Source organism: Anopheles marshallii, chromosome 2 (assembly GCF_943734725.1).
Source record: "Anopheles marshallii chromosome 2, idAnoMarsDA_429_01, whole genome shotgun sequence".
Taxonomy (NCBI): domain Eukaryota; kingdom Metazoa; phylum Arthropoda; class Insecta; order Diptera; family Culicidae; genus Anopheles; species Anopheles marshallii.
In genome coordinates, this window is record NC_071326.1 from 44,165,001 (window position 1) to 44,306,606 (window position 141,606).

General features: G+C 45.0%; 15 protein-coding genes across 23 annotated transcripts in view; 7 read left to right on the forward strand and 8 right to left on the reverse strand.

Annotated features, from left to right (window-relative positions):
* The window catches only part of LOC128718355 (tropomyosin-2), a 3,578-nt gene extending 2,529 nt beyond the window's left edge, over positions 1-1,049 (reverse strand). Inside the window, exon 1 of the mRNA XM_053811984.1 lies at positions 1,023-1,049. The gene's annotated coding sequence lies outside the window, so the exon portion shown is untranslated. The remainder of the gene's footprint in view (positions 1-1,022) is intronic.
* Positions 1,050-4,179: 3,130 nt separating this feature from the next.
* Positions 4,180-6,436, forward strand: LOC128719361 (modular serine protease-like). The gene is made up of 4 exons (XM_053812985.1): positions 4,180-4,253; positions 4,341-4,655; positions 4,740-5,275; positions 5,361-6,436. The coding sequence occupies exons 1-4, from the start codon at positions 4,180-4,182 to the stop codon at positions 6,434-6,436; spliced, it is 2,001 nt and encodes a 666-aa protein (XP_053668960.1).
* A 918-nt stretch (positions 6,437-7,354) lies between these two features.
* On the reverse strand, positions 7,355-44,147 carry LOC128709735 (tropomyosin-2). 9 transcript variants are annotated; one of them, XM_053804749.1, is made up of 8 exons: positions 43,908-44,147; positions 28,565-28,698; positions 26,227-26,344; positions 20,715-20,785; positions 18,477-18,552; positions 17,783-17,845; positions 13,774-13,843; positions 7,355-7,437 (listed from the first exon to the last, which is right to left on the reverse strand). In XM_053804749.1, exons 1-8 carry the CDS (start codon positions 44,145-44,147, stop codon positions 7,355-7,357), a joined length of 855 nt encoding a protein of 284 aa, XP_053660724.1. The 9 variants fall into 9 exon arrangements, with proteins under 9 accessions (XP_053660724.1, XP_053660723.1, XP_053660726.1 ...); XM_053804748.1 differs by lacking the exons at positions 17,783-17,845; positions 20,715-20,785; positions 26,227-26,344 and adding exons at positions 16,635-16,697; positions 18,827-18,897; positions 27,985-28,102; XM_053804751.1 differs by lacking the exons at positions 20,715-20,785; positions 26,227-26,344; positions 43,908-44,147 and adding exons at positions 18,827-18,897; positions 27,985-28,102; positions 32,633-32,785.
* Positions 44,148-54,611: 10,464 nt separating this feature from the next.
* On the reverse strand, positions 54,612-55,566 carry LOC128707811 (putative peptidyl-tRNA hydrolase PTRHD1). The gene is made up of 2 exons (XM_053802768.1): positions 55,381-55,566; positions 54,612-54,782 (listed from the first exon to the last, which is right to left on the reverse strand). Exons 1-2 carry the CDS (start codon positions 55,564-55,566, stop codon positions 54,612-54,614), a joined length of 357 nt encoding a protein of 118 aa, XP_053658743.1.
* A 495-nt stretch (positions 55,567-56,061) lies between these two features.
* Positions 56,062-57,457, reverse strand: LOC128706915 (mortality factor 4-like protein 1). Its single transcript, XM_053801858.1, has 3 exons — positions 57,430-57,457; positions 57,249-57,366; positions 56,062-57,181 (listed from the first exon to the last, which is right to left on the reverse strand). The coding sequence occupies exons 1-3, from the start codon at positions 57,455-57,457 to the stop codon at positions 56,062-56,064; spliced, it is 1,266 nt and encodes a 421-aa protein (XP_053657833.1).
* A 1,071-nt stretch (positions 57,458-58,528) lies between these two features.
* Positions 58,529-62,160, forward strand: LOC128707008 (centrosome-associated zinc finger protein CP190). The gene is made up of 2 exons (XM_053801952.1): positions 58,529-60,839; positions 60,908-62,160. The coding sequence occupies exons 1-2, from the start codon at positions 58,529-58,531 to the stop codon at positions 62,158-62,160; spliced, it is 3,564 nt and encodes a 1,187-aa protein (XP_053657927.1).
* A 1,731-nt stretch (positions 62,161-63,891) lies between these two features.
* On the forward strand, positions 63,892-65,192 carry LOC128719936 (aurora kinase C). Its single transcript, XM_053813579.1, has 2 exons — positions 63,892-64,437; positions 64,518-65,192. Exons 1-2 carry the CDS (start codon positions 63,892-63,894, stop codon positions 65,190-65,192), a joined length of 1,221 nt encoding a protein of 406 aa, XP_053669554.1.
* A 440-nt stretch (positions 65,193-65,632) lies between these two features.
* Positions 65,633-66,476, reverse strand: LOC128709236 (uncharacterized). Its single transcript, XM_053804224.1, has 2 exons — positions 66,137-66,476; positions 65,633-66,060 (listed from the first exon to the last, which is right to left on the reverse strand). The coding sequence occupies exons 1-2, from the start codon at positions 66,474-66,476 to the stop codon at positions 65,633-65,635; spliced, it is 768 nt and encodes a 255-aa protein (XP_053660199.1).
* A 635-nt stretch (positions 66,477-67,111) lies between these two features.
* Positions 67,112-69,061, forward strand: LOC128719943 (ATPase family AAA domain-containing protein 3A homolog). The gene is made up of 3 exons (XM_053813586.1): positions 67,112-67,334; positions 67,418-68,717; positions 68,788-69,061. Exons 1-3 carry the CDS (start codon positions 67,112-67,114, stop codon positions 69,059-69,061), a joined length of 1,797 nt encoding a protein of 598 aa, XP_053669561.1.
* A 1,474-nt stretch (positions 69,062-70,535) lies between these two features.
* LOC128709493 (neprilysin-2) lies at positions 70,536-74,953 on the reverse strand. Its single transcript, XM_053804497.1, has 7 exons — positions 74,865-74,953; positions 73,734-73,864; positions 72,831-72,971; positions 72,517-72,762; positions 72,226-72,440; positions 71,187-72,156; positions 70,536-71,125 (listed from the first exon to the last, which is right to left on the reverse strand). Exons 1-7 carry the CDS (start codon positions 74,951-74,953, stop codon positions 70,536-70,538), a joined length of 2,382 nt encoding a protein of 793 aa, XP_053660472.1.
* Positions 74,954-90,285: 15,332 nt separating this feature from the next.
* Positions 90,286-91,884, forward strand: LOC128706995 (serine/threonine-protein kinase PAK 1). Its single transcript, XM_053801940.1, has one exon. It carries the CDS (start codon positions 90,286-90,288, stop codon positions 91,882-91,884), a length of 1,599 nt encoding a protein of 532 aa, XP_053657915.1.
* A 6,118-nt stretch (positions 91,885-98,002) lies between these two features.
* On the reverse strand, positions 98,003-99,473 carry LOC128709201 (methionine synthase reductase-like). The gene is made up of 3 exons (XM_053804185.1): positions 99,384-99,473; positions 98,915-99,313; positions 98,003-98,854 (listed from the first exon to the last, which is right to left on the reverse strand). The coding sequence occupies exons 1-3, from the start codon at positions 99,471-99,473 to the stop codon at positions 98,003-98,005; spliced, it is 1,341 nt and encodes a 446-aa protein (XP_053660160.1).
* A 481-nt stretch (positions 99,474-99,954) lies between these two features.
* LOC128708342 (coiled-coil domain-containing protein 137) lies at positions 99,955-101,007 on the forward strand. The gene is made up of 3 exons (XM_053803315.1): positions 99,955-100,049; positions 100,126-100,711; positions 100,780-101,007. Exons 1-3 carry the CDS (start codon positions 99,955-99,957, stop codon positions 101,005-101,007), a joined length of 909 nt encoding a protein of 302 aa, XP_053659290.1.
* A 263-nt stretch (positions 101,008-101,270) lies between these two features.
* Positions 101,271-102,757, reverse strand: LOC128708709 (methionine synthase reductase-like). Its single transcript, XM_053803688.1, has 3 exons — positions 102,662-102,757; positions 102,452-102,592; positions 101,271-102,392 (listed from the first exon to the last, which is right to left on the reverse strand). The coding sequence occupies exons 1-3, from the start codon at positions 102,755-102,757 to the stop codon at positions 101,271-101,273; spliced, it is 1,359 nt and encodes a 452-aa protein (XP_053659663.1).
* Positions 102,758-117,023: 14,266 nt separating this feature from the next.
* On the forward strand, positions 117,024-118,095 carry LOC128719472 (uncharacterized). Its single transcript, XM_053813096.1, has 2 exons — positions 117,024-117,081; positions 117,182-118,095. Exons 1-2 carry the CDS (start codon positions 117,024-117,026, stop codon positions 118,093-118,095), a joined length of 972 nt encoding a protein of 323 aa, XP_053669071.1.
* Positions 118,096-141,606: the final 23,511 nt, after the last annotated feature.

A 141,606-nucleotide genomic window follows, 5' to 3' on the forward strand; every position in this document is an offset into this window, starting at 1 on the left:
CGCATCTGTTCTAGTAAAAATAGCATCCCAGCCTTTGGTACACAGGCCAGCACGGCAAGCAGCCGCCGAGCGGACCTTATAAGAGGAAACGTTCGTCCGCCGGTTTGGCAAATTCTGACATGCGCAAACCAGCCGAATATTAACCGCTGCTAACAGGAACATACGACCGATGTAGTTTCCTTGCTTTTTTGTACTCCATTTGTTCGATGACTTCAAGCAGACGATCATGGCAATGTAATGTATCCTGTACATTGCTGATGGAAATACAGCCTTTGTATTCGGAAATAAAGGACAAACATCTTTAAAAGTGCAGGACTGACCACGGTCCAACAGGCGGTTACTCAATCACACCAAACTCTCGATGGAGACTATTTTTAGGTTCGTGCTTCTTCTCACCTTATACACCCGCTAGCAAACGCGTGTATCGATAGAGCTGGTTTTTTTTTTTGCTTGTTTCGTGACAAGATTTAGGCTACGTGGTTAATTATAACCGTTGCGTGAAAATTGTTCGCTCCTCGCGCAAGGGGGCGCTATTTTCGGGCCGCACATATCCCTGTTCAACTGACCGGGTCTTTCACGGACACCTGTATATACGCACGGTAGTGTCACTGTTGCTGGATCGTCACACAGAGAATCCTTGCCGTTTCACAACCTACCGCATCCCCTACCTCCCAACCCTTCTCCTCCTCCTCCTACACCTTTTGTTGTTGTTTTTTTCTCTCGTTTGATTCCGATCACTCCCAACTTCACATCCTTTTTCCTTGGGTGGATTCTTGGAGACACAATTATTTTGCTATCTTCTACATATTGCTATCAAGTAATGACCTCAACCTTCAGTCAGATGCACTTTAAATAGCACTTGTTTTTCATGTTCTTTGCCAAACCACCACCTAGCGTGCCCCTTCATAATTTGAACATTTTCTTACAATAAGTATCGTTCCACTTAAGTCCCTTAAGGATCCCTTTTTAACTACAGATCGCTCATCGACCAGAAAAAAAACAACAAAAACAACAAAACCAACCTGAGCGCTTTCACTCAAATCCTCGCAAGACTAAAAACACGATAGCACTGAGTAGTGCAATACGAGGAAAACTCCGATTGACCCCTTGCGCCGACCGACGCACACAGTCGTACGGAAAACCCCCGGATAGTGCACGAGGTGCACCAACACAACCTAAACTCGCGCATACACGCACATAAATCCACACACACACACACAGATGGAGCCGCAAGGTGGGGAAAATTCGTGCGTGAGATGGTCGTATGCAGCAAGATCAAAGAGCTGACGTCACCGTACCGATCTTCCCCTAATTTCCCGACCAACATTCACTGCCCGAATGGTGGTAGTGGTAATGCGTGGGTCGCCCATGTTCCCCGTCGCGCATCTATCGCGATCGTGCCGTTGGGGCGTGCGATCGTGCGAAAGGCGGCATGATCGTGATCGCACGCGCACTAAGCGACATCCTTCGAAACGGTGAAAAACCCCCTTTCTAGCGAACTTCATCTGGTTCGTGGGTTGTAAAGGAACGCACAACCATAAACCCGAACCCGTGCATGAGCAGAAGATTTGCTTTTCGCTTCGGATTTTGTACCGTGTTTGCCTGCTAGCACGCTTTCGCTTTGCGCATCGATTCTAAATTTGAACGCGTAGTGTTGAACACTGACGATGCTTTTTTTTCCCTTGCTTCGCTCTGTTCATTTTTTCAACCCAATTTTTCCACCACCGAACGCAACAGCGCAGGCAAGTGGTTTCGAGTCGAAAAAATAACAAACACTGAAGAAACTTTCGGTTCGCCTTTGGTACCAAAAATATATCTTCGAAGGAATATGAAATTTTCATCATCCGGCAGACCAGTTTCGTGTTCCCTTGCTTTGGCCTTCGTCCTCCGGCGGCTGGTGAGACGGTCAGTAAATTGACCCAAAAATTTAGATCACACGCCTGAGCGCATTTCAATTCTTAGAACAAAAAAAAAACAAGATCTATGCATGGCAGCAGTTGGTTGCATATTTACATTCTTTTAAATTTCTTTTCTTTTAAAACATTAAGCATCAAGTTAGTCGTGCTCTCCCACACAGTTTAGGAGATGTTGTTCTAAGCATTTCTCTTCTTGTGTGAAAAATGGTTCATAAACATTATTCCCCAGGCGTGCAAAATATATTTTATGGAATAATTTTCTACAATCGTTCGTAATTAAAAATATTATTTGAATATTACAATAAATCTTACAGGAAGTTCGGTTAAAATGCTGTTAATAATCAGCAAATGGCTTCAAATGGCTGGTTGCTTTCATTTGTCTTATCTGTTATACCACGAATTAACCCATTACATCCCAGGAGTACAAAATTCTAAAACATTATAGAATCCGTTAAAATGTTAATTTTTAAACTTCTGGATGCTCACCTTTTGCACCTAACGATTAACCTCCAGTAGGCTTGCCATCCGATACGAATGACACCGAGGAATCCAGTTCATTAAGTTTATTTAGTATCTCCACCTGGACAGAACAGGTGTGGTAGACACAATCTGGGGCTGGGTGATGGAATAAAAGGGGATAAATGTTTATTTCGGCTTGTCCGTCCGAAAGGTTCGGAAGGAAAAGTATTTCACAAAGTGATCTTACAACGCTAAACTTATAGACTAAGCCTAACCTTATTTTAGGAAAACAGGATTCAGATGATCGGATGGCTCATAATCAGTGGGAACAGAAGAAGGCCATGGCGGAATTAAAATCGTAGAAGAGGTTGAAGGATGTTTTAGCGTCGAAAGCAAACGATAGACTGTTCGAACCTTGCGAAAAATTCGTAGTCTAGCGGTCCAGGGTTTCGAAGTAAAGACTACGGCTGCAGAATTCCAAACAATACAAGCGTCTACTAAAATAATTAGAACAAAGCAACAAAAAAGTAATTTCAATACAAGAATGATCACTAATGTCAGTTGCCAGAATGGGGATGAATTGACGGGACTGAGAGAAGGAAATGATGGAACATTTACTCGGCAGTCATCGATGATCGTAAGCGGTTTAGAGGACTCCTGCAACAACCCAAGACAACTAAGCGGTTGAAAAGAATAATTAAGAAGCCGTTTTAGTGTCCCACTTCAGCACAGTACCATGATCTCGATACTCAACCTTCCGAAGGTCGCATAAACCGAAACCCATCCAAACACGGTTTACCGAAATAGAAATAGTCGGCATTTAAATGTTTGCTAAGTAATTACAGATAATTTAATACAAAAAGAAGAAAACTTGCCTTTAAAAGCGGTTCATTGATGGAACCGTTCTGTTTTGGAGTAGGCAGTAGTAAAACGTTTTTATTTCACATACAATTCATCTGAAAATCAGACTAAGAAAAGCAACACAAAAATGCTGGTTTTTGGTAATCTTCATCTTGGTTTTTGATGATCTTTTCGTCATGCAAAGTGTTTCTAGTGTTTATCAAACCAACAACTAAACAAAAGTATAATAAACCGGTCACATTGATCCTCTCCAATTGCCACAAAAAATAAATCTTATTTGTACAGAACAGCAATAACCTTTCAATAGATAGAGATCACAAATGGCAATTGGTTTACATTATTTCCCCTACCTTTACAAACCACCATTTTCATCTGTTTCTTTCGTGCGAACGTTAATTGATTCGTAAAATAGTTTTTTAACAACTCTTACCAACCCCGTCACCAAAAATATCACCGCCAGCTCATATTTATTTTTAAAACCGCCCGTCGCAAGAATTCCCTACACGTAAACAACCGGTCCCAACTGATAACGTTTCCGCATAACATCAACGCAGCATCAATCGAATGCGCCATAGTATTATGCACGAGAGGTTGCCCATTCGCATCACTTCCACTACCATTGACCTATGCTCGGAACAATGTGATTCCGTTTCGCGAAGCCCATCCACAGCCTCATCCCATCCGATCTGGATGAGACGGCAAACAACATCAAACAGGTTCTCACGTACACGCATACCATCGCCATCAGACAACGCGATAACGTACGCTTGCACCACACAGCTACGAGAGACAGGGCTGCCCGTTTTGCAAGCACGCGGCCATTAGAATCTTTGTAACCTTAGCTACGGTCAGCCGCAAACGCAAACAGTTCCACACAATGTGCGCAATGTAAGGTGAGGCGAAAACAAACCAGTAAAAGTTTCTGCCTAATTTCTTCTCACAAATGGTTCGCAAAAGAAAGTGGCTTTTGTGGGGATTGCTATGTACTTTGGCTCTAGTGACATCAACGAGCGGTAAGTATCATCGTGCTCTGCAGCTAAAGGGTGCTGCCCCCTTGTTTTTCGGTTTGGGGATTCCCATGCGTGTGTTTTCTCGTTGCGTCAGCGCAGCAGCAGCATCGTTTACACGCGATCGTCGAAAAGTGTGCAACTATTACGAATGGAAGTGCAGCAGTGGACAGTGCATCGAGTCGCACCAGCAGTGCGACGGTGTGATCGACTGCAAGGACGGATCGGACGAAACATCCAAAAGCTGTGCCTTCATACGTTGTCCTAGCTACGCATTTCGCTGCCAGTACGGTGCGTGCGTCGATGGGAACGCACTGTGCAATGGCGTACGGGAGTGTGCCGACCATTCCGACGAACACGCACACTGTCCCGGAAACAGTGGGATGATTTTGGCATCGCACGGCAACTGTTCGTAAGTATTTGTAGCATCAAGCAGGGGAGCGCTGGAGCTGGATAGTGTTTGACGACGTTTTTGTTTTGGGTCTTTTGTTTCCAGCAATACCGAGTTTTCCTGCCGCTCGAGCGAATGCATACCGGCCGACCAGGTGTGTGACGGACAGGAAGATTGCCCGGACGGTACGGATGAAACGCAGCAGCTCTGCAGCCTTGTATTCTGTCCATCGTTTTCATTCCGCTGCAGCTACGGTGCGTGTATCGGTGGGTACTCCAAGTGTGACGGTGTCATAGACTGTCGGGATGGTTCGGATGAGGATGAGTTACTTTGTGGCAAGCCGTTCCCATCCACGACACCACGATCGACGACTGCGATGACCTCAACGACGACTACCACCTCGACCACAACACCGGCCCCAGTTACCGGACCGCCGGGATCGTGCCGGGTTCCATCGGCACCACCGCATGGACGAATCGTGTTGGACGAAAGTGCCCAGCACGTCCAAATAAGGCCGGGAGAGTTTATCGAAAACTACAACTCCGTGTACATAGTGTGCGATGATAAGTACACGCTGAAGGGAACTGCCACCATTGTCTGTCTCGATGGGGAATGGCTGGAACCGTTCCCGGTTTGTGAGAGTAAGCATAATCGATTGTTCTTGTGCCGCTTCTCCACTATTGCCACATTCTAATGCTTTGCTGTATTGTTCCATGCTATTTGTAGAATATTGCTCAGAAATTCCTATCAATGGAATTACGATCGAACCGTTCTGTGAGTACCAGCGACGTCAGATTACCTGCAAGCGGCCACTTCCTCCGACAACGAGAGTACGAATCGGTTGCCGCGTTGGCTACCAGAAACCGCTCGAGCCCGTCAACGAAACGCTCAACTGTGTGGACGGAACGTGGGACGGTGCGGTGTTTCGCTGTGAACCGGTATGCGGTACGCCAACGCCTGACGCGGAAGCGTACATTATCGGTGGGCGTAATGTGTCCATCGCCGAAGTACCCTGGCATATGGCGATCTACAAAAACCTCAACGATTCCTCACTGTCCGATCTGCGCTCGGTCGACTGGCAGTACGTGTGCGGTGGGTCCATCCTAACCGAGCGGCTCGTCGTGACCGCTGCCCACTGCTTCTGGGCGACGGAAGGGTTCTTCGACAAGCGCTTCTTCCGGCTAGTGGCAGGAAAGTACCGACGCAGTATCAGTGCGATCGAAGCACTACCACCGCAGTTCTTCCAGATTCACGAGATACTGCATCAGCCACAGTATCAGGACTTTTCCGGCTACTTCAACCTGGACATTGCGATCGTGGTGTTGAGCGATTTCATCTCCTTCCGGACGTACATCCGGCCAATCTGTCTCGAGCGAAATTTTCGCACGGAAAGTGAGAAACGCATCAAGCCGAACAGTGTCGGTCGGGTGGCAGGTTGGGGCTTTACTACCTCCACCGGCAATTTGAGCAGTGTGCTGAAGGTGATCGATATTCCGACGGTGGATTATGTGACGTGTCGGGAGTTTTCGCCCGTCGCTTATCGCCCATTCCTGACCGGTGACAAGTTCTGTGCCGGCGATCCACGTACGGGAACCGGCGTATGCCAGGGCGATAGCGGAGGTGGATTCGCACTGGGCAAGGAGGTGGGTGGGGACACCGTGTACTATCTGTACGGGTTGGTTAGCTCTGCACCGCGCGCATCGGACGGTGGGTGCGATAATAACAAGTACGTTGCCTTCACCGAGGTGCAAAACTACATTCCAATGATACTGGACGCGGAGGGTCGGTATCCCGTGATATAAGTCGTAAGGTTGCACACCTACCCTGAAAGCATCTCATTGTGGATTGATCTTTATTACTGTTTCTCTTGCCGTTAGCACTTTTACATTTAGGGCTTTAGATATAGTTTTGAAATGCGAGCGAAAAACTTTCCTCTTTTTTTTCTTCATCTTGATTACTTGAACTTGTTCACCACGGTGGTATCACCCTCTGTTTGTTTTTTTCTTTTGCTCACCAAATAGGGTCGCTTTCCCTCTTCTCCTTAATCGAAAAACCGAGCAGCAAATCACAAAAGCGTCACAAAATTTGCGTTTATCAGAAACAATAGAATCGGCTCGAAAGAGCTAATGAGGCTGCCATCTTTCCTTCTATGCTCTGTCTTTCCCTAACGATTTGGATTTTATTTTAAATGTTATTTTTTTCTGGATCAAGCGCACAATACCTACACACTTCTAAACAAGCTTTATATTTTATCTGTAATGGACCGCCACCATTGGATTGTACCGTGCTGTGACACACGCGCGATTTGTCTTGAGTGTATTTTTACGCGGAGATAGCACAGAAAACCAGCAAAACGTGCAATGATTGAAATCTAGACAAAATTAATAGTTCGATCCAGTACTGCGCCGCATCTCGCAACATTGGAAAATGTAACATTTCTTCTGTTTTACTTCCTTGGAACCGTCAAAACGTTGCTAAGCGAATAGTACACCACCCGGGTGCTGTGTGCTTTGGCGTCAATAAATACCACAGCAGTTCGGAATGTTTTGTGTTGTTAAATCTCTGGTATGGACCAGGCGGTGTCGTGAATTGGCGAACGATGATGATTAATGGTGATGCAATTTGGAAATGATTATGTCGTATCATTAGCAACCGTGCGAATGCATTCCCACCAGGTTTTTGCATCGCTGCTAGTGACTGTACCGGGCAGTGGCAGTTGGTTAGTATCCGGACAGGTCAGCAAATGTAAGGTCCAGCTCGGCAGCGATTGCTTTGTACTTTGATTTCTCTTTGTTCAGATCATCTGCAAGAGGTAGTTGAAGAAAGGAAATGGGTGTTACAAACAAAAACTGTAAGATTTTCGTCATGATCGCAAATAAATTTCAAAGCAAAGGAGTAAACGGGCAGTTTAAACGTGTTGTGCGTTTTGCATACTATCAGGCGTTTACTGAAGTTATTTGCCTTGAAAGAACGTCATAGGTATGTGGATTGCATACTTCGAGGCCGTTCAGGTTTAAATCACCCAAAACAGGATTGATTATCTAATTCACACGATTTTACATGTATTGTAATAAATATGTAATGTAATAAAAGATAAGTGGTGCTTTTTCGCTTAAATAATATTGTACTTTCACAACGGTGATTCAATTCATACTAAACTCATCAAACAAAAATACTTACGTAAAACCATAAATACATTCAAATCAACAGCTACAAGAAAACAAAAACAAAACACAAAGCTTGAAAATAAATTTTAATTTCATTTATTTCGTATAAATAAAAAGTTCGCTAGTAATAAATGTGACGCTTAAAGGAAGAGAACAACAGTGAACGATCTCATTTCTCTATCTGGGAAGACAACACAACCAAAAAGTAACTACGAAACATAGAAACTAGAAATGAAAACTCAAAACACGTGCTTCCTCCAATCGAGTTATATCGTTGTTGTTGTTGTTGATGTTGCATTTCTTGTCGTATAAGTACTCTTAGCTCTTTATTATTGGATTTCTCTCAGCGGTTTTACCTTTTTTCATTTATAATAAACATATCATAATACATCGAAATAAAGAAGATATTTTCAGTGTGTAAGTGCTTGTGTTTACTTTTTTTGGTTTCTTTGTTTCACTCTGTTTGCATTCTTTTTTTGTTTTAATTATTTTAGGGCGCTCTCGCTCTTTTGTAAACATCAGAAAACGGATCCATTGCACTGCCTTATTAACCACTGCGCGCACCACCCCTATCGGTACCAACATTCGACCGACATTGATTCTCGATGATAAACTCTTTCGCTTTCTCTTAGTTGAACAAACAAACGGAAACGACGATAACGACGGTGGCGATATATTGTACTTCCATAATAAGCAAAACGACACCACTTCATCCATAACGGAAGAAATCCGCCGTTCGCTTTCTACCCGTTGCGTAAACTCGGAAACAGTGCGCACAGAAACAGCAAAGGTTGATCGTACACGTTCAGCAGCACACGACGACCCTCACTAGGCCCCCTTAACCGGGCAAGTAGGGTGTTTCAGTTATTAAGTATTTTCATCCGTGTCTCTCGATGGTTTTGCCTGCTTTGAGCCTATCATCCGGCGATAGGTGGTACTGAAGGTGATGGTTGTGGTGGCGGCTTCAGGAATGCAGCGAACGTTTCCTTCTGTTCTGCGCTCCTCTCATCGTTGTGGCGGATGGTGATGGTCAACACGCCAACCTTCTTGGTGGCCTCAACCCTGCGCGGTTCAGCAAGAGCCAGCCGATGGTAATAATGGTGGAACTGATGGTGACGATGATACTGCCATTGGTGACCGCGCAAAGAAGCAGAAGCCTCGCATCCCTCCGGCAGGGATGGCTTATTCCTTGAGGATGAGCTCGACGAAGGCGGTGTCGAGATCGTCTCCGATTTCCCTGTACTTCTCCTTCTCCATGACGAGTTCGTCTGCGCGTATGAAGATGATCAGGTGCAGTAGGTAGTAACCGCAGTAGTTGTAGGGACAGTAATAGTACAGTATGCAAGAAGAACGATGATATACAACCGCGACGCGAGTTCACGATGGCAAAAGAAACAGAACGGAAAATTCATAACGTAAGAATCATTTGACATCAACTGATACAGCTAGCGCTATGATCGACATGATCTCTCCTCGGATGAAGCGTACGCTTTTCGTTACCTAGAAGCGGATGCGGTTGTTTGCTATTGCGATCTCAAACGCACATTCACAATTCGACGCAAATTGCAAGTTAATAGCGAGCCGGTTACTGTAAAAGCTGTACAATCTTATTGTAGTCGCCGATCAGGTGGGGTTTTTTCCATTACCCAATCGCGATCCATTCAATACGGCGTTTGTTTATCGATTTATTGGTATTGATTTAAAATAAAAAAAGCACACATCTCTCGCAAACAGGGGCGGTATGAAAAGAAGAGTAAAAAAGGATAATTTGCTAAGCAAAACAAGCAAAGGAACGAGGACGCGCAGGAACGAGGTGTAGCAAAAGCAGATGGGAGATAGTTGGCAGCTCTCAGTAACGGGACGGATCTGGCACCATCACCCTTTACGATGCTGGTGCTTCCGCTTCCGGTGCCGGTTCGGCTGGAGGAGCTTCCGGTGCTGGTGCTGCTTCCGCTGGTGGGGCTTCTGCCGGAGCAGCAGCGTCTGCTGGTGCCGCATCGGCCGGTGGGGCCGCCTCTGCTGCACCTTCTGCTGGTGCTTCCGCCGGTGCTGCTTCCGGTGCGGGTGCCGCCGCTTCGGCCGGTGCCGCTTCCTTCGCCGGGGACGTCTTCGGTGTCGTACCGGTGGACGAACGCACGTACGGTACCTCAGCCGCCTCTGGCGGGAAGTGCTTGCGCAGCTCGAACGGGCTCGGTGTGCGGGCCTTGGACGGAGCGGCCGGTGCTCCGTCGCCTCCCGCCGCAGCGCCTTCGCCACCCTCGACCGCCGCAGCGGCTTCCTCCTTCGGTGCTGGAGGTGGTGGTGGTGGCGTCGGCAACTTCGGCGGTGGCGGCGGAGTCTTCGGCTTCGGACGACGCTCCGTCCAGATCGGGTCGATGCCGGGGATGAGATCAACGAAGGCAAAGTCAAGATCGTCACCGATTTCGGCGTAACGTAGCTTTTCGACGATCAGTTCATCTGATCAGGATATTCATATGCGATGCACAAGCGACGATCGAAGAGAGCGTAGTTTAAAGGTTGCAAGCAGTTTTGATTGAGCGTAAAGAAGGAAATGTGACGCAGGTCACATAGGAAGCAAATAAGAAAATAAAAGCAAACAATAACGTAAGCGAATACGCGTAAGATAAGAAATAAAAAAAATGTTACAGGACTAGGGACACAAACAGAAAACAAAATAGCTCACACATATACAAGAGTTGTGGGATTTTTTACTCGATTTACGATAAAATAATATATTATAAACACTCAAATACAATAAAGGGGTTTCTCTCGCTGTTTTCCCCCCACATTTAACCTGCGTTCGACTTGGTGTATGTGGTGGTCGTGTGTGTGTGTGTGCGTGTTTTTTTTTTCTTAAAGAGCAGTGTAATTTCGGTGTGTTTTCGTGTATCGATGTGTGATCGTGTTGATTGTGTTTTTTTTTTTGTTTTTTGGAGCGAGGGAATTCCATCCTATGATCGGAAACAATTACACACGCACACACGCATCTTCCTTAGATCGTCCTTTTCGCGTAAGCTTACCATCTAAACTAGCATTGAAGGGTATAAGAAAATTGAAACTCCTAAAGGCACGTTTTAACGGTCTTTTGCTGGCATTCGCGCAATCATTCTCAATATCTGCCGGTATACATGCAAAATTGTGAGATGTTGATTACTTTTGCGGTTCAATTTAGCTCTCTAACCTTTTTCTTACATCCAATATGCTTGACCTATGCTTGTCTGTATTCGACCACTTGGTCATTCTCGTTGAAAAAGTGTTCTTTAGATTTATGCGACGCTCTTATAGGGGGATAGAGAATTAGGGAACTAGTCTCCTGTTTTTTTTTGCTATAGCACTACTTTTAAAGGCCGGAAAAGTGAACGATCGAACGTTACCGACGGGACCACCAGCGGCGGATGCATTCCCAACATACAACACCGTGCTTTTTATGACGTTTCGGTCTAGCTCTAGTACTCATTACCGCGATTTCATCCTGCATGCGTACACGCAAAGGTGTTGATTCAGCGGATACGGACAGGGAACGGTGATGCGCAAAAGCTAAAATAACATTGTAAAGCGATAAAGAAGAAAAATCAACCAACGTGTACGTTACTGTGTATTGAAAAAGACACATATTTCCTACCGTCAAAATGTGTGTGAAAATAAATCGAAGAAATTTAATCTTCAACCCCAAAAAGAAGAAGAATATGGAGGAATAATATGACGCCCCAATGCGTTAGACAATGGAGCTTCAAATGCTTTGAATTACTATTACTACTGCACACCTGTTCCGTGAAGCATGATCTCCTCTTTATTGTAATGTACAATGCATATTCATTTCTGTGTACTTGTTTCAAGCGATTCTTTTTTCAAAACTAACTTTATTCCCGGAATGCCATCGTTGGAATGTTCTGTCGGTCTTTCTTGATGTGGATTTAAAATCAAAATAAAAAAAACAGCGGTCCAAATTCCGTATTACGCGGAACGGAAAATGGGAATGGAAGATCGTAAAACCTTCAAAACAAATTGTAACCTATCTTATTCGGAAAACACAATTTGATTTGCTTTACAACGTATTTATGCTAGTTAAAAAAAACATACGTTATCTATTGCTCCTACGGTGCACGTCATGTGGCAAAGTGTGTAATGCCACCACTCAGCTCACAGACCAATCTCTAAAATGCAACAAACAAAAAAACTAAAAACATGACACGACACTAGTCACTCATATTCCTTCATCTACTACTTTGTGTGTGTGTGTGCTTCTGACTTATGATAATCATGACTTATCAAGAAAATTATCTTCTGTTTTCTTTTTTTTTACAATTGCATTAAATCCACAGTGGCTCATATGAATCGATCGTTTTACTTGTGTTTTTGTTCCATTCGCACCGCTGGATGTGTTTTTTTGCATCATTAACAAGGAGCTTTATATCCTTCTTCTACACACCTTTAAAGTTGTTTGTGCGTATTATTGTTCACAACAGAAAACATACAATATTCGCTTTTCTATCGCTTCTTGCTAAATATTTCAATTGTTATGTTTAAATTCCGCGCGATCCGCACATTGATCTGCTGATCATTTTCGATGCTTGTTCATGTGTTCTAGTATCGAACGATCTTCTTCTCTTATGCCTATGCTGTAGGCGATCAGCGGTTTTAATTTATGAAATGAGTGAAGAAGTATGGAGCAGAAATTGGATCCCATAGTAATGGTGGTTATGTGTACAGAAATGCGTCGATCTGTGTGTGCGGTAAAATGGTTACGTGCGTGTGGGGTTTTGTTTGTTGCTATCTGTGAAGGATTTTGGCATACGTTGATCTGTGCGCACGCATTTTTGCATATCCGGCTTGTCAATAATACATTAATTTTCTCTCCGATACGATTTTACAAACGATTCTTCTTCTTTTTCCTTTTCGCTCACAAACATAATTCGCGTTTTTTTTCACTAAATCTCGATCAAGGTTTTCTTTTCCACTACTTTTAACAACCACAAGGATACCGCGGGTATGCATGCCTGGGGTATTCTGGTGACACCATTCCCATTCATCATCATCGTCTTATTTCGGCAGCCACCGGATTTGCCACATTTACCATTTGCAAAAGGCCGACGCATTCGCATTACATGTTCTGGATGTCGTGCAGGGTCGCTTCCATCTCCTCCTGAAGCATTTTGTTCTTGGCACGCTCGACCGTCAACTCGTCTACGGAGAGGGGGCCCATGCCATCCCACATGTGATTTTTGTTTGAGTCGTGTTGATGTTCGTTGGATGGCACACCACGCAATGCAGGTGAGCGCCGATAGATAGGTGTTGCATTTGTATTTTGTTGTTGTTGTTGTTGCGATAATTCACGTGATCGAGTTTTACGTTTGAATTCATTTTCATGTGTGACAACACACCAGCGAACACACACAGCATATTCAGGCAAGGTAACAACAATGATTCGGCAATACATTCGATTAGCAGATAGGCATGGTAGATAGGCGCACACACATCGTATTCAAAACGGGTTAAAGAAAACCAAAAAATAAAAGAAAAAGAAAACAAAATGAAAACACATAAAAAAAACAATGAATAACTAGCGTTTAATAAATCGAGCACTATATGTCGTATAAAAACTACATCTGAATCGAAATGTGGAAAAATTTAAACAAAAACTAAAGACAAACAAAAATAATAATCGTTAAAGGGAAAACTTTTTAAAAATACATTATGTTTTGTACGAAATACTATTTCTAGTCTTTAAGAACGATCATCGTTTTTTTCCTAACAATACTTTTGTATTCCTGGTGGTTAATAATAATATAAACAAACTCTCAGCAATGGTGTTTAGCTTTGGGCAAACGTTTAGCGATATTAATACAACTCCAAACTCAGTTTGGTCTGGTTGAGATCAGATGGATCTCTTCTGAACACTGTTCGTTAGAGGCTGATTTGAAGGGTGATTTTTAAAATAAAACACAAACAATTGGAAACACGGACACACTTACCTTCGAGTCTGTCGACTTCCTTCTGCAACTTCTGAACGGAACGTTCAGCGAATTCAGCGCGGGCCTCAGCCTATTCGGGATAGTCCAGGTAATAATGGTAATTGGATGCAAAGTTGGACAAGAAAAGAAAAAACCATATTAATATTCTGATACAAATAAAGTAACTTAGAAGCATCGTGCGTTGGGGCTCTGCTAAATGTGATCCTTGTGTGTTTTTGTATGTTCATCCATAGCACAGGAACTCACATTTAACATAACTTCCAGCATTTTTTTCTTCGATATTTCAACTAAGCAAAATACTAATCTAGTAATTGGCATGCATTTCATCTACAAACTCTTTCCCTGCTGCTTATTCTGATATCCCTGTTGTCTTTGGAATTAGTGTGTGTACAGCAGGGACTCCATTATTGAACCCTACCCTTAGAGAGCGAGCAGCGCTAATATTGGCAAAAAGCTTGTTATGTCGTTGGTTATTGGGCAGAGAAAAACGAAAAGCTACGGGACACTTGCAGCAAACGCCCCGAACGTAAGCTGGATAACAACACAACAAACACACAGTTCATATAACACGGATACACAGTTGAGTTAGGTAACGGAAAAACCACCCCTTACCTCACCGGTGCGCGCATTTTATCTTGTCGTTATGTTGGAGGAAGTTAGCGCTAGTACTTGAAGACCATTCCTATCACCCTATAAGCCTACATTCCTCGCTAAAACAACCCACAACCACTGGAAGTAAGACTGATCATCACCCTAGCCAGGTTGACGGTGGAATGGCACTGTTTTGCTAATCTTTGCCACCCAAGTAGTGGCACTTGGGACACTCTGATTGTAGGGTTAATAAGGAACAGATTGTATGCAATAATAAATACACCTCTTCTTCAGCGGTCATGGATGAGGTGAAATAAATTAAATAAACCTTCTACCCTAGTAATACAATTCTAACACAGCCACTGTTTGTGGTCTCGATAATTCTTCGCACCGTACACAAATCAAACCTTTAAAAAGCATTATTTTCATGGGCGAATTCTAGCTCGTTTGCCGGCAGATCGTTGCATGGTATAGTACTAGCGGAACGTCATGAAGTGAAAGACGCAGTTATGGAGTATGGGCAAGCGTACCGAACCTGTTAAAGGGCATCAACTAAGATAGAAAACCGAAATACTAGGGAGGAAGGTTCTCGCACCAGAACGCGCCGGTAGAAGCAAACTTACGTTGGTCAGCTTGTCGTTCAGCTGATGGATCTTATCCTCAACGGAATCGCGAGATGCCATCGCCTGCGGTTACGGCACGGCGTGTCACATTCGACATTGTTTGGAATGAAGAGGAAGGATTAGATACACGAAGGAACACAATCGGTTTTACACAACCGGTAGGTGTGGCAAATTGGAGGTCAGTCGAGTTTGAAAATGTTTACCCGAATTCGCATATTGGCTCAATGTCATTCCTTACGTTGAAAGCTTTGGTGTAGGGGTGCTTCTATGTGAAACAAAAGCCCGATTGGACCGCGCTGATTGTCATTAGGGTCGTCTTTGAAAAAACACACTATCACGCCCTTCCCGTCGAAACGCTTTGCCTTTCGCTAGGATAAGAGAACTATACAACGTTGAATGGGTGGTCTTCAGACAGAAGGATACGGACTTTGACACAAGGACAGAGGATCGACACGGACGGGACACACGTGGGACAAACACGGATGCGCGGGCGGCACAGACAGACACACACACACGCGCGCGGACAGAAACGCATACATGTCACAGCTAAGCGGCGCGCTGGACAGGCTGCTGGGATGGCATCTTTTCTCTTATGCATTTTTATTTTCCTCGCAGCAGCAGTTAGGCATATTTAACCTTTCTCGCTGTTGATAAAAAGAACAACATAACACATGGTGCGGGTATGTGTGTGTGTGTGTGTACGATCAGTGTGTGACAAAGGACATGTTTTTAGAAAGTTACAGTTTTGCGGGAAGAACAGCAAAAGTTAAATAGGAGGAAGAAAAAGGCATGGCATGCAGAACGCACCCCAAATGGCCTTGGGCCTCAACAGCATACGAAGACTATTCGAGCGCGCAACATTTGGACAGTGTCTAGAGGGTGGAGAGCCGGGGTGCATTCTAACGCCAAGTCCAAAAATAGGACAAGACAAGGACAAGTACAAAAGTAAGAGAAAAACGAAGATCAACAAGTTTCGCTTAACAATGCGAATGTCTCAGGTTTGTGAATAGAGTCCCTACCAAGTTCTGGTAAGAGACAGAGAATTTAACTACAATCGCTCATTAACAGAAAGAGATATAGGAAAAGCATGTTGAAATTCCAATTCTAAGCCACTGTTAGTGTCTCAAATAGGTCGGTTGATCGATTCCTCTGCCCTGGATCTTGTCCAGAGTTCGATACGTTGACTGAAGATTCTGGAAAAGCGGGACGATTCACACACAGCGCAACATACAGTGGACAGGATGACAAGGACAAACGAGGACACAATGTGGAAAAACGAAGACACGGACAGAACAAGTCGCAGCGAGAAAGGATAAAGTGTGAGAGGTCAAAAAGTGGGATAACGCAAACACTACAACGGCTCTCAATGCTAAATCACTGAGAATAAAACTAGTACGGTGTGAAACAGGGCAGCAATAGAGGAAGAAACAGGAGCAAGGCATTACAGATCCTGACGCTAACTATACCTTACGTTGCGGATTTGCACAATGCTAGAGCTCTAATGCCAGAACACTATAGGTACTTAGTTCGAGAAAACGCATGTACGGCTGTGCCCATTCTACCCACCCAAACACTAGAGACAAATATACTATAGAAACGCTACACCTACTGCAAAGTTTGTCAATTTCATTTTCAGTGATCCTGTACCTCCTTGAGACGTTGATCCAACACTCTCACTTGGCCACCGTACGATTCCTCTCGTTGCGTTGCCTACGCGGGTCGTTCGTTCGCAGCAGCACACCGGTCGATTGGTTGGTTACGGACATCGTTATGTCCCGTCGGTATACATCATCATCGTCAAGTTCCACACAATCACACGCACACACGGTCAGTACATTGAAACCAGGCATGCACGCAATCGCGTACACACATCCGACGCGCAAACCATAAAACGACGGTGATCATCGATCGGGCGATGATCATGTTGTGTTTGGCGTTTTGGTGTGTGTGTGTGCGTATGCGCGTTGATTATTACATCGTCGATAATCGATTGTGTTCGATTTTTGTACATCATTTTTTATTTTTATTAATTGGTGGTTGATGATGTTGTAGTTGTTGTTTGACGCAGGCAGGTTAATCGTTTTTGGCATGTTTTTTTTTTTGGATGGGTTAGTAGTAGTTGGTTGATAACCGAACAGATGAGCACGCGTCAACGGGAAGGAATACATATGAAAGTAATAAAATAGTATTTATTAGAAAATAGGCTACCAGTGTGCTGTAGTTTAAATGTAAATTTTCTTTTACATATTTTAACCTTGAAAGTGGAGTTTAGCGGTACAGAGAGTAAATGTATTACCTCTCTCAACGCATCACTGCTGGATTGTGGCTCAGACATTACGCCTAAAGGTATGCCACAAAACTGTCAGTTGTGTTTTTACTGTGCGTTATTGCATACTTTTAGGTGTGGTGTAGCCAAAGACACAAACCTTTTGCAGAATTACGTAGAGCGTTGTAGTGATACACTTAACTCACGATATATTGTGTACTACCAAAGATAAAATCGCCTGTTAGGAGGAAGATGTATTAAAGTCGCTTTTTAAGAGAAAGTTCGTGACAGAGAAAGTTAAACTGCTCGAAGAAAGTAAACACTCGCACACTAAAAACAACATTTTCTTTAAAGAACAAGAAAAGGAGGTTACATATCCTTTTTTGTTTTGCTTTTCTTGCTCAACAAGAATGCCGAAGAGGCGACACAAAGAAAATCCAAAAGCAAAACACAACACAACATTCACTGCACACGGGGACGGTTGCATAAAGACGAAAATACTAGCACGGCAACAACATTTTTGCTGTACCTCCTTTAGACGGGTGGTGAGGGTCTTGATCTGGTTCTTGTACTCTTCCTCGCGTTGGTTAGCCTACGCAACGGGGGGCACAACACAGTGGCCAAAAACAGAGCAATTGCGGAATAGGATGAACGGTGGTGCAATAGTCGAACAAATGCACATCACACGTCGTTGTGATGTGGTGTTACAATGTTGGGCCGCAAAAACAATGTTCGTTCGGGCAAACACAGCAGATAAACCGAACCGCGTATCAAAGTAATGGTCGATAAGGGAGAATATGGGAGAGAAATTGGAAGGTTTGTTTGGAAACGAAACAAAAAAAATAAAGTCCATTTAGACGAGTTTACACAATATAACTAGTGTGGTGGTGTATAAAGTGGGCAAATAGAAGGATTATTTTTTAATGTTGTCTGTCAGTCGGACCAACCTTTACCGGTGGCAATCTTTCATGTCTATTTGCGAATGGGTAAACCAAATTTGCGTCCAAATTATGTGAAACATTTGTCTGGCGGTTGATGATAAAGAGTTCCAATCAACATCGTCGAACACAATATAAACTCTAGTAAACTCTTTATCTCATCCAACCGCCAAGTACAACCTCCACAATACGGTGTCTTGTGTATGGTAAAACGGTTCCAAGGATGATTTTCTTAGCAAAGAAAACCACACCCGTGGCCCGTTCTTGCTGTCGGAACATTCTTACCTTTTCTTCCGAGACTTCCAGCGACTTCAGGTTGTTACCGACCACGCGCAGCTCCTCCTCAAGTTCCACAATCTTGCTGTAAGTGATGCAAAATTGGCCGAAGCATCGTGTATGGAGAACGAAAACAAAAGTAAAAATACAATTTTAGTACATTGCTTACGAAATGATTGAAATATGAATATTTGAACTTAAAAAGAAAAACAACAAAAGCAGCCAGTAACATTAAATTAAGCCTTACTAAAGAACCCATTTTGTTTGCTGAATTGGTTGGCACCAAGTTTCAAAAACCCCCAACAAAAAAGGTCATTTGTGGATTACCGGGCGATTAGTGAATATATGCACATACAAACCTTTCGTTCATCTCGACCTTTTCCTCTGAGCGCTCGAGGTCCTGTTCCATGAGTACCAGCTTTCTGGCCACCTGTTCCAGTTCGGCCCCCAGTGCGTCGGGTGTGGAAACATCGTCAAGGGTTAGCACCGCCGTGGGCATAGTGTTGTTATTGGTCGGGCAAGCACAAATAAAATAATACACACGCACACAAAAACACACACGCACACACAGGAAAGCAGTTTGCGGGCGGATGTTGCGGATTTGGAGTGTAGGGCCAAGCACCAGCAGCCGTTGTCGTTATCGTCGTTGTTTTGGCCGATGACATCCGTCCGTTAAAGCCCCAATCGTCGATATCCAAATCAAGCATTCGGGTGGTGGGCACAGCAGACGCGATTCGGTGTTGTTCGGGTAGTTTTTGTTGTTGTTGTTGGATTTAATTTATTTATATTTAGTAGTTAAAGGCGAGGTGAGGGTTAATCGCAACACACGCATCCACAAAATTTGATCATCCGTTCGATCGGTGGTTGTACAGCCGTTTTGCAAGCATACACGCGCACGAAAACAAGCAGAGCACGCAACAGCGCCAACGACGATGTGCGCCCCCATTGTGTGTGCAGCCGATGAGGGGGTTGGTAAAAGTAGACAAGAAAAAGGGGTTGAGGTTAGTATATCACTTCGGTAGGTCATGGTACTCCCATCATCGTCCACTAGTCGTATGTGTGTGTGAAGGTGTCGGTGAAACCTATGCCACATCGCTGATCGGCAAAGAAGAGGGCCAGCAAACTGCGCGCTGTAAGTGAAGGACACCTTGGCGGATATCTCGATCCGGTGAAGGATACATGTACGTCATCCGAGTGGCCGCGTTTGCAAAGAAAGAGGGGGCAGATTTCGCTTTTGCAGTGAAGATCCACACCACAGTTGCTCTTTTGTCTCTTCTTTGTGACCGATCAAGCGTGACATATATATTACACCTTACCTTCACAGCGTGACACACTAACGAGGAAGATCAGTCGATGAGAGCTATTCGTTATTGTATGATTATCTTATTCGTAGATGAAACATGATGGTATCGAAAGGGAGCAATAGGAAGGATTGGAGTTTTGGGGTGAAATATAAATTTAAAACAATTCGTTCGTATTCCAGCACAAACCTGGGACACATTTAAGGTTGACGATGTCCCAGGATTAAAAAGAAAAAATAAATTAAAAAGCATACAACAAACAACACAAACAAACACAAGCTCAAAACTGATTAGTGAAATATGCACTCTAGAACCTTTATATTCCATCAAGGCGGAGAGAAATTGGCGAAAGAAACCTGAACAGCCTCCAAACGTACAACCAACTTACAAAACGCTGATCACCGATGGTGGGTCATCGTTAGTGTATGCACCCCCCCTTTCGGAGTGCATCCGGATCCGGTCTGCTTTCGAATATGGACCAATTAACAGCCTCCCACCTTTCACTCGTCAATAAACGTGATTTACTCGACCTCTTCGTCGAAGCAGGGTGCCCCTATTTACTTGACCGCTGGATAATTTCCCTTCAGCCACTCATACACATTCTAATTTTGTAATAAAACCCATCCATAAATAGGTGTACAGCAGTCGGGAACGTGCGGTGGCACAAAAACACCGACGCTTCAGTTGAACGATCATCGATCCCAGCCGCCAACGACCAAAGGATTTCTCTCGCAGCTAGAACCGGGTGGACATTTCCTACCTTACATTGGCCGGTACCTTCTCCGGGGTTAAAAAAAAACAAACAAAACAACAATGAAACAACAACAAAAAACCTCCGCAGCAGCAGTAGCAGCAATGTGTTAATAATGCAATACAAGAGTGTCTTAGCAGTACACACGTCCAAACGCACAACAAAACAACGGTGAAATAGGGGCAAAGTACGTACGCTTCACCGGCTTCGGCGCGCTCTTCGGCACGCTCAAGATCTGCCTCAACCATGGCCAATTTACGGGCGACCTACACATCCCACGCGAAAGGTTCCGGAAACGTTGAAACCACCCGCCCGCGATCAATCGTGGACGAGGACATGGTGCGGGACGCGCGACAGGGGGGGAGAAGAGATCGAAAGGTCTTAGTATCATCATATGTAAGTGGACATTCTACCGTATCCGGTATCCATGCAAGTGCACGACACATTTAAACCGTTTGATAGCAACACTCCAAAGACTGGGCAGGGGGCCCAGATGGCAAGTTTGTTAGTTGGAAAAACACAAAACTCCTGCATGTTAAATGTTTTCGACTAGCTTCGTCCTTAGAATCTAGTCTATTGGTTTAAGGGTACGTACGGACACGAGCATGCAAGTAGATGTTTCGCAAACATTTAGATCCAATATCATCTTTACGAATAATATAAACCTCCTTTAAATTATTTTTCACACCACACACTCTTCCACTAACGAATGCAATGCAGCAAGTGATGGGTTGCTCATCATTATAGTTTTATTTCTTTACTAAGGTTTAAATAAATATTATACGCTAGCCGAATCGTTCACCTTCGTGCCATTTTGAAATTAATTCCAATGTCCTTTTAAGATCACAACACACCTTCACTAAACACACGAGCCAGAGACGAAAGAAACTCTCATGTTTCAAAGTCTCTTTAATATTTTTAACAACAACTAAACACACGTTTCCGATGTTTTTATTGCTAGCTCGAAGCCTTTTCAGATATATTTCTTGAGGCTTCGTCGTAGATAATCTGAACTTTTTCCTAAGTTCCAATCCGAACTCGAAGTTGAAACCGAGTCTTAACTATATGGCCTTTTATGGTCGAGTACAGTCCGGGATAAGGTGCGCATTCCATGTTTGGAGTAGGTAATGTCTCCAAACTAACGCGAATTGTACTATAGGTTGAGATTTCAATTTAGGTTTAGCGGACTCTTGCAGCAGACCAAGACCGCGAGACGGTTATAACACCTAATAAAGTAATTAAATAAGTTTACAATAGATTTTAGCAATAGATCCAAGCGGTAAAGATAAAGTGTGGTCTAACGCTACTGTACATGTTTTCTAAAATTCAAATGCATTATAACTCAATTATAACCCCTAAAATCTAATGACATTCTACTCAACAAGATGTTGACAACAAGATGAGGTAAATATCAAACCATTTAATGGCATGGACCTATTTTTGACCATTTTTAAACACTTTTATGCTTGGATATTCAATCCGCAAGGTCATGAAGTGCATAACTGATCTTACAAGATCTATGTTTAGCTCCTAGCTCAATATCTACATCAGACCTGATGTTGGGGTGAAGATGACCACGAAAATTTAAATAAATCCAATTAAAGCTATTATATAAGCATTCTAATTAAACACATGCAGTTCACTGCAACTCGCATTGAAACCAATTTGAATATAACGAAAGTAAATCGAGAATTAGGTTGAGAATTGCCCCAGCACACTTGGACAGTTCCGCTGTTTAGCGTACCGGAGAATGGACCATAGCCTAGCACGGGTCAGTCGATTAGAAATCTACATCGATATCGTACAGTTTTGTAAATCAATAGTATGATTTTTTTTATATTCAACAAGAACGGCCAGGCCGTATTGCTAATAACTTGAAATTCTATCATGTGCAAATGCTATCATCACGGTGCACAGTGAGGATAAGAAGTATATAATAAACTCGAAAAAATCTAAACAAAAAGTGTTACAAAATTTAGAATTGTATTTAATAGACATAAAACAGAACGCCTTTGTAATAGGTACAGTCCAGAGGGAAATCATATACCCCTACACCTAGAGAAACAAAAATCCAAATTTGAAGTACTATAGATCAGGTCAGCGTACTCAGATCAGGCGTACTTGTAGATAAATAATATCGAATGAGCTATGCAACTATTTCGAGAAGCAAAACTAAGCCAAATTATAAAACATAATTCTGTGGACAAATTCCAAAATCTAGTTCCATATTTCGCCTCATTTGGCGGTACACACACGTCTAAATATTGTTTTATTAGATGTGTTAACCAAATAGACGAATAATCTATTATTGTTACGTAAAGTTTGGTTCAATTTGAAAATTTAAAAAAAAACTAAAAAAACTGTGTACTAAAATAAATGTATAAAATCTTCAACAATATAGCCAACTGTACCGCACGAAATTGTTTAATGTCTATACCTTCCGTATACATTACACCGGCGGATAGTTTTTTTATAACCCTATGATAAATATAACGCCCATTCGGGTAGAATTCTCGTTTATTATGAAGTGCATTCTTTCGGACAACAGGAACATTGGGGGAGGCCAAACAAATGGCATGAAGGCAACAGTTACGATGCTAGGTAGAAATATTTTCAAATAAGTCTATAAACAGTACAACGATACTTTATTGCTTCTTTACTTTATACACGCAGAAACAGAAGACACGCGCTTGGTATGTATACACACACACACACTTGTTGCACCATACTTTATTTCCCCACAAGTGGATAAATAAGCTCGCTGCTATAATAGCTTCATTTTAAAATATTATATATTTCTTCTGCCAGTGGTTGCACGTGTGTATGCATGTATATATATGTACATTTACGTAGATATACCGCGTATCGTTGTATTAATGAGTAGTTTTATTCCTTTATTAAGCAGCACTTTGACTTTCGGGGGTTTCATTGTACCGATCCCGATTCGATCGCACGTTGCATCGGTTGAGAGGTTACTGTCAGTTGATAACATAATTTAAGGGGTGAAGTTGTCCCCCGGGAGTATATTTTAACGTAAACACCAGTCAGCTTCCCTACATACGGTTTAGTACCACGTGCGTATGCACCTTCAATCGGTTATGAAATGGGCGCAGGGCGTCCTCTCCCGTTTTAGCCACATTTCTTCCTCCACATAACAGTTACATGAATTCATTTTTGGTAGCTCCTACTATATCTGTTAGCTAGATTCTGCCGTTGACTTCCGAATCGAATCATCAATTCGCTAGATATTGGTGGTAAGCGTTTTGCTTTATTGCTTTTACGATCGTTTTAATTCTCTTACTGGAGTTTCCATTTCGGTTTCCCAATGGACGGAACATTGTTTTATAAAAGAATTTAACTTGTTTGTTTTTTTTTGTCGTCTTCTGTACAAACCGCCAATCAAACGCAAATACAATAATGAAGGCAATACGAGGCATTATAAGATATTATTCTCTGTGTAACATTCAAAATTATTGTCGAAACATTCCGCCCCGGGGGAGGAAAAGTGTGTGATCCGTGTCTATTCATTCATTCATTTATAACTCTGTACTATGCTAAAACATTGCGTTGATAAGGTTCACCATACAATAGCTATGATTAACAGAAAACAAAAAATAGGCTGCAGTTCGTCCTATCCAACATTCCTCCGCTGTGTTCTATCTCACATTTTCGCTACACGTTTAGTTCTACAAAAGCACCGATTGTGTTAATGATTGGCTTTATCACGGCCACAACAAGAAAAGGCACACGCACGCGCGTTCTTTGCATGATGGTACGCTAGTTTATCTTTCCGTTCTTCGTCTCGTCTACTGATGATGAGCAACAACATTCACTAACAAGCATTGCATCGTTTTTCATTTACGCTGAGTGATGATGATGATCCCCACTCTCACTGCCCTCGCGAGGGGTCAGAACATTGTCAGCGGTACAGAACAACTGTACCACGACACACTTTTCCCGTTTACCACACCTCCAAAACAACAGCACAAAAATCTGGGTGAAAATTCACAACAGGATGTTGGGTGAAGCCCCGGGGCATTGCTTTTCCCGCCTGGGTGAGCAGTTTTTCTCAACACCCAGCGAAGTAAACACACACACCAGTTGTTAGTTTAGCATACAAAGGAAAGCTTTGGTGTGCGCACGAGAATCATCATCGTCGCGGGGTTTCTTGGTAGGTTTTCTAGCTGTTTCTTGTTATTGTTTTTTCATGTTTTAAGCAATGTTTCAAACAGCAAGTGCAAGAACGGGACCTGAATAAATACGCATTCAAACGGATTCCGCCACCAGACACACGGTGACGCCAAGACGGGCCCACAATGTCTTGGACGCGCTGAAAGAGGTCAACATCATTTCTCTATTTGTGAACCATTCTCTGTCAACAAAACGATTGCATACGCACCCATCCGTGAGGGGTGACGATTAAACACAGCAAAAAAAACTATTTTATCTGCCCGGCTGGTCGGTTCTCGTTGAATGCCACCCAGATTCACATGGGCGGGGGTGGGGGAGGTTGTGAAAGGTAGAGTTTTTGGAATAGAAAATAAACAAAAATCATCATTTTTCGCCACAGTCACACAAAATGCGGCGAGAAAAACGCATAATAATAAGGCAGTAAGCTAACATAAAACACAGACCATTATAGACAATGGTGTTGATCATTGCGCCATGAAAGAAGAAAAACGATTCTGAAGTCCACCACGGCACCTCTCCCGTTCATAAAACCACTGCTTATAGAAAAATGGACATTCAGCAACATTCAGTTGATTCAGCAGAATTGGCAAGATTTAGGTTTTGCGTTACAAAATACTTAAGATGCTGATTTTAATATTGTTTTTTTCCAATGTACAAACACTTATTAAACATCACGAAACGTTTGGCAAGATATAATTTCCAAGCAGTGCCTACGTACAATAGTGCTAGCGGAAGGCATTTCTGGTATCAACGTTATTCCAACCACCGAAAAGAAAGCATTATCACATTCGTTTTTCTCATTGCCCAACCACATACATACATATATGGGTGTGTTCCCAGTTGTGGCCTACACATCTTATCTTTTTCTTTTCTTCTTTAATAACCAGAACCAACAGAAACCCCAACCACGTGATCATCTCTTGGCGCATTCTATCAGCTTCATTCTTAAAAACACACACCGAATTGGTCCACCCGGCAAGGATGCAAGATGTTGATTGTGGAAGGCGTATAGTTGGGTGATTTGAATAAAAATAAGATAGTCTAGCTTGTGTGTCCCGGGACCAGATTCGGTGCGCCTTTCTTTAATGTGTTAGTAGTAGTTGCACACACATATGCTATTCGATTTTCTACAGTTTTCTCGCTTTCGCTATCAGCCAAATCCCTTGCATTCGAGAGTGTCACCAGATTTGTTTTGAATTTTAATTCAGATGTTTGTGCCACATTCAGTCCAACGTACACTCATATCGGCCATCTTCCTCATACATACACACAAACGCTCCTGTTGGGATGAAAGCCATCCTTTTGCTTAGATACAGCGGTGCACACTCAATTAAATTCCCTTCCGTTCGTCCTTTGGCTCACACAAAGAAACACAAACATTCACATGCAGCCCTGGCCTTACCTAGCACATTAACCACAAATCAAGCAAGAGAAAAGGGTTTGTTGCCCACACACACTAAAAAAAAAACAACAGCCTAATCTAGTGTTATAGTCAAGTGATGTCTAGCGTTTGCACCTCATCGTATTTCTTATCGGCCTCCTCAGCCATGAATCGGGCCTCCTTCAGCTGGTTCTCAAGGGCGTCCATGCGCTCCTCATCGGCCAGGGCGCGGTTCTCAAGAACCTTGCGAGCGCTGCAATGTTTTCGACGCAAAATTTAATTGTTTGTTGTACCGAGCCATGTACACACGCGTGTTGCCCAGTTTTTGTTATCGTTTTACGTTAAATTTAACCAAATTACGTACAAATGTATCACAAGCGCCAGATCGAAACGTTACATTATTGGCGTGATTAAGTATAATAAGTTTCGGATATCAAAAGAATGATTTTTTATGTCGTTGTTACAATTAAATTTGTTTACAATAAACGATGACGACCGGTGGGGCAAAAAGGGGCGAGTTGGGGTGGGGCGAGTTTTTTCGAGTTGGCGGCGGGGCACACGTTGGGGTTTTTTGTGTGTGTGATTTCAAACGTGGAGAGCGAGTGAGTGAGCGCAGGATACGACGATACGGAAAGTGTGCAAAAATGTCACAAATCATGCGTCAAAAAGTCACCCAAACACCATTTTAATACAGGTGTATAAGGTGTTTTTTTTTTTTGCACGGAAAGAATGGTAAACGCAGAAAGATAAAGAAAGAAAGAAAGAAAAAAAAACAAAGAACCATTATAAGTGATGTGGATCATGTTTCCTTTCGGACACGGATCAGATCGGCCAGGCACCAGACGACGTCAAAACGAGCACACACGCAATGACAAATTTCCACGCAGACGCACACATTACATCGGAAAAGACGGCGAATTCCCGGTGGAAATCGTAACCATCGTGTGCTCTGCTGTACGTGGATTTCGCGAATTCTTTTTTTCCTTCGCTCAAAATAAGCAAAAACCGAGAACTAGAAGAAGGAGAAGGACAACGTCGAGACGTGGGACCCTAGCGAATGCACTAAACCACAAATTGAAGAGTAGGAAACAACTTTTGGAAAATCTTCCGTCAATGCACCATGGAATAGAAGAAGAAACGCATTATTGCAAAGAACCGAACGAACTTTGAAACTGGAAATGAAATGGTCTAACGGAAATTAAAGGATCAATACTGTACTGGTGAATAAAGGAGCCATTGATGGAATCTATTATATGTTGTAAGGATGTAAAATTAAAAAAAAAATCGAATAAATACGAATGTCTCCCCTTAACGCCATTATTTTAGAATGAGCCTGTACGGTACGTAATGCCTGGAAGTATGCATTCACTACTGTTAACTTCCTTTTAGTGTCCTCTTTGAAGTTTTAAGTGAACTTTTAATTTTTTTACTTAATTTTGTGGGATAAAGAATGCTACCGAAGTTGCTACATAATCTAGCTATTCGAAATCGTTTAAGGAGTAACCATCAGTCAAATTAACACTTGATAGTTCTAGTGTTCAAAGAAAGCTCTAAACATGAAAAGGTATTATTTGGTATTACAAACAAAACCTCAACCTAAGCTGGATCTTACTGTTGCTTCCAAGGTATAAATATGTTTTCAAGTGTCAATTGAAACACCTTCTTCAGAATTTTATAATTGCATCTGTTCCTTGGCGTACGTCTTCCGGCGATGATTGACGATTGCATACCTCCAGGCATCTATATACCAAACCATAAGGTCATAAATCGGCGAGGGGAGTCATACCAATTATGTACCAAGGAATTCGGTACCAAGGAAGTAGGGAAGGGATGGTACGTGTTGGGATGAGATGATACCCGCATGACATGTCCGAAGGAGTGGATATTGTGTACCTCTTCGTATTTTTTGTCTGCTTCCTCTGCTATTAGCTTGGCTTGGGCTAGCTGTGCCTCCAATATCGCTACCCTATCGTCTTCCATGTTTGTACGATTTTCAAGCGCTTTCCGGATCCTGTTGATATGTGGGAAGGGCAAAGTGCGAATATTGTGAACGATAAGCGATTTGATGGACGATGTCGGAATTTTGCAATTAACAGGGGACAACAACTCTAATAGTTGAAGGAAAAAAAATCCGCGCCAAAGGGGGGGATTTGGAGAGAGAAAGATCTTTCCATATTGGTTTACATGAGGTAGATGCGCCACACCAAGACGCCACGTGAGGCTAGAAGATCTTTCACTTCCTGTTTCACGTTATCCTTCTCATTGCTTTTTATATCACGCGTGTGTGTTTTTTTCTCTGCTTCTTCAGTTTGATTTCGTTGGCCCTTGGCGTTCCGTGTGCCATGTTTCCGCGGGAAGAGTGACGCAGAGCCGTGATAGCATAGTTCTCTCTGGCTCATATGCTTATTTTCCAATGTGTTTTTTTTTGTTCGCTCTCACACGTCCGCCACTCACTAGAACCCAAACCACTTACCGTTCGCTCTCGTCGGCAGCGGCCGAAGCCTCTGACAGCTTAGCGGTGGCGGATGCCAAACGTTCTTCCGAACGTTCAAGATCCTCCTCCAGCAGCTGAATACGACGGTTCAGAGCGGCAACTTCCGATTCGGCCTACAAGTAGAAGAGAAAAATAAAACGAAACTTGTTAGAAGTGTATTGAAGCTGGTTAAAGTGTGACAGGTGGGAATGTTCTAAAAATTGATCGCTTAGATGCAGTCCGCAATATCAGTTCCTCAGCACAGCAAAAATTGACAAATAACTTAGACCGTAACATGTTCTATAATGTAAAACTTTAAATAACCAACATATTTTGCATATCGCCAGTCTTTTGCCGGAACTCGGTCACGTAACCTTCCCAAGGCGAAAAAAGGCAACTGCTAGTGAAAGTACAACACGCGTACATTAAACAACTACAGCAGTAACAACAACAATTCGTCACCCTCCCCTCCGCTCCCCTTCCCTTGATGTTGTCTCCTAGTGACCTCTCTTCCATCTGTGGTAAGCCGTTTTTTATATCGTTTCTCCATTTCTGACTACACATTGCTACCAAATAAGGCAATCCCGTACTCGAGGGAGGACAGAGGGCCGAAGCAAGAAGCCATGGCCTAGCAGCAACTGTGTGCAGTACAGTGTCGCGGCAAGGGAAACCCGCAATGCTTGGACCACCAGAGTACGATGCGATGAAAGGCGAATGATGTCATCCTGTGTGGTGGCTTTGAGGAGACACCAACAAAACTAGCGCCAAACGGGAGACACGGAAGGTGGCGTGCGTGTCGTCCGTGCGATCGCCTTCAAGTAACTCAGCAGATGAGCAGAAATAGCTGAATAGAGTTTCTGCTAGCGAATGGGACGATCAAGCTAAATTCTCGGCAGAAGCATGAACAATTGCACCACAAAGCACGACACTCCGCGGCGGACTAATTTCACAATACGATGCGGGTTATCAATAACATAGGTGTGCTTTACTGAAAAAGATAAGACACGGTGGTTGCTGTTCGTGCCAAGGTGGAGTATGCAGCACAACGTCACCGGGTCTCTGTGTCTGTTACGACCCATCTATGTATGTGTCTGTATGTAACTAACCACGGCATCACCCTCTCATTCCCTTCTACCCAGCAAACGTACAAATCAACGTGACTCAATTAATGGTACACCGGAGCTACATAAAATGTAAATAAAAAATGCAGGTGGAAATGCAAAACGGTTTCATTAATGCTAAACAATATCCCTCGCGCCCGTGTTCGCGCTTATAGTAAAGCAGTAAATCAGCATAATAATCACCGACCCCCTCTTTGGACGACGCTTTGATGAGTCGTCAAGTGCTTATAGAATTCGAAACAATTCCAAACGCAACTAATGGGAGGGAGGTGACACCCAAGCAGAAACACGATATCACACGAGCCCCCCAACTTCCAAACTACCTCATCCTCCAAGTGAAGCATAATTCAACAACTGACTCTTCCCTTACGGCAATCTGAATGTGGGGAGATTTTTGCTTAACCCTGAAGAGATGACGGAAAACGGAACGCTGACATCATCCCGGTACTGAAACCGTTCTTCAGCTCCACGCTTCTTTGTAGTGGAAGTGTTATACCCCCCTCTGACCACTATTCGTGTGACATCGGATCGGTAATTATGCTCAAGGTCAATCGGTATATCCAAACGAGCTTGTTACGACGACATGGAGACCGCACTCCAGACACTTAGGTATTAGTGTATACGTTAGACCAACGGTGACATTTTCTTCCAAGAGTTCTAATTCTTCCATCATCCCGCAAGTGCTTGATTCTAAGTCCCATTTTCGATAGCTCGGAATATCCTACGGGATTCTGAACCGTCGACAGCTTCGCCATTTCGAAGGTTTAAAATTCTGAGCCTAACGCCATTCCCAACCGATTGGTGCTCAGTATCACCCCCAAAAGCGCATTGTCACGGCAACAGGGCGTTGGTCGGCCGCGTAACGTTGGTGTATATGCACCAGCAAACAGTTACATGCCACTGTGGCACACCGCGTACCGGATCATCATTCAGTGGTCATCCACCGGTGGTAGCACTCGAACCTGCCGGGATAAACGCAATGGATCCGGTGGCCACCGAGGCGGGGAGAGTAGGATTTGGTTGCATATTTTCTTTCCCCCTCGTTTCAATTGAAACTCTCGACCACATCATCCCCCAAGGCGGGTGTTGAGGTGATATGCGTTACCCCTGGGGCAAGGTGGCATTTCTTTCACTTCTGTATCCACACACACACACACACACCCCTTTTTGCCGGTATCGCGAATTTACGCATACACATTCCGGTTTCGGAATGACCTCAACACATACTCGGGCCGTCGAGACGGTGGGGGTTTGGTGCTGTGTGTTCGTTTCCTCTTTGTGCCGTTGTTTCTTGTTCGTGCGGGAAGGAACCGCGGCCACCGCAGCGAACGACCAAAGACCAAAGAAGAAAAGCGTATCTCATTCATAGCACGCTGCAACACCGGGACCGAGAGAGCCTTTTGTGGTGGTATTGGTACGTTACATGGGCCGGCCGGGAAGGTTATGTCTATGCTGCCGGTTCGAGGGATGCGTCATTCTTCGTTTTGCCACCCTCTAAAGCAAGGGGTGCCCGGACAAGATATCGGGCACCGACTACGGCAACAAGCACACACACACAGACGGATCTCTTTCACTGGATTTGGGGTGGTGGTTTTTGCATTATTACCCACACGCCCACCCTTCTTGATCGGATAAAGATGGGAAAGATGATCGACGCGATCAGACGCTTCACACATCCATGCCGGCCGGTTTGGCGTTAAGTCGCGACTTATATCGACGATCATTTCTGTTTTGATGGATGGAAGAAAGAGAAAGCTTGGGGAGGGAATTGTGAAGGAGGTCATTTTTCTTAACCGTGCTGAACCGATGCTATAAAAATAGACAACAAATTGCTGTACAATTGTTGTGAACCCCCAGATTTTCCGATCAAGCTTGTGCGTACTTCGTTTCACCTCACGAATTGACACCATTTTCATCGATTTGTACAATCATAAAAACGGACCCTCACAAACGGCACCTGATTGAAGTAGCGGCTCCAGGGGAAAACCATCCCACTTAGTGATCATAATTGATCGGGAAATCATGCTCAAACTTCACGATTCTACAAAACAAAAAAGATTCGGTAGCCATTTTTTGCACCACAATAATGGACGATGTTGTTTCCTTGGGACAGGAAATCGAAGTCACGGACCTTTGTACCTGTTTGCACAACGAATCAAACAATTCAATTCATAAGCGTATGGCGCTTTCGTACACAATCAATTAAGGGTTCGGGAAAAGGGAAATGTTCATAAAAAAAATACAACCAGCGATGGAAGAATAGAATGGTTCCATGTAGAAATGAATGCAAGAGCGACTCTTTCATCACACACACACATCCACGCTAAGAAACATGCAAGTACAATACGCACACTATTGCAAAATACAATGACGTGTTTTGTTCCCTCACATTTTTGCTTGTGTAAATTTGCCTTTTGCGGAGGTCGTGTTTTTCTTTTTGACAGGTTACTCCAAACTGTATGACATTAGATAATCAATTCGCAGGTTGAATCATAACATAACCACTGTTCATGACCATTCTGTAGAGAAAATATTTGTCCATGCATCACCATTCCAACATAACACCTCTGTCTCTCTCTTTCTCCCTCATTCTGGTTCTGACAGATCCATCTATATGTCACATAATCTGACTTTCCTTACTCTTTCATTCCCGCATTTGTTTTTCTTTTTGTAGTTTGGTCTTCGTTTTCAATCAATTTACGACCGGCTTCACCACACGCACACACGACGGCAAGGTGGTTGTTTCTATGTTGTTTTCTTATTAATAGAACATCAATAGAACGCAACCACCCTGAGAGCGATGGAAAGAGCACGGCTACAAATGAACTGAACCTTTAAAAAAACCCCTGGAGTGAAACTGATATTTTGCACAACAATTTGTTTGTTGGTAACAAATTTCACCCAATTGCTTAACGGTGGAAAGCGAACAACATCGTACGGAACTTACTTCCTCACGCCTCATCACTTCGTTCTGGAGCTTTTTGTGAAACTCCTCGCACTCATCCTTGTACTTTTCCATCTCCTCCTTCGTCTGTCTCATCTTCTTCTTCAGCACGTCCAGCAGGTTGCCACCTTGTTGCACGTTTGCGGCCATGGTATCTATTTTGTTTGCTGATGCTTTCCTTTCTTTTTTCAATTAAAAGAAATATATGGCTCTGCTTTCTGGGCGCTTTTCAAGCTTATCTGTTTAGCGAGATAAGGATGCAACACCTGAAGGTACACACACACACACACCACGCGTAATTTCACAGAGTAATTTTGGCGCAACTCAAGCTACGATTAGAACTATGCTTTAGAAGTAATTGCCCGTGTCTTTACAGACGAACTATGTTTCTATCTGTAAAGTAATCCTTTGTTTTCCTGTTGCACACTTTCGCACTCACTCACACGGGCACACTGTCGCGTGCACGAAAATAAATTTGCCTGCTTTCCTTTAAAATCGCGGAACAAACCGGGTTGTGCTATAAAATTTGACTATCAAAAAGCAACTTTTCTTTATACTACTGCTAGAGAAAAGGAATAAGAAACGACACAGGGTTTGCAAATTAGAACATAAAAAGGTGCGTACCAACAAGGTACACAACATATTGCTACTAAGATTGATTTGAAGAAATTGAGTTTCTTCTTGAACTTCTTCTCACAATGAGCATAATATCGTTACGTACTAAATCAATTATCAAAACACACTACACAAACTGTGCTTTTTGGGCATAATTTCACATCGCACGGTTTTGTGCAAAATTCCCTTTTGCCTTGAAACAATCACATCATTCCTGGGAAGGGTGTAAGTGATAGTTGTGCTGTTTCTTTCTCTCCCGCTGCTGATGTTATTACGCAACTTGCTCGCTCACTCGCATTCTCGGCCCGCTCCCGTATTCCCTATATTCCCGAGGAAGCGCGCACACACACTAGCGTACCGCGTAGCAGAACTTCAGCGCAAACACACCACCACTCACACACGCACATTCGGTACGCACAAGAGATATTTTTCATATCATTTGCTTTTCCCTTCGAAGGAAAGACATAAATGATTGCCTCTTCCTCATTGCGCCAATACCATCGCGCTATTTCGTATTTCTTCGCTTCTTTCCATCAAACGATAGAATTGGCAAATATATCATCACCACACACAACGTAGCCACCACAGTTCAACACCACGCGCGCGGGCTCTACATTCCACACACAACGCCAAAAGGGGAAAAGAAGACTGCACCACCAACAGACGAAAAAAGCAAGATTAGGATGCGGCAGAGACACACCCGTCACAAAACGGACGACTTGCGATCGATTTATCAGTTCGACAGTTGTTTCTTTTACTCCGTGCTATCGTGGAATATATCGTACAAAGGCGGCACACGGTACTTTAAACGCGCCACAAAGTTCGGTTTCTTCTGATGGTGGAGAACTAAAAAAAGCCAACCAAACTTTCGAGCCGCGGAGCAAAAGGTTACTCACTTCGATCAAAAGCACTACTGAACTGAGTGGACTATGGGCTCGACCTGCCACTGGAAACGCTTGCTCGCTGCCTGCGTAAAGTAATGGCTGCACCAACACTATCGCAAACCTTTGCGAGGCAACCATTGCTTCGCGAACGGGTGCTAGAGCGGGACGGGCACATCTTCCAGTCAACGAACACTCTACTACACAGTTGAGTCGCCTGCTTGTTTCCAGCGAGGGCGCCGCATATACATTACGGGGAAGGGACCCGGTATGGAGGAAAGGGACACGGAGAGGATGGCCACGGTTGCCAATGAGTGCCCCAAGATGGAGCAAGGCAAACGGATGACGCTTTTATGGCAAACCGCGCTCCATATGCAGCCCCACCTCTGGCCGTTGGTCGGGCCCAAGGTGTCCTTAAAAGGACAATATTATGCCGCAGACTGCCGCCGCTGACTACGGCGCCCCAAAAAGCACACTGTCGCCGTACCTTGACCCACAGGGTGGATTGGCTGTGGTACAAGCTCAGAAAAGATTTCGGATCAGCTTTTATTTTTCTGCTTGATCGGACCCCAACACGTTGGGTTGTCCACAGCGTGCCGACCAACACACGGTCAGTGTGCCGTACACTGGAGCGGGCTGGACTGAGCGAGAAAGAGATGCACTCGGTGAGAAAAGTGTGTGAGTGACATCCACTGTTCGCTTTCATCGTGGACTCTCGGAAATGTCAACACGCACACACACGTTGACACACTCTCTCTCTCTCTTACTCACGCACTGTCAGTGTTGCGCCTCCCGATGGAATTTCTGTGGGGCATCTCGGGGCTGTGAGTATGTCCACGGCAAAAATATGCCACCGATGCCCACAGCTGGGCACTGGGAATTCTGGAAGTGTGTCGAAATTGACAAAGGTGTACACGGTAGGATTGATTTGATTGATTCTAACCTGATCAGCGTGTAGTTAATGGGAAAATTAACCAAAAACTCTCCACAATTGCTGCAGATATTGCTCCTCAAGAAAATCAGTAAAACATTTGGCGCAATATATTCAAGGCACTCCATTCCAAGCATAACATTCAATAGATGCACTGCAAATGGTAGATCGTACCACGCATCGTACCAATTCAGCCCGTGTTTAAGCCTTGTCCTAAAGAGCGCCTAAAATACGCTTGGTTTTGACATTAATATCCCAGCGCTCTGCCCTCCACAGAGGAGCTGAACATTAATTGATCAGATTTCTGTTTGCTTTTTAACAGCAAATCGGTCCGAGAACCAAACAACCATGAACTCCCAAGCGCAGTCAATTCCGGCCACACAAAACGAACAAAAAACCGTACAATACAACACACCGCGCCGAGTCACTGGACCGTAACACGCACGTTCGCATACTCACTGGACGGCGTTGTTCTTTTGTAGCCACCTCCTACCACTTGCGTCCCGTGCCGCGTCGAACAAATCGGCTAAATGCATTCAAAAAGCTGGCATATTTGAGGCCGTATCGTAACCCCGCGTGGTCCAACTATTCAAATATAATGTGATCGAAACCGAGAACCTAGCCCAGCTATTGGGGCACGGATGTATCGATCAATTGCATTACCAACAGGTGAAGGCGTACTTGCCCAACCCAAATGAAGACGATTAGAATAGAACGGAAACGGACCGCCCTTTTTTGCAGGTGCTACCCCGTACGCGCATTCCAGCTGGACATTGTGTCGGAGAGCGATGCCTCATGTCCAAAATGTAGGGCCCTCGTCGAAATGCACCAGGGGTTCCCAAAATACTAGACGCCCCCACGAATGGCATTGTTGTACTCCCCTACATAGGTGATTTTTTTTATGTTAAAAACCCATGTTTTCAGTCTGTCCAACGATCTGGCACAACCTCCAGCCTACATCCAGCCGATTGTCCCAAAGAAAGTTTCAATGTTTTGGGGGGAGAAATAGTCGTGGACAAATAAAATCATTTAAAAAAAACCGACAAACTTGCATATGCGAACAAGAACCAAAGGTCGGTTTCCATAGAGAACAGTTGATTTGTGCGTTATTGAGGGGATGTGTTTGTCACTTTTCGCTTTTACCATTTGGGATCACTTTACACCGCTTTAACCTCGAGCACAGCCACGGTGGTGTAGTACAGTAGAACGCGGTCACGTTTCATTATTGCATTCAGCTTGCTTCCTTCCCTGCCGACTACGGGTGCCACATTCCCGCATCGAACGATCGAAGTCGATCAATCGGTCGGGAGGGAAGATTTGTGTATCGAATCGATCGAATTACCGATTCACCGTGCGTTACTTCCCGGCCGGATCGACCCCATTGACGCAAACCAAAGGGGACCTTTCTCGCATGAAAACCACGACCACGCGATCGTCACCTGCTCCTTTGCGGCTAAATGTGAACGTGAAAAACAAAAGAAGAAAAAAACAACAGCACAGCTAAGCCAACGGCCGTTGAAACTAACGATCAATCGCGGTGTCAGTAGCGGGCCGCGTTGTCCGTGGTCGTATCATCATCAGCTGGATGCTCCTCCCCGGAAAACCTTACGGAACCCGGCGCAGCCGGAGGTGTGACAACGGTACCGTCGCGTTTTAGATATCGCCGGAGACAAGTGGCAATCGAGGCGTGATGGTTGAACGCATATTTCATTAATCTAACACCGCACGCCAAGGTCGTGGCGCCGTGTGGCAAATGAGGTGGAATGAACGCCTACGTCGAATAGCTGACTCTGGCCCAGCAAAGGATGTCTAAACACATCAAAAGTTTGTTTTTGAGATTTTGAAGCTCAAAGAACCTTTGCGAATTAGGTAACCCACGTAACCTGCGCCTTTGGACGTCCAGAAGAAACCAGGTGGTCCCATCCGAACTCTGTTGTTTGGTAGTGACGGCTCGTTTTGGGGTGCTTTTGTAGCACGCGGGGGTATGCGTTGTGCCCCCATGTCTGATGAAGCAGGGCAGAACGAACCGACGGGACGGGATTCTACCTTGAAAACGGTCCGCTGAGGGACGTCAGTGAAGTAAAAAGCATACATAACACGTCCCAAGTTTCCATGCATAACCACTTACAACACCGCCACACTCCACACCACCCCCAGAGCTTCTTGCCGGGCCAACGTGAATAGTACTGGTGTCCAACTAACACACACACACACACATACACCGGTCGAGGAAAAACGTAAAGATCAGTTCCTTAAATGGACAAAATCGCTCGCGCACTACAGCCCCAGACTCCTATGTCAGTCACAGTCGCAGGCAATCGAACGTGTACCACGGTCAGACCAACGATGACTATGTTTGTCTTTACCTTCTCACCAACCTCACCTCGCATCCCTTTCCATTTCCCAGCATAAGATTACTCGCGGCCAACTTGGTGATACATGGGGTATATCATAAAACCCAATGCCATCGAGCGCTTGGCTTTCCGAAACCAACAACAACAACAACAACAACAAAATAATGGAAAGCAATCTCTCGCAAAGGCGCCAGGCTCCGGGACACGTAATCGATCCTTCGACGGCTGTGCAGAGCACATGCCGCCTCATCTTGAACCTTTCCAGCAGTAGTATATCTCCGCCGCTTCATCTGCCGCATTTGCCTGTGCGCTGCAGAACTGAACTGTAATTATTTATTTTTCATTCATCCGCTCGGTCCACACGACGGCAGCTCGACCGCAATTCGGCACACTGCAAATGTAGGACACTGGTGTCTGCGCGAGTCAGCATGAGCAACTTCAAGGGTTAAACAAAAGCAAAACACATTCGCGCGTGCGAAACGTCAAAACAGCTTCATCGACCGAGCGCGAGATGGCGCCACATGCACACACGGTATGGTCGTTTAAAAAAAAACGGTTCGTTTCAACGTGTTCTAGCCTCTCGGTGCGCGGTTTTAACGCGGCAGAAGAAGCAAACATTAGCAAACATTGGATGTGTTTCAGTAGAAATACAAACGATATCGCTTTTCAATGTATTTCTGTCGCCTCCCCAAAAGTAAAATGGAAGCTTCACTAACCGAAAAGCAATAATGTGAAATGAATCAGAATTTCGTATCATAAACCAACAGCAGTTTGCTAAGGTGTGTTCGGTTTTCGTACGCCCAAACCGATGCGCATCGCTGGTATCGTTCTCTTCCGTCTCCAGCACTAAAAATCATGTGCACCCACGAATAATGCAGACCACTGACCGTGGTGGTGGTGCTAATATCACACCGGCGAAGGAAAAGCTAAGGCTCAACCTTAATGAAATGTATAAATATTTACACGGTCTCGTTACTTTCGCGGAGCAATAAACTGGAGTTGTGAAGCGCAAAACCTAACCCGTCGCGCGTCCAGTGTTCGTAACCAAAAAAAAAATCTATTACGCTCACCACAGCACACAACGTTCCAAAACCGGGTGGGGGTCGTAGAAACACCAAAAATCCACCACATTTGTTCACCATTACACCTGCTGATTTTGGGGTTCGATCGTGTACCCCGCGGTCTAGGCCAAGTTCCATTTCCCAATCTCCATAATAGTGGTGAACCTTCCGATAAACTTTTAGATTATCTTGGCTAAGTATCGAGCGATGAAAATCTTTGGCTTTGGGTAGATTTGTTGTCGGTCGATAATTCATCATAATTTGGATAATCTTCACCGTGCACCGTTGCACCGGGTGTTCTCCGGTGGGGTGCCGATTACAGTACGAAAGGGAAGTCAAAAGAGAACCGATAGACAGCCAACAAAGAAAACCACTTTTACAGGGTTTCTCGTTGGTGTAACAGAACGAATTATTGTTAATGGGCGATTTTTTTTTGTTTTGAAAAGATGAAACAAAAGGATATGAAATGTAGAAGCGCATTTTTACACCTAATGTAACGTAAGTGTAAGTATAAAACTTCACATGTGAAGGCAGTTGTGTACGTGCCAATCCCTGAACTGACATACTGCCCCTATCTTGGCCACACGCACAAAAAAAGAAAGATAAGATATCTTCTGTATTTGTGGCTCATCAATGAGGCATTTAGTTGGCAGTACTGTAAGGTATCATTCGTCTTCAACACGCCTGTCTAACCGTATTAATCATCACAATGCTACACACTGTTACACCCCAAGCGTTACTACCCCTGCAATAATAAAGTATTTCAACCTTCGTTGCAATGTTATCAAACTAAATCCAAACTCCTGTTCCTCGTTTCAAACATAGCAAATAAAATAACCAAAACGGAAGGCTTCGAATTCATGCATACGTTATGTACACAGATTCCACCAGCCCCAATCTAAGTCAAATTATTTTTTGCCTTTTCCGAACTATACTGCCAACCGTAGCCGTACACGGTCGGTGGGTCGGCGTGCTGGAACTCTCTTCACCCAAAGGTGGGTGAAATCGAACTGCACACAAAAAAGAGCGGTGTAAAAAGAAAAACATCACGAAAATTGCTGCTCACCGAGGTTAGAGATACTACAGACCACCACGCCCGGTGATGGTTCGCGCACCCGTGTCTGTGGGTTTAGTTGCGTCTTTTGTGACCATGGCTGAGAAAGCGTAAGAATGAAAGAGAAGCAAGGAGACAAAGAGAAAAAAGGAAGAATCTAAAACGATGCACGTAGCGTAATCGCAATGGCAACGTACTGCGATCTTTGACCAAACCCCGTTACTATTACCATTTGGTGAGAGATGGTTACACTTTTGTTGGTTCAAAGGTAGTAGCTACGACGGACTTAATGTGCCTTTGTAGCTATGAATTCAAAATTCAACCACCCACCAAAGTAACGCAACTCAAGGTTGAGGGGGATATAACGAGGAAGTAACAGGTTGAGCATTCTTAACGCATACGTGACGCGACGAAGGAACCGGGCGAAAATGTATCTGCGCCAATTTTCTTCACCATCTCGGGGCAGAGTTAAGTTTAGAGCAATGGCACATAGTACCAGAAGGCCATCATCGCAATGGCGCCCTGCCCGATGATATCATCCTGCGTTTCGCTATGAATGCGCACATCGTTCAAATCCCAGACTGAAGTGTGGTAGCACCGCGAACAATATTGCCAAACAGCACCGTACAAGTATACCGCATGAAAAGGTCCGTTGGAAAATTCCCTTCTCGTGTGTTTGGTAGAAAGCGCAAGCGCTAAAGCAACGGAACGGCCTACGCGCAATCTGCTATTCGGGGGGGTTTCATGGAAAATTCAGCATTTCAAGCACCGACCGCTCCCTTGTCTTGGCGCGGACAGTTATAAATAGCTGTCTAAAAACTTGCGCGCACATCGCACAGCACAGAATCTGACTATGCCCCCGGGATGGTCAGGCCAATTGCTTATAGTCTCGTTACCACGTTTAGCCGTTCCCTGTTGCTTTACGGTTGCTAAAATATACGAAGATTCCGAAATGAAGTTGCAGTGTGTATGATATTTACCCGCTTTAGCTGCGTTTTCATGATGTTGTGCAGCTCGTTCCGGATGATGTTAAACTTCATCATCGTATCGGAGCTAAAGATGGACCGCCCAAATGCCAACCCCGGATAGTCAGCACACCGCTTCTGCCTTCGATGTTCCCGCTCCGCAATAACCTCGGTCCGCTCGCTCGTACATCGCAGCTTCGCCCATTCCGCCACGTCAGGATCGTTCTCGTCGTTTAGCTGCTCCTTGCTGCCATCAACCGCCAGCCCGCCACCGTACTCAGCCGACCCTAAAAGCCCCCCGATCACAGCGTCCAGATCGCACGATGCTCTATCCCCCGATGCTCGCTGCTCCAACGCTGCCGCTGCCGCCGCCGCTGATGACTTGGACTTTTTCCGCTTCCCTCCATCGGTTCCAGTGCTGCCCGTCTTCGATGAGGATTTCTTGCTGCTGGAAGATGACTTCTTTTTCCCGCTGGCCGGTGTACCGGTGTCGTCCGACTGTGGGCTCCGTTTGCTACGCTTCAGCTTCTTGTTGATCTGCTGTACCAGCTCCTTCCCGCTCGTGATCTGTTCCAGCTTCAGCTCTATGCTCTCCTCGTCGTCCGGTTCCGCGGTGCGAGTGACCGGTTCCACTGGCGGCGGTCTCCCATCGATATCGGCCACCTCGTCAAGTGGTATCACATTTTTTGGACTAACGCTGCTACGGGTGCTGCTGCTATTGCTGCGATTGTTGTTTACCAGGTCCTGCTCCGGTTCCGGGGTGTTTTCCTTGCTTGGTTCACCACTCCACCGTACCCCGAGCGCTGTGATGTTGTTGTTCTCGATATTACTATTTACAATGGCAGCTGTTGCTGCTGCTGATGCTGCCGCTAGCTCATAATCATCCAACAGTTCTGCATCGTTATCATCCGCCCGCTTGGCAATCGTGGTTCTCTCCGTGACCAGTGGGTTGTTGTTGTTGGTACCATCACTGCCAGTCACTACTTTGTCACTGCCACCACCACCAACACTACCCGTAATCGACACGTTCAGGGACGAGGCAGAAGATGAGAGTGAAGACGAAGACAGCGAGTTGGTGCCACAGTCGAAGGCACCGCGCAGAGCAGCTATCACATCCTCCGCCGGAACAGCGGATTGTCTGGTGCCGCCGAAGCGGGGATGATGCTGGTGGCCCCGCTTCCGTCCACCCGTGCCAGGGCCCGGGCCGGAGTTATTTTCGCACATAATACTTGCACCAACGACGACACTACCACCACCGCCAGCTGCACCATTCACGACGTCTTGTTTACTTGCTGCTAAAATTGTGTCCGCCGACACACCAGCGTGATCCCATAGTTTCGTGTCAAACGTCTTGTCAACGAGTTCGAAAATGGAAGTTTGAACGCCGTTGTTTGGCCGTTTTTTCGAGTTCGAAAGCGCATCCCGTGTTCGGTCGCCGGTTTCAACTCGCATCCACACTTCGGCATGGTTCGGCAATCTTCGGAGATTTTCACCGCCACCGCGTTTTCTTTTGCCGCCACGTTGCCGGCGGTACCGACGGTCCTTTTTCGAATGTTTCTTCCGTTTGCCACCGTCCCCGTGGGCGCGTGACTGTTTAGGGCGACTACAGCAGTCTGGTTTCCGTTTCCGATTTCCGTACGATATTATACCGACCATGGTGCTGTCGCCAACGGTTTGTAAACCCACCTTGGCTGGGCCGATCCGCTTCCAACGGCAGGGAAAAACTTTCTCCGGGAGCACGGGGCGTATTCTACAGCCGCGCGTGTATGCGCTCTGCGCGGTACTACTATCTGGTGAATGAATCCCAAATGCGCTTTCTTTCGTCTGCCTTCACCCCAAACCCGAATAGTAGTCATCGCCCTGTGACCAATTCTTTGTCTTCTTGAGTAAGTTTTTTTATACTCCACCTCACTAACCGGCATCTTGACATTCCACACAACCCTCCCTCGGTACCCCCCACCGGCTCCTTCATTGGTCGGATTCCGAAACCAATTCATTCAAATATTTGCACCGGATCGGAGATTTGGCTTGGGTCGGAATGCGTTTCACCACTGTACCGGCGCGTTTCTGGTCCATTATTAGCATACACTAAGAGGAAGGGACATTGATAAAATTAGAGGATGATGATCGGCATCTTGTGACAGCCCATGTTGGTCCGGTCGCGCATCGATCACATATCTTTTCCTTCGAATACGCGACCACGGTACGTGGCAACACGACGAGAATGTGTGCGCCCACTGGTCACCGTGCCCGAGCCGGTGCGCATGGCCCGTACTGCGCACGACGATCTCAACTGCGCACGTGCAAACGGCGCATCGGCGGAAAGCAGCGCCTGTTACGGATTCATCTTATGAACCCCACACGGTGGTGTGTAAATACGCATTCTGTAGCCGGTTTCTGGTTTTTACGTGGTCTGGCTTACGTTTCGGTAAAAATAGACAATCGAATCGTAGGCCATATTTCCCGGTCCATCCCGGCTTCCGGAGCTGCCAAACGGAGGTTGGGTTTAGAGCACGATGAGCTCATGGTGTAGAGTTTCACGATGCTCTTCAATTTCTAATGAAACATCAGCTCGCAAATGTTCCGTCAAATTCGTTAAAAAGATGTGGTTTCGATCAATTACTTGAAGACTTGCCCAACAGGTTATGCAACTGTTAATGGTTCGTATCAGTGTCACTGCACGGCGATGCAGTTTACGTGCACTGCTCATCGAAATGCAGCGAGAACGATTATTTTTAGCATCTCTTACGTGTGGCAGGGGCGTCAAACCTTTAACACCCCGGCAATACGAAGGAAGCACGCTACGTACGTGTCAAAACTCGTCATGAATGCCACTAGACGAGACGAGAATATGTGTCATTCGCTCATCTTCTTGATGCTCTTTTCATAGCGAAATGGTCAGGTTTTTAATTCGAGTTTCAAGTTAGTGTGCTGTACATTTCTTCTTGAACGAGATGTCATTACTTTCTTCAAGAAAAAAACATTAAATGAGGTCATGTTACAGAAACGCAAAAGAGGTACGCACGACCCATTTCTAGACGAACCCCACAAAACCCCAAAAATAACTCGATGATGTACTTCTCGATAGCTCACAGTGTTTTGGAGTATACATCCACCATGTGTCTCTTTAACGTGTGCAGCACACCAATTTTCCCACAGTTCACCTCTTCTAATCACCTGTTGTGGTGCGGAAAAGGAGACACACGACGTTTAGCGTTTCTATTTTAGCACGGACCGAGACAAAGGAATTAGGTCAACAGCGTACTGTAACGCACACCTTCTGACACAAATACCTGCGTATTGCATTGAAGGTCCTTTCGGCATGAATGGACACTGACAGATAGCGGACCGCTGTGGTATCTCAACGTTATCGGACATCATCTAATGGGTTCCGGCGCATGCATTGCCGCTACTTACGTTCTGCAGAGCCTTCTCCTTCTCCTCCAGCTTGGTGTTGACTTGCATGAGCGTTTCCTGGGTCTGATCGAGATCGTTCTCAATCGCCTGGATCTTCTTCTGGAGCTGGCGTGCCTCTTCCTCGGCCTTCTCGGCGCGCAGGTTAGCGTCGCGCGCCTGCTGCTCGCAGAGAAGGGCCCGATCCAAGGCATTATCCTTCTCCAGCTTCATCGCCTGCATCTTCTTCTTAATCGCATCCATTTTGGAGTTTTGTTTTGGGTCACTTCACAACACAACTACGGAAGGTAAACACTACACACAAACCGAATCGCACACGCGTAGCCTGCAAAAAAGAGAAAAAAGTTTACATTAATCGATGTATGCATTATCGGTGAACTTAACACTATATAGCAAAAGAGTTGGTTGAGATAGATAGCATAAAATAATAATTTTCATAACAGGTCCACTAGCGAGTAGCCTCCTTCGGTCGTATAACCATCAACTTCCGGTGGAACAATTCATTTTCAAACAGATGTTGCACTCGCCATTCCCACGTGGACTTGGCTACCTTATTGTGTGCTGTTCATATGTTTGCTGTTGCCCCGACTCCACCGGCGTTGACATTGCATAAATAAGCTCGAAATGATCCTAGCGTCACCGAGCATAATCATAGATCGGGCCCCAAACGGGCACACGCAAATGCAGACACCCATTCGGAACACAAACGGCCACAGCGGTGGTACAACTTGACACCAGGCCGCGGCCTTCCGTTTACCTTTTACGGAAGAAAATCGGACAAACGTGAATTTCAATTTAATCGCGTTATTATATCGAATGTGGTCCGTCAGCGAGCGTGTGTTGTTATTATTATTTTTTTTTTTGGGATCTCCCCACCGCACATTCGCTTCATGCTTAAACCCATTAACCAGATGATCAATGAGCAAACAGCTAACGGCGGTGGGCCACCATATTGTGCCAATGCATTAGGTCGAGATTTGTGTGCGACAGTGGCTCATAAAGTAGTCGCACACCGAGAAGCGACCTAATTGGATGTATGGCCAGGGACGTGGCTTCCGATTTGAAATACGTCGATTTTCTACCAATGCAGGTTACCCAAAGTTCGCTTTCTACTGTCAGTTGCGAACGCTCGAAGCATCACTTATGTGGTTTATAAAGCCTGATTCAAAACTCTCTCTCTCTCTTTGTTGGTATTCAAGGATGTTCACCACTAGACCTTGTCCAACACTAGACAATATGGAATTTGTTTAGTAGGTGCAAAGGTAAGTCGAACCAGTTAATGTCATTCCATCTGCTTATCTACATTTTTTCGGGTCACATAGTGCGCACATATATGGAATAAGGCAACATACTCGACCGGTTCGAGTCGGTATTGAGATGCAGCTTGTCGTTGTAGCGATCAGTAATGAATAAACCAGCTGCTCGCTAAGGAATGTTTATTGTCATGTTTGTATGTCGAATCATCAAACAGCAACTAGAGACCCGGTGAGGTTTCACGTGTGTCATATCGCTTTTGTACGACTTGATCGTTTGCGAAACTATCCCAACCCAGGGTCGACTGATATTTATCTCATCTTTCTGCAATAAACAGCCGAACAGGTTTAACTATGCATCGGTGCGTGTCATTAACGGTGGCTTTTATTGTATGGTACACAAATCGAAAATCTTCCCCGCCGAGTAACGTGGGGCAATTGAAACGTTTGGCCAGGCAGCTGGGTAGGTGTCGGTTGGCATACAACCGAAACCTGCCCCGTGCCATGAACTGGCAACATGGCTCCGGGTGTAGCAAACACGTTCAAACAGTCGCCAAGATAACACCCTCTGCCACGGAGACCTTGCACGGTCGTCATCGTCCGGGAACCCATGACCACGCTTCTAGGTGAATGTCAACGGCGTACGGTGTGCTAAACCGCAAAACATCATAATTGCGGCTAAGATTTCACCAAGTGTGTGTGTGTGTGTGTCGTACGAAATTTGAACATCTTGAAACATTCTCTCCCTTCCCCCCTCTCCCCCGCCGATTGTTTCGGTGGAAAAAGAAACTGTTCCACCTTAAACTTTATACCAGCACTGTAACCACTGGCACGGGAGCACGGGGGAAAAGAAAGCGAAAGGTTCAGGGCATTAAAAGAAAAAAAAAGATATCTCACACTGCAATGACAAGAAGACTGAAGTGTCCAATTGTACTTAGCAGGTTACGATCGCAAAAACTCGTTTCCCAGTTCCCGATGATCACTTTCTCCCTCTCGCTCTATCTCTCTCTCTTTCACTCTCGCTCTAGTCGCTCTTGTTCGCGCTATAGGGAGAGTAGGAAATTTCGGTCAAAATTGCAAACTTCACCAAGGTTCGCCAAGGCTAACCGGTGACGGTATCCGGTTACGCTGGATGTTAATTATTTAATCGTCTCGCCGTACGTGGCGATAAGTGCATGTGCATGTTCACGGCCCGAGAGAAAACAAATCGCATCGCAGTACGGTTGAATCATGGACGCGAACGGTGCGATAAGAATAGAGCCCCTACTTTAGCACCCGACTGGAATTTGGTCAAACAGATTCACGGCGGCCCATCTCGGGACACACCTGTCCGTATGAGTTTTGTTAAATGGAAAAAAGGCAACGGCCAAGCATTCTCATGCGAATACGTCTTATCGAAGCAGTGCCAGTAGTATGGCAGCAGATCCTACAGACGCCCTTCAGTGACTTGCCGTGGCTGGGTGGTGGTGTTGGATAAGAAGTAGGTCATGATGGCAAATAGTGGGTACTTGTGCTGAGAAAGGTTTCAAATAATACCTCCAACTGTTTAGGAATAAAGACATCAATGTCCAAAACATAAGTTGATTCGTATTCAGAAAACTTTCATATCAAAATTAGTGTTGGGTTTATCTGATTCAGATTCATGTATCTGAATCATTAATTTGAAGATGGATGAATCAGCCAAGATTTGTTTGTCCCACCAAGGCCACCAAGGGGCATGATCCGCCCCTGGTGGCTGGGGATTCATGAAACTTTTGAGAGTCGATCCCTCACTAAAGAGTCATATGAATGATTCTTCTCAAAAGATTCATTAAGCATAGAATTATTCAAAATGATATCTCATTCTTGGCCCTTTCTTCTTGATCTATATTAATGCCTCGCACGATTCGTGCATCCGTGTTCGCAGCATATTGGTTTGACTTAAGCAACCGCCGCCACCGTTTCGCAGCAGCCGAATAGCCGAGCATGGTTTTAAAAATAAACTTTCTGCCACGGATCGGGATGTTGAAATCGCCGACACACGCAACGTGGCGGCCTCGCCAGGACACAAACTTCGCGGCCGACTCCGACCCTGCCGGGGCGGTTTGCCATAAACGTCGTGATCGTGAACGGATGTACGGATGGCCGAAAATAAACCCCAAGATGTTCGGGCCGTGCGCAGTGGTGCCGTGCATCCGACGAACGTACCATGCGCACGCAAAAACGGTACACCCGCGTTGTCCTCCCGCAGGTTGACCACCGTTCCGCGCAGTTTGTCTACGGATCTGGTAGCGCTACAGGTCTGATTGCTACGCGCCGTGGAATGTGGATGCGCCTTGGCGCGGACGGAGCACATCACCGTTCGGGTGTTCTAAAAATACGATCACAACAGCGCACATCCCCACAAACCCCACGAACGATTGGGCCGGTTGGATCGTCGGTTCGCGCTTGCTGCAAACGGCACGTTGTGCGTGTACCGCACCGAATGCTCAAACCCGCTTCTTCCCGGTGCGCTTTCATGCTCGGGCCCTCGCGCGTCCCATCGCTTAAGTGTTAAAAATATCGCACTCCTCGCAGAAAGCTCATGCGCACACCGGCGATTTCTTGTTGTTTTTCTTTTTTCCGTCTTTTTTTTTTATTTTGCCACCATTACACAATAGCAGATCAGCGTCGGAAAGGGAGGGAGTGAGAGAGAGCGAAAGAAAAAAGCCCCGAACATGGACGGATTGAAAACTGGCCGTTTAGTTTCTGGCATGCTCAGCACAACACGTCCCACTAGGTGGGCCCACCGTCCCAGGGCCCTTTTATACTGGTTTTTTTCCCTCCTTCGCCTTGTTCGGCTCGTTATGCACATTCCTAACCGATGACTAGCGTAAGATGGGCTGATACGCGTGTTTGCCCATTCCGCCGGGTGGCCAGGGTGGTGGATATCATTCCACCAGTGACACCGTCCGGTTTGGATCAGCTGATTCCACAACCCCCTGCTTTGCACCATTATGCCAGAAGGGAACAAAAATGAGACACGTTTCATTTGCACACTGGCGGTAGACGAATGCACCGATGCACACAAACACACACGTGCAATTCCACCCGCAACACACGTACACACACACACATTCACATATGTGGTCGATACATCACAAACACTTTCGCGCTCCGGTACGATCTGGGATGTCCTGCTCGCAGGCTGGAGAAGGTTCCTTTAACGGGGGTTCATCCGCCCTGCCGAACACTAACCGTCCCATCCACATCAAAATACTGGCAAGCACATACGAACTTGTCTTCAGTTCACACACTAACCAACACCAAACTGGAGCCTCTTCAGTGCACTGTGTATCCTTTTTCGCTCTGGAGAACCAGAACCAATGGCATCGAATTTTCCCTACAATTTTCCCCGGCCAAAATCGTACCACCAGCAGAATTGCACCGCAACAACAAAAGTTACAAAACGTGTCCAAATGATAGTAACACCGCTGCTAGTATTCACCGTCCAAAAACCTTCAGCAAAAATCCTTCACAAAACGGCGGCTTGAGATCGCACGCAGCAAACCAGAAAACAAACCCGGAGGACCTTACTTACACTTGAATCCGCGAGTTAAACAGTTTAAAGGCGAACTGAAAAACGTCGAAAAACCGTCTCGATAGTGGCGCACGGTGCGCACCCCAGACCCGGATGGAGTTGCACACCAGCGAGCCCGCGAACCGTGTGCGTACGCGTACCCACACACGTGCACGGTGCGGTTCGGGTCGCGATCGTGCGCACGAACCGCGTGGAGTCCTCTCGGGTGAAATGGGTCTCTTGACAGAGGCGGGGGAAGGTGGCTATGGATGGAACATGGGCAGCGTAATGATCTTGTCTGAAAGAAAAACACACATGTGCGTATGCGTGTGTGTGTGTGTGTACATTTATGTTGTACACTGTTCCAACCATATTCAAAAGCAGCATCTTCACAGCGATCTTCGGCTTCGACAGTTTTGCAACGAACGCAACGCGGTCCGCTGTACGCAAATCGGACGCGAATGCGCAAGTGAATTTTACCCTCACCACAGGATGGTACATCCCCACTCCCGATCGTTTGTACGGTGCCCGTTCGGACGGCTTAGTCCCCACCACCGTACGATCGGTGGAAAACTTCCACCACTCCGTGGGTTTTAAATTTTTCTCGTTCTTGGTCGATGTTCCGTCGGCCGGTGGCACTTTTCCGGCCGTGTGCCTAGGGTGGGATTGGGTGCGCGAACGATCCTATTTTTAAATTGTCGATCGAGGCGCAACACGCCGTGGGTCAGCAGTCGGTTGCTTGTTTATGCTCCACTGCCGATTCTCGCGCTGTGACGTCATGCAGCTTTTGGGCAACCACCGAAAAATAATGCGATCGCGATTGTCTCGATGGACCACACGCTGGTTCGAGGCTGGGTGACAGGTGGACGGAAGGATGGGAAATTTAGTTTCAATGAATCACACCGTCACACATCGACCTGTTGCATTGGGCGTCTGACTTACGACCAGCCTGTGATGAGTCTTTGGCGGTGAAAACACTTCCGAGTGTGGTGTGAAAAAAAAACACTGAAAATGCTGTATTCTATTACACATCTGTATACGAATAGTCTCATCAATATGTTTGAATTGTAATAAAAAGAACTGATCTTTGAACCGCTAGGTTAAGAGGAGAACTTCAGGTTTCGATCGCACAAGTTAACCTCCTATCAAATGGTCTTTATTTGACCTTAAAAAATGACAAATACTGACCAACTTCAAAGTGTCCTTTCGTCATATAATCTCCCCGCAATATCTGATTAATACGTTATTGAACAAATGCAAGTAAATGGTCCCGGGTTCCATGCGCAGCACGAGAAAAATTGCACCAACGTCAGTCAGCTGTCATATTAACGTGTTGGCGCGCAGTAGTATAAAGTGCTGTTGGCGCCATACATTTACCAGTGCATTACCAGATGCTGTAAACCAATGGTACCAACCATCTTATCATTCATACATTGCAGCCATTGCATTGTATATGGAGCGCCCGGCGGAAGGTGCGCTTTACATCGTATTACGCCAGCCGTCTCGTAGCGAACGTACACAGTGTCACTGCTGGCGAAGCGCGCCGTAACCTCAACGCCGAACGTCGACAGGAACTGTGGCACAGACACTACGGACCGTCTACTCTGTGACCATATTAGGCAAAAAAATCAGCTTAATAACGTTCTATTTCATGTGCCTCTTCGGGCTGCTCGGGGGCTTTCTTCACCCAACCCAGTGGCGCGTTTCTGTTCTCCCTTTTTAATTGCACTACGTACACCACTATCGGGGAGCATATCCGCCACCAGAAGGTCATACGTACGGATGGGTCATAAGGTCGACCCACATCAGGACACATCCACACTGATGTACCCGGCCATTGCAGGCCCCAAATGGGGCTAAGCGACAGATGGTAAGGTGCCATAAATCGCACCACCCCGCTTCGTTGGGCAACCTGGTGTAAATCTGTCAAAAGAGACAAGCTGGAAGTTCATTTCAGATAACGATCATTCGTCATTTTAGTGAATCACAAACTAAGCGAGCCCACCACACCAAACAGAGAGAGAAAAAACATGATGGAAGCGATTGTACGGATGATAATTACCGATCCATGTTACCCTGGTCGCCATCAGTTGGTGCTCGGTTGGTGCATTAGGGGATCCTTTTGAAGCCCTCATCGCTGCTGAAATTCACTGGTTTCGTGTCAAACCCCTCACCTTAAGGCACTTGGCGATCACCCTTTGGGTGTTATGAGTGGCCGGTTCGGTGTGTTGTTAATTACGGCAATTAATCAATTATTCAACTCTGCCCGGTTACAGACATTAGCACCTGCATGTGCAATGTGCTGCAATTGGTAGGTTGTCGATGCGTTGGACCACTTCACAGATTGCATTTCCCTTTTTCGTGATCGGATCTATTGCTGACTACATTTGACCTCAGCAGCGTGATGAGAAATCGCGCGCAGAGATGAAATTGGTAATGTCTTAATGAATGTTTCCCTGAACTGGTTGAATACATTTATGCTACGGCAAATATATCCACTTGAGCTGTATAAACATGGTGACTCGATTTAACGTTTAGAGCCATTTCCTTATTCCCAAGACTGATTAACGAGCGACAGATAAATAAAGTGGATGAATGTTTTTATATACTTATGGCCAAGAGCTCCTGAGGTTGTTAGTGCCTCAGTATATGGAAAAAGAAGCTGCACAAACACAACAAAATACAGATAATGCCATTTGAATTGGTTCGCAAAATCATACAGCATCCTAAACACATCAGACTATTCGGAGCTATGCAACCCTTACTGCATCTATTTAAGACGTTAATCTCTGACAAGCACAGATCTGAAGACTTTAAACATCTTTTATAGTATTGGGTAAATTTGATGCGAATCTGAATCTTAATTATGAGTCTAAATGACTATTTGAACTGAAGGAATGAATCTGAATCGCTATTCCAAAGGTTCATGAATCCTCTGAAATTCTTGAACCATCCAAGATTTATGACCTCCACGGAGCTTGTCATCGATTGCCAAGAGACCCCAAAGGCTTGATTCACGACTGCTGTTGGGATTCATGAATCTTTTGAGAGTCGATTCTTGATTTAAACGGGGTCTTCGCCAAAGAAGCACGTAATTGACGCTATTCTATTCTATTATTCTATTGTACTGCGTTAGCATTTTTCTACACTCTGTTGCTACTTAGCCATAGTGGTCAGCCATTTTGAGCAACACAGAAACAGGTGAGCTCCGAAATTTATTATTAGTTGGGTTTTAAATAGATTTGCAACATCAGAAGGTTTTTTTTTTTCATCATTTTTGCACAGCATGAATGAATCACGTAATTGCATCGCGTGTGTACGATTGTTCTGCAATTTTTGTGTGAAGAGTTAAAACGACGCTGACCAACCAAAGGTCGCACATAAAATCTATTCTTAAGACAGTGTGCTGCACACGCGGTACATTTTGCTTGATGGTAGAAAACGATTGAATTGATGTTTGTTTATCTTCATATTATAAAATATTTAAGCAATGTAGTACCTTTGGTAGGATTGCTTTCAAATCTTCCATAAATGTGATGGTATAGAGAGTTCCGTGCTAATAAAGATTGTAAATAATATTATTCTTATTAAGAGACAATTTAGCAAGTTAAGATCGCCAACAGTGAAGCATTTTACGGAATTGCTATCTCATAAAGATTGGAAATCAGATATGAGCCCTTCTTGGTATCTTCTTGGGGTCATGAAAAATCTTACCGCCCACCCAAATGGGTGCGATTAGATCTAAATCTTTCACTGTACTAACCCAAACACTGCAGTGTAAGACCGCTCTTACTAAAACCCCAAACCAGCATAGGTACATATCAACGCTTCCAGAAATACAACACTCCATGGCTGTTGGATTTCTCTCAACCCAGTCATCATCTGAAGTCCAATGTGCAATCGGCAAAATGGTGAATCATTTCACAGAAATTTAAATGCAAACTACCTTTCCGAGCACATGTATATACAAGCGCCGTATAAGGAAAAAGAGGGCTCTCGAAGCTCAACACTGCAACAAGCTGAAACTGCCGTACCGCCTCGATCTCCAGTACAGTTCGACTGTTGGTGCCAATTGTGCTGCTCAAAGGGTAGTGGCAGCAGTGTTTGTCCACATCCATAATTTCATCATATCCCCCCAAAACACATCCCATCGTGTATCGGGGGTTTGACGGATTCTCGCGTCGATGTCTTCGCCAAACTGGAGCCACCTCACGGTCGCAACACGATGCCCGCTGTTCCCCATGGAGAAGGCAAAGGAAAAGTGCGAACCGCGTCCGGCAAAGGTGGGGTAGAACACAGACGCAAGGACGACCGCATGTGCGCGCATTGTCGATGTCCATAAAGAACGAGTTTTTCGAAGATCAAACTGGTGGTTATTAATTTTCGCTCCACTCAATCCACCCGCTGCTCTCCTGATCCTCGCTGATTCCGACCCCCTAGCAGCAATACTCGGTATGGTCGCACCAGAAACATCAACCTAACCGGTGCGGACGGATATCGGCGGTGGCCACTTTCCACGCTTATGGAAGATGATTTTCGACCCGAGGTCCGTTCAATTATTGCACCGATGGGTACCGATGGGTACCGATTGCAGGTACCAGCTGGTGTACAACCTCCAAAAGGTCGTCTTGGCCGATTATGTCATCCCGGCGTACGCGGTATAGCAAGGACCTTTTTTGTGCACATAAAAAGCATCGGCACACATGGCAGAGTAAGGCGAATGGAGTATTATCTCAACACAAAACATTGGTAAAGGGTTCAAAATATTTGCTCGACTTATGGACACGTACTAGGCGCTCCATATTCATCGATAAAACATGATGATTATTAGGTACTGATTGGTCGGCAAGGGCAGTTTAGCGTTGATGTTGCAATTTAAGCTAACTTCATCTTTTACCGCCATTCGCATCGTGTGGAAGCAAACCTAATCTGGACGTTATTGGTGACACAAACTGAGGGTCCGTGTACTGCGGCCGTGTATTCTTGTGAAAAATAAATCTAATTACTGTCCACGTACGTGTAAACGAAATTAATTAAATTTTTCTCAGAAAAAGACTAAAAAATAAATCTAAAGTCCAATTTGAATAAAATAAATAAAAACACATCTGGGTAAAAACATGAAATTTCGCTTTGGTACAGTTCTGTCCTTCTTTGAATTACAATGTAAACCAGTTTCGATACCAGGCCATAGGACCATCTTGTTTCACAAAATCAACACATCTTAAACATTCCGTCCTCCCTACGCATCGCTCATCAGTTATAAACAACCACCTACCATGCCGGTGTGTTCGTTCGTGTTTGCCAAAAGATCACCCCGATCTGGTCCGATTTTCCATTAATTGTGCCGGGGAAACATAACTAAAATGACGTACTGTTGTTTCAACGCAACTGTTTGTGCCGATTTGCCTACCAGACATGTTTCAACTACGGATTGTTCCATCGACCCACCGGTATCGTGTACGAAATCAATTCCTTCAAACCCACGAACGAGACCGAGTGCGATTCCATAAATAAAACTATTTCTACTCGGTTCCCCAAGCAAAACTGGGTAGAAATGGCACAGTGTGGAAAATTTGGAAAATTTCTCAAATCGTTCAGTTCAGCAAATAGGACACGAGCAAAAGGTGGGTGAAAACCCTCTTTGCCAACCACGCACGATAATGTTTTCTGTAATAAATTTGTCCCCTGCATGATGTCATCATGACTTGAAGTAAAGTGGTAGACCAAAAGCTGAAGATTATTTTTGATCTCCTTATTCGATGATCACGGTGGATCGTTTGTTTTTTATGCGGGGTTCAAGGAGAACTTGCGTGGCACTGCCAAGGACTAGCATATACCAGCAACCAGTGCGTAGTAAAATGTATAACGTCTATATCACGAATAATTATAACAAACAGTTTCTTAAGCAGACGTTCCTTAGCTAAGCAGTTTAAATTTCTTCATATATTTTTGTACCTCTTCTTTAGGGTACGGTTTCAATGCGATGCATGTTGGTTGGTTTTCGGGCTGTTCTATCCACACCTTATGTTTGACCTCGTTCTGTTGCAACACTTCTCCCAGGCCAACAAGTTTAGCCGTGTCAGGTGCCTAAAATGGGAAATAGTAATAAAGCAGACAACGGGTAGAGAAATATCAGAACATTTTTAAAAATTCTTTCCCTGCAATAAGCAGTGTGAGGTATTTTATCCATTGATTCGAACAGTGCACACGTTGGCCTAGTAGTCTAGCAGTGGGCAGGCTGGTCGAACCGAGAATCCCAAAATAACCCCTTAAAACCGGCATAGACCGTCGATTGTGTGTGGCTAGTGTAGATTCTTTTCTTCGCTTCGCTTCGCTAGCGCCTGTTACCGCGGCATATTTTGTGTAGGTGTTAGAAATTCTCTTCAAAATCCTAAAATAGCTTTCACACGCTCAAATATTCTTTACGCTATGCCAAACCATGGTATTTGTACTTCGGTAATGTAATGTCCGCACATTTGATGTGGAAACCTCTGAACTGTTTCAGACTGTCGTGCACATCGTCTTGCACACGCGACTGAATCGGAAGGTGCAGATTTATCAATAGAGCTTTTTTTACATGCACATTGATGTGTAAGAGCAAAAATGCTGTTTATATTAAACCTACTCATGCACACACGCTGTGTTATATTAACATATACTATAAGCGTATGGTTCCAACACTTACCTCGAGCACTACTTTATGCATATTATCTAGGTCCTTAAAATATTCTTCTGTGTCCGGATCAGCAGCGTACAAATGGCCAACAGCAGCCACAGCATGGCAACACTGTGCGATTAGCGCACCTTTCGGCCAGGTTTTGGCAATTTCTCCATTTACGACAATGTACTGAACCAGCTTCACGGCCGACATTGTTCAAAAGGAAACGGTACAAAATTGAACAAATTATTGAAATAAGTGCGATAAGCAGCAATAATCAGCCGGCGCGTTGTTTTGTTTACGTTGCGGAAAACACAGGTTACGCACAAGGTTTATAGATAGCAGGACTGAAGGGTGTGACGTTGCATTTTGACAGTCATTTGACAAACGCGAGCTTTATTTTTGAAAACACCAAAATGAGTTGCTTTCCATTATGAAATTTCAACACCGATAGATTACATGAAGATAAACATGAAAGCCCATAATGCAAAAGCATATAAAGAAATTCTGGTCAGAATACAAACCTCCATTGAACAGACAGCAAATAGTAATAATTTAACGCCCCAGTGATACCTTAACATCAAATATTCCATCGAGAAAATTCCGACTTAGTTTAGTAAATAAAACGTATAGCATGCGTAAAAAAATACAGTTTATTCATTACGTTAATCGAAGTTCAAATGATACCATTGCTCTTATCGAACGCCTTTACAAGGCCTTCCGATGGTACTCGGGACTGGTATTTACGTAGTGCTGCATGTTGAATAACGTACTGCTATTCTTTACCAAATATTTCAAAAAATCCTGAACGTGACCCAAGGAAGTTTGTATTGATTTTTCGTCCAAAGAGGTAAAGGCTAGCATAGGTCCCAGCTTTACAAAGAGTCGAAGCAAATGCACGGAACCGTAGATTTTAGCCATCGGCACCCCTGGATGCGCCTGTATCATTTCCGCGTATTGTGGTCGCTCGAATTTGTAGAGCAGCTGGGAGCCCAGCATAACGTTGAAATATTCAACTATTCCATTACCAATGTCTGCCACGGCCGTTTCCTTGGTGGCCGTCGTTAGCTTGCTCTGTTTCTTGTACTGTACGTAGTTGTCTACTATCTCCTGAACTGTCGCCTTAGCAGGTAATTCCAGCAACTTATTCTGGCGCGATATTGCATCCCAATCGTCCACCAACCACACCTTCAATTCGTCAGGGATTTTAATTTTTACCTCCACTTTCGAAATGAACTGATCCTCCGATTCTACATTGGACGAATTTGTATCGCTCCGTCCGCGTTTTTTCGCTTTGGAACTGCTTTGCTCACTAGATGATTCTTCTTTTGTTTTTTCACTTGAATCCTTTGTTTCTGATGGTTTGCTCTCTTTTCCGTTTGATGTGGGTGCAGTTGTTGCCGTTACGGTAGAGGCCACTAAAGTTGAAGATGTCGACGATGAGGTGGAGCTAGGCGACGAAGCAACACTAGCACTAGTCGCTGTAGACTTAAGGGACGATCTGTTCCTTCCTGTAGACGAAGATGTTCCTGACGAACTGCCGCTGGTAGCGGTTGTAGTGGACACTGTCGTCGACGTAGAAGGTGTACTGATGGATAGTGTCACCGATTCTTTCTCTTTCGTCACTTCTTTCGATGGTGTTGAAGCTCGTGAATCGCTGTCTTTGCTCTGGTTATTGTTTCCACCCTGTGCGTCCGATTTTTTCGTCTTTGTACTGCTTTTCTTGTTCTTCACTAAAGGTGAATGTAACCGATGGACTTCCTGTTGCCGCTGGCGATTTGCTTCGTTGTACTTCAGGACGCGACTCTCTGGAACCCACTCGTCCCAGCTGTGAAATGGAGCCACATTAATTACGATACACACAGTACAGATTCATCGCGATGTTCGATACGTACTTTTTGTTCCATCCGGCATAGTGCACCAGGTATTTTACCTGCTTTTCTTTCATCATCGCGCATCGAAGCAGTTTGGCTTCGTACAACAGCGGACCGTGAAAGCAAAGCACTTTTTCACCTGAAACAGCGATCAGTTAAGTGAAGTGTATGCATTAACACATTTCGGTCGTAATTTACTTACCTTCGGTGAATTTAAACTTGGGGGGCATCTTGCCGTCGTCGTTAGCACTTTTCTTATCCAGTTGTAAAGTTTTTCTTAAATTGTTTACACCTGAGAAGTAAAGAAACAACGCTACTTTGGCTTGGCGAAAGCTTTGCAACTGTCATCACCCGATCTAAATCATTTTAGGACAAAGTTTCTATCGAAGCTAGCTTGAAATGGGTAAATCCCACAGGGAACGCCTACGAAAACTACCTCGAGAACCCAGTTTGACGAAATGAACCGGGGTGTGTGTACAAAAACATTACTTGCGAATCGATTTCATTTTCGAACACGTGAAACGCTCTCTTCGAAAATGCCGCTCCGAATGTTTAGCGCAGAAAAAGCTCGACGCTTGTGAAAGCTTTCAACAAGCAGCGTCAGGCCGCCATATTGGTTTGCAGCAGTTTTCGTTGGTTTATAAGGCAACTTTTGTGCGAGTTCTCGAAACAAAGCACAATTTTTGGTTTGACGAAGTGCTGCTAGAGTTGGAAAAAGCAGTTAAAAAGGACGCGCGGTGAACACAGTGTGCGTAACAATTAACGTATTTTACGGTGGTGTAGTGATTGTTTTTAAAACACCTTACGCATTATGCGACCCTTTCCATCGGCGTCAGCAAATATGGTGCAGTAGCGCACTTGTGGCGGGTGGTGAAATTGCTTTCCCGAACACCCCATTATTGGTCGCTTGATTCAAACCTGTTTTACAACCGATTTCCACCGGATGGGTAATCAACAGGAGTTTGAAGCAATGATCGATCCGTTTAGGTGGTCGTGATTCGGATTACTGTGATTTACGCTAATCTCCACTTTACATGCTCGTCCTATGCTGTCACAGTACGGCATAGAAAGTTTGCTGATGTGAGATGTGTTGGAAAGGGAAGGCTTCAAACGTAAACAAACTAGACGGGCCTGTTTTGTTGGTCGTTTAACTGACACAGCCCAAAGAAGCATCACCAGTCAGCCGGATAAAATTATGGATGCCAGTGAAAGATAATATAGTAATTGTTTCTTTTCTGTTGGCGCTTCTAGGTATGTGACTAATGAGAGTGAAGTTTTCGCCCATCGACTAAGCAGTACAAATGAACAAGATGACGCGATACGCGGAGGCCAAATCGGTGAAAGTTGATAACTGGGGTGTGTTCTTCCTGCAGAAGCTGCAAAACTTTTTCAACAAAACCGACCACTGCGATCTGACACTGCAGTTCAACGACAACTCCCAGCTGAAGGTGCACCGGCTGGTACTTTCCGCGTGTACAGATTACTTCAACCATCTGGAGAACGTATGCGAGATGTACGACGATGTGCTGATCATGCCGATGGATCTGCAAGCCGACGTTATAGTCCCGATCGTCAACTTCATGTACACGGGAACGCTCGAATTCCAGTACAATATGTACGACCGGTTGCTGAAAACGGCCACCGATATGAACATGACCGTGCTGCTAAAGCTACTCGAGGCCCACCGCCAAACGTCATCGCGCATCGTGAAGCAACCAGTGCTGCTGAACAAACAGGCACCACGAGGCCGCGGTGTCGCCATGTACCAAGGAGCAGGGCCACGCGTAATGCCTGGACAGAGAGGTGGGCACAATGTTGGGCCAAGACCGCGTTTACCGATAGTACGACATCCGATCCATTCGTACGGTCATAAGGGGAACGTCAGTCTCAGCACAAAGGACACCAAACCCGGCCCCTCGCGATTCGATGACGCAGAAATGGGCGATGGTTTCGAAGGATCGTTCGATGGGATTACGTACGAAACCAAACCACTGCTGACGGCGGATCAGGTCAAGAAAGAGGAAGAAACATCACCGTTCGAAAAGTTACGCAAAGGTTACACCAATGCAAACGTAGTAAAGCGGTCGTCTAGTGGTTCGCTCACATCACCGCCGGCCAAGAAGCCCAACCTGGATGAGGTGAAAGAATTCACCGAAGCGGCTCGTATGCGCAGCCAGCTGACGACGCACGATGATGATTCGCCGGACTATGTCGATGACGATACACACTTCAACGATGATGACGACGAGGATTATCAACCACCGGCCTCGGTAAAGGCTGCGTTGGCCAAGTCCGCTAACCAGCAGGGAACCTTGGTCAAGCTAAGCAACATTAAGCAGGAATCGAAATCACCTCGATCGGGTGAAATTTCGTCCGCGATGAAACAGATTACCGTAAAGGATGAATCTGGTAGCGTTGACCACGCAAAGATTATTTCGGAGGTGCTGAAGAAATATCCCCATCTGGTGAAGAAGAACAAAAACATAAAGTTAAAAATCATGCAGAAACCTTCACCGACCAATGCCAACAGCACAAGCGGCACGACGTCATCCGGACCGAAGATGGAAGTTCGTACCGCAACGCCTTTAAAACAGGATCTCTCGATGGTACGCCGTGCTACGGCAAATATACGCAACGACATGGTGAAAACGCCATCGAACACTTCTTCTGCTACGACATCCTCCGGGAAGCCGGCCGCTAGCGGCACAACTAAAACGATCGATGCGAAAACGATGCACGCGTTGATCGCGAAGGGTGCGGAAAACACAACCGGACCGTGGTTGTGTCTGCGGTGTGGCATTAACGGCCGCCCGATTAGCATTCCGAGCTACAAAGCGTTCTACAACCATTTGATTCACAAGCACAAGGAACGCATTGATGTGCGCATTTGTGAACACTGCGGATACAAGGCGCAACAGCGCAATCCACATCTGATCTATCACTGGTTTACGGAGCACAAAATTAAGTCTACGATTAAGTTCCCGCGGTGTGACGAATGCGATCACGTGGCGATGACCGCCGACGATCTGCAGAAACATGAAGAGGAAGTGCATTCCCGGGGCGATCTGCAGCAATGCATCTATTGCAACAAGGTGTTCGCGAAGGAGATGGAACTGTACGATCACATGAAGGTGCAGCACAAGGAACGGGCGATCGCGGACGGCGTGCTAGAGTTTACCGACGACGAGGACTATCAAACGGAGGAGGAACTAACCTCCCCGCAGACGAAATCGTACCCAACGGCCGGAAGCAGCGGTGAGGGTAAGATTAAAATTCTTTCCAACATTACGCTTCCACCCGCGAAAGGAACGGGCGGTGCGGTACGCCACATCACACTCGAACCATCGTCAGAAGCGGAAGCGCTCAGCAATGTGGCGTCCGGCATTGCCACCAGTCTGACCCTTGTCGGTGACAATGGGGTAGTGATCGATGATCCCAACTACCAGAACCAGTTCATCGAGGCGGAACTTGCGAGTGTGCATGGTGAAAATGCAACCAGCGGTTCGGGCACGGAAACCGTCCCGAAGCTGGTGACCGCCGATGGAACCGAGCTGCAGCTTACGCAATCACAGAAGGATGAAATTATTTCCCAGCTGCAAAACACTGGCAGTGGTAAGTACTGAGCAGATCGTTGCTTTTTTGTTTTTTAACTACATCGTGTTACACTTTCTACTCGACAGGAAACGACGTGGTAATGGTATTGAACGAGGACAACTTTGCGGTCGGATCCACGATACAGCTGGACGAAGGGGTACAGATTGTCGATACGTCCGCACAGAACATAATGGTGATGTACAGCCAAACGGCGGAGGGTGGCTCGGAACATAACGATAGTCAAAAGTCCGATTCCAAGGCGGCCGATGTGACTGCTTCGGAGGATGAACTTTCCCAAGCATCCGTTTCGCTATCCGAAGACAAGGCAGCATCGATCGACGACAAGCAAGTGTCGCTAGAAGAAGCAGATGAAAGTGTAGAATCGCGCCGTACGGGCGCATCCGATAAACCGGACGAAGAGGAAGGTAACACTATGGACGACGTGGATATGGAAACGAACGAAACGGTGCAGCAGGCCGTCAAGGATGAGATGATGGACTTGGAGGAAGAGTTGCGAGCACCGGACACGTCGACCGAGGGCGCGAAGGATGATGAGTTAGACGACTCGGAAGATCGACAGCAGTCCGATAAATTGAAGCTAATATCCGAACTGGAAGGCGATTGGTCGGAAGATACTGCAGACGATCAGCCTGCCGCCACTCCGTCGACCGTTGCGGAAGTTTCGGAAAAGTCCACCAAAAAGGTGGCTGGTGATAAGAAACCAACTACTACTCCTACTCCTGCTGTTGCTAAATCAACCACCTCAAAGTCGGAAACAGACAAAAAGGTGGCAACGACGGAAGCTACCGCAACGGGCAAAAAGAAGGCTACTCCGGTAGAAGCTTCGTCCACCAAAGAGCGTAAAAAATCCAGCGATGAGAAGGAAATCTCGGAAAAAGAGATCGACAAACTGCTCGATGATTGGAACAACGAAGCCAAGCTGGATGAGCTCGCTGACGAGGCGGGTCTGGAGCAGGAAATGGCAGAGGTTACCGGAGCGAAGGCAGCGGTCGGTGTGCGTGAAAGTAAAAAGGGGAAAGAAATAAAGAAGGAATCATCCCCAGCGAAAGAAGATGCCGTAGATGTACCCGAAGACGATGGTAAGCAAAAGGAAGATACAGCGAAGAAGACACCAGTGGCAAAAGAAAGCGGTACGACGAAGGGTGTGAAGAAAAATGGAACAACAAGCGCTGAAACGGCGACAAAAATCAAACAGGATGCCAGTGCACCGGAAGACGATGATGGTGGTGAGGATGAGGAGGATAAGGACAAATCAACCTCCAAGTCGAAAGTAGTTAGTTCGCTGCTAGGCGAATGGGATGAGGACGATGATCTGTGAAGATAGTCGCTTCCTTTGGCGACTTACGTAGTCCAATCGCCTATTTCACGTACTCTAGCACATTACAAGGACTCATTTTTATTTTATAGTTTGAAATTATTTCTTAATATGCCACGGAGCGCATAGTCATCGATTTAGTTTCATTTCGCATGTGGTATCTTTGATCGAACGCTTAGTACGGCGTTTAGGGACCATTCGGCACAAAGGTACCGGGAAGTTCAGAGAGAATAATCTTTATTTTGAAATTTGTTTGTTTTTTTTTATTGCATCTAACACATAAAAGTACTAATAGTAAATAGAAGAAAAAGGTTATGGTTTTTATAGGAAATAGCGAGGAAGATAAAACAAAACGATTATATATATCGATAATAGGAACGATTGTGGATCTTGCAGTCAAATTTGGGGAACTTACGATTACAAACAGTGTCTAATGTTCTATTAACAGTCACATTATTAACATTAATTAATGCTAACCTCCTTTTAGGAAAGCGTTCTTTTACACTTACACTGTTATGATTTTTAAAGCAATTCCACAGACTTTCCTGTGTGCTTCTGTGTGTACCGTAACAATAATGGCTAAGATGAATCATGTTTCAAATAGAATATTCTGTGCATGTACGGAACCGGGAATTAATTTGAATTGCGTGGGGAAAGTACAAGAAATAGAGCATATAGTTTTACTTCTTAGATATACAGATGATAGTGGATGAAGGATTATGTTGTAAGTTATATTTGATGTGTCCTTAGGTGCGATAGATGCAATAAATACAACTATTTCGAATGTAAACGTTGTTGCTGTAGTGTAATGCGCGTGGCAAGCATTCCGAACGACGTTGATCAAAGATCTACTATATCCGTTCAAACAGAAAGATGCCCGGAAGGAATTTTGGCCCTGCATGAGGACCTCGCTGGAGGACGATCATGAATTATGATTTGTAAAAAAATGATTATTTTCAGTGTTCAGTTTCAATGTTGGAAGATCCTTCCCTGGAAGAACCAGCTCTCAACCACTCTGCGCCTGTGCCTAACATAATGGTTATGTTTGTCACCGCTTTCGAAAGTTCCAGAAGTTTCCTTATTTCGTCGGAAGAAGTACAGTTACAATACGATGTCGCCACTTTAAAATACAAACCAATGATGTTTAGAAATAATTTTGCCAAAGCAATAAATCTATGAACAAAACGGGAAAATGTCATGTAGCAGTGATTAAATTATTGCTAGGCATCTATCGTACGACGTGGAACGGTGCGGAGGTAACGGAGGCTCATTAATGAACCTTACGTAAACGAGCAGCTTTTTTCAACGGTCTACGAAAGCTCATAGTTCGATTTATGTTCGAAATGCTTCGTTTGGTCTAAAACACGGAAATTGATTTTTCCCAAGTTTGCTATACACCCAGCTGTGTGCTTAAGAACCTTGGCAACAGCGAAACAAACTTTAGATCGTATTAAAAATTGTCTAATTTCGCTCTGGTCGGGCGAAAAACAGCTGTCAAAACGAACCGTTAAAATTAAAGTTCCCACAGAGTTTCAAGAACAACAGTTTGCTTTTACTTCTTCACACCTGTGCCACATAAAAGTAAAAGAAACGCATTTCTCAAGAATCCGAACTGATTTACCGCGTAGTGCCTTAACCCCAACCAGTCCGTTAACCATATTCGTTCTGTTGGCGGTCTCAGCATCACACGCTGTGCCTCGCGTTTGTTTTGTTTGCTCGACAATTTGCTCAAACATGGCGTGTAACAAAGAGAATCGTAAATTATTCACCGCACCGGCATCGGTAACTGCAGGCGCAACAACAATTGCATCCCATTCGGGAACATTGTTGGTTAAAAAAGGTACCACCGTTGCCGCACCGGTCGTAAACCAAGCGCTTAAAACAAATGCTCCAAAAGTTGTCGGGAAGATAGCGGAAGGACAAAAAACCGTGGGAGTGTTTAAAGCTCCGCAATTACCACCACCTGTAATACGAATAGCAGCAGCTAACCACAGCAAACCGGCCGCTGAAAAACCAACCACTCCAAAGACTGATGAATCCCAACCGGAACCAATGGATACGACGCCGTCCGGTAGTGATAAGCCGGAAGCTGGACAGCCGAGCGGCACCAATGCCGACACTAACCAACCGGCACCGCAAAAACCGGCCAAAAAGGTGTGGACACTCAGCAACTTCGATATCGGTCGACCGTTGGGCCGTGGCAAGTTCGGAAATGTGTATCTAGCTCGTGAAAAGGAAACAAAGTTTGTCATCGCACTGAAGGTGCTTTTTAAGAAGCAGGCAAGTATTTCAACATAAAATGGACCACTTGAACAATTGAAACAGACAGTTAACAATTTTCTACCGTTTCGCCTGGCTAGGTACACGCCCAGGGCATTGAGCATCAGGTCCGAAGAGAAATCGAAATTCAGTCCCATTTGCGTCATCCGAACATCTTGCGCATGTACGGCTACTTTCACGACGAGTCTCGCATTTATCTCATCTTGGAGTACGCACCGGGCGGTACGCTCTTCAAGGAGCAACAGCAACAGCCGGGAAAACGGTTCCCCGAGAAACGGTGCGCCATCTACGTGTACTCGCTTGTATCAGCGCTGATCTATCTGCACGAGCGCAATGTGATACACCGTGACATTAAACCGGAAAATCTGCTCCTCGGGCACGGTGGTGAGCTGAAGATAGCTGATTTCGGGTGGTCCGTGCATGAACCAACATCGTCCCGCACCACTCTGTGCGGTACGCTCGATTATCTGTCGCCGGAAATGGTGCAAGGACAACCCCATACGAAAACGGTAGATCTGTGGAGTTTGGGCGTGCTGGCGTACGAACTGCTGTGCGGCAAGGCCCCATTCTTGGCCAATACTTATGAGGAAACGTACCGTAAGATTATGAAAGTGCAGTACACCGTGCCGTCGGATGTGACGAAAGCAGCCGCACACTTAATTTCGCGATTGCTCGTCAAAGATCCTGCCAACCGTATGCCGTTAGAAAATGTAGCCACCCACCCATGGATCCAGCTGCACGTGGACAAAAAGTAAGCGAAGTGCCATTTACGTTAGGTTCGTCCACGTGTTTCAACTGAATATTTTTATTGCGTCGAGTTTAGTTCGTACGTTTTTTTTGTTTAGAAGTAATGCTCAATTTGTAATAGAAAGTATCAGCAGTAAATAGGTGAAAGCAAATGTTCTGTACATCGGTGTAATATTATATTTCATAAAATACGCAACTTTTTGGATAACAACCGTCTTCTATATCATCCGTGTTCTTATTGCTCAAAACGTCTTCCTGTGTTCCTGTTTGCATCTAAGCTTACTTCATGGCCCTTCTGTTAGGATAACACAGGTGTACCGGTGCCTAATCCCGCCTGGACTGTTTCTCCGTAGCTGGGACTAAAAATATTATTAGTTGTTTAATAGATACTTTGAGCAGGGCAGCTATTACATTCATTTCGACTCGTATATCGTTTCATATGTGCATATTACGAACCCGAAGAGCTTCCTGATACTAGCTTCTCTACAAACGATTGAAATCTTTCATTGCATTCGTCAAGCATCTGTCGACTCATGTCTAGAAACTTCTGATCCGACTCTTCCTGCACTTTGCTGTACAGTCCGAACTGATAATCGATTAATTTTTTCTGATTTCGATACGCTTCTTGTTCTGTAGTTATGCTGTATGGTGGTAAACATGTAATTTGCGTCTCATTGGGGCGATATGTTAGAGGTTTTCTACTGCGCTTGGAACGTCTTGGGCTACATTTAACTTGCGGCGATGGCGCTACTATCGCGGGTTTTGTATTGTTTTCCTCACTTTTTACGCTATCACCCTCGGAATCCTCCTGCATCGTCGGAAGCGAATTCGTGTCGGTAAACACACCCTCTGCGTCTTTGTTAGGTTTCAGTTCAACTACAAATGAAGAATTAAAGTGATTAATGTTTGCAGGGTCATAATACTTAAAGAAGGAGCACTAAACTGTGCATACCCCTTGAGATGCTCAATTCGTATAGTTTCGACATTGTGGAGGGTGGTTTCCCTTTTATCAGCACATCAATCTCATCGTAGTATTGGAATGGATTGGTATCGTTCAGATTGGGATCCCTCTGCAATTCCATGTAGTGTTTCTTCAAATTCTTCCATCGGTACTCTATCTGTTTTGGATCTTTGGTGTTGTATCCACGCTGCATCATTTCCTCGCAGATCAAGCGGAAAGCTTTATCCTTGCGAAACGGTCTCCCGTTCATAGCTTTCAGGCTCTCTTGTTCGAGCATTATGTTTAACATCTCGAGTGTTTCGTCGTAAGTCCACATATTGCGCTTTGTCATCTTTACGGCCAGGCTACTTTTGGTATTGCTGATCTAAATATTAACTGTTTTAAGCAATAAGATTTCATTATTCGACTTACACCCGTGTGCGGTTCAAGGAATGAAAAATCCCGCCAGAATTATATGAAAAGTACCTCTATTCAATCCAAAACAAACAATCACAAAGTTGCACCTTTTGAACTCCGCTTGGATGCGTTTGTTTTGCTTGTCCTATTCTGCGAGAGGATTCCGTTTAGACAAGCAGAATTAAAGTTGAGTTCTCGGATTTGGGAAATCATAACGAGAGCATGCTGCTCTATTACATTTTGATGAGGTATCATAGCTCCTTGGCAGTGTGAATTATTTTTATTAAAAGTGTTTCGACAATCATATAAGCTTTTTGGTAATTTTAATGAATCAAATTTTAAATAAAAAATACAACTCTGTAATGTCAATTTTGACAGCAGCAGTCAGTTGACAGTTTTGATCGCGATGACAGAATTCAAAACTCTAGATAAAAATATCAACCTGCAGCAAGAAGCACATTTTCGTGACCGCATCCCGGAACATTGCAATTTAAGCCAAACCACCGCAACGTTTAAGGAAAAAATTAAAACACGTTACGTGTACAGTGAAAGTGTAAAAGTTTTGCCGTAATGTCGTGGTTATTCGGGTATAAAAGCCAAGCTCCCCCACAAGGAGGTGGAGATGGAGGACCTGAACCTCCGGGACCGCCACCCTCATCGGCCGGTAGCGCCGGTCAGATGGCAGGTGATGCGAATTTGACCAAAGCGGAACGAAAAGCCATGGAGGCCTACCGGTTCGATTCATCAGCGCTGGAAAGGGCAGCAGAAGCGGCTCGTACTCTGGAACGATCGAGTAAGTTTCCCTGAATGTTGCGTAATCGCACTGCCTCGTAAAATGCTCATCTGCTTCTGCTTCTTCTTGCAAATATCCCGTAGAGCATGCCCGCGAAGCGCTGGAATTGTCTAAAATGCAAGAAAATACTCGTCAGCAGGAGTATTTGGCCAAGGTGAAGGAATATGAAGCTCACATAGAAACGTCCAAGGTGGAACAAAAGCGTGTGGACCACGAAGAGCGCCGGAAAACCTTGGCCGAGGAGACAAAGCAGCAACAGCAGCGTGCTCAGTATCAGGATCAGCTGGCCAGGAAACGGTACGAAGAGCAGCTGGCCCAACAGCAGCGCGTACAGGAGGAAAACCTTCGCAAACAGGAAGAAAGCGTTGCGAAGCAGGAAGCAATGCGTCGCAAGACGATTGAACATGAAATGGAACTGCGTGAGAAGAATAAGATGAAGCTGTTGGAAGCAGAACTGCGGGCGAAGGCTAAAGTGGATCGCGAAAACCGTGATCTCACGCTAGAGCAGATTCGTCTGAAGGCGGAAGAGAATCGAATCACCGTGATGGAAGGTATTAAGACGGCAGGATCCGTGTTGGGACAGGGTGCTACCGCCCTGCTAACCGATTGGAATAAGGTTGTAACCACCGTTGGTGGCTTATCGCTGCTTGCGCTCGGTGTTTACTCGGCAAAGGGTGCAACGGGAGTGACGGCCCGATATGTTGAGGCACGGATAGGAAAACCATCGTTGGTTAACGAAACATCACGCTTTTCATTGCTGGAAGCGCTTAAACATCCCATCGATACGATAAAGCGGTTGAAGCACAAACCTACCGACGCCCTGCAAGGTGTTGTGTTGCAGCCAAAGCTTGAAGAGCGACTACGAGACATCGCGATTGCTACGAAGAATACGAAGAACAATAAGGGTCTCTATCGGAACATCCTCATGCACGGACCGCCCGGAACTGGTAAAACCATGTTCGCCAAGCGACTCGCAACACACTCCGGTATGGACTACGCTATCATGACCGGCGGTGACGTCGGTCCAATGGGCCGTGAAGCTGTGACAGCCATCCACAAGGTGTTCGATTGGGCCAACACTAGCAGACGCGGTTTGCTGCTGTTCATCGACGAAGCCGATGCCTTCCTGCGCAAACGCTCGTCCGAACAAATATCGGAAGACATGCGATCGGCATTGAATGCATTCCTGTACCGTACTGGCGAGCAGAATCCAAGGTTTATGTTGGTGCTGGCTTCGAACACTCCCGAACAGTTTGATTACGCCATAAACGATCGATTGGACGAGATGGTCGAGTTTACGCTGCCCGGGCTAGACGAACGAGAACGTTTGATACGCCTATACTTTGACAAATTTGTACTACAACCTGCTGCCGAAGGAAAGAAGTAAGTGAATGACATCCCTAACCGTGGAGCAGAATACTACAAAACACTAATGGAAATATTTGTTTTCCAGGCGCTTCAAAGTGGAACAGTGGGACTATAGCGCAGTTTGCAGTAAAATGGCCAAGCTGTGTGAAGGCATGTCCGGTCGTGAAATCTCGAAGCTCGGTGTATCCTGGCAAGCGGCATGTTACGCCTCGGAAGAGGGTGTCCTCACTGAACAGATGGTGCTGGATCGGTGTGAAGCCGCCGCTCGGCAGCATCGCCAGAAGATGGCTTGGCTTTCGGAACAGGAAAAACTCGACCACAAATCCATCACCGGTGGTAAGGGGTTTCTGACACAGTAAGGGTTGCCTGCACTTACCGGAGTAAGTAGAAAGATATATGATAATCGGTGATGGATGGGTTAGATGGAAGATTCGATTGCATTCCCGAATAACGATACCCCATTATGCTGCTCATTAGATGCATTCAATGGAAATGAGCGGGGTTCGTGAAACCGGAACAGTCGGAAACAATTGTTGTGGAAACACATAGCAGTGTTGTAATAGGTCATTTCACCACTTCATGCCATCCATCCCGCAGGGACGTATCGTTCGACTGTAGGAGATTTATATTAAACTTCCTATGAGCGACTCCCCACACTAATCAACACCGTTCGACGGAATGCATTTTGAAAAGAACAGCTTTTAACGAAAGCGCATGTGGTTAGCATCCTTCTGGTCAAGTAGCTAACCCATATTGTTGTACGACTCCGAATGTGTTCAAGTTCGATAGTGATAAGTCAAACGTTTTCTCCTCCCTTCTATGCGGTACATACCGGTAATGTTACAAAATGCCGTAAAAATGCGACTGTTGCCTGTTACGGAGTTTTAGTTATGTTTATCTCGCTTTTTTGTTTGTTTGCAACAACGGGCATTGGAAGGCATGAAATACAAAACAGTGTAAAATGAGTATGATTTGAAGATGCGTTCGGTGTGATGGTTGTTACGCGAAAGAAAACTTACCTTAATCACCTCTATATCGATACACCCTCCCGGCTCATATCACAAGTCCACATTTTGTTGTACAAAACATTTGTTTATTTGTATTTATGACACTGTAATATCATAAAGCAATATTTGTTTGTTGATAAAATGAAAGAACCCACGGTTCATTGCATGAGAATCTTTCTTAAAGTTTGTATAATCTACTTAAACATAGCAAAGAGAAGAAAAGTAAGGACTCGATCGCGCGGAACTCTGTTTTCCCGTTCTTAAGCAAACTCCTGCTACTCAGATTCTTGACAGAACTTACTGATAACAATACCTGCCGGTAGATTTGTTGCGGGCTCATTTCGTCATTTCGTCACGAAATGCTGCGAAATTTAAAAAGAATTTAAATTAATTTGTAGCTTTCCCGTGGGAATTACCCATCGGGAAAGGTAATGCCATGCGTTGTTTGCTTCTCGGCGTATCGCTAAACCCATGCAATTCTCATCTACGATAACATCAAGTTCGTTTAGGCACCACCACACTGTCTAAAAACGGTTGAAGATTTTTTTTTCTCTTGCAACAAAAAAGGATATTCATATATAATAGTAAACCAGCGAGAAACACCCCGAAACAATTGGGATATCTCGGCATTCGGCTGTAAGTCGCGTTCGTTCGACCGGAACGTGCGTCCTGTGCTGCTGTAGACAGCGCAAAACAGTCGACTAAATAAATTAAGTAACGAATCCGAAGGTCTTCTTCTATTTTGCGGCTTCTGTCTCGGGTTACTCGGCACCACTTCGACCGGACAACAAGGCCGGTTCGGTTTGCTCGTCGCCCTCCACGCGCTCTACCACACTTCACACTTGTGCTCAGGGTTCATGGGAGAACCGGCGGGGCAGTTGAAGTCCTTGGCAAACTCATGCATATTACTCATCGGACCAAGCACGCGGAACTGTCCGGGCGAATGGACGCCCGTGGTGATGCGCATTTTCATCGTCTCGGGACGGTATACCGAGCACCAGGTCTGAGCGGCCGACAGCCAGAACATCTGCTCCGGGCTAAGGTTTAGCCCCGGAAGGCGTGGTTCGGGTCCGTGCTTTTCGGCCCACTTGCGGTACGCGTAGTACGCCTCCTTGATACCACCGTTGTCCGCAATGTTCTCGCCCTGCGTGTTGATACCGTTCAGATTGAGCTTCACGTTCGGTTCCGTGTAGTTGCCATACTGTTCGATAATGCAGCGGGCCTTCTCCAGATAAGCTTTCTTGGTGTCCGATTGCCACCAATCGACCAGATTGCCGTTCTTGTCGAACTGTCTACCTTGGTCGTCGAAGCCGTGGGTGATCTCGTGACCGATGACGAAACCGATCGCACCATAGTTCATGTACTTCGGACGATCGTACGAAAAGAACTGACCCTGCAGAATACCAGCCGGGAACTCTGTAAATAGGAAAGTTTCGATCAGTACAGGACCTAACAAATTGCGGAATGTCGCGCTTACGAATGCTGTTCTCGATCGACGAGTAGAAAGCGTTCACGATCGCTGGTCTGGAGTGAGTGATCCAATCGGTTTTGTTGACCGGGATGCGTAGCTTCTTGAACGCTTTAGTCGTACCAAACTTGTTCATGTACAGGATGGTGTTCAGGTAGGTGCTGTCCGGCTGGAACTCTAAATCCTTGTAGTACTCGGCAATCTTTCCATTGTCCATTAGTTCGTCCGGATAGCCGATGTGGGTGGCCATGGTCGAAACCTTCTCCAACGCTGACACACGCGTCACTTCATCCATCCAATCAACCTTTTTCAGAATATCTACGAACACGCTCTTGATGTCGTTTACCATATCCAGTGCGGCACGCTTCGAATCCTCGCGGAAGTACTTCCGGATGTACAGTGCACCGACCGAAATCGGTAAGCTGCCGGAGGTGATGTCTACACATTCCTTCCATCGCGGTTCCTGCTCTTGCTTACCGCTCAGTGCGGTACTGTACTGCAGCTGACGTTTACGGAGCTTCTCCGTCAGGAAGAAGGACGAGAATCCACTGATTCGCCACATCACGTAGTTGGCCATTACGCGCTTCGGTGTGTTCTGTAGCAATGGTCCCAGCTCTTCCATAAACGTGGGTACGCTCACAATGATCACTTCTTCCTCACCAATCACAATACCGGTATCCTTCAGGATGGCGTTAAAGTAATCCAACCAATCGGTGTACGGATAGCGATGCTGGAACTCTTTCACCGTCATTGGATTGTAGAGAGCGGTAGCGTTACGGCGCTTTTCATTTGGCAGTGAAATGTTCGCCAATGCCATTTCGAAGTTGAGCGAATCCATCAATTCCCGCTTGGCGCGTTCTTCATCGGCACCCAACAGTACGGCCATATCGACCATGTAGTTGTAGTAGGCGGACACAATTGGATTTTCCATGCCCTTCACGAGATACTCTCGGCTAATGCCTAGCGAGGCTTGATCAGTCTGGGAAAGGGCATGAAGAAAACGAAAGTTAGCAAGCGCATCGAAGGATATTCCTGGTTTTAAACTTACATCAATTATACGGCGAGTTGAATTCTTCAAATCGCTTCCGATGGAGAAATCGAAGAAGTAATCCGTACTGTAGCCATTGTTTCGGAAATCCTTTACCGACTTTACCCACGACCACGACGAACTCAGATCCCAGCTGTCTCCCTTCAGCACGGGCCATCCTCCGAGAACTTCCAGTATGTCCAAGAGTGGCTTAATTCCCTTCTCCTCGATACGGGCTGTGTGCAATAATTCCACTATCTGTTAGACATGGTTTCGAACATCGAGACGAAGGAATGATGGTCCTCTACTTACTCTTGTTCATGCACAACTTGTACAGGTTCTTGGCGAGCTTGAACGGTGTCGCCTCACTATCGGAGATATCCTCGCTGACCAGTGAGCGGAGCTGTTGCTGCAGACGATCGCCAATCACGGAGAACGTGTTCACCGAAACCTTCTCGTCCGGGATGGTCGTTTCTTTGACAAACTTACCACAGGCGTAGTTGTAAAAATCGTCGCACGGTTCCACCTCCTGGTCCATCTGATCGAGTGCCTTCGAAGCTGTTCACGGTGGAATGGAGATGGAGTTACCAGTCGCATTCTTTAGAGTGCCCCGTATCAATACTAACCAGAATGGATGCATCCTGGCGTGAGGCAAATATCTTCCGCACTCTTTCCAGTAACACCGTTGTAGGAGTTGGGATGCTTGGACAGGGCTTTGCCACGTCTTCCGGAGGTCAAGGGTTGCGCTGACGTTGAACTACTTTCACCTGCGAGAAAGCGGGTAACAATTATTATACATACAAACAGAACCACACACATGTATGGTGGCACGGATGGTATATGTAAAGGGATACATATTTGCAAACCATTTGCACATGCCGTTAAATGATCTGTTCAACCCGGAAGTGTTAATGAGCGAGCGTCACAGAACACGCGGTAAGTGCGATCACCACGTTAAAGCTGATGGCCGTCGTCGTCAAACAAACACCCAAACCGCACGTACCGGTTGGGACAGGACAATAAACCACAACCACTGTGTATGTGCGCAGAAAACGATTAACCTCAAAACCTTAATATGGCGATGTCGCAGATTACTGGGCGCTGTTTTTGGGGGAGAGCGTGATCTTTTATTTGGAGAACCATAAAGAGGATGTCCAATTTGTGACTTTTCTGTAGTTACTTTCTTTTGTTGCGGACAGCCATAGCTGAGTTCTGAGTCATTCTATAGCAAACAGTGCCGTGGCGTGTAATTTTCACAGCAGAACGAATGCAAACTAATTAGGATCAATACATTGTGTCAAGAAGAGGCACTTTTTTACTAACGCAATGACACACCTCTGACTATTTGGTCTACTTTGATTCTCCACTTTGAAGTTTTACTGCTGTAGACAATGGTGTCAATGGCAAGAGATAAAAGTGTCGTCAAAGTGTAACTACAAGTTTCAGGTGAATTTTTCTATTTATGCATCATCCTTAACGATCGTAAATTGGAAAATGTTGTACAGTTATGGGCTTTCGACATTACTTACTTTGAATTCGGTCCGTCAGCACAACGGTGAGCAGCGATATGATTAACGCCACTACGGCTACTCCACACACGACGCTGATAAGCGTAAGAACCTTTTCCAGCGCGGTTCGGCGACGCCACCAGCTAGGATTTCTGGGAAGAAAGCAATGGGAGACGTGTGTGAGACACATACTACCTAAACTGGTCGGAAGGTTGGCATGAAGCGTTGGACAAGATTCGGCAACCAAGGCTTGCTGCTGCAGCTGTTCTTCTGGGTGTCTTATCGCGCATGGCGTGCCTAAAATACCACGAGGATCTTTGCCCGGGGGTGATTGAAATGAATGGGCGGTGGTAATTATGATACACCAGGCTGACCTTTGCTGATGTACTACCGACCGCACCAGCAAAACGCCAAACGCCACTTGTGTGCGTGTTTGTATTTTATTTTTTATTTTTGCTGTAGAAAAATTGTTTTAATGCTGACGTGCGACGACTTAAAAATGGAAAGTCTTCCGTCTGTACTCCACGCGTTGTTCTGAAGTGTTGCTATACACGCACCCGGTCAGCAGGGGTCAGCATTCTCCGTGTGGGATTTAGATGAGCTGATATGACGTTGCATTGTAAGTAGCATCGTCCTCTTTCTACCAAACAACGCTAGAGATGTAGCAACCTTCAGTAAAAGCATATAGTTTTGCGCGTTAAAACTCACGGAAGACGCGAGAAAACGGTTGTTTCTGCGTTTCTTGAATTGGCCGGCTTTCTTTTTATCTGATATACCAAGTCACAAACGAACGAAAATTGGTCAGCATTTCGTGTCGGTCGCACAGCAAAATTTTGTTTAGCAATTGAGAAAAATAAACATTTCCTTTCCTTCGCCGTCGCCCGCTAGAAGAAGATGGCCAGTCTAGAAGCGTTTCCCAGTGTTGCTGGCAACCATCGCAGCAAAGCCGTGGTCGTATACCCGTTTGTCAGCGTTGTCGTTTTAGTTTTGAAAACAACTCTATCTAGCCAAGAAGGGTCGCCACATTTGAGTAGGCCGAGCCCACCTGTTGCGTAGTTCGTTCGGTCACTTCCCGTGCATTCCCGTGTCGGTATGTTTTGGAAATACGCCCCCTACTTGAAGCATTCCTCCAGTCTGCCAAATGTAACTTACTTGCCGCTGAACCGCTCGTAACCGATTGGGACGTCGTCCGGGTCGAAAATAGAGTTGCGCGCCCGGCGCAGTTCCTCGAGTACCATCATGTGCTGTGCAGTTGACTAACCAACAGGTTGATCAGCACGCGAAAACGTGCTGGGGCGATGAATAATAATACAAACGATTTTTGGGGAGAATTCTTTTCCGTACTATTAATATTCTTTCGGGTCCGTTTCTATTCGACGCACGACCATTTGGAAGGGAGTGCAAAAATTGAACGATTATATTGATTACTGTCGGGTTAAAATTCGTTCCGTAAGCGGTTCCGTATAGCTCTACGGCACCAGTAGGATCCCAGTCACGGCACCAAAACACCTCGGAACGGAACCGTTCTTTCTGCAGCAAAAGTTTCCATCGAACAAAACAAAGCACAAAACGCCACTCGGAGCGGCACCATGGAACAGGTTTTTGGCTTCAATCAGTGCCAGTGGGGTGGTTCGGGAAGGGGGGGAGAAAATATCATAAAAATACGTGAAGCACACAACCACGCATTCGCACACCTTCGCGGTATAACGGTGCCCGGCAGAGGAAGAATCAGCCGCAGAACACTCGGAAGAAGCTGCTGACCCCAAAAAAAAAGTTGTAAAGTTCTGTACCGTCCGAGGCTTTCAGATGCCTTTGCATGTTTCAATCCGAAATGGCTCAAGAGTGTCACATCTCGCAACTTTTCTCCTTTCCCATCTTTGCATGATTGCACACTGAGGGAACATGAAAGTTTGGTGAAATGAGCCCGAATGGTAAATCCGGCAGCAGCCTTGCCAATTGACCTGAGGTGTTTCGAAATGCCCGGAGGGTGCCAGAATCTCCCGGCAGAAGAAATCCGTTACTTTAACAACCCCCTGTTTGGGACGATCGTAAAAGGTGGTATTTGCTGCTCGAAAGAGCGCGCAGATTAAATCAACGGCAAAACCCGCCACACAGCGACGAGACGGAGCATGTCCCCGTAGGGTGAACGTATCTCAGGATGTTATTGCAACCATCAACCATAACAGTACTGCCGGTGTCCACTTTGGTGCATCAATTTTTATTAATTTGTCCCTCCACCATTGGGCGGAAGCAAGCCAGTAAGTAATTACCATTCGGGCGAAGCCCTAAGTCATATCGCGCCGTCCACGCTGATTAAGCGTAGAAGCGAAATCGTTAAACACCGTGCACGACACCGTCGTGGCGTAATAGAAAACGGCGCGATACTGCACACCTATATGCAGCGGATGCTGCGGTGGCAAGTGACGCGAGTTCGTCGCATGTGCACCCGTTTAAGTGGAGGAACTCGTTGCGGATCCAAGCACTATTATAAGCCGCTGTGTGCGGGGACACACTTAGCTGTACGAAGCCCCACCGTGTGTTTACACTGTCGGTACGGGGTGTGCACCATTTGCTGAACGATTTAGTGCTAGCACTAGCGAAACCGATTAGGACAATGGGGGAGGTTAGGGGTTGTGTAAATAAAAGAACTATTTTTACTGCATAAAAACAAACTATAATTTGCAAATGAAAGCACTCGAGTGCGTAACGATGTTTGGCTTGTCGTTGCATTAACCCTAACCGTGTACAGAACAACAAAAAAAAAGCGCCACCACTGATGTCAATTAAGGTCGTCACACCTGACCACGCGTTTAAGTGCGATCTCGTGTGTTTGATTCTACAGTGGCAACGCCACAAAGTGCGTCGATAGTCAAATGGCGCTCAAAACGGTCAGCCGAGCGAGACATTAGTAATTTTTGTGTTATCTAGTGCATACCATTTCCATTGCATGATGATCAACAGGTAACAATGGCGTTGACCAAATTTTTTACCAAACCATTCTAAAAATGGTCCTAATGCTTCATCGATGGTTTAGTCAAATTTATGTAATATTTCACCACCCCAACCCTTCGGGGTTATGTGTGATGGGTTGCGATAGTATGCGGTTCGACGGATACTCATTGCCGTCCCCCCGATCCGTCCGATCATATCTGACCAGTTCCGCAAATGGTTACGCAAGTGGCATTCGCGTTGGAAACATATTTCCATCCCCGATTATGGCAGACCACAGTGACGCAGACGATTTCCCCCGCGGCGAACCGGTTGCACGGATGATGATGGCAAGGAAGCCATGACAATGATCGTCCGCGCGTTGGGACAAAGCGTATGCCAGACTCTCGGATACGATCGATCGCTCACGATCCGCAACGGGGTAGGAAAATGGTTCGATTTCCGAAAAGAAAGGCAAAACTATTACCCACCCGCAATGGTTTGGTGGTGGCATTGACACGGGTGGCATGTTACCGGTGCTGCATAACACGTCTTCGGTTTCTGTGTGACCGTTGATGGCACGGGCACAACCGTACAAGGAAGTGGTGTAAAGGAAATTCACGCAACATGGCTGAAAATTTGCTAGACACTAGACACACGAACGTTGTCGTTAATGTCATTGGACCCAACCCCCGGCCAAGGGAGGGGGGGGGGGGGGGCTGTAGGAAGCATTTTCTCTTCCATTTCCAACCGATTGGCGGTTCCGATCGGTACAACCCAATACATAAGCCTCCCATTACATCGTGGGGTCAAACATTCCCATCACTTCTACCTTCATTGAGTGTGACGCTAATGGGTCTTGGGAGGGAGGGGGGGGGAAGAAGGGGGGCGGTGTGGTCCATGGGGGCTGATGTTTAGTTTCCGATCAAGCTGGCTTCCGCCACAGCCGCTGTGTGCAACAGTTCGCAACAGATTGAACGGCAGGATTGAACCTTCTCCCACCGTACGCTGGCAGCATTTTTACGATTATTGATAATTATTATTATGGGTGCCTCTCTGCCGTGTCCGTACAATGACGCCACGGCCACGGCGACGCGAGCGCTAACCCTTGACCGGGAGACCGCATTTTGTCTTGGGTGAAAATCACCAGGGACAAACGCGTTCGTTTGCTTCGGCCCCGGGCCGCATCTTTGTAACTGGTACGAGATTTATTGTCGTTTGTAATGCACTTTGCTAATTGAATGTGTTGCCCTTCCCGCAGTGGTTGGGACTTTCGATTAATTGTGTGTGTGTGAGTTTTTGTTTCTCCGTAAGTGAACAATCTCAACAACGTGCTTGGGCTGGCGACAAGCAAGCAGTCAAGTGGTGGACATTATGGGAGTTGCAACCCGTGACGTCTTCATGCCCTGACCGCGGCACTTGATGCCTGCGGAGTACCTTGGCCCCGCCCGTTCGCCACGCTAAAGGTTGTCACGCTGCACGGCACTAGCCGTAAGGTTATCGGTGCAATTTGTACCATTTGGCAGTCGGACGGCATACACGCTTTCGGACCTGACGTCGTGTTACCAGTGCCTTCCCGCTCTACGAACTGTCCACGGGTCCACCAAGATCGACCTTATGATGATTGAGCCAATGATTTATACAACCGACCACAGGTTCACTTTCCACCAAACGAACGAGCGTCGGGCCGACACGAATCGATGAGTTTGCAATGCAAACAACGTACAAACACCCGCACCACTGCAAACCCCCCCTTTCACACACCCGCGCACCTAGACGACCGTGACGAACCGATGGATATGGGAGCGGTTACGCTGTCCGCGCAGAGGAAAAAAAAGAACCCCGCTCGGCACAATTGCTAAATTCTCACGTGCAACAAATTGATTGACTAATTTCGCGGGCTTTTTGGACGATCGATATATACTGGCCGAACGGTTGGCCAACAACTACACTGTGGCGCATCAGATTTCGCACTGCCATGATGGATGGAAAGCCAACCGCCAATGCATCTGCTCCGTCAGCCGTACGGAGAGACCTCCTTGTTTTTTTTTCGAAGGCAAACGTAAGTGCTCAAACATGGCAACACGCCGCTGATATAGATAAGAAGCGCTCGTATCGCAGCGCAGCTTTTTGTCTGTGTTAAACTGGCAAGATTGTTCCTGCCTTAGTTGGCTGGATGTCACACATGGCAGAACGTGGGCTATGGCTGCGGTGTAAGATTGTAAGCGCAGTCGGTGGAGTGCCTTTGCCTTGAACTTGATGCGCCACAAGGGCCGCCATACCGTAAGCGGATTTGACAACTTATCTGCTTGGCAGGGGCCAGCGCCAAACGGAGGCTGGTAATTGGGCACCGATGTGGACGGGGCGCGTCGCATCTGTGTGTGAGACATGCGGTTAGAGTTACAACTTGCTCAGTAAATGCTACAATTAGGACGTTGTCGCTTTGGCAATACCTAGAACCCTATCACATTTCGCTCTCTACCCAGCACGGGTCGAGGGATCTATTGCGTCAACCGGACGGTAAATAGCAGCAGACAGTACGAGACCGAGTACACGTTGCCGTGGCAGAAAACCCCTGCCGATTGTCAGCAATTTTTGTGGTGAACTCTTTGACGATGGTGATGATGATCAGTGCAAAGCACTGGTTGATCATATCGAGAAGATCACATTTTTAATGGTGAGCTAATCCTTATACTCTTCAACACCCGGCCTACGGTAAGGTCAGGTAGACGTGTGCGCTCGTCCATATTCGGTACATTATGAAGCACATAGATTGGAGTAAAGGCGGTAACGTTTCAGACGGGGCTTCTGTCCATTGCAAAAAAAAAAACTTCAGACAGACAAACACACTTGCAAACGTGACGGGGTAAAGTAGCTGTATTACCTCATATTCCTGGTTCCTGGTTTCCTTGGACCGCGTGGGTCTTAAGAAACTTGTGCTGGAAGCGGTCAATAGTAGTGTTGTGATTGATGCAATTTTCGAGAAGAGTCGTTCATATGAAACTTTTATGAGGAATCATTCAAATGAGGAATCGACTTTCAAAAGATTCAGACATCAGTAGATCAGTGGAGGATCAAGCCAATTAAAACCTTGAAGATAATGGCAGTTTTGGAGAGGGGACGAGTGCCTTTCAGGTCATAAATCTTGAATGATTCTATCTTTGAGGATTCATGAATCTTTGGAATAGAGATTCAGATTCCTTCACTCAGTTCGATGTGTCATAAATCAGGATCAGATTTACCCTACACTATTAAGAACCTTGCACTAGAAGTGGTCAGCAGCCTTGAAAGTCCATGTGTCTACTGCTGTCCATTGTTAGGATGCAAAATGATGGGTTTGATGTTTCACCGTACGCATTGCAACAGGTAACAGTGCCTGTACAGCATTAAAGCCTTATGGCACAAGGCGAACTAAACGGCACCGACACCCGGTGTTATGAAGTCACCGCACACGTCAACAAAAAGCGCCTCCAATCCGAAAACCGCAACTCTCACTCTCTTCCTTGTTCTGGCTGACACCACCATTCGGAGGTGTTTGTTTTGTTCCAAAGAGTAAATAGAATTACGAAACAGCTTAGAATGCGGGACAGACGTTTTATTGTGCGGACCTTCAGCGGAGCGGACCTTGCGAGAGTCGCATCAAAAATGCAAACCCGAAGGATAATCAACCTGGGTATATATTGCATTTGTCCTTGCCCTACCCCCCACCCCTGATGCCATCCACCCTGTGCCAGCGGAACCTTGTGCGGTTTATTATGCATTCCAAAGAGGACACCATAGACACACGCTGTGTTTTGCGATTGTTAGCGCTGGGCGCTCACTGTCACACAGGGCTGTTCAGGGGTAACTTTCATTGTAATGCAGAGAGACTCATCGCGTGAACGCACCTCGACCGGCACCGCCCGAACGCCGTGTGTCAAGGAGTGGTTCACCGTCGCTCCGTGTGACTTTAATGGGTTTGTTAGCAACGTTTTGCCATGCATCTAATGATACTAATCCACGCTTCAATCCGCGTTGCGTGCGTACATCCTGCCCGCATTGCCCGGCGGGAATCTTCCGCGGGCAGCAGTACGTCGGCATGGAACAGGATCCGACGTTGGTTTTGCCGACGTAGTCGGTTCGATTGAACTCGCACTGTGATAGCGATTTGATCTCCGGAGTTCCGGTTTGGCCATTTCCGGTAAAGATACTGGCGCATGTTCGAAATGGGGCAGGACGACCAGCAGAGCCCCTGTTATGGGCTGGTGTCATGCAAGCGAACCATTTGGAAGTCGACGGCGGTGGCTTGGGACAGCCAGCGGTGTGGTGCAATTTACCGCACCGGAATGCATTCCACATCGGGGATAGTGGGCCTTGTCACGCATTCGGTTTGGTTTTGGTAACGCGATACGAAGCGCTGCTGATACGCAGAAGGTAAAGAAATTCGGATCGCGCCACAGACCTAGCGTCGGTGATGCTTTTAAGAATTGCTTCCACAGTTGTGCGGTGTGGGTGTGTATCGTAAATAGCAACAGGAAGAATGTGCCACTCCTGATTAAAGTAAGACATTAACAAAGAGGCAAGGTGTGTTATCTTTGGGGGATGAAAAACAAAGCATTAACCATTACTGTAGCTACCCGAATCGCGAACCCGAACGATATTCTTTAGCTACGTAATATGTAGGTCGGCAGCAGAATGGTTTTGGTGAATGTACGCCACTGGCATGTAGACCCTGTTACTCACAGGAATTTTCCTCCAGACCACCCGCACCATCTTGTCCCGTGCGTTGGCATTTTGTATTAACAGCTTGCGTCCCAGTTGTGCCACCGTACTTTTAAAGAAAACATACACGAAACATCCCGGGATTGTCGGGATCTCGTGCGCAACGGGTTAAGGGGGCAATGTTTGCACCGCATAAACACATCATCTGTACGGTGACATTTTTTCCCTCCCGAATCCGAATAGATTAATCATTTCCTCAATCAATCATCGAAAGGACCTACTTGTTACACACTGTCCTCGTACACGTGGTTCACGTGGTTTGCGGTGTTCCGCTTCCGGCAGTGGCTTTCCCGATGGTGAACTATATTCGAAGCAACCCCCCTCTCGCAGCTAAACCGATTCAATAGTACTGTTGGCGAACCCGGCAAGAGTCCGGTCAGTTGACCGTGTTGCCCGTACTGGGGGCACTTGGCAAGGGTTGCCCACCGGGCCCGAAACGAGCGCGGGAAAAACTTTCCACTTGCTTGCTAACACGTTTTGAAGCAATACTTAAAATCAATATTTATTATTTCCGCCATCCATCACCGGCAGGGAAAGGAGACAGTCACAGCATCCGCTTCCGATCGGAACGGTTGCGGTGTGGAGTGTCTCCGAAATTTGCTTGAGGAATATTCTGCTGTTCGATGCTGTTTGCTTCCATCCACCGGCAGCGCAAAACGTCAAGAGAGCTTTAACCTTCGCACAGTGGGTAAAAGCGGGTAATTCTATTCTGAAACGAAGTTTCATCTCAACTCGCGTAAGCATTTTCGCAACTCATGCCCACCGGCGACCTTCCGAATGCCGACAAACCGCAAAACCGATTGCCAACGATCAATCTCCAGTTGTTCCAGCACATCAAACGATGGTAATGAACAACATACGGCTTATTAATACGCCACCGAGAGCGCTCGTTTACCGGTTGCTTTCGGGTGCTGATGGGTCAGTGATGATTAAAACCTTCGAAAAACTGCGCCATCAACGAGATGGGACAGACAAACAAAAAAAAAGGCATAGTGCAGAAAATATATGATCATAAAAATTGCTTAATTGTCGTTCGACCCAACGCGGGCTAAAGCTATTCTTCGTCGGTGTTTGATGAAGGCACCACATGGTCGGCAAAAATTGTTTGAAAATGTTGCCCCATCATGGTACGAAAAACTTCCACCCGGCAGCAGAAAGAAACGAACTCGGGCGAGCGAGTTCCATTCGGAGTGACCTCTAGCGGCGGTCGTCCAAAGGCAGGTAGTTTAGAGCTGAGAGCTTCAAGTCAGCACCCCGAAGGTTTATGACCCAATTGATATGGTAATAATTAAGCGAGAAGAACGAAGCACCGTTGATCGTATTGCGTGATCGTGACGATGCTCCGGCAACTGGCTTTCCAGCCAACGCCTGCTATAAGAGTGTTATCCACCATGGGAGTTGTAGTGCAACGTACGATAAACAGCAACACGGCGTCCGGGAGAAAGGTGCCGTTGATGTGACGTTATCTATGTTACCCCTGTTTAAAGGTACATAAACCGCCTCGTTTTTCACACCCGGTTCTCCGGTAACAGTACAACAACCTGCCGGTGTAGTTCCGGTGCTGTTTGTTACAATTGTTACTGGAATTGTTTGCAGTTTCGCATGGGACATCCCCAGTGCCATTGTGCGTACGGTTGCAACTGAGAAAACTCCACAATGACTCACATAGCATTTGCACTCCAATCTGCTACGGCACTGCTGCACTGCTCTCCTGGAGAAGCTTTTGGCTTATGATCTAACCCACAAAACAGCCGTGATGGTGTAATACAATTGTGAGATGCATCTCTTTTTTTCACAAATGAACCGAAAATAACAATCAACTGGCGGTTGACTTTCGAATGCGTCTTGCAATAGAGTGGGGGTTTCGATCTAAACCGAGTTTGATGAGCAATTCCCAGGCCTTCAATTTCGAATGCACAAACTCATCACGGTGCAAACTCTTCCGGGAAGGGACTTACTTCCGCTGGTCGTCCGAAACGCCTACCCAAGACTGATCAATAATAACAGCACCTCGGGACGCTCCCATCCGTATCCGTCGCTCACAGTGAGGCCGTAATTTCGGCACGGGAATTGCATAATACGTTAAAACATCTTGACGCTTTTAATAACGTAATGAAATGAAGAGTGTACAGTGCAAACTGCACGAGACAAATGGTTTTTGAGAAAGCTTGGCCCCCCGGCTCATTATAAACGTGAGAATGTAGATTTGTAAAAGCAAGAGGCATTTTTGTCTGCTCGCCACTAGGTTTGTTGCTTCATTAAAAAAACCGTTTCGATTAATTTCGACACGCAGGTCCAACGGTGTCGGCCGGCAGCTCGAACTCAGGTCACCTGCGAGTACAGTTTGCGAAGGGGAAAAACCAGACTTTCCTGACCGGGCTTAGAAACCGGTCCGCGAACGAATGTTGAATATCATCTCGATTTGGTGTAGTTCACTAACTTGACTTTGTTGGACGCATGTCTTCTGGCTCCCATCATAACACCATCCTTTAATCAAGTGTGTGCGATCAAAAAAATGGACCGGTGTCGCCTAGTACTCGTCCAGCCCGGGGTCCATCGCATCGCTGGACGCACATAGCCCAACGAATGTATTCTAGCCTTCCACTGTTTGAGGATCACGACGGCATGCCGGAGTTGTGTCAACATTGCATTCGACGTTGTTTCACCTTACCTTGACCATATAGGTCGTCGGTGTCGTATGCAGTGAAGCTGCGGACAGTGTGACAAGTGTTGGAAACCGGGTTTGTTCACATTATCCAAACGGCCCCTTTGGGGTGATGATATTGCTAGGGAAACGATTAGCAAACGAATAAATATGGTCGCCGATGGGCTGGCGGCCGACGATCATCGTTTTGCACAGTTTCGTGGAATTCGGAATAATATTACTGAGATGATTTATGTAGATTGCCTACTGGAATAGCATGTTGTATCCCGGTGGAAGGGAGAGTGGGGCGCCAGGAGAGATTAATTGTGCGATACTCTTGACAGAACTCATCATTTTACAATCATATTTATTCGGAAGAATCATTTGGAGTTCTTTGAATCTAACTTCTACCTTATAACCTTAGCGATAGTTTCTTGCTTCATGCACTTGAGGTGTTTCTTATTTGGGTTGGGTTTAAAATGTTGATACATTTTTTCAGACATCTTCAGTATAGATGTCTACAAACCTATGAGTCTATGTTAAGGAGTTTCCTTCAATAGCATCTGTATCTGTCTGTTTATATCAGTTTACATATTTTATCGACAAGTCTTGTCAGAGATTTTGTAGGACCTTAATATACTAAGTAGATCACGATGGCAAAAGATTAAAAATATAACATCTCAATGAAAAATGCTCATCTTTCAGTTGTTTGTGGTTGACAAAATATTTGTAGATTCTCGAAGCTAACAACTATTGGCTTGATTAAACCAAACTGTTAACACCTGTTCTATCAGGTGACCAATTAACTGGAATACTGTCACTAGCAAAGTTGCGAAGACAATCGCCTTTGGTTTGCTTTTTCCAAGATAAAACTCCTTATTTGCACATTAAAGCCCGATACGCAGCTTTAAGGTACCTAGCATTGGTTGGATTCCCAGACACTTGGTCGAAGTGTTCGTTGGTATGATCCTATGCGTAATAAACTTGTTCGTTTCATGACGAAAACCCTCTCTTTAAAGGTGAGTCATATGACCGTAGGTACAACAGAGCAGTGCCCTCCGGTAAGCTCAAAGGTTCACGAAGATGTACATATATGTTAATCTGATTGAAGTCTATCGATAGACACCGTGCTGTGTGCATATTGCAGGAACATACTGGAATGATTGGTAACACCTTTAAAAGCACAGCTGTTTAGCAGACCATTTGCAGGCTACAACCTACCGTCATCGGACCTGCTTCAAGTTTACAGACGCAACTCCTCAGGAAAAGTGGAGAGAAGACGTATCGAGCAGCTGCTCATTTAAGATTCAGCGTTTGGTTCATCCCTCAAAGGTTAAAAAACCGGTTGCTGGAGGGCAATACAGTTGACCGGAGGGCAATAACAAAACGAAGACGCACTCGGCCAGCCGTCCCCGTCGACCACCGAGCCGAAGTGACCACCGTCAGAGTGTGAGCAAAACATTCGAAAAATTTGTTGTTACCTCACCGACTTCGCCGAACTTTGTCCGGTGACCAAGTTATGTCTGGACATATTAGTTGGACACCACATGCAGTCCTAAGTGCAACTCTACCACTTGCTTTTACTTGGTGCAGCTAAGCAGTTAACACAACTGCCGCACTCGCAAGCTCGCAAAAATAAGAACCATATTTGAGTTTTCTATTTGATGACACGCAGTAAAACATTTCATTTCGCGCCAATAAATGGCGGAACAGTTTCTCCTACCGCGGATCACAAGCAAAACTAGCGACACTGGCCGGCCACCGGAGCAGCAGCGTACTTTATCGTTAACCATTAGTCGTTACACACGGTACAATAAAAAACCGTGTCAAGTAAACTCCCGCTGGCCGCGGACTTCCCGTACCAGTGAAAGCCTTTTTTTTCCATCACGCGTGTTTCGTAATAGCACGGCACAATTTGTACCGAATTCCACGCCACACTGTGTCGATCGTGGTTTTTGATTTGTGTAGTTTATCATTCCACACGCCTGCTGTTTAGACACAAAGTGTGCGTACAAGTGTGTTTGTTGGTTCCTTTGCAGTGGAGTGTTTTTTTTTTTTGCTATCTTCAGCGCTGCCGATTACTTTCACTGACGACGGTTGAAAGGTGTTCGGATATCGGAGCAGTAAGCAACCGGACCGTTCCGGGGCGGAAGGAATCAACGTTTCCGGACGCGCAGCAATGCGAATGGGTTGCCTTTCGGCAAGTTTTATGCTCGGCGTATGGTATGGTGCAGTGCATTGTTATGCGCTTCGGTGGCTTTTTGCATCCAACATGCAACCTAATGGCCCATTAGCGCGAAAGAAAGGGGGGCTCTTCAAAAGAAAGCAAGCGACAAAGCCTATGCACCATGCAGGGAAGACGTGTAGACATCCAATCGGTCCCAGCATGTGGCCGGTTTACATTCGATTAGCATACTTTACACTCCACATACTGTCAACTGGTTCTTTTCAGGTCACCTAAACACCTGCAGCCTTAGTACATCATCAACGATCGGACATTTGTTATGCGAAATATGACACGTCGAAGGAGACCTTATTGCTAAAGAAGTTTTACAACTCACTCCGTTTGGTGGTACGTACTTGATAACAGTCTGCATCGTATTGCTGGTCATTTGGGTTTGGGTGTTGCTGTGCTGCTACGACACCGATCCGGTACCGATCTTCACTTGTTCTTCCGTAGATGTCACTGCACGAATCACGACCACGTGAGCCAAGCGCACCAATTTATAGTCGGAAGTACGAGCGGCACCCTGTCCTGATAGCGTGTTCCTGTACTGTCCGGACCAGGGCACGGCGGGATCTGTTCCAACCTGTATGGCCTTCACGCCCTAATCACTCGCTAATGCCACCCGCTGATCATCACCACGTAACCCGGCACAGTAGGATGGTGCTGAAGATGTTTTGTTATTGGTGTCAATGCGTCAATGTTGTGTTATACCGCGGCCTGAGCAGACCACAAACCGCCGTAGTTGAACTAAAAGCTCAATTTCTTAAAGCTCCGTGCCGTGGAGTTGGGGTTTTGCGCGAAACGCAATGCTAATTGGGCACCGCACGGTAGGAGAATTTTAAAAAAGTCTCACATGCACACAAACACATCCATACGCACACACGCACGCACGCACAGATCCAATACACGGGCGTGTATGTTGCACAACGGCGAATGGGCGAAAGTACGACCGCTTCGCGAGGTCGCACTGCTACGGAGGAACTGAAACGGTTCGTCTGCCAGTTGCGTGCATTTATAGCATCGGGTGGAGTTCGCGCTACCACCCCCTTCCCCCTACCCCTCCCACCTTCCCAGCCCCACCACTCCCGCTGGTCGTTGTTGTTCCGTTCTCCCCGTTCCCTTGGGGCCCGGTACTCGGTGTTTGGGGTTGCGATGTTGTTTGTTTGGTATGGTTTTGCTCTCCGTGGCCGTGAACACCGTCGGTTTTCTTTGGCCGCACACGCTCTCCGCACGCTCTCCGGCCACTGAGATTAGCTCTCGCTGGAGCTGCTGCGTACGTCTCGTGCGGTATCACGAACGATCCTCAATTTCTACATCTTCCTGGTGGAGGCAGTATTGGGGAGGAAATGATCTTCAAAGCTCTTTTGGGCGATCGGCAAAAGAAAGTTTGAAAGTCCTGTTGTTGAATCGAACATTGCATGCAAGCAGGTTTACTACATGTAGCTACATTGGTGTTTTTGGAAATCATTTCATTCTAAATTCTACATGCGCATTCGCATCACATTTTAAATAATTTATCAAAAGTATAGACATAATGAAACATTGGAATTAGTGAACAAATTTTGTTGAGTTGAAGAAATATTTACAACGCAAACAAACATGTCATAATATCCCTCCGGTTTTGTGGAGCAAACCTTAAAACGGTGTAAACTAAAACAAAACCACAAGAAAAGAAAAGAGGTCGGAACTTTCGTACATTTTGTGCTGGACCGATCTGGTTCGATCTGGACTCATCGGTAAAGTCTTGCCGATCCGCCACCATCTTCATTCGGTCCCATTAGCTATGGAACGAGTTTGTTTCATTTATATTCTTGCACCAGTTGCTGTGTTTTTTTTTCTCATCTCATCTCCATATATTGTTCGATAAATTGTTGTTTCATGATCAGCTGATAATTTCGCTAACGGAATTAAAACGAATCCCCGTTAGCCTTTCCCCTGCTGGTCTCGGTGAAAAAGGACAACCGCGTGCGATGACAATCGGTGCAGTCTCGGGGAATAGTTGGACGGGATAATTTTCCACCACCAACAACCGGTCGATGCGGCGCGGTTCTTGCCGAGTGTAATTATCAATGAAATAATTGGTGCACCGCATCGTTCCACTAATAGCTTCGAGTGGCCGTCTCGTTGGTAATGAGTAACTGTTGACCTATTCGGGAACTGGAAATGGTTCTACTGAACTTTTGCCGGTAGCGATACCGGTGCCAACGTGTCCACCAGGGTGACCGATCAAGCGTGCTAAGCTGTGCTATTGTTTTTTTTTTTCAGCGAATGAATGTGTTACAACATATTTTACGTTCCATTGGTGAGTTATGTGGTGGATGACAGTATGTAATGACAGTAAGATAAACCTTTTGCAATATTGTAATCACACAATTGTTCTGCTCTTCAAGACTACAAATCATTGCACTCCTTTTCACAATCACGGAATACTAAGAATGAAGGTCGTCCTTCATGAGTGTGCTTTGCTTCACTCTAGACACAGAACTAAATTGTTGTTTCCATTTTTGAAAAAAACACCATCTCATGCAGGTATTTCCCGACTCAATCATTCTAGAAGGAGGACATTCATAGATATACCCAAATTATAACGCATTGTGTAACACAACTCAAATACTTATATGGAATTGTAACGACAAGATTTTCCCAGATCACTAGAATATTCGATATTCGATTCACAGAATATTCAAATTACATAGCTAGAGCAGCATCGCAGAACTGATTTTGTAGCACAGTGGAGTTTCTTCAATATTGCTGCGTGCAAGTTTCATGCAAGCTGTCAATCTGCTACAATCTGTGCATAGTCAAAAGCGAAGGTTTGAATAATAATTAGAAGATAATTTGAAATTTTTTGAAAAATATTTCACAATACAACATCGTTGATTAATGGTTTTAGGAAAATTAACTAAGAACGTTGAAAAAGTTTTTTTTTCATTTATGAACTGGAAAGAACAAAACAATTGTCAATTGATTCTTCGTCTTCGCATCCTCTTTTAGCTGCATTAAACAGCTCATTCGGATCGTGGTACATCCTGCCTGGGACCTTGGCTTCGCTGGTAATATTCGCCATCCCCGGTAGGGACAGATTTTTCTTACGATTATTGAATTATTTAGCATAGTGTTTATTCGAACTGTTGCTAACATACAAGGTTAATCGTCACTTTAAGTTAAGTAAACATAAAATCTTGCCCATATAAAAGGAGAAGGAAAATGTATTAATGTATTTCTTTATGTATTTAGAATATATTTTTTGTTTCTAACGAATCGTTCAACGAATGTTAGATATCGCTTGTCAATATTCAAATATTGGGCTACTGAGCAAATGCCCTCTTCGTTGCTCAGCTGTCAAGCTGTCAAATGTGCATCGTGTTGAAGTCACGCACACAGGCGAATGCTTTGCTACGGATTGTGTAGGGCTGTGCCAAAGTGTCGATGATTCGTCATACCACTCGGTGCATTATTTCCAAGTTCCTCGCGGGCAGTGTGTGAAGAGAAAGGTTCACCATGCGATGAAACATAAATCCGTGCTGCCTTGGAATGGTTTAACGAGCTCAAAGCATAAAACGACGGCGCCCTAGCATTGTCACTGTGGCGTTAATGTGTGTATTGGTGTGGTGCGGTTACGTTTTCGTGTTCGTGCGTGAATCCCCGAGAAAATATTTCCAGCACTCCGCTGCGATAAGCACCGTTGTGAGACAGTTTTTCTTGCTGGTGTGAATGGGTGCTGCTTCCTCCGGAGCAGCATTTTAAGTGTGGTGCGTTCGGGAGTGATCTTTTCCCCCTTTTCCAATTGGATTTGGCGTGTGATATTAAACAGAAAAGAGAAAAGTTAATGCGTGGAACAGGTTACTAGCTGTGAAGGTGCCAATCGGTGTGATTCTATTGTGTTTGCTACGAGTTACCGTGTAGCGAATTGTACTGGAAATATACTACCACCCACATATTGTCGTCGTAGGGTATCACCGTCCCTTTTGGTTGTTCTCGTTTTTAACCGAAGCACAGCGTAAACGGACAAGATGATTAAAAACATTTTCGGTAGCAGACGGGCGAAGGATTCCGAGCGGAACAAAATTTCCGAAATCGGTCTCCCGACGAACGTTGTGCACGGGATGCACGTTAGTAAAAACCAGCAAACGGGTCACCTGGAGGGTTTACCGAAATCATGGATCCGCATGATGGATGCGCTGATCACGCACGACGAACAGAGCAAAAATCCGGAGGCGGCCTACCAAGCGGTAAAGTTTTACAGCTACTCGATCAAAAAGAAGGAAGCGACCGAACCGTTCAAGCCGTTCATCACGGAAGATGCTATCCACGAGGAGACAGAATCGATCGAACAGTTTCTCGATCAGAAAAGTACGCACAAAAGCGAAGACTCGCTGGCGGGAAGCAGCGAAGAGAACGAAAGTGTCCCACAGGCACCACCACCTCCGCTGCCCAAAAAAAGCATGACCCTGCCGCCGAAGCCACTGCTAAAACCAAAGCCCAAGAACTACACCAGCAAGGTGTACAAAGGTATGGACAATCTGCATCTGATCGATTCGGTTAGCAACAGCGACACGATGATCATCCACAACGTTCCCCATCTGAACACGCACCAAAGTTCCTATGCGATCTGCACAAACGTTAACAATAACAACAGCCTTGACCAGGAGCCCGAACCAGCCGATAGTGATTTAATACTGCGACCGAAGGAAAAGCTTACCCGACAGCCCAAGAGCGACGAACAGGTCTACTTCGAGCTGAAGAAGATCTGTAACCTAAACGATCCGCTGGAGCGGTACGAGAAGACGGTCGAGGTGGGCAAGGGAGCATCGGGGGTGGTGTTTATCGCGCTCGATCGTAACACTGGCTCGAAGGTGGCCATCAAAACGATCGACATGAAGAACCAATCGTCGAAGGAATCGATACTAAACGAAATAAACGTGCTGAAGGACTTTAACCATAAGAATTTGGTTAACTTTCTGGAGGCATACTACCTGGAAAACGTTGACCAGCTGTGGGTAATTCTCGAGTATATGGATGGTGGTCCGCTGACCGACGTCGTCACCGAAACGGTGATGAAGGACCGACAGATTGCGGCCGTTTGTCGAGAGGTGCTGCTGGCTATTGACTTCTTGCACGCGAAAGGCATCATCCACCGTGACATCAAGTCCGACAACGTGCTGCTCGGCATGGACGGTTCGGTAAAGGTGACCGACTTTGGTTTCTGCGCCAACATCGAGGGTGACGAGAAGCGGCAAACAATGGTCGGCACACCGTACTGGATGGCGCCGGAGGTGGTGACGCGCAAACAGTACGGCAAGAAGGTAGACATCTGGTCACTGGGCATTATGGCGATCGAGATGATCGAGGGTCAACCGCCGTACCTCAATCAGGCACCGCTGCGTGCGCTCTATCTGATTGCGGCCAACGGTCGACCGGACATCAAAAGCTGGGACAAGCTGTCGGACAATCTGAAGGACTTTCTCGACCGCTGCCTGCAGGTGGAGGTCGACATGCGTGCATCGGCTGACGAGCTGCTGCGGCATCCCTTCCTGCAGGACTGCATGGAGCTGCGGACGTTGACGCCACTGATAAAGGCCGCCCGGAGGTTGCTGAAGCGGGACAACTGAGCGGCGGTTGCAATTCCGAACGAATGCCGAAGGATATGGTACGACACTTCTTCCAGGTAACGGTATTGTGTGTGATTAGAACGGAACGATCGAACGAAAACAAAAGTCAGATGTAGAATCGTGAGTAGAGGAACATTTTTGCCGTATGTGGCTGTGAGATTTAGTGCCTTTTTACACCGAACAACGGGAAAGGAATCCGGTGATACGAAAAAACGGAACGTAGAGCCAAAAGCAAACGCAGCAGGGCCCATTTGGTGCAAAATTTGGGTTTGAAAAAAGTATACCGTGTACAGCGGAAGGATGGACATAAAAAATAACCCCACGGTATGTTGTGTTGCGCCACCGTGCGGTCCAGCAAATCACACCCCATAGTCAACGAGCTTAAAGATAAGGAAAAAGTAGAGCTTACATTAGATTCGCTGAACGAGAGATCGAAGGGAGCATTGATAGCGGTAACGTGTCAGAGGTTCGGTGCTGGTACAGCAGTAAAATGATAAGGGCTGATGTCCATCGTTTGTCCCGCGTGAGCGGACGGACATGTATGCCTGGCTTCGATTCGGTGTTGGTTCGATGTAGAACGGAACAATCAATCATAACGCGTGACCCTTTTTCGCCACACGATCTGCATTTGCAGCGCGACAATGGAACAGTATTCAAGCTCGTACACGCCTAAGCTGGCTGGAATGCTTAGGAAACATATGGATCCCCCATACATTCCTCAAATGGGCGAAGAAAGTAAATGTTTGCCTTTTTTGGATTGGAATTTGGTTTTAGTAAAAGTAATAACAGCAATCCAAGACTAGATGCATGCGTTTCACGCGTACGATCATTGATCGCGTCACTGCCACTTGATAGTTCTGTTAGACTTGATGTGTTACACTACAATTGAAGTGGTATTCACGTTTTGTGTGAACCGAAACGTCGTCAATAATGGATAGGTTGTTCTTATGCTGCTGTTTGTTGGGTTGGGATGTGTGCGGACATATAATATGAGAGTAAATAGTAACATTCCATTGCCAAAAAGAATGAGCAACGGAAGAAACGCACCATCGGCAAAGAGTAGGGGAACCATCGCCATCATCCCCGCGTTTGAAACATTTCTGGTGTGTGAAGAAGTCCGAGAACGATAATAATGTCGCTTGTGATTAGCCGGAACCATCGCCGCCACGAGGCAAGCAAATGAAATAAAGCGCGTCTCGCGTCTGCTGTAGGAATACGAAGCAAATGAGCATCCCTTTCCCACTCTGTCGAGTGCGAGTGACATTGCCAGACTTTAGCGATGGTGGTGTACTCGACGACCTCGATGATGACGATGGCAAGACGACAAGCTCACTAGTGTCTGCCAATGGTTTCGATGTCGTCCTCCTGCAAGACCGTACCCGCTTACTGGCGTTCAACTCAATGAGCCACTGCGAAACAAACCTTCAAGTTTACGTCTGATACACTCGGTGGTACTGGTGAGATGGAGTTGATGGTTACCGTACATCATCCATCACTTCTTGCCGCGAAAGAGTACGGAATAGTCCGGGAGCGATGGTGTCGTGGAACGTGCACAGAAAGTGCATTTGTTCAGTTATTGTGCGCTGCTACAACGTAGACGAAATAAGGCGAGAGAGCGAGTGTATGTGTTTGCGCTAAGCACTGGTAGTGTGGCTGGAATTATTCTATTAAAATTTACATCTCATTGAAGAAAATCACGTTGGTGGCGGGTTCATTCCGCCGGGCATTACCAGACCCGTTGTGGTCTTGTGACGTATGTTTCGTTCGCGATCGTACAATCGCGGGCGCCGAGGTACGACACTCTTGCCAATTTCCATTAGCACGGTGGTGCGATTTTACAACCAAGAAAGAAGTAAGATTGTTTTTCTTGCCTTTAAGGTCGAACCATCCATACCGAGCAGATAAAACAAATGCCTAAAACCCATTCGGATCCGGCCTGTGGCGGCTATGGAGGAATGGGAAAGAGTCGAAGAGATCGCTACTGCGTAGGGCCGTGTCTTAGACGATCGTATCTTGCAGACGACTGGTAAACGACACATCATGTCGCCAGCTGGAGTGAAATTCTTCTAAATACGAAGAGCAATATAACCACGACGAACATATGCACTGCGGCTAGTGCGCTTTATGCCCCGGTCTGATGAAGCAAGGGACGCAAAACGTACACATGAAAAAAGAGAATTTTGATGTGCGTTTTATGTGTGTTATAAAAATAATTTGCCTTCACAAATGTTGGCTTCAATGAAAGGTTATTTTACGGGTTCCTTTCTTGCAACCACTTCCTGCAAAGGGAAAGACTGACGATTGAAGATTCCGTTTACAGAAAATGGCACTGCTTACAAGAATCTAAGCTTTTGGTTTTATTACATCTTCTCTAAACTTCTAACGACTTGAGAGCACATTTTGTGGGCAATTAGACGATTATTCCACCACACCAAAATCACTACAAACCGAACCGGGAATCATAAACCCCCCTGTGGTAAGGAAATTGAGAGTGTTTCACCTACCTTGGTAAGGTGGAAAGAGAGGCAATGGTTATACCGATGAGTCAGCGTCAGTTTTTCACCAAAAATACCGGCATTAAACCTTCCACTCTCTCCCAGACAGAGCAACGCTACCTCGTGTCCGAGTGTCACGGGAGACGACGAGGATACTAACGTGAAGTTACGGATGATTCATCCGTTGAAAGTCCACCCCTTACGTTTGTCCCCGCGGACAGGAGAGAATACACATGGACGTGCTGTCCAATGGTGGTGCATCTAAAGCATCAAATGAATTAAATCCACAAGACTATTGTGGCTATAGTTTGTCACCCGGTCACACAATCACGGGTGGAGTAGGAAGGTGGGAACTTTGATCTTACTTTGTTGGGGGTATTGTGTTTCCATTTTAACACCCGATTGTGGGGGTTTTTAAGATAATGTACAGGAATGTAAATAAAACACTTTCGTTGTGTACGCTGCTTCCGTTCCATATTTGAACGTTGGTGTAGGCCGGATTCATCGTAACACATGGTTTGTGAGTACATCCGTCCTGGCTTCAAATGTAGGTTGGAGTAGCGAAAAGAAAAAAAAATACAATACAATAAAATATCTCGATGTTTTGTGATCTCAGATTTGCGCCTCGCAAATGTCTGTGGAATAATTTGCTTCTGTTTCTGACTGTTGTATCCACTTGAATTAAACAATTACCTTAGCGGTCTGATGACACGGTAAAGAACGATTCTCTTTACCGTATCTTCCTAATGTGATTCGTGCCATGTTGATTATATGGTGCGCTTAGCAAACGGTGCTTTAATGTTTCACGCTCCATGGCAACAATAATCGGTATGGTGCACTGACTCTGACACCTACAGGTCGCACACATAGAATACGCCTCGATGTCTATCGAAACTGTTACGGCACCGCGGCCCTGATGATGGCACCCGGCATCGAACTCGGAAGCAGGGAATCGTGCGTGTAGTGTCTTGGTGATGAGGTAAATTAATTTGACCTTATGCTGCTCTGCACCACAATCTCCGGTAATGTTTGGGAACCCTGTGATGGTAGAAGTCAGCTCGTTCAATCCGTTGTAAGCGATTGGTCCTAGTTTTGCTACATGAAAGTAGCTAAGCATTGTCCAAGGAAGCGTGTGAGGAAATAGCCGCTCAACGGTTGGTCCGAATAGAATAAATTCAGATTTCCGGTTGAAGAGAGAGGGTTTACGAAATGGTCACCCTCGCAAATTATATTTTTCTCCTGTGTCTGTGGCACGATCTTGATGATTCTGTAAACTGATTAGATAAAAAATGAGTGAGATAAGTAAAATTCGAAGCTAGCATTGTGAAGGGCACGCCGGGTTGATGGCGGTGGTCATCGATAAATTCATCCTTCGCTCTAGATGGTTAGTTGTGGCTGTTACCATCATCACTATCGTGGACTATTCGAAAGAAAGAGTTTCATAATTCCCTTTTGGTCCATTTTGTAAACGTCACTCGCTCGGTTGTCGATTTGCAATGCTATTTATCAGCTGTTATCAGATAACAAGCTGAAGCACAGTAAAGTAACTGGTAAAACTGTTCTGTTGCACCATTGTCACATACAGGACTGCCTTGCTGCCGGGAGTCAAGAGGTGCTAATAATGAACTCCGCTTCCTTCGGAATAGTGGTGACATGGGTGTAACCTAACTCGTCCACAACCACAGCTATACACGCGTTACTGGGTACTTCCGGTTATTTCTTATCAGTTAGCGGACATGAATTCGCACTATATGAAACGATCTTGATGTGCTGTATTAATCTGATGCATTGGTGCATCTTATTTCAAACACGCCCCATTGTGCAGTTAAGTTGTGAACTGAAAAGCGTTTAATTGTGTAAAAGCATGCAGAAAAAGAAATAACAGACAACACTTCGATCCGAGGGTTTATCATACGGCAATGGCAAACACACTGAAATACGGTTTCGAACACATTCCCCCACCCTCTCCAGTATCTAGCTTGATTGCCTTGAACAGTATTTGGAGGTTACGCGTCGATCGTGTTGAGGTGTCCCGATCGAACAACAATAGTACTCCGCGTGTAACCTTAAACGAGGAAGCAGAAAACCCCAACGCCTTAACAGCAGCAACATGTTGCACATGTTTCGCATAAAAAAAAAACTCCCGCATCGGAGGGCCGCATAAAAACCCCAACGCATATTGAACGGCGGTAACGTCTTCCGCGGGCAAAGTGCCACTTACATCAGCGCCAACGTTACGTGCCCGTGGTAGTACCAGAAGAACCACCAGCTGATAGTCGTTAAAAAGAACGCGTGCAGTGTGAACACGGGGGTAATCGCTGGCACAAAAATTGCTGCTCTCCGCGCAAGAATGCTTCGTTGTACACAGCAGCGAATTATGTTTGTTTAATGTAATAGAAATAGGTTCATCCGTCGCACATTATCTGTACTGTGCCTGGATACTGTACGCTAAAGCGGTACGTCTGCATCGTCCATGTACAGTGAAACCATCCCCGGGCCATATTTAGGTTTTTGACGATCAGAATACCGTCCAGATGATAAAGATTGGTCCCTTGCAAACCAGTCAGCAGTTGACCATTTTACACGATCAGGAATAAGCAGCCAGTGCAACGGGAACTAAAGAGAGTTTTTGTTTTTTTGTTTGCCAGCTGTATATGTCCGACTACTGTTGTATATACTGTAGCGTAGAACGGAAAGTATTGGTTTCCCGGTAAGCGAAATATGTTCACTAAGGTGTATAAATGTGTAGCGCACGTTTCAGCTGTTGCCAATAGGTGTAAATAGGTAGAGCATTACAAGCACACAAACCATCACAATCAATCTACCGATAAGAGATATAGGCACTTATGGAGGAAGCTTGCTTTTTATGCGTAACTGTAGAACAAACATTCTGACCATGTGGTAGTAATTGCTTTTGATCCCTTAGTTTATAAAGGAGGTATGTATTTTTATATGTATTACATGGTTAAGAATTATGTGTAGTCGAAGCAATGGGAAAGTGAAAGGAAAACTCTCTGACGTACGAAGCTTGTCTAGTACCACATACTGCATTGTAAAGCGTGTATGTGTGTGTACACGTGCGGCTGCACAATCCGGCATTTAGATAAAACGTGTATTGGAGACCGTAACGTAAAAATATACAATGTTTTTTGAATATTTTCATTACAATATACACAGTGTAGCGATTACATGATATAGGATATTATGCGGTATTAGCAGCAAATGTTTTTTTGAAGTATTTCTTTTCTCCAACGTGGATGCAACCATGCACAATCATTCATATGTAAACAGCATTCAACACTGGAACCATCGTAGTGGGTGGGTCGTGTTTTTTTGGCAATATTGTTAAAAACGTTTATGTATAGAATATAGTTTTTGATAGGATGATAAAATAAGTCCAACTGATCTATTTATTACTTATCATCCGAAACAAAAGATACCAGTCGCAAGTAGTGCAATATCTGGAATGATCCTGGTAAGTTGAACCTTGTTTAATGACCAATATCACACGAAACATTGGGGAGTGACTTTTCATTTTATTCATTAACAGTTTTCATGCATGCATTCGTATCGCTTGAAGCTATCGTTTTCATGCAGTTTATTACATTTACAATATATGTAACTTACAGCCATATATCTTCGCGGTATTTACCATCCTTCTTTAACCCACTAATAAGCGTTTTGATATCCTCTTCCGCTTCTGATGCTTCGGTTAGTATGTCGACTACAGTGTTAGTTATTTGTGGCAAAAGTATCTTCGAATCCCCACAAACATAAAGCAGTGCATGGGGGTTGCGTATGTTTTCAATGATTTGGGAACGCTTTTCTTTCAGCTGACTTTGTACATACTTATGCCGAGTATCGGTATCTCGTGAAAAGGCTTCATTACAAGCGTCCAAAACGCCCGCCCTGAGATACTCTTCGATTTCATCTTTGCACAGGTAGTTACGCTCACGATAGCGAAATCCTACAAACAGTTCCGCACGGCCTAGTGTTTCGCCTTTTGCAAGAGCTTCTGCTCGTAGCTGGAGAAATGAAAGATATGGAGATATTCCCGTGCCGGTGCCAACCATTACTATGTTTCGTTTTACATCCATATCCTTGTACACAAACGCACTGCTCTGGCGGAAGTAAAAATATATCGTTGCCCCTTTTTCCAATCCTCGAAGGTATGTAGTGGTAATGCCCGGATTATGTGCATTGTGCGAGAAAAGCAAGCGTACCGCAGGGCTGTCTCCTTCTTGGTACACGTTAGCTATCGAGTACGGGCGTGGCATTAGTCTAGGAAGATGTGCTACAAGAATTGCAGCCGTTGGTCTACACGATGGTACTAGCTGCAGCAAAGAAATGATTCCCGTTCCGTTCTGTAGGACGATTTTCTCATACGCAGAATTTCCTTCTTTTGAGCATAAAATTTCCAGGGTTCGTCGATCGTCGTCATCCGTCGTGTACGATGCTAAAGAACGTATCAAGAGCTAAAACAAAATAGCGTATCAATATGGTTTGTTTGTTTAGGTAATTCCCCGTTCACTTACTTTCTTTGGAACCGCATGCAGATCCAAACACTCCTTGAACAGACGTCGGTAATTTACAACAGAAGGCACGAACATCGGGATCTTGGCCCCCTTCTTGGTTGAAGTTGGGTCAATCCCGACATTACATACATTATCACTTTGGGACAGCAAATTCAAGCGGTCTAGAATGTAATCAACGTCGCTATCTGCGTTGTAGGGTAAAATTCCTATCGTATCTCCGGGCCAAAATCGATGTCCTGTGTCATGTTGGTATTTAAATGTTAAATCGTTTACAGGTTTCACATCTTCTCCTTCAACAATCGTTGTGATGTTGGTGACAAACGCTTCAACAACTTCGGTCGCGGCGAATGGTTGAGGAACATTTGCTTGCAGGTGTGCTGCTTGTAGTGGTACACTTTCCTGCGGGAACACATTTATGTTTAAAATACCTTTTATGCAATTGCCAGTCAACGCCATTGGTTTTCCTTACTGTGACCTTTTCCAGAGCAATAAAATTCGAAGGAAGTGCGGGCAATGTTAGCTTTTTTCCTTCAAACTCAGTTAGAATTTCCGAAGACATGCCGCCGGTCCGAAAATTCCGTCGTGTTTCGCAGCTAAACTGAACATAAACAAAACAAAGTCACGTTGTCCGTGTCAAGCAGTGCTGCCAGCAAAACGATGCTTTCATGTTTTTTTTTCCATTGTGTGTATGTTTGTAATAACCAAATGTGTATGAGTCGTTTATACATATTAAAACGAAATAAATTTAAATCGTGTAAATTTCTACAAGAAATGAAAGGGAAGTTCTTCACAAGTGTTGAAATTTATTTGTTTCCTGCCGGGGTTTTCCGGGTATTGTTCCAAACTGTCAAACATATCAAGTTTGCTTTGACAGTTCTCATCATTCACATGCGGTACAATGTTGTTCAACAGGTTCCTCCAAGAAAACTAGTGCGCGGATTGTTTTGTTCGATTAAATCACGAAATTTGCTTTGTTTGCTGCATTTACGTGGTGTTTTTAGTTTCACAAATACAATAGTTTTGTCAATACCCCCTGCAGAATGGGACGATTCGGTCCAACGCGTCGTAAAATCCCCGTTCCCAAACGCCATGGTGTTCGTGATCCGCTGAAACGGCTCGCCGAGAAAGAAGCAGCGTAAGTAATAGAATGCAAGCAAGATAAGTTTTCAATCTTAACCTGAACTAAACGCACCATTTCTCTTGTACAATAGCAATAAAGACAAAATCAACAATCCCCCCAAGGAACACGATGTACAGGAGGTGTCGAATCGTTTCAAGCGGTTTATGGCACTGACCAAAGAGGTCAATCAACCTAGGCAAAGGATTAAACAAAAAAAGGAAAAACCAAAACTGCGGATCGGCAACACGGTTATTGAAAAGCGCAATCGGGAATCGGAAGAATCGTTCCTGATGCGTGCGAGTAAAGTCCAGCATGATCGTGAGGTAGAGGGCGCATTCGGAGTCAAGTTCGGTGTTGAGGTGCAACACGATGATCGCACCGGAGCAATTCGTGTGGTTAAACGGAAAGGTATCGAAGTTGATGTTATGTTGCAAACGATTAACGATGAAAAAGCAGCCAAAACAAAGGCGCGAAAATTAAAAGCAGTAGAAGCGGCCAAAGCTAAAAAAGCGTTGATCACTGAAAAGAAGCAGAAAACGTTAGAAAAACAACGAGAGGAAGAAGATCTGTTGCTGAGAGAGTACCAATACGAACGGGTGCCTTTTGGTGAGGTAGTAAAAGAACCGCCAACGCTCCACACACTGCCACGGCGAGCTACAAGGGAAGGTGTGGCACGGGTACGTTGTTCATCGGTACACAATATGATATGGTACGTTCTTTTAAATTAAATTATTCGTTTTTTCAGCCCGGATCCAAAGGTCTATTGCTAAGTTCGTTACTGGAAACAAAACAAACGGAAGAGCAGGAAGAACCGGTCCCGAAGAAAACTTCCAAAAAGAAGGGGTCGGAACCGAAATTAGATCTGAAAGGCAAACGAAAGAAACTGCCCGTTGCAACACGAATGAAGATCGAACGTGAACAGCAAAGTGTCATCGATATGTATCGGCAATTGAAGAAGAAACCAAAACAATAAATAAATTGTGCACCATCTCCAACCGTTGGAAATCTTACGTCAGGTATGTTATACTCCCTTACTACGTTTTTTCTTATTTATATTTATTATTCCTTGAGTTTCAAAAATGTGGATTGAAATTCCAGTAATAGTAAGTTTAACGTAGTAGAACGTCCGAAATCGTTTATTATACACTACTCAGCGGTTGTCAGTTATAAATATGGGCTTCTCGTATTATACAGCCATTTCTACACATATCACCACACAAACAGAGATCCATGCGCTTAGTATCGTATCATCGAATAGTACAGATACCTCCCCGTCTTCTTATACTCCGCCAGCAGGTCGGCTGCTTCTGCTTTGGGTATGGACTTCACTTTACTCATACACGTCACTATCGTGTCCTGAATGCGGGGAAGCATAGTACGGCCTTCCCCGCAGAGGAACAACTTGGTGCTGTCATCGAGCAGCAGCTCTACCAATTCTTCCTTTCTATCCTCGATGATATCCTGCACATACTTGTACTGACTATCCTCATCGCGAGACGAAGCTACGTGTAATCGATCCAACACACCCGCTTGCATGAAACTCTTCAGTTCGCTTTCGTAGAGATAGTTGCGGTCCTGGTAGCGGCAACTCGTTAGCAACCAGGCAGATCCCATCTTAATCTTTCGATTAGAACTCTTCATCTGCTTACGATACTCCAGGAAGCCAATGTACGGGGTAACACCAGTACCAGGGCCGATCATTATAATGTTCCGTTCGAGATCGTCCTCGCGATAGTTAAAGACAGGTTTCAACTGGCGAAGGTATATGTACAAATATTTGTCCCATTTGTTCGGATGCAGCAGTTTGCTTTCGAGCATGTGCGTCGTGATCCCAACATGGCCATCGTTCAGCATAGCAAAGCCGATACGAATGTGGTTCTCCCGTCCGTAACTCGCGATAGAATACGGTCGAGCCTGAAGCCGGGGCAGATGTTCAATCAGTAACGCTAATGGTGGCCTACTGGTAGCCACGTATTTCAGCACGTGCAGGAAGTTCATCTCATTCTTCAGAATCAGCTCATTGTAGAGGTTGGAACCTTCCTTCGAGGCTAAAATTTCCAGCAAACGCTTTTCACATTCATCTGCGGTGTAGACAGCCATTGCCTGAAGCAACCCTTTCCGTGGTGTAATTCGAATGTCCAAACACTCCGAAAGAAGTCTTCGAGGGGTGACGTACTTTGGTACGTAATGTGGTAACTCCAGGTTTTTCTTCTTTATCGGTTTTGTCAGCTTCACTTCGTACGTTTGGTCAGCCGATTCGAGAAGATGCAAACGGTCCAGCACATAATCCACCTCGCTCGCCAGGTTGTACGTAAGAATTCCGATAGCATCACCGGGAAAATATTCCTCTTCCATGTTCTGAAACTCGATGAGAATTATTATGGGAGTTTGTACATTGCCTAAAAAGCATCTCTTACCGGTGGAAGTTTGATTGCGGCCTCGTACACGCTCTTCACGTCGTCACCCTCGGCCAGGACGCGGTAATGGAGAATGCTTGTTTTGTAAACATTGCTCGAACCGAATGGTTGCCTTGTGGTGCTCTGCAAGTGGTCCGACGGCTACAAATCCACAAATGCGAAGAACGCGAATGTTTCATTTCAATTCTTACAATTATCACAACAGCTTACCACTTGTCCACTTTCGGAAAGATTCGTCTCTACGAACGATGCTGGTAGTTTGTTAAGCGTCAGCGGCGTCGCTTTGAATTGCTCCAGAACGTTCATTGTTGTACCGTTGATGGTAGCTGGAGTGTTTAAGGAGATGGAGATTACTTCACGATTGGTCTTTACTAATCAATCTCGGCTAATTTGGAAGGATTGTAGTGACTTAGTTTGTAAAAGCTTAAACGTTTCTTCAATACACATTTATTGCTGGTAGTATCATGAAACGGTAGGACGGCAGTATGGCAAATAATAGAAACAGACAGATTAATTATTCACCTTCAGTACACAACTAAACAAAATTTTATAATCTAAAATATAAAAAGAAGCTTCCTTTCACTCACTATAACCTAATCGTCGGACGACTAATTGTTCGGACTTAGTTTAATGTTGATTGCACTAAACACAGATTTGTTTTTGGTTTTAAAATGATGTTTGTCACCACTATGTGAAATGGGAACTATTTCAACACCCTGAAAACTATTATTTTTATATTAAAAGATTAAGCAGAGTAGCGGCTGCCTGATGTGCGAATAGCGGACGCGTTATTTCGGCAGCTATTGTTGTAAATAAAGAGAGGTGTGTTGTGTGGACCTTGTCAAGGTTCGTACAAGTCAACGTGACAGTGTATTCCGAGGGGTAGGAATGACATTATCAGCTGTTGGTGCATTCCGTTCATATTCCTCGCTATTTCGTGTTTCAAAAAATCAGTTGTGGTGTAATTGTATTGTAAGTTGTCTATCGATCATAATTCTTACCACTTACCACTTACCACTTAGACTTACCACTTACCTTCTGTCTGTTTTTCATAATTCTTACCAAACAGCTTTGAAGCATTATTTTTAAATCTTCAAGTCCTTCAATTTATGTTGTCAGTGCATAATGTAGATTAATATTGAGCTTTCTTAAGCTAAAAAGGTAATGTGAGATATTTCACACGGCAGACGTCAAACTACTTTCTTCGTTTACCCCGGTCTAGCATCGATAATATATTTCAACATTTAAAGAAAGACCAGTTTACCAAACAAAACTCCAATGTTGGGTGACCAGACAGCAGACATCGCCGTATAGTACAGCAGAATTTAATGGTTAAGAACGAAGTCAGATTGATCTCTTCTCCCTGGAAATTGAAACAAGCAACCAAACAGTGAAGCAGTACATAGACAAGATGAACTTTATTTGTGAAAGTGTTGGCCATCAAGTAATCTAGCAGAAGGAGCGCCTAAAGCTTTTGGTTAAAAACTTCTTTTCAAATGATTAAGGATAACGTTTTACCAAAGACCATCACCCTCGTAATGGCGCTCAGAGACGACCAACAGAACTTTTTAGGGCGAAACTCAAACCGAAATATATATCCAATAACATTGACGACAACACTTCGAGGTCAGTACAGATGATGACCACGGAAAAGCTAAACCAAATGCCAACATTTTTAAGTGACAATAGCGAAGATTAAAAAAAGGATTGTACAGGTGGTGGAAAACCTCGGGTTGGAGATTAAGGAGGCAAAGCCCAAGTTGATGGTGGCACCACCAGCGGCCCGGCAAACAAATCCTAACTTACGCAGAAATGACTTACAAATAGGTGAGCGCATTTTCGAAGTCGTCCACAAAATTTCAACTATCTTGGTTCAAAAGACAGCACCGACAATAACGCCTCTGAGACATGGACTTTGTCCAAAACTACCGTAACACTCTTAGTCGCGTTGGAGAGGCATATGTTCAGAAAGCTTTTTGGTCCCATATGTGTGGAAGGACAATGGAGGAGCCGATACAATGACAAGCTCTATGAGCTGTACGGCGAACAAACTGTCGTACAGCATATTAGATTCGCTAGGCTCCGGTGGACTTGTCACGTCACCAGACGACCCAGCCCGTAAAGTCCTTCTAGGTCGCCAACATGAACAGAGGAGGCATGGTAGGGCCAAATTGAGATGGAGTGATGGCGTTGATTCGTTCGCCAGAAAGGCCAAAATAATTGATTGGCAGACGACGGCGCACGATCGTGAGCGGTTTAGTGGACCTCTATTGTAAGTATAGTGAATATTCTGACCAGTTGGCGTATGGCAGCCCGATGGGGCTTTAAAACATTGTTCCTGAATACTTATTAAACATAGGATTCAAGCGAACTTTATCGCACAATTATTATTAATTAAATTATTACAATTATCTTTACTATTTTTTTGTATCGTCATTCAAAATAAATTCATTTTTTTTGCATTAGTTAGCGATATTCAACTTTAAATATTGTTTCTATTTGGTTTGCTTCGTTTTATTCCAATTGTATTTAAGGGAAGATCTACGGCCAACATTGTGGCAAACAATTAATTTATTTTATATTTTCTTCTATGTCGTTCTATTCTGGCAATAGCAATAGCAAAACAAACTGTTTGTTTAGTTGATCATTACAATTATATTCCACGTTAGTTGTAAACTGCGATAACTACGTTGATAGTGTTAGTACATCACGTAACAACTCGATTTGTAACTGTCAATGCCATCATCGTGTTGAGTGAGGATAATTGAATTATGTTAACAATATTAATGGTAGCTCATCATAAACCATCATAAGAATATCTCCCGCCTGTTAGCACCATGCAAAAAAGGCGATTACGCAAAAAACCAAATTTATCAAATCAATCAATCGTTTCTCGATCGATGCTCGTTCCGGTTGATTGGGCTCTTCGTGGCGCTGTGGAGGGTAATTTTATTTAAGCGTTTTTTTCTTTCTTAAATCTTTCGTCCTCTCTTTCGGTCGCTATCAACGTTCGATCCGTAATGCACGATCGATGAAAAACAGCGAAAATGGTGAAAATGAAATTATTGCCAATTATCTAATTGATCGCCGAAGATTGATGGGTTGATCTTCAGCTCCTCCCGTTTCCGATACGATCACAAAATTAGGCAACCTGGCGCGGCTAATGTTCATCCATGAGTTCATCTTTATGGATAAATTGAAAATGCATGTGTCACTACTCCTTCTCCCGTTTTTTTTTTTTTTGAGCTGGGAAAATTCGGGTGGACCAATGAGAATCTAATCAAGATAAAGCAACTGACCGCGAAGGCGAAGAGTAAAAGGGAAAGGGGATATGAAAGTAAATCAACTAAATCCAGATATTATCTTCATTCGCACGCAACACATAAGCGTTGGTTCCGAATCCAAAAGGATGTTGCGCCTGGTTTGGTTTGCATCAGCCTTGCATCTTGCATTACCGATGCCTCCCGGTGATTCGAAACACTGACAGGGCGGTATACATGCGTATGTTTGGTATCTTCCGTTCGGAGGCTGATGTAACGGAAGTGTAACCGAGCGGAGAAAGAGCCACCGTCAGCGCCCTAACGCTAGGTCTATGAAGGGTCCACGCACTACAGGTCAAGCGAGAAGCTTTAGCTTTATATTCCACGTTTAATGGGATAAAAGGTGTAAACAACTACAGGCAGTTAAACACTAGGTTCCTTGAGACGGTATATTGACAATTGCTGCTCATAAGATGTTTTAGAAGAGCTTAAATTTTTATTGCGCGTCTTCAATCGTTTGTCGTTGGAATGTAGGCATATTTGAATTGATGGTGACCTATTGATTGTATAATCAACAGATATGATTTTTAAAACATAATTGCACTACTAATAGTAGGTTCAGTTTGATGGAATATTGGTTTTGTACACTGATATTGGTTGTTGCTTCAGTAAGTCGGACAGACGCCAATGAATGCGCTGCTGTGTTACACCATTAGAATCACAATCGACGTATCGACGAAACCAAACCCAAAATTGCCTAAATATATAATCCCATTTTTAAGGTAACACAAACGCCCTGCAGGATATTGATGCGAATGTGGGCAGTCTCAGTGCAAGAAATAAATTAAGCGTGCTACGCAATGCTTAGTCCATCCGTTACCACTTCCCTTGGTTGTGCAACCGAAAGCGTACATTTAGTTCCCTCTGTCCGGATAGCATTTAAAACAAAAAACAAAGCATAATACTGAACCAACTGAAGCGATTCTGAAAGCGACGCTACGGTAGAGGCGAAGTAATGGCAAGAAATGATTGATTTGCCCAACCTGTAGCACGCACCACATTGCTCCTTCTGTGCGCTATTTTAGCATTATTTAAACATCGAAAGTTTCGCGAATTCATGGCCGGAAGAAAAAGTTGTCGAACGCCACCACCCTCGTAATGAGAAGCCAGATGGTCTAATGCCCTCATTCTTGCCCCAGACGTTGCTGGGCTATTATGCTGCGTAGACCGAGTGAATGTGAGTTGGTTAATTTAATTAATTTTACTCTCTTATTCAACCGATCAGCCGTGGACATGTAACATACGCCACGTCCGTAACGTATCACTATCGTTTGCCAACAATCAAAGCGTTGTAGATCACAACACATCTGACTGGTGGTCTATCCAAACCGACATGCGCTTATCTTAATTATTCATCCTGCAAAAGCTCAGTTTTTCCGCTCGCCAACAAAACTGCAATGGCAGATTACCCTTGCGACGTCCCGCCAGACGTTCCGATTTTTAACATCATCATTATAGGTATTATTAGCATGAATTTTGAAAGCAACGAAACGGAAATGTGAAGCTAAAACTGGGCACAAGTAGTGTGTTATCATTTTGTTTGAGTTTTAATTGTTTCTACCGAGTGAACGATAATGGCGGTCGTGGTGTGACTCCACCAGCGTGTAACATATTTGATGCGCTCAGATAGTGTTGCGCTGCGAGGTAACAAAACCGGAGTTTTAATTCCACAGTTTTAATCGTCCACGCGAAGGAGCGTCGATTATTTTAGAAGCCTCTCGCGGTAGCCTCTTGCTTTGTTGGAAAGTTGGACGTTTCTAACAGTTTCGCGTAAATCGGACGGACAGGCTAGTCATCTAGTACCTGACAGTGGATTTAGCATCGGCTGATAGAATTCTTACTAATTCTTCCGTCAGAGTGGTGCGATACACGCGGTGTATCACGCCAACATCCGAAGGGAAGTCAAGGCAAGATTGTCCAATTGAACTCGACTCGTCTGTTCGTTTCCAAAGTTAACAATGTTAAGCTTCTTTATTGATAAAATTCAATGGTTTATATACTGTTTTTCTTAAAGATATTGGCGCATGTAAAAAATACGCCTCGTACGCGTTAATCGGGCTCATCGCATTCTTGCGCCTCTTGCATAACCGAGCGTTGCCGGGCTGTTTATGTTTTGAACGTTCTGCTGATCTAAGGTGCAACTCGATTCTACTTTTATCGCGGAATGGGCGACTCAATTTCCGAAATAGCGAGCCTAGCTGTTTGTTTCGCGCGTTCCCTATGTTAACGAACTTGTGTTTGTTTTGTTTCCTTTTTTTTCCAAACCATTTATTTTTTTATTATTGCTAGCAACATTATTATTGTAAGCAACAGATAGGATGGTCTAAACAGTCTGGTTGTAGCATTGGACGACACAACATTTTAAGAACTTTGAGAACGTGTGTAAGGAAAGAAGACTAATGTTGCGCTTAATGAATCTTTTGAGCAGTGTCATTTACTCTTCAGGACTCTTCAGTGAGGAGTCAATTAAATCACGAATCGACTCTCAAAAAATTCAAGAATCTCCAGACCAGTGCCGGATAACCGTTGGAGAGACCTAAAGCGGAATGGTAGTCAGGCCCGTGTTTGGCCTCAACAGATTAAGAATTCCCGGGGCCTTTACCAGAAAATACTCTTGCTCTCTAACCCTACACGATAAATGGAGCATCTTTATTCATACTCTCTGTTGAGAATTTGTGTCCAAGATCGCAGTATTACAGTGTTGCCATTGTTTCCATAATTTCATCATAGTAGTCATCACACCGGATCGACGGTTGGTTATTTCGTTCAGCACCTATTATATACAATTATAACGGAATGCTTTCCTTTTGGCCTAATTATGTACTAACGGTAGCTAAAGTCATCAAAGAATGCCAAGAATAGCAGGCCTTAGATGTCATCAGGTTGTTAAGGAAGGGAGAAGGATGTACTGGTTATTGTCTGCAGTACGTAGGCATAACTAGACCTATGTTAGTCACGTACCAGGAGCAATCTGAATGGGATTTCATACCAAACCTGCCATATGAAGCTCGGTGCAGCCACTACTGAACAACAAGGCCTGATCCCTTGAAGAATAGTGTTTGGACCAATGCAAAAAGGTCGGGTTAGCTTTGGTTAGCTGACTCAGCATGAGTCTCTTCTAGCCTGATCAAGAGTCTCTTCCCACAACCATCGGCAGGTTCGAAGAATTCAAATCGTTTGTTAAGGCATGGTTGTTAAAGCTTAAGGTTTCATGAATATCTTATGCAACATTGCAAAACAATCTTTCGATACTCGATCAATATTCAGATAATAATTAAGTTACAGTCCTCAAAAAGTAAACCTCAATACCATACGAATGCTGCAAATGCTAAAAAGCGGATATCTTAAAACAATGTTTTAACAAAATAACTAATAAGATCAACCCTCAAGTTTTTTTGTGACCTCTTAAGTTAGCAATGTTAGATATTTTATCTTGAATTGAGTGGACCTAGTAAAGTGGGGCGGGCCGGAGACCTTTATCTTTCTTAGCATGATTACAATTTCTGGAATGTAGCAAGACCAATTCAGCGTGTTCAATTGCGATTGTACAATTGAAAACACGTTTACGAAAGTTCGGCATTGTGATAGTGTAGCACCGTTTGCTAAATCTCAATCCTCTCCGAACGTCTTTAGAATTGGGTCACCGAATGGATAGTCTGAAATGCGCATTTTTACACAATACAGTACACAATTCGATTTGGTGGTGAGTGAAACATAGAACGTGATATCTTTCCCGCACGTGATAAGATTCAACCAGCAGCACCAGATGCCAGAGGCAAGAAAAAATGCACTCCAAAGCACACAAAATGACGAGACACGGTAAGAGGCGTAATTACGCTTTGGTCCGGTTCATAACCAACTGGTCCAGTGTCATCGGGAGGATGGAGGCATTTTGGGCAAATGTTACGAAACGCCACACTCACCATGCCCATCATCGTCATAATCATTAATCAGGTACTTCCCCGGATAAGCGTTTAGCGCATGTTAATCGTTTTATCTTCATGAAGAGTTCCTTACTTCCATATTTATCCAAATTGTGTGCCGCATTCAAGTGGATAGATGAAACTGTTCAACGTCCAGGCGAGAGGCGTTATCGGTAGCGGTGTTACTGCTTCCTTTGTTACTGCCGAACGGTGTAACGCAATTTGGGGAAGTTAAAACGAGGCATCCAACGGTGGTCAATCACGCGGTACAACGCTATCATTCGGATGGAAACGCACACGCATCCATGTGTAAAGCGCCGAGATCGTGGACAGGGTTTTCCCTTTCGATTCTCCATTCGCCACAGCGCGCGGTGACGCGCGCATCTCACAATGCACCGTACGGATGCGCCACACGCCATTGCGCAATAGGATAAGAAGCAGGCCTTCATGTAACTCGGCTGTTGATTCATCCCTTGGGCACTGGTTTTCCGCCACCGCGGTTGGTACGTTTGTTTGATGTTGCTTCGCTTTTTCGCACATCGTTTCGTGTCCACTTGTCTTGACCTGCGATAAGATTTGTGGAGGATGATTGAAGATGCCGGATCCGTATTTGTGTGGATGGCGAAGTACACCGGCAGCTTCAAATGGTATTTGCCGTGGCAAACAAAAAACCAAAGATTCAAATGATAATTTGCAAACAGTAACAAAAATGCTCGTGTGCCTCTCATTAGGTTACATCTATTTCGTCGATTTTTTTTCTAATGACTTTTATGGAAAATTAACTTATCGAGAGGGATGCAAAACGACGATGTTCGTTCGAAACAATCGAACGAAACCTCTTCACACACGAAGATCACGATCACGTGAGGCAAAACAAAACAAATGCAAACGTATCCGCGAACCGGCGGAAGGTACACTGGTCCAGTGACAGGGAAAGAAAGAAAAACCGGTAACGAATGGGAAAAGCAACAAAAAATCACTTTGCGGTTTTTATTACGCGCCTTTCCTCGCTGCCTACGGATCGCTGCGGAAATGCGGCCTGCAATGGGGTGCACACAGCGTAAGGAAGTTCGACCATTTCCTCCACCAGCATTGCCCGGTGCTGGTGCACTTATTCGGTCAAATTTTCAATTGAACCTTTAGCCGAAAAAAAACGGCCACTTTTGACACATTTTTTTTGTTTGTTTGTTTGGACGGTGCGTTCGAGCGGACGCGGACACCAGTGTGTACTTGAACGAAGAACACACACGTGTGAAGTGGCGACGATGAATGGATGTGATTAGTGTTGGGCTGCGTTTGCACTATGGAATGATCGAGGGATGGTTTGTTCTTTTTTTTTTTAATAAAAAAGAGAGATAAAATTAGTGATACGGATTAATTCATTTGGTACAATGATTCGTTCAGAGTTATGAATCCGAATGAGATACTTCCCCTTTTTTTAGCGGCACAACAACCTCAAGAGGTCTAGGGCCCGTGATTCTTGGCTTTCTTTGACTTTATTTACTCGTAACCGGATAGTCACTTTCTTGCGTATGTGGGATTGGTCCGGATGGGGGGTTTTGGACCGGTCCTATCAGAAATCCTCAGAAATTATTATTTTTTTCAAAAGGTTATATTTTAAAACGCCTAACTCTAGTTGTCGGATTCAGCGACAAATTTGAGTTTTTAAATAAAAAAAGCAATGTAATAATCCTCTCAAAATTCCGATTTTGTTCTGCAGTTAAGTAACAAATTATAATTAAATCACAAAAAGCAATTTGAAGAAAATAATAGAAAAAAAGGTTTATCAAGATATCAGATACAAACTTAAACGTTTTACGGCTAGTTTTTTGGAGTGTTATATTCGCAGCATTACATCATTACATCCCACACGTAGTTGTTTTCAGAGCGCCTTAAAGTATGCAATCATTGCTCATTGTATCATCATCTCATCCATAATTTATGCGCTATTAAGCTTTTTAATAGGTGTCAAGAAGTAATTTTTTTTATTATTGTTCGAAATTATGCTTCTGCAGTTGAAGTAGCATTTTTGCAGTGGTAGCTACAAAATAAAAAAGGTAATATAAACTAATCAGTAGTTGTATGCAAAAAAAAACGAATAAATAGACCAAATTGCGCCATAGTGCACCGAAGGGAGATGTGCTGGACGCGCTTTCGTTTTCGGATAGACCCCGAACCTATGTGCTCGCGATTGCCCGGTCCAGCGATCCAGCAGGTGAAAGGAACCGAACGAACGGGAAAAACTAACGATAGATGGACTATCCGGCTCCGGGGCCAGCTTCCCATCGAAACGATGACCGAATCGGATAGGTGCGTGTGCGGACAAACGAAACCGAACCACCAACCACCATCGTGTGCCATTTCATTTTCTATCGGTTTTCATCCATTCCGTACGTAGTACGTCTAGCGGAACCTGTGCAGTAGTAGCTGGAAAGTGAAAGAGAGAGAAAGAGATAGGGCAAAATAGCTAACCGTTGGGTGTAATAAACGAGGAAAACGAACGAAAGCAAAACAAACCACCCCGACCAAGCACGATGGGGCAGGGTGACCGGCAGTAGTAGTGGGTTCTTCGTTCGTGGATGCATTTTTTTCTGTTTTGTTTTCGCACGTGCCGGACGGAACCGCATGCGGCGTGCGCGGTTTCTTGCGGTGCATCTATAAAAATGCGCGCGATCGTAGTCGGAAGGCAGCATTGGCGATTTGTCCGTTCGATTGCAAGGACGGAGCGTGAGTTCGAGTTCAATCAGAGGTGCGACTTTTTGTTTGAGTGCATTTTTCGTGAGTTTTCGTGTGTACGCACAGTGTTTCCATCGGTGTGTGCAGCGTGATTGCAGCAGCATATGTACGATAATCGTTCGAGTTTGTTGTTCCCAATTTACACCGCCAAGTGTACACTTCCGGTAACCGGTAGAGTTCCGGTTCGGGTGTGTGAGTAATATCCTCATCCTTTTTCTCAATAGTATAAACCCGAAAGCGGTGCGACAACCTAGTGATTGAGTGGTGTTTTGTTGCAAAAAGCATTGCTGTGTGTTTACGGTAGTCGACCAACGTGTTGAAATCTTACTTTACGAAGCAATTTCATTTGTGGTACGTAAAAAATATTCGAACGAAGGCAATACATAGACAATAGTCCATAGAATAAGACATTATACTAAAGCACATAAAGAAATTTAATTTTGTGATTCTGTTTTATTTCACTGGTCTAAAACTGAATCTTTTCAGAACATTAATTACGAATTTATAAGTTTGATCAGTTCAGGAAGTTCGTTAAAGTTATTAAAACTTATTGGTATGATTAATCTGTTTTGCATAAACAAAAACAAAAGAGATTCATTGTTATATCTCAGTTGTAAGGAAGAAATACGAAGATGCACAATATTACATGAAGTTCCCAAACAGCTGACGTTTATTAAAGAACTGCGAGTCTTATCGCTAATGCTATAAACACTAGCAAAAGCTGCAAGTCATTTCGGCAGTCTGTAGTAGTTCAAAATATTACGATGATATAAAATAATTGTTTTATCTCTCAAAAATTAAAACGTTTGATTCAGTATAGAATTCGAAATATCTGGTCTTAAACTTGAGCAGTCGTTCTTAAAAGTTCCTAATCTTAATTTGATTGTTAAATCGGTAGTAATGATAAAATTCGGTTTTCATTTCAGTTTGATAACAATATCAAACACCAGATTCTTCAAATTACTGTCATAAACAAAAAAAAAACTTTCGTTTGCACTTTTTCTATATTTTATACAAATTGTACTAAAAGCATATGCATCAAGTTTTTATATATTTTTATGGTACTCATTTTTCAAAGGCACTCTCTAGATTAAAATTTAATTAATAATTATAGGTGCTTCTTTACCTTTCTCAATGCCATAAATAGTGTAATTTAATTTTGTTTTCATCTTTTTAATGCATTTACCCACTGCATCCCAGTGGTACGAAATCTTAATTAGAATTGCATGAAACTTTGCAGTCTTTCAAGAAAGGACCACAAAATGGGCAAAGCGTGGACAGGATATTATTTTTGTTTGGCCATCTTCAGTACTAGAGATATCTGAGGGACAAAAATTTCATTTTTGCATTCAACATTTATTTTTACTTTCGTTTCTTCGAATTTTGTTCATAAAATATATGCTAAAGATGTTAAGATAATATAAGTCCATTGCTTTGAGTCCACTGTTGTGTTCTGTATTGTGTCCTGTAAACTTACGGTAGTTTTAACTCATTTCTTACGTGTATTGTGTTTTTTATTATCTTAATGGCGGAGATTTTGAATCAATTTTCGAAGCAATAATGCACAATTTGCTTCCTACCGCGAACTAATCATCATTTAAATCTCTTTCCATCGATACAATCCACTCGGAAGCGATATTTCCGATGTTGCTTTTTTGCACCAAAAATATGCGTTTTGTAACCCGCCTATGGAGATGAACATAATGGGTCCTGCTCCAGCCCGCTGTGCGGTTCAGTGTTTCGTGTGTTATGTAACATTTTCACTAAACATTCAAAACTCTCTATCGCTCGGGGGGTGGCACGTGGACTGACGCGGAAAACGAATCAACCAAACACCGGTCAGTAACGCTTTTCAGCGCATTTCACGGCGCATCATAAAACACACAATGGTAACTAGCTACAAAAAAAAACGCACACAACACGCCAAAAATGAACAGATCGTATAAAAAAAATATCACTTTTGGCAAAACAATTTCCCGCGTTCGCGAGAGAGCCTTCCGCCTTTTGCTAGTTCCTAACAATTTCCTAACCTTACTCGTGCCGAATTCGTAACGAAACAGTTGCGCGGGTTGGGGTTAAGGAAGCGATACAGGTGAACTGGGCAGGTGAAAGTGCGAAAGTCCATTACTTTCGACACTTCTGCGTTCCGGTACTCGCTGCTGCACGAAGGTGGTAAAGCAATGGTGCACCTTAAGACAAAGTAATTATCAATAAATCAGCTGATTGGCATGAACCTTTCTGTTGATTTGTGCCAATTTTATTTTTAGTACAGGGAGGATCATTTAAAAATATCAATTGTGTGTCGTCCGTTGTCCCCGTTAAAGGCCAATAGGCGATAAATGTTCTTTGCTGCTTATTGCTTTGATACTTGTTTTAAGAATTGGTAGGAAATGTAAATTTAATGCAAAAAAGCAACACAAAACACGTGTTTCGATTATAATATATATCCAAACACTATCAAATAAAAAAAAAATAAAACCAAATAAATCAAATAAATAAAAGTCAAATAAAAGCACACTGTCAATTGAAATTTCTGCACCATTTACGATCACTCCATAATCCAGAACAAATCATTGGTGTTACGCTGTTGGATCTTCGGTGTTCGGAGAAAAGCGTTTAAAAGTGACAAATCGGTGTTGGGCGGAAAGAGTAAACAAAAGCCCCGCACGACTAAACTAAACAACTGTAGCAAATAAATTTCTCCAGACCGTTCAATCTCTCACCTTGGCGCACCTTTTTCGTCACTTTCGTTCCATTCCCACCGATTGGCGGGCTACTTGATTAATTTCGGGCCGCTGTGCAGACCTACTGCTGCCTCTGGCGGGAGATTATCGAACACGTTTTGCCTTCCAACCGGTGTCGATCACTCTCGATTTACAAAAAATATATGGAACAATGTATTGTTGTAGTTTTTATTATTGCATTTAATTATGTAATAAATCCGGACCTGACGAATTGGACTTGTTTGTGTGTTTCGCGATAGACACCGTCGCGCGCCGCGCGGCTGGTTCGATTTTAATTGATTCGATTTCACGATCAATCACGACCTCCTTCGATTATGCGGACGGTTGCGTTATCGTTTCTAACGAATCGAAGGGTTTATTAGCTTTCAATTTAAATTTACTCAAAAAGCCATCAATAAGGATGCTCGATGGTTTATACATCATGAGATTCATTCGTACAGTTTGCTCATCATCCTCTGCAGCCAGTTCCGTTGTGCGTTTGCTTGTAAAAGCTTTTACTTAAAGCACACACAAACCTACACACGTTCCTCACACGTGAAAGTGTGCGGAAAATTGTCGATCGAACGATCGCGCCACGTGTGAGAAACATCACAAAACCACTACTTTTATCGAGCGTTGGAGAAATTCATTTCGCGCTAATGCCGAATTGTTTATTGTTTAATCACAATGATGAAAATTTTCAAGCAAAAAAAACACTAATTTAAATAAATATTCCGTGCTTCTTGGGCTTTCGTTTCGTGCAGTGAAGTACCAACTTGACTTGGGAGTGTGCGGGGTGCGCAAAGAATGGTTCATCTCCTTTCGCTCGTTGAAGTCTCCGAGGTTGGTTGAGGTGAAATCGTCCAGCAACGGTCGCTTTCATCGTTTCGAATAACAAAAGAACATGCGCACGTAGGAGGTAACAGAAATGCTGTAAGATATTTCCAACAGTTGTTTCTTTGTCGCTTGCTATCAGATTTGGTCGTTATTAATTTTGTTAGCGCAAGCAAAGCAGAGAGTCAATACTAGACAAACTAGGCTATTCCAGATGATTATGATGTCATAACGAGACAGATATATGAAACATTAGAACGGTTGATTAGAAACGTATGGTGATTATTGTTATCTCTTTACCTGTTGCTTTGCTGTGCTATCAGAAATCACCAAACCTGGTCGTTGCGTGCGGATTTCATAAACCATTCCGACGGATGAAAAGAGATGGAAAGGTTTTATTTCCTTTGAGTTCAATGTTATCTCCTTCCATGGCCTCCTAGTATTAGAAATTAAAGAATTGAACTCATTTGAGGGGGATTAAGGGTTAAGGGGGATTTACACGATAGGAATGAAATGAGCGATTTTTCGTTCGTTTCCGGTAATTCATGTAAGCTGGGACTGTTGGGAACACATAGTGCACATAGTAGCAGTCAAAGAATCCCTCTTTAAGGATGGAAGGAAAACAAATCTGAATTTTATAATTGTTCCCAAAAAAAAGTAACACAAAAGCTTTACAAAAACTACATCGTATCTCTTGTGTTCGAAGTTTTTCAACATCAAAAAAAGAAAGGCTGGACATGCATTACATTATTACGAGCCCGGTAATTCCATCGAATTAAATCATCTTTATAAAATAGCCATTTCCGCACGCATATCGTTCGCGAAATCATTCCATAATTCGTACGGAACCGGAATCATTCGTCATGTTTTGCTCGTTTTAATTTTTCAAGTTGCAAAGTATTGTCACATTACGCAACCTGCCGGACGCGCACAACGGATTTGCCACCTTTCTGCTTTGCAGTAACTTGTTCCGTTTTGTTGTTCATTTCACTTGCAGCTTCCAGCGACAACGACAACGACGACGACGACAACGAAGATGAAGTCCGTTAACATCACCCTCGCCGTTGGTTTGGTGCTGTGCCTGTTTGCCATCGGTACAGTATACGTTTGCGCCACACATTTGCATCCGTATCTCGTTAAATCCGGCTTCATTTTCTCCACGCAACCGTGGTTGTTTTTTTTATTTGTCCGCAGATGGTATCGAGGCTCGATCCGGTGCGGACCGTAAGAAGGACTACGATTACGAGTACGAGTCGGGCGTTTCTAGCTCGGGCGGTGGATACAGCGGTTCGGGCAGCAGCTACTCGCCCAAATCGGGCTACAGTGCCGGCAGTGGGTTGCGTTCCATTGCCCAGGGGTCGGCCGATCAGGCCAACTCGGCCGTTGCGAATCAGCATGCCGCAGCCAAACAGGCTGCGTACGTTGCGCAGAACACGCTCGCCCAGGCAGCGTCGCAGGCAGCCGCCACCGCACAGGCCGCCCTCGCCGGCAAGCACGTGCTGCTGCAGGGTCTGGAGCAGCAAAGTCTCGAAGCCCACCAGGCGCTGGACGCGGAGATCCAGCAGCTGCAGCAAGCGAAACGGTCCGCGAAGGCGGCCCAGCACGCAGCCCAACAGGCGCTGAACCACGTCCAGGTGCTGCAGTCCGCGCTGAACAATGCGCAGGTGGCGGCCGAACATGCGCAGCAGAGTGCGAGCGAAGCGGCAGCAGAGTTGGCCTCCCAGACGCAGATGGTCGGCTCGGCCAAGCAGCGGGTGGAAGCGCTCGAGGAGCAGCTGAACTCGGCCCGCGTAGACTTTGAGGCCACGCAGGAGGCGGCCCACAAGGCGGCGGCTTCCGCCCAGGAAGCGCAGAACAATGCGGCCGAAGCGGCGGCCCACGCAGCCATCCCGCTCGTACACGTGGCCCAAACGATCTCGGACGGGCACGGGCTGGGCAGCAGCCACACGCTGCAGGCGAAGATCGGTAAGGTCGGCGGCAAGCAGCATCAACCGCACCATGCATCGTCGGAGGATGAGATTAACAGTGGCGAAATTGAGGTTGCGGCCAACCACAACTATGGCGACTTTAAACCATCGCAGCAGACGTTCAGCTTCGCTGGATACTAAGCGTAGCTCGGATCGTAATCTGGGCGTTATCTTCTACAACACATCCACCACCATCATCATCATCACCACCACCACCACTACTAATCGGCTGTGCCGCGGTACAGCAAAGATCTATGTTTTAATAGAGCCACATACAAACACACTCACGAATTGGACGCAACTTTGAAGGCATCCGGGAGGCAGAACAGACGAGGCAAGAGGAGGTGATCGCTGCAACACTTCCCAAGATCAGTGTCATTGCGCCAGTGCACGCGCGCATTCGGATGAAAGTGAAATCGATCGGATTCGATCGCAATGCGGGATCAGAAGGGACTGACGGAGAGGAGCGGGGGAAAGGCGGAACTACATTAGCTCCATTGCACCATGCGTCAAATACCGTAATCCCGGAAGGTTGGCTTTCACGGTCCCAAGGCGCATTGCGTTTGCCAAAAGCCGGTTTCCACCACGCTCGTGATGACCGCAGGGGGTGGTGTGTAGAAGAGTAACGGGTGCGCATGAGGTAAGTTTTTCCTGCCCCTCCTGTTTGATGATTGTCCACCAGCCGTGCCTCGAACTGGCTACACAGTGACCAAACGAACGAACGCAACACAGAACCGACAGATAGACAAGGACGCAATCGCAATGTTTGTATTTATTTATGTAACTATCAAGGACGCGAGGAGAGGCTAGACGACAACTTACGCGAGAGAGCGTTTGAGATTAGAATTTTAGTTAATATTGGTTGTGTTCTGTTATGTTTCGTTTTCCACTTCTACTGCTGCTACTATTACTTCTTCTAGCTTTGTTACTGTTTTGTTGTAGTACAGTAAAGCTGATTGTGAAGATTTATGTAATAAAAAAAAAAAACAATTGAACGACTACGAACATGCAACGATTGTACTGCGAACGAGTGCTCGTTTATCGATGACATATCGACTTATAAAAAAAATCTTATACTTTCCTATTAATTTGTCAATCGAACACAAGGGTTAATCGCATCCGCCACTGTTATCAACCACAAAAGCGATGTCAACCCAAGTTAGAAAGAAAAGATCCGCATTTTCAGTTGGTTCGTGGCGGAGAGATGGAGAAAACAAGCTGACATATTTACTAGATCAATGTTTCCTTCCTATCGTGTATGTTCTCCTGTTAATTAATCAAAAATCAACTTTTACTTTGAAACTGTTGCTCGTGAATCTCGATCGGTCAAAAATATAATTTCTCTCTCACAAATCTTCTCTCTCGTTTGTATGGAGCATCGCATCATCCGACGGGGAGTTTGAGAGAGAGAGGTGAAGGATACATTCCATTTCATCTATCTCACTTGCACTAACGATCGCTCTCAAGTGGTTGATAGTGTGCGATCACGATAGCCCATGTAGTAGAAGATCTTCCGTCACGTTCAATGATAACAAGCGAGAGTGAGACAGCTGGCACGCTGGAGGGGAACTAATGTCACCTCCTGGAAAAATGCTCTCCTGGTGTCAGAAATCAGATAACGGCTCGTTTGTATGGAGCATCGCGCATCATCCGACGGGGAGTTTGAGAGAGAGAGACGAAGGATACATTCCATTTCATCTATCTCACTTGCACTAACGATCGCTCTCAAGTGGTTGATAGTGTGCGATCACGATAGCCCATGTAGTAGAAGATCTTCCGTCACGTTCAATGATAACAAGCGAGAGTGAGACAGCTGGCACGCTGGAGGGGAACTAATGTCACCTCCTGGAAAAATGCTCTCCTGGTGTCAGAAATCAGATAACGGCTCGTTTGTATGGAGCATCGCATCATCCGACGGGGAGTTTGAGAGAGAGAGACGAAGGATACATTCCATTTCATCTATCTCACTTGCACTAGGGATCACTCTCAAGTGGTTGATAGTGTGCGATCACGATAGCCCATGTAGTAGAAGATCCTCCGTCATGTTCAATGATAACAAGCGAGAGTGAGACAGCTGGGACGCTGGAGGGGAATTAATGTCACCTCCTGGAAAAATGCTCTCCTGGTGTCAGAAATCAGATAACGGCTCGTTTGTATGGAGCATCGCATCATCCGACGGGGAGTTTGAGAGAGAGAGACGAAGGATACATTCCATTTCATCTATCTCACTTGCACTAGGGATCACTCTCAAGTGGTTGATAGTGTGCGATCACGATAGCCCATGTAGTAGAAGATCCTCCGTCACGTTCAATGATAACATGAGAGAGTGAGACAGCTGGCACACGGGAGGGGAATTAATGTCACCTCCTGGAAAAATGCTCTCCTGGTGTCAGAAATCAGAAAACGGCTCGTTTGTATGGAGCATCGCATCATCCGACGGGGAGTTTGAGAGAGAGAGACGAAGGATACATTCCATTTCATCTATCTCACTTGCACTAACGATCGCTCTCAAGTGGTTGATAGTGTGCGATCACGATAGCCCATGTAGTAGAAGATCCTCCGTCATGTTCAATGATAACAAGCGAGAGTGAGACAGCTGGGACGCTGGAGGGGAATTAATGTCACCTCCTGGAAAAATGCTCTCCTGGTGTCAGAAATCAGATAACGGCTCGTTTGTATGGAGCATCGCATCATCCGACGGGGAGTTTGAGAGAGAGAGACGAAGGATACATTCCATTTCATCTATCTCACTTGCACTAGGGATCACTCTCAAGTGGTTGATAGTGTGCGATCACGATAGCCCATGTAGTAGAAGATCCTCCGTCACGTTCAATGATAACATGAGAGAGTGAGACAGCTGGCACACGGGAGGGGAATAAATGTCATCTCCTGGAAAGATGCTCTCCTGGTGTCAGAAATCAGATAACGGCTTGTTTGTATGGAGCATCGCATCATCCGACGGGGAGTTTGAGAGAGAGAGACGAAGGATACATTCCATTTCATCTATCTCACTTGCACTAACGATCGCTCTCAAGTGGTTGATAGTGTGCGATCACGATAGCCCATGTAGTAGAAGATCTTCCGTCACGTTCAATGATAACAAGCGAGAGTGAGACAGCTGGCACGCTGGAGGGGAACTAATGTCACCTCCTGGAAAAATGCTCTCCTGGTGTCAGAAATCAGATAACGGCTCGTTTGTATGGAGCATCGCATCATCCGACGGGGAGTTTGAGAGAGAGAGACGAAGGATACATTCCATTTCATCTATCTCACTTGCACTAGGGATCACTCTCAAGTGGTTGATAGTGTGCGATCACGATAGCCCATGTAGTAGAAGATCCTCCGTCATGTTCAATGATAACAAGCGAGAGTGAGACAGCTGGGACGCTGGAGGGGAATTAATGTCACCTCCTGGAAAAATGCTCTCCTGGTGTCAGAAATCAGATAACGGCTCCTTTGTATGGAGCATCGCATCATCCGACGGGGAGTTTGAGAGAGAGAGACGAAGGATACATTCCATTTCATCTATCTCACTTGCACTAGGGATCACTCTCAAGTGGTTGATAGTGTGCGATCACGATAGCCCATGTAGTAGAAGATCCTCCGTCACGTTCAATGATAACATGAGAGAGTGAGACAGCTGGCACACGGGAGGGGAATTAATGTCACCTCCTGGAAAAATGCTCTCCTGGTGTCAGAAATCAGAAAACGGCTCGTTTGTATGGAGCATCGCATCATCCGACGGGGAGTTTGAGAGAGAGAGACGAAGGATACATTCCATTTCATCTATCTCACTTGCACTAACGATCGCTCTCAAGTGGTTGATAGTGTGCGATCACGATAGCCCATGTAGTAGAAGATCCTCCGTCATGTTCAATGATAACAAGCGAGAGTGAGACAGCTGGCACACGGGAGGGGAATTAATGTCTCTTCTTCTTCTTTTTGTATCGAGGAAATGCCACGGTACTACATAGGAACCCAGCTTACTGGGTCTTCCTTAGCTACTCCGTGGTTATGGGTTGTTACCACTACCTCTAGTTATTACGGACCGGCTACTAAGGCCATATGTCCTCACTTTCTATGGTTGATATTGTTGCTTCTGTGATTGGTATTGTGTATTTGGGTGTTGTTTGTGTTTTTCTCTCTGACTTTTCTTGTATGTGATTGTCTTCATGTTTAGGGTGTTGGATTCAGGAATCAGGGTTGTTATATCAGTTCTTATACCGTGGTGATTCAGAATTTCATTCTGTTTTCTTTGATGAACTTTAATACTTTCATCAGTCCCAGTGAGTCTTTTCTCTTCCAGGTTCTCTTGAAGGTTACTTCGTTGATGTAGATTGCCTTTCTTCGTTCTAATGCAAACTTAGTGCAGTGGAAAACTTTATGCTTAGCCGTGTCAGGCTCATTACATGTATTACAGAGGCCGTTTTCTACTAATCTCATTTTATGTAGCCAATAATTACTATAGTCATGGCCCGATATCAATCTGTTCAGTATTTTTATACCATTAGCTGGTAGTTTTAGCCTGTGATGCCACATTTGTTTCCCCATTCGGGATTGATACTCCGCAAAATTTTTGCCTTTGTGCTGGCACATTTCTGCATACCACGTGTCCGTATCATCTTTTGCCTTGTTTTGGAATCTTGTTAGGGCGTCTTTGAGGAGTATCTTGTTGTTTATGAGGTTGTCGCAGTTGGTACCCTCTTTGGCAAGGCTGTCTGCTATTTCGTTCCCTTCAATGCCAACATGGCTGGGGATCCACTGAATAGATACGTTTACTTGTGTTCCATTATTCAGAATTTCTGATACTATGACATCAGTATACAAATCCTCCGCCGCGCCTTTGATGATTAGGCACGCCACTCGGCTGTCGGTATACACAGTTGGAGCATGTATCCGTTCTTGCACTGCAAACTCAAGTGCCAACTTTATGGCATATAGTTCTGTTGAGCATATGGACACAGGATTTTTGAGTTTGTAGGACTTTTTTAACAGTACTTGATTGTTACTAACAATGTATATTCCTATCCCGCAGTTATCGTCTATCTTACTTCCGTCTGTGAAGATTTTTGTGGAAGTAGGGGGGTTGGTAGTGGAGTTAATCAGGTCTAGACTTAATTGTCGTGCTATTTTGGGGTTATATTGTTGTTTGTTATTGTTTAGTCCAGGTATCGTGGTACGGATCATTATGTTGCGACTACTGTTGATAGACTCATTGAAATGATATGTGGCTATGGATTGTAGAGTGTCCTTATTATTTAAATAATTTTGTTCTATTGCTGATAGTTTACCGGAGCGATGATGGTTCAATTTCAAAAATAAGGCATTGTTGGGGGCTGAATATGCTATTGTTTTGGCTATTTGTTTGCATAGAAGGAACTTGCCTCTAATGGTAAACGGTCTTTCCGCGGCTATAGCGTGAAGTGAGTTGAGAGGTGTGGTTCTGGTGCATCCCGTAACCCTTCTCAAGGATTGATTCAGGATCGTATCCACTTTGCGCAGTTTCCCTTTGTTTGCGTTGAGGCTAAAACCTATCCCGTATTCTATTGTACCTCTTACAATGGCTCGATGAACTTGCATGGCCTTTTCTGGATTAATGTGGTTTGAATTGTTGCATATCGTTTTGATTGGGTTAAATCGGTTCACCGTTTTAGCGATCTGGTTATCTAGATGGGTATTAAATCTTAGCTTGCTGTCAATTGTTATGCCCAGAAATTTGTGCTCTTTTGTTTGTTCGATTACATCGCTATCTACTTTTACCCTTAGTTGAAATTTGTTGTTCGGGAAGGCCATTACCTTGGATTTGGCCCTATTGATTTCTAGGTTTAGCTGTCCTAGTCGTTCTTTCAGCCATGTTACTGATCTTTGTAGTGCTAATTCAACCGCTTTTGGAGTTAACCCAGTCTCAATTATAGCGAAATCATCCGCATACTGCAGTATTCTTGTGTTATTGTCGTTTAGAGCGTGGCAGCTGCTGGTGTAGATGTTGAAAAGTGTTGGTGAGAGCACATCTCCTTGTGGAAGGCCGTTACTTATAATTCGTTTGATGTTCTCCTTCCCTACTGATATTTCTAAGCTCCTGTTAGTTAAAAAGCTTGCAATCCATGCAATATCCTTTTCGGATATCATGTTGTGCCTAAGGGTGTCCAGAAGCTCTTTGGTGAGTACGCTGTTATAAGCGTTTTTAACATCTATAAAAACCACCCCAGTGTACTTTTTTTTTGAGTTGTTATGTGTAATTTTGTGTACCAGGAGATTCACTACCGTAATGGTAGATTTGTGTCTTCGGAAACCAAAACTGGTTTCCGGAAGGAGATTATATTTCTCCAGGTGCTCAGTAATCTTTCTCAGTACTGCTGTATTCATTATTTTGATTAAGGTGCACAACAGGGCTATAGGTCTATAATTTTCTACACAATTGATATCTTTACCTATTTTAGCAATTGCCACTATCCTTTTTTAGCTTTTTTGGTACCCTTCCTTCTTGATACATCTTGTTAAGTTCTCCAATCAGAGCAAGGACGACTTCATCATTCAACAATTTCAGAGCGTTGTAGGAAATGCCATCTGAACCAGGTGTGGTGTTTTTTTTATTGTTTAAGATGTCCTTCCATTTCTCCAAGTCCAAGATTTGTATATCTGAAATGAAGTGTGGAGTGAATGGGCTCCTTGATATTTTAGGACTGCTGAAGTTCAGTTTCAGGAACTTTTTCGCATTGTCCTTATTTCCGGCTATGATATTTGTACAATTATGGGAAACTTGTTTCCCATGGCATTTATTTACTAGGTCCCATAGTTCTTTACTCGTGTTGTCCGCGTTGACCTTATCAAGCCAGACATCAAAATTGGCACTTTTTTCTTTTTTTTTCAGGTACTTAAATTTTGCCAGGTCCTTTTTAAATTGAATAGAGTTTTCTATACTGCGGTTTCGATTGAAGTTGCTCCGGGCTATGTTTTTTTTCTTCCAGGCGTCTTGCAGCTTTTCATTCCACCAACTTTTCGGTGTGTACGCGATGGTTTTGGTGTTTTGTTTTATAATGCTTTGAAGGGTACTTTTAATGTTATCAATACAGGTATTTTCCGTACATCTGATATCACGTATTTGTTTGTCTATCCTATTTCTATTTATCACCGATCTTGTATAAGCTTTGGCAGGTTTTTTAATAATTATGTTGATCATTCTATGCCCACTGTTACCCACGTGTTGGTTCGTGACCTTCCTCTCGATGTCTAGGACCATGTTCGGTGACACTATAGTGAGATCAATGGCGGTATTTTTTTTTGTTGCATCTGGATTTATAAATGTGTGCTCTTTGTTATGCACCATTACCATATCACAGTTATTTACCTCTTCCATGGTTATTCTTCCCCTCACGTCACAGTAGTGGTTGCCCCATGCTGTGTGGTGAGCGTTGAAGTCGCCTGTTACTATGGCTTTTCTGTTGTCAGCCACTTGCAGTATTCGTTTAAGGTATCTGGAGTAATTATTTTTTGTTGTAGTGGGTTTCACATAGGTGCTTATAACTGTTAGGTTTAAACCTTTTATTGTAACGCCGGTGGTTTGAATGTGTTCGTTACGTGCGTGTACCTGTACGCTCATTGCTTGGTATTTTTTATGGACAAAGATGCTGCTGCCACCATAGCCATCTTCTCTGTTTTGGTAAAAGTGGTTGTATTGTGGCATTCTTATCTTGCAGACTGTATGATCTAGTAGCCAGGTTTCTTGTAGGCATACCACATCTGCCTTGTCACTGCTTATTATGTGCTTTAATTCGTCTATATTATTTAATAATCCCTGTATATTTAGTTGTATTATTCTGATGTTGTTTTCTGCAGCCATTTCAGCTATTGCGAGTTAAAGTATTTCTAGTAACCTTTTGGTTGTGACTGCTTTTTTTTCTTCTTGTGTTAATGCTTTATACGGTAGTGTTTTTCCGTTATCTAGTGTAAAATTCTCATTTTCCACATCCATATCGATTTTTTCCCCTGAGCATTTCGAGGGGGCTGTGATTGTGGAGGAAGTACTTCCTTCCTCATCCGATGAAATGATCTCTATGGTTTTGTGCGTCGGTGTGTTTTTATTTTTGATATGTGTTTCTTTGTTTGTTTCTTTTAGTAAATTGTTATTTTCTGTCTCATTTGTAATAGATTCTGTGTTTGTATCTGTTTGTTCTGTGCTTTTTAGGTTATGATTTTCTTGTTTGTTCAGTTTTTCTGCATTATTTTCAGTTACTTTTGGTGGGGTTTGGGTGATTTGCCCGTTTTTATTTGCTGTGGTCGTTGCATAATCTAGTGATGTGTACTTCCTTGGGATCACAGGAGCTATGGCTCTGCGTATTCTTCTTGCCTCACGCATCGTCACTCTATTTTCGGTTTGAATCTTTTTGATTTCACATTCGTCCTTGAAGATTGGACATTCTTTGTCCAGCGTAACATGTGCCTCTCCGCATTCTGCGCATTTTGCAACATTTTCACACTTTTCGTGGAATGGTTGACTGCATTTTGCACATTTCTTTTCTTTGAAGCAAACTTTTTTTGTATGCCCGATTCGCATACAGTTCATGCAACGGGTGGGTTTCGGTATGTACAATTCAACTCTTTCGGTAAAATAGCCAATATCCACTTTTCTGGGTAGGACCGTGCTGTTAAAGGTTAAAATGACCGACCTGGTGTTGACGATTTGCCCCTTATCATTTTTTCTTTTCATTATTTCGACCTTGGTTACTTTTTGGTCCTTTAATCCGTCTAAAAGTTCTTCTTCACTAAGGAACATGCATGCATCGCACTTGGCAATTCCTCTTGTGAGGTTAAGTGATTCATGCTCGTACACCTTTACATTGATCGACGCGTTTGGTTGATTAAGGTTCAGTTTCAACAGCTTTTTCGCGTCGCTCCTGTTCCTCATCTTCATTAGGATCTTTCCATCTCGTAGCAGAGTAGTGTGTATGGGTTTACCGCTAATTGCAAGTTCAACAGCCTTTTGAAACAAGAATGGGTTATATGTGGCAAGTGATTTGCCTGCTGTGGTACTCTCCACTACCATAAAAATCTCTTCCGTGTCACGTGTTTCTTCCAGTATCATTCGATCCCCCTTCATTTTTCTTCTTCTTTTTCCCATTATTCGATGATCCTCCCCAAGGATCTCATAATATGACCCGGGGGAACTGCCCCCCCCCAGGGTCCACGACCCCCATCTTAAGTACTTATCTTATTCGTATGTCCTTTTTTCCTTTGTCCAAAATTCGTGCGATTGTAAGAGTATCCGTGTGTCTTTGATGTTGTGTGTTTGTGTATAACTGTCTGTTCAAATTAAACTGATTAGCTGTTCACTTGTCAACGGTTCACAGGCGAATGGGAATTAATGTCACCTCCTGGAAAAATGCTCTCCTGGTGTCAGAAATCAGATAACGGCTCGTTTGTATGGAGCATCGCATCATCCGACGGGGAGTTTGAGAGAGAGAGACGAAGGATACATTCCATTTCATCTATCTCACTTGCACTAGGGATCACTCTCAAGTGGTTGATAGTGTGCGATCACGATAGCCCATGTAGTAGAAGATCCTCCGTCACGTTCAATGATAACATGAGAGAGTGAGACAGCTGGCACACGGGAGGGGAATAAATGTCATCTCCTGGAAAGATGCTCTCCTGGTGTCAGAAATCGGAGAACGGCTCGTTTGTATGGAGCATCGCATCATCCGACGGGGAGTTTGAGAGAGAGAGACGAAGGATACATTCCATTTCATCTATCTCACTTGCACTAGGGATCACTCTCAAGTGGTTGATAGTGTGCGATCACGAAAGCCCATGTAGTAGAAGATCTTCCGTCACGTTCAATGATAACATGAGAGAGTGAGACAGCTGGCACACGGGAGGGGAATTAATGTCACCTCCTGGAAAAATGCTCTCCTGGTGTCAGAAATCAGATAACGGCTCGTTTGTATGGAGCATCGCATCATCCGACGGGGAGTTTGAGAGAGAGAGACGAAGGATACATTCCATTTCATCTATCTCACTTGCACTAGGGATCACTCTCAAGTGGTTGATAGTGTGCGATCACGATAGCCCATGTAGTAGAAGATCCTCCGTCACGTTCAATGATAACATGAGAGAGTGAGACAGCTGGCACACGGGAGGGGAATAAATGTCATCTCCTGGAAAGATGCTCTCCTGGTGTCAGAAATCAGATAACGGCTTGTTTGTATGGAGCATCGCATCATCCGACGGGGAGTTTGAGAGAGAGAGACGAAGGATACATTCCATTTCATCTATCTCACTTGCACTAACGATCGCTCTCAAGTGGTTGATAGTGTGCGATCACGATAGCCCATGTAGTAGAAGATCTTCCGTCACGTTCAATGATAACAAGCGAGAGTGAGACAGCTGGCACGCTGGAGGGGAACTAATGTCACCTCCTGGAAAAATGCTCTCCTGGTGTCAGAAATCAGATAACGGCTCCTTTGTATGGAGCATCGCATCATCCGACGGGGAGTTTGAGAGAGAGAGACGAAGGATACATTCCATTTCATCTATCTCACTTGCACTAGGGATCACTCTCAAGTGGTTGATAGTGTGCGATCACGATAGCCCATGTAGTAGAAGATCTTCCGTCACGTTCAATGATAACATGAGAGAGTGAGACAGCTGGCACACTGGAGGGGAATTAATGTCACCTCCTGGAAAAATGCTCTCCTGGTGTCAGAAATCAGAAAACGGCTCGTTTGTATGGAGCATCGCATCATCCGACGGGGAGTTTGAGAGAGAGAGACGAAGGATACATTCCATTTCATCTATCTCACTTGCACTAGGGATCACTCTCAAGTGGTTGATAGTGTGCGATCACGAAAGCCCATGTAGTAGAAGATCTTCCGTCACGTTCAATGATAACATGAGAGAGTGAGACAGCTGGCACACGGGAGGGGAATTAATGTCACCTCCTGGAAAAATGCTCTCCTGGTGTCAGAAATCAGATAACGGCTCGTTTGTATGGAGCATCGCATCATCCGACGGGGAGTTTGAGAGAGAGAGACGAAGGATACATTCCATTTCATCTATCTCACTTGCACTAGGGATCACTCTCAAGTGGTTGATAGTGTGCGATCACGATAGCCCATGTAGTAGAAGATCCTCCGTCACGTTCAATGATAACATGAGAGAGTGAGACAGCTGGCACACGGGAGGGGAATAAATGTCATCTCCTGGAAAGATGCTCTCCTGGTGTCAGAAATCGGAGAACGGCTCCTTTGTATGGAGCATCGCATCATCCGACGGGGAGTTTGAGAGAGAGACGAAGGAAGGACATCTATCTCACTTGCACTAGCGATCACTCTCAAGTGGTTGATAGTGTGCGATCACGAAAGCCCATGTAGTAGAAGATCTTCCGTCACGTTCAATGATAACATGAGAGAGTGAGACAGCTGGCACACGGGAGGGGAATTAATGTCACCTCCTGGAAAAATGCTCTCCTGGTGTCAGAAATCAGATAACGGCTCCTTTGTATGGAGCATCGCATCATCCGACGGGGAGTTTGAGAGAGAGAGACGAAGGATACATTCCATTTCATCTATCTCACTTGCACTAGGGATCACTCTCAAGTGGTTGATAGTGTGCGATCACGATAGCCCATGTAGTAGAAGATCTTCCGTCACGTTCAATGATAACATGAGAGAGTGAGACAGCTGGCACACGGGAGGGGAATAAATGTCATCTCCTGGAAAGATGCTCTCCTGGTGTCAGAAATCGGAGAACGGCTCCTTTGTATGGAGCATCGCATCATCCGACGGGGAGTTTGAGAGAGAGACGAAGGAAGGACATCTATCTCACTTGCACTAGCGATCACTCTCAAGTGGTTGATAGTGTGCGATCACGAAAGCCCATGTAGTAGAAGATCTTCCGTCACGTTCAATGATAACATGAGAGAGTGAGACAGCTGGCACACGGGAGGGGAATTAATGTCACCTCCTGGAAAAATGCTCTCCTGGTGTCAGAAATCAGAAAACGGCTCGTTTGTATGGAGCATCGCATCATCCGACGGGGAGTTTGAGAGAGAGAGACGAAGGATACATTCCATTTCATCTATCTCACTTGCACTAACGATCGCTCTCAAGTGGTTGATAGTGTGCGATCACGATAGCCCATGTAGTAGAAGATCCTCCGTCACGTTCAATGATAACAAGCGAGAGTGAGACAGCTGGCACGCTGGAGGGGAACTAATGTCACCTCCTGGAAAAATGCTCTCCTGGTGTCAGAAATCAGATAACGGCTCCTTTGTATGGAGCATCGCATCATCCGACGGGGAGTTTGAGAGAGAGAGACGAAGGATACATTCCATTTCATCTATCTCACTTGCACTAGGGATCACTCTCAAGTGGTTGATAGTGTGCGATCACGATAGCCCATGTAGTAGAAGATCTTCCGTCACGTTCAATGATAACATGAGAGAGTGAGACAGCTGGCACACTGGAGGGGAATTAATGTCACCTCCTGGAAAAATGCTCTCCTGGTGTCAGAAATCAGAAAACGGCTCGTTTGTATGGAGCATCGCATCATCCGACGGGGAGTTTGAGAGAGAGAGACGAAGGATACATTCCATTTCATCTATCTCACTTGCACTAGGGATCACTCTCAAGTGGTTGATAGTGTGCGATCACGATAGCCCATGTAGTAGAAGATCCTCCGTCATGTTCAATGATAACAAGCGAGAGTGAGACAACTGGCACACGGGAGGGGAATTAATGTCACCTCCTGGAAAAATGCTCTCCTGGTGTCAGAAATCAGATAACGGCTCGTTTGTATGGAGCATCGCATCATCCGACGGGGAGTTTGAGAGAGAGAGACGAAGGATACATTCCATTTCATCTATCTCACTTGCACTAGGGATCACTCTCAAGTGGTTGATAGTGTGCGATCACGATAGCCCATGTAGTAGAAGATCTTCCGTCACGTTCAATGATAACATGAGAGAGTGAGACAGCTGGCACACGGGAGGGGAATAAATGTCATCTCCTGGAAAGATGCTCTCCTGGTGTCAGAAATCGGAGAACGGCTCCTTTGTATGGAGCATCGCATCATCCGACGGGGAGTTTGAGAGAGAGACGAAGGAAGGACATTTATCTCACTTGCACTAGGGATCACTCTCAAGTGGTTGATAGTGTGCGATCACGATAGCCCATGTAGTAGAAGATCCTCCGTCATGTTCAATGATAACATGAGAGAGTGAGACAGCTGGCACACGGGAGGGGAATTAATGTCACCTCCTGGAAAAATGCTCTCCTGGTGTCAGAAATCAGATAACGGCTCGTTTGTATGGAGCATCGCATCATCCGACGGGGAGTTTGAGAGAGAGAGACGAAGGATACATTCCATTTCATCTATCTCACTTGCACTAGGGATCACTCTCAAGTGGTTGATAGTGTGCGATCACGATAGCCCATGTAGTAGAAGATCCTCCGTCACGTTCAATGATAACATGAGAGAGTGAGACAGCTGGCACACGGGAGGGGAATAAATGTCATCTCCTGGAAAGATGCTCTCCTGGTGTCAGAAATCAGATAACGGCTTGTTTGTATGGAGCATCGCATCATCCGACGGGGAGTTTGAGAGAGAGAGACGAAGGATACATTCCATTTCATCTATCTCACTTGCACTAACGATCGCTCTCAAGTGGTTGATAGTGTGCGATCACGATAGCCCATGTAGTAGAAGATCTTCCGTCACGTTCAATGATAACAAGCGAGAGTGAGACAGCTGGCACGCTGGAGGGGAACTAATGTCACCTCCTGGAAAAATGCTCTCCTGGTGTCAGAAATCAGATAACGGCTCGTTTGTATGGAGCATCGCATCATCCGACGGGGAGTTTGAGAGAGAGAGACGAAGGATACATTCCATTTCATCTATCTCACTTGCACTAGGGATCACTCTCAAGTGGTTGATAGTGTGCGATCACGATAGCCCATGTAGTAGAAGATCCTCCGTCATGTTCAATGATAACAAGCGAGAGTGAGACAGCTGGGACGCTGGAGGGGAATTAATGTCACCTCCTGGAAAGATGCTCTCCTGGTGTCAGAAATCGGAGAACGGCTCCTTTGTATGGAGCATCGCATCATCCGACGGGGAGTTTGAGAGAGAGACGAAGGAAGGACATCTATCTCACTTGCACTAGCGATCACTCTCAATATGGCTGATAGTGTGCGATCACGATAGCCCATATAGTAGAAGATCCTCCGTCACGTTCAATGATAACATGCGAGAGTGGGACAGCTGGCACGCTGGAGGGGAATTCATGTCACCTCCTGGAAAGATGCTCTCCTGGTGTCAGAAATCAGAAAACGGCTCGTTTGTATGGAGCATCGCATCATCCGACGGGGAGTTTGAGAGAGAGAGACGAAGGATACATTCCATTTCATCTATCTCACTTGCACTAGGGATCACTCTCAAGTGGTTGATAGTGTGCGATCACGATAGCCCATGTAGTAGAAGATCCTCCGTCACGTTCAATGATAACATGAGAGAGTGAGACAGCTGGCACACGGGAGGGGAATAAATGTCACCTCCTGGAAAAATGCTCTCCTGGTGTCAGAAATCAGAAAACGGCTCGTTTGTATGGAGCATCGCATCATCCGACGGGGAGTTTGAGAGAGAGAGACGAAGGATACATTCCATTTCATCTATCTCACTTGCACTAGGGATCACTCTCAAGTGGTTGATAGTGTGCGATCACGAAAGCCCATGTAGTAGAAGATCTTCCGTCACGTTCAATGATAACATGAGAGAGTGAGACAGCTGGCACGCTGGAGGGGAATTAATGTCACCTCCTGGAAAAATGCTCTCCTGGTGTCAGAAATTAGATAACGGCTCGTTTGTATGGAGCATCGCATCATCCGACGGGGAGTTTGAGAGAGAGAGACGAAGGATACATTCCATTTCATCTATCTCACTTGCACTAGGGATCACTCTCAAGTGGTTGATAGTGTGCGATCACGATAGCCCATGTAGTAGAAGATCCTCCGTCACGTTCAATGATAACATGAGAGAGTGAGACAGCTGGCACACGGGAGGGGAATAAATGTCATCTCCTGGAAAGATGCTCTCCTGGTGTCAGAAATCGGAGAACGGCTCCTTTGTATGGAGCATCGCATCATCCGACGGGGAGTTTGAGAGAGAGAGACGAAGGATACATTCCATTTCATCTATCTCACTTGCACTAGGGATCACTCTCAAGTGGTTGATAGTGTGCGATCACGATAGCCCATGTAGTAGAAGATCTTCCGTCACGTTCAATGATAACAAGCGAGAGTGAGACAGCTGGCACGCTGGAGGGGAACTAATGTCACCTCCTGGAAAAATGCTCTCCTGGTGTCAGAAATCAGATAACGGCTCCTTTGTATGGAGCATCGCATCATCCGACGGGGAGTTTGAGAGAGAGAGACGAAGGATACATTCCATTTCATCTATCTCACTTGCACTAGGGATCACTCTCAAGTGGTTGATAGTGTGCGATCACGATAGCCCATGTAGTAGAAGATCTTCCGTCACGTTCAATGATAACATGAGAGAGTGAGACAGCTGGCACACTGGAGGGGAATTAATGTCACCTCCTGGAAAAATGCTCTCCTGGTGTCAGAAATCAGAAAACGGCTCGTTTGTATGGAGCATCGCATCATCCGACGGGGAGTTTGAGAGAGAGAGACGAAGGATACATTCCATTTCATCTATCTCACTTGCACTAGGGATCACTCTCAAGTGGTTGATAGTGTGCGATCACGATAGCCCATGTAGTAGAAGATCCTCCGTCATGTTCAATGATAACAAGCGAGAGTGAGACAACTGGCACACGGGAGGGGAATTAATGTCACCTCCTGGAAAAATGCTCTCCTGGTGTCAGAAATCAGATAACGGCTCGTTTGTATGGAGCATCGCATCATCCGACGGGGAGTTTGAGAGAGAGAGACGAAGGATACATTCCATTTCATCTATCTCACTTGCACTAGGGATCACTCTCAAGTGGTTGATAGTGTGCGATCACGATAGCCCATGTAGTAGAAGATCTTCCGTCACGTTCAATGATAACATGAGAGAGTGAGACAGCTGGCACACGGGAGGGGAATAAATGTCATCTCCTGGAAAGATGCTCTCCTGGTGTCAGAAATCGGAGAACGGCTCCTTTGTATGGAGCATCGCATCATCCGACGGGGAGTTTGAGAGAGAGACGAAGGAAGGACATCTATCTCACTTGCACTAGGGATCACTCTCAAGTGGTTGATAGTGTGCGATCACGATAGCCCATGTAGTAGAAGATCCTCCGTCATGTTCAATGATAACATGAGAGAGTGAGACAGCTGGCACACGGGAGGGGAATTAATGTCACCTCCTGGAAAAATGCTCTCCTGGTGTCAGAAATCAGATAACGGCTCGTTTGTATGGAGCATCGCATCATCCGACGGGGAGTTTGAGAGAGAGAGACGAAGGATACATTCCATTTCATCTATCTCACTTGCACTAGGGATCACTCTCAAGTGGTTGATAGTGTGCGATCACGATAGCCCATGTAGTAGAAGATCCTCCGTCACGTTCAATGATAACATGAGAGAGTGAGACAGCTGGCACACGGGAGGGGAATAAATGTCATCTCCTGGAAAGATGCTCTCCTGGTGTCAGAAATCGGAGAACGGCTCCTTTGTATGGAGCATCGCATCATCCGACGGGGAGTTTGAGAGAGAGACGAAGGAAGGACATCTATCTCACTTGCACTAGCGATCACTCTCAATATGGCTGATAGTGTGCGATCACGATAGCCCATATAGTAGAAGATCCTCCGTCACGTTCAATGATAACATGCGAGAGTGGGACAGCTGGCACGCTGGAGGGGAATTAATGTCACCTCCTGGAAAGATGCTCTCCTGGTGTCAGAAATCAGAAAACGGCTCGTTTGTATGGAGCATCGCATCATCCGACGGGGAGTTTGAGAGAGAGAGACGAAGGATACATTCCATTTCATCTATCTCACTTGCACTAGGGATCACTCTCAAGTGGTTGATAGTGTGCGATCACGATAGCCCATGTAGTAGAAGATCTTCCGTCACGTTCAATGATAACATGAGAGAGTGAGACAGCTGGCACGCTGGAAGGGAATTAATATCACATCCTGGAAAAATGCTCTCCTGGTGTCAGAAATCAAAAAAAAGGCTCGTTTGTATGGAGCATCGCATCATCCGACGGGGAGTTCGAGAGAGAGAGAGAGAGAGAGGTGAAGGATACATTCCATTTCATCTATCTCACTTGCACTAGCGATCACTCTTAATATGGCTGATAGTGTGCGATCACGATAGCCCATGTAGTAGAAGATCTTCCGTCACGTTCAATGATAACACGAGAGAGTGAGACAGCTGGCACACGGGAGGGGAATTAATGTCACCTCCTGGAAAGATGTTCTCCTGGTGTCAGAAATCAGAAAACGGCTCGTTTGTATGGAGCATCGCATCATCCGACGGGGAGTTTGAGAGAGACGAAGGAAGGAAACATTCCATATCATCCATCTCACTTGCACTAACGATCGTTTTCAAGTGGTTGATAGTGTGCGATCACGATAGCCCATGTAGTAGAAGATCTTCCGTCACGTTCAATGATAACATGAGAGAGTGAGACAGCTGGCACACTGGAGGGGAATTAATGTCACCTCCTGGAAAAATGCTCTCCTGGTGTCAGAAATCAGAAAACGGCTCGTTTGTATGGAGCATCGCATCATCCGACGGGGAGTTTGAGAGAGAGAGACGAAGGATACATTCCATTTCATCTATCTCACTTGCACTAGGGATCACTCTCAAGTGGTTGATAGTGTGCGATCACGAAAGCCCATGTAGTAGAAGATCTTCTGTCACGTTCAATGATAACATGAGAGAGTGAGACAGCTGGCACACGGGAGGGGAATTAATGTCACCTCCTGGAAAAATGCTCTCCTGGTGTCAGAAATTAGATAACGGCTCGTTTGTATGGAGCATCGCATCATCCGACGGGGAGTTTGAGAGAGAGAGACGAAGGATACATTCCATTTCATCTATCTCACTTGCACTAGGGATCACTCTCAAGTGGTTGATAGTGTGCGATCACGATAGCCCATGTAGTAGAAGATCTTCCGTCACGTTCAATGATAACATGAGAGAGTGAGACAGCTGGCACACGGGAGGGGAATAAATGTCATCTCCTGGAAAGATGCTCTCCTGGTGTCAGAAATCGGAGAACGGCTCCTTTGTATGGAGCATCGCATCATCCGACGGGGAGTTTGAGAGAGAGACGAAGGAAGGACATCTATCTCACTTGCACTAGCGATCACTCTCAAGTGGTTGATAGTGTGCGATCACGAAAGCCCATGTAGTAGAAGATCTTCCGTCACGTTCAATGATAACATGAGAGAGTGAGACAGCTGGCACACGGGAGGGGAATTAATGTCACCTCCTGGAAAAATGCTCTCCTGGTGTCAGAAATCAGATAACGGCTCGTTTGTATGGTGCATCGCATCATCCGACGGGGAGTTTGAGAGAGAGAGACGAAGGATACATTCCATTTCATCTATCTCACTTGCACTAGGGATCACTCTCAAGTGGTTGATAGTGTGCGATCACGATAGCCCATGTAGTAGAAGATCCTCCGTCACGTTCAATGATAACATGAGAGAGTGAGACAGCTGGCACACGGGAGGGGAATTAATGTCACCTCCTGGAAAAATGCTCTCCTGGTGTCAGAAATCAGATAACGGCTCGTTTGTATGGAGCATCGCATCATCCGACGGGGAGTTTGAGAGAGAGAGACGAAGGATACATTCCATTTCATCTATCTCACTTGCACTAGGGATCACTCTCAAGTGGTTGATAGTGTGCGATCACGAAAGCCCATGTAGTAGAAGATCTTCCGTCACGTTCAATGATAACATGAGAGAGTGAGACAGCTGGCACACGGGAGGGGAATTAATGTCACCTCCTGGAAAAATGCTCTCCTGGTGTCAGAAATCAGATAACGGCTCGTTTGTATGGAGCATCGCATCATCCGACGGGGAGTTTGAGAGAGAGAGACGAAGGATACATTCCATTTCATCTATCTCACTTGCACTAGGGATCACTCTCAAGTGGTTGATAGTGTGCGATCACGATAGCCCATGTAGTAGAAGATCCTCCGTCACGTTCAATGATAACATGAGAGAGTGAGACAGCTGGCACACGGGAGGGGAATTAATGTCACCTCCTGGAAAAATGCTCTCCTGGTGTCAGAAATCAGATAACGGCTCGTTTGTATGGAGCATCGCATCATCCGACGGGGAGTTTGAGAGAGAGAGACGAAGGATACATTCCATTTCATCTATCTCACTTGCACTAGGGATCACTCTCAAGTGGTTGATAGTGTGCGATCACGAAAGCCCATGTAGTAGAAGATCTTCCGTCACGTTCAATGATAACATGAGAGAGTGAGACAGCTGGTACGCTGGAGGGGAATTAATGTCACCTCCTGGAAAAATGCTCTCCTGGTGTCAGAAATTAGATAACGGCTCGTTTGTATGGAGCATCGCATCATCCGACGGGGAGTTTGAGAGAGAGAGACGAAGGATACATTCCATTTCATCTATCTCACTTGCACTAGCGATCACTCTCAAGTGGTTGATAGTGTGCGATCACGAAAGCCCATGTAGTAGAAGATCTTCCGTCACGTTCAATGATAACATGAGAGAGTGAGACAGCTGGCACACGGGAGGGGAATTAATGTCACCTCCTGGAAAAATGCTCTCCTGGTGTCAGAAATCAGATAACGGCTCGTTTGTATGGAGCATCGCATCATCCGACGGGGAGTTTGAGAGAGAGAGACGAAGGATACATTCCATTTCATCTATCTCACTTGCACTAGGGATCACTCTCAAGTGGTTGATAGTGTGCGATCACGATAGCCCATGTAGTAGAAGATCTTCCGTCACGTTCAATGATAACATGAGAGAGTGAGACAGCTGGCACACGGGAGGGGAATTAATGTCACCTCCTGGAAAAATGCTCTCCTGGTGTCAGAAATCAGATAACGGCTCGTTTGTATGGAGCATCGCATCATCCGACGGGGAGTTTGAGAGAGAGAGACGAAGGATACATTCCATTTCATCTATCTCACTTGCACTAGGGATCACTCTCAAGTGGTTGATAGTGTGCGATCACGAAAGCCCATGTAGTAGAAGATCTTCCGTCACGTTCAATGATAACATGAGAGAGTGAGACAGCTGGCACACGGGAGGGGAATTAATGTCACCTCCTGGAAAAATGCTTTCCTGGTATCTGAAATCGGTAAACGACTCGTTTGTATGGAGCATCGCATCATCCGACGGGGAGTTTGAGAGAGAGAGATGAAGGATACATTCCATTTCATCTATCTCACTTGCACTAGCGATCACTCTCAAGTGGTTGATAGTGTGCGATCACGAAAGCCCATGTAGTAGAAGATCTTCCGTCACGTTCAATGATAACATGAGAGAGTGAGACAGCTGGCACGCTGGAAGGGAACTAATGTCACCTCCTGGAAAAATGCTCTCCTGGTGTCAGAAATCAGATAACGGCTCGTTTGTATGGAGCATCGCATCATCCGACGGGGAGTTTGAGAGAGAGAGACGAAGGATACATTCCATTTCATCTATCTCACTTGCACTAGGGATCACTCTCAAGTGGTTGATAGTGTGCGATCACGAAAGCCCATGTAGTAGAAGATCTTCCGTCACGTTCAATGATAACATGAGAGAGTGAGACAGCTGGCACACGGGAGGGGAATTAATGTCACCTCCTGGAAAAATGCTCTCCTGGTGTCAGAAATTAGATAACGGCTCGTTTGTATGGAGCATCGCATCATCCGACGGGGAGTTTGAGAGAGAGAGACGAAGGATACATTCCATTTCATCTATCTCACTTGCACTAGGGATCACTCTCAAGTGGTTGATAGTGTGCGATCACGATAGCCCATGTAGTAGAAGGTCTTCCGTCACGTTCAATGATAACATGAGAGAGTGAGACAGCTGGCACGCTGGAGGGGAATTAATGTCACCTCCTGGAAAGATGCTCTCCTGTTGTCAGAAATCGGGAAACGATTCGTTTGTATGGAGCATCGCATCATCCGACGGGGAGTTTGAGAGAGAGAGAGAGAGAGAGAGGTGAAGGATACATTCCATTTCATCTATCTCACTTGTACTAACGATCGCTCTCAAGTGGTTGATAGTGTGCGATCACGATAGCCCATGTAGTAGAAGATCTTCCGTTACGTTCAATGATAACATGAGAGAGTGAGACAGCTGGCACGCTGGAAGGGAATTAATATCACCTCCTGGAAAAATGCTCTCCTGGTGTCAGAAATCAAAAAAAAGGCTCGTTTGTATGGAGCATCGCATCATCCGACGGGGAGTTCGAGAGAGAGAGAGAGAGAGAGAGGTGAAGGATACATTCCATTTCATCTATCTCACTTGCACTAGCGATCACTCTTAATATGGCTGATAGTGTGCGATCACGATAGCCCATGTAGTAGAAGATCTTCCGTCACGTTCAATGATAACACGAGAGAGTGAGACAGCTGGCACACGGGAGGGGAATTAATGTCACCTCCTGGAAAGATGTTCTCCTGGTGTCAGAAATCAGAAAACGGCTCGTTTGTATGGAGCATCGCATCATCCGACGGGGAGTTTGAGAGAGACGAAGGAAGGAAACATTCCATATCATCCATCTCACTTGCACTAGGGATCACTCTCAAGTGGTTGATAGTGTGCGATCACGATAGCCCATGTAGTAGAAGATCCTCCGTCACGTTCAATGATAACATGAGAGAGTGAGACAGCTGGCACACGGGAGGGGAATAAATGTCATCTCCTGGAAAGATGCTCTCCTGGTGTCAGAAATCGGGAAACGGCTCGTTTGTATGGAGCATCGCGCATCATCCGACGGGGAGTTTGAGAGAGAGAGACGAAGGATACATTCCATTTCATCTATCTCACTTGCACTAACGATCGCTCTCAAGTGGTTGATAGTGTGCGATCACGATAGCCCATGTAGTAGAAGATCTTCCGTCACGTTCAATGATAACATGAGAGAGTGAGACAGCTGGCACGCTGGAAGGGAATTAATGTCATCTCCTGGAAAAATGCTCTCCTGGTGTCAGAAATCAGAAAACGGCTCGTTTGTATGGAGCATCGCATCATCCGACGGGGAGTTTGAGAGAAAGAAAGAGAGAGACGAAGGATACATTCCATTTCATCTATCTCACTTGTACTAACGATCGCTCTCAAGTGGTTGATAGTGTGCGATCACGATAGCCCATGTAGTAGAAGATCCTCCGTCACGTTCAATGATAACATGAGAGAGTGAGACAGCTGGCACGCTGGAGCAGAATTAATGTCACCTCCTTGAAAAATGCTCTCCTGGTGTCAGAAATCGGAAAACGACTCGTTTGTATGAAGCATCGCATCATCCGACGGGGAGTTTGAGAGAAAGAAAGAGAGAGATGAAGGAAACATTCCATTTCATCTATCTCACTTGCACTAGCGATCACTCTCAAGTGGTTGATAGTGTGTGATCACTAGTGATGGGAAGTTGGAGGTGGATCGGTTGATCCGATCCGATCCAGGTTTGAAAAATTTGATCCAATCCTATAATTTGGGATCGAATGATCCGGGATCACTGTTGAATAGCGCTGTTGATCCCTAACGATCCGGGATCATGATTGCTTGGAAATAGTGATCCCTTGTATGGGGATTGTGATCCCTAGTGATCCGGGATCATCGATGCATGGAAATAGCTCTCCCCCAAGAGCAGAGCAGAGATCAGGGATCATTCGATCCCATCCGATCCCGGTATCGTGTAAATTTACACGATCCGATCCCAACTTTAGTATCATTTCCCATCACTAGTGATCACCAGAACCCATGCAGTAGAAGATATTCTGGGACCCCCTAGCTATGGGGCTACATACTTCGCCTACCGTTAGATACGCCACTATGCAAAAGCCATCTTTTACAATCGCTACAGAAGCAATTACATGTGTCTGATCACAAACATAGCCTTTCGAGAAAGAAACAACATCGACCTGACATGTATTCACGCCAACAACTAATCCTTGTTCTTACCGTGCTTGCGCCAAAGTTTCGGATTACATGTATAGCGTCTTTTAACAAAGTAAAAAAAATAACGCAATATATTCAATTTTTAATTTTTTCTCAATTTTTATTTTAATTAAAAAAACTAAGTGTATTTATACTTTTATGTATCAATAATAGTAATTACAAATATTTTCTCCGTTTCGTAATAGATTTTGCCTTTTTTCCACTTCCTTGCATTTTGCCTGTGTGTGTGTGTGTTTACTTCTGTGTACCTATTCCCGTATATTCGTCGTCGGGGCTTCACGCCATGTCCACCCTAACGTGATGACCTCCCCTCCTCCCTCCCCCCAGTCGTGTGTGTTATATTTTTTTTTGTTTTCTTGCTTTTTGTTCAGTTTTTTCTTGTTTTCTTGTCCGGGGCGAGCACCCGCACATTGAATGCCAACACACCACGCACAGAGCGTGCAGCATCTTCTTTTCTATTTTCTTCCTTCAAAAGCTACTACACTTCCTTTCTCGTTCCTTATCGCAAGACTGTGGGTATGCGTGGTTTTTTT

Excerpts from the sequence above, each read along its gene's own strand:
- LOC128709493 (XM_053804497.1), bottom strand. The coding sequence starts at position 74,953 with ATGATGGTACTCGAGGAACTGCGCCGGGCGCGCAACTCTATTTTCGAC. Across the intron at positions 73,865-74,864 it reads TACGAGCGGTTCAGCGGCAA|AAATCCTAGCTGGTGGCGTC; the intron begins GTAAGTTACATT and ends CTTTCTTCCCAG. Across the intron at positions 71,126-71,186 it reads GTCGATCGAGAACAGCATTC|AGTTCCCGGCTGGTATTCTG; the intron begins GTAAGCGCGACA and ends TCCTATTTACAG.
- LOC128709236 (XM_053804224.1), bottom strand. The coding sequence starts at position 66,476 with ATGACAAAGCGCAATATGTGGACTTACGACGAAACACTCGAGATGTTA. Across the intron at positions 66,061-66,136 it reads CGAATTGAGCATCTCAAGGG|TTGAACTGAAACCTAACAAA; the intron begins GTATGCACAGTT and ends CTTCATTTGTAG.
- LOC128719936 (XM_053813579.1), top strand. The coding sequence starts at position 63,892 with ATGGCGTGTAACAAAGAGAATCGTAAATTATTCACCGCACCGGCATCG. Across the intron at positions 64,438-64,517 it reads AGGTGCTTTTTAAGAAGCAG|GTACACGCCCAGGGCATTGA; the intron begins GCAAGTATTTCA and ends TCGCCTGGCTAG.
- LOC128706915 (XM_053801858.1), bottom strand. The coding sequence starts at position 57,457 with ATGCCCCCCAAGTTTAAATTCACCGAAG. Across the intron at positions 57,367-57,429 it reads CAAGTTTAAATTCACCGAAG|GTGAAAAAGTGCTTTGCTTT; the intron begins GTAAGTAAATTA and ends TCGCTGTTTCAG. Across the intron at positions 57,182-57,248 it reads TATGCCGGATGGAACAAAAA|CTGGGACGAGTGGGTTCCAG; the intron begins GTACGTATCGAA and ends TCCATTTCACAG.
- LOC128719472 (XM_053813096.1), top strand. The coding sequence starts at position 117,024 with ATGAAGTCCGTTAACATCACCCTCGCCGTTGGTTTGGTGCTGTGCCTG. Across the intron at positions 117,082-117,181 it reads GCTGTGCCTGTTTGCCATCG|ATGGTATCGAGGCTCGATCC; the intron begins GTACAGTATACG and ends ATTTGTCCGCAG.
- LOC128706995 (XM_053801940.1), top strand. The coding sequence starts at position 90,286 with ATGATTAAAAACATTTTCGGTAGCAGACGGGCGAAGGATTCCGAGCGG.
- LOC128709201 (XM_053804185.1), bottom strand. The coding sequence starts at position 99,473 with ATGTCTTCGGAAATTCTAACTGAGTTTGAAGGAAAAAAGCTAACATTG. Across the intron at positions 99,314-99,383 it reads TTGCTCTGGAAAAGGTCACA|GAAAGTGTACCACTACAAGC; the intron begins GTAAGGAAAACC and ends GTGTTCCCGCAG. Across the intron at positions 98,855-98,914 it reads TGCATGCGGTTCCAAAGAAA|CTCTTGATACGTTCTTTAGC; the intron begins GTAAGTGAACGG and ends ATTTTGTTTTAG.
- LOC128709735 (XM_053804746.1), bottom strand. The coding sequence starts at position 44,147 with ATGGATGCGATTAAGAAGAAGATGCAGGCGATGAAGCTGGAGAAGGAT. Across the intron at positions 26,345-28,564 it reads GCTGCCGACGAGAGCGAACG|CGCTCGCAAGGTTCTTGAGA; the intron begins GTAAGTGGTTTG and ends AAAACATTGCAG. Across the intron at positions 18,553-20,714 it reads CGCGCCGAAGCCGGTGAAGC|CAAGATTGTGGAACTTGAGG; the intron begins GTACGTACTTTG and ends CATCACTTACAG.
- LOC128719943 (XM_053813586.1), top strand. The coding sequence starts at position 67,112 with ATGTCGTGGTTATTCGGGTATAAAAGCCAAGCTCCCCCACAAGGAGGT. Across the intron at positions 67,335-67,417 it reads TCGTACTCTGGAACGATCGA|AGCATGCCCGCGAAGCGCTG; the intron begins GTAAGTTTCCCT and ends AATATCCCGTAG. Across the intron at positions 68,718-68,787 it reads CCTGCTGCCGAAGGAAAGAA|GCGCTTCAAAGTGGAACAGT; the intron begins GTAAGTGAATGA and ends TTTGTTTTCCAG.
- LOC128708709 (XM_053803688.1), bottom strand. The coding sequence starts at position 102,757 with ATGAACGTTCTGGAGCAATTCAAAGCGACGCCGCTGACGCTTAACAAA. Across the intron at positions 102,593-102,661 it reads TTTCCGAAAGTGGACAAGTG|CCGTCGGACCACTTGCAGAG; the intron begins GTAAGCTGTTGT and ends GTGGATTTGTAG. Across the intron at positions 102,393-102,451 it reads CCGCAATCAAACTTCCACCG|AACATGGAAGAGGAATATTT; the intron begins GTAAGAGATGCT and ends ATCGAGTTTCAG.
- LOC128707811 (XM_053802768.1), bottom strand. The coding sequence starts at position 55,566 with ATGTCGGCCGTGAAGCTGGTTCAGTACATTGTCGTAAATGGAGAAATT. Across the intron at positions 54,783-55,380 it reads TGCATAAAGTAGTGCTCGAG|GCACCTGACACGGCTAAACT; the intron begins GTAAGTGTTGGA and ends TTCCCATTTTAG.
- LOC128719361 (XM_053812985.1), top strand. The coding sequence starts at position 4,180 with ATGGTTCGCAAAAGAAAGTGGCTTTTGTGGGGATTGCTATGTACTTTG. Across the intron at positions 4,656-4,739 it reads GCATCGCACGGCAACTGTTC|CAATACCGAGTTTTCCTGCC; the intron begins GTAAGTATTTGT and ends TTTTGTTTCCAG. Across the intron at positions 5,276-5,360 it reads ACCGTTCCCGGTTTGTGAGA|AATATTGCTCAGAAATTCCT; the intron begins GTAAGCATAATC and ends TGCTATTTGTAG.
- LOC128708342 (XM_053803315.1), top strand. The coding sequence starts at position 99,955 with ATGGGACGATTCGGTCCAACGCGTCGTAAAATCCCCGTTCCCAAACGC. Across the intron at positions 100,050-100,125 it reads CTCGCCGAGAAAGAAGCAGC|CAATAAAGACAAAATCAACA; the intron begins GTAAGTAATAGA and ends CTTGTACAATAG. Across the intron at positions 100,712-100,779 it reads CAAGGGAAGGTGTGGCACGG|CCCGGATCCAAAGGTCTATT; the intron begins GTACGTTGTTCA and ends TCGTTTTTTCAG.
- LOC128707008 (XM_053801952.1), top strand. The coding sequence starts at position 58,529 with ATGAACAAGATGACGCGATACGCGGAGGCCAAATCGGTGAAAGTTGAT. Across the intron at positions 60,840-60,907 it reads GCTGCAAAACACTGGCAGTG|GAAACGACGTGGTAATGGTA; the intron begins GTAAGTACTGAG and ends TCTACTCGACAG.